The following is a 144,179-nucleotide window of genomic DNA, read 5'->3' as shown; positions in this document are numbered from 1 at the left end:
GAACTACGATGTGGCGGATCGTGAACTCCTAGCGGTTAAGATGGAATTGAAGGAATGGAGACACTGGCTCGAGGGGGCTTCTCAACCGTTTCAAGTGCTTACGGACCACAAAAATCTGGAGTATATCCAGCAGGCGAAGCGGTTGAACTCCAGACAAGCTCGATGGTCTCTTTTCTTCAATCGATTCCAGTTTATCCTCACCTATAGACCCGGGTCGAAGAATCTCAAACCGGACGCCTTGTCACGAGTCTACGCTCCTGCCATTCGAGAAGATACTGACATGCCTGTCCTTCCTGCCGCTAAGATCGTGGCTCCGATCTCGTGGCAAGTTGAGGATACCGTGAAACGAGCTCAAGCCATCGAACCGGGTCCTAAAGGAGGTCCTGCCAATCGGTTGTTTGTTCCCAAGGCGGCGAGGTCCCAGGTCCTTCTGTGAGGGCACTCCTCTCGCCTCACCTGTCACCCGGGCGTAGGTCGCACCTTGGAGTTCATCCAGCGTAAGTTCTGGTGGCCCACCATAAAAGAAGACGTTGCCACTTTCGTCAAGGCCTGTCCCATGTGCTGCCAGGGCAAATCTTCTCACCTCCGCCCTCAAGGACTCCTTCACCCTTTATCTATTCCCCACCGACCCTGGTCCCATATCTCGTTGGACTTTATTACTGGCCTTCCTCCGTCCCATGGTAATACTACTATCCTAGTCATCATCGACAGGTTTTCTAAGGCGGCCAGGTTCGTCCCCTTGACTAAATTACCTTCTGCCAAGGAAACGGCTGAGTTGGTGATTAACCATGTGTTCCGAGTCTTCGGCATTCCGCAAGATATGGTTTCCGACAGAGGTCCCCAGTTCGCCTCAAGATTTTGGAAGGCCTTCTGCCAACTCATAGGGGCCACTGCCAGTCTATCTTCAGGGTACTATCCGGAGTCCAACGGCCAAACCGAGAGGATGAATCAAGAGCTGGAAACCACCCTCAGATGTATGGTCTCCAACAACCCATCCACATGGTCGTCCTTCATTGTTTGGGCCGAGTACGCGCACAACACCTTGTGCTCCTCCTCCACTGGTATGTCCCCGCACGAGTGTCAGTTTGGCTATGCTCCTCTATTGTTCCCGGACCAGGAGGCAGAAGTCAGAGTGCCTTCAGCCTTGAGGTTCATCAGACGCTGTCGGCTTACGTGGAAGAAGGCCCGTCTTAATCTTCTGCGTTCCTCACAGTGGTACCAACGACAAGCCAACAGACGTCGCCGTCCCGGGCCTACCCTGCGCCTCGGCCAGAGAGTATGGCTCTCAACTAAGAACTTACCGCTACGGGTGGAGTCTTGCAAGCTGTCCCAGAAATTCACCGGTCCCTTTAAGGTAGCCAGGAGAGTGAATCCCGTTACTTTTCGCCTGCACTTACCCAGATCCCTTAAGATTAATCCCACGTTTCACATTTCTTTATTAAAACCTGTTGTTTTTTCTCCCCTTATCCCGGCAGGCAGACCTCCCCCTCCGCCCCGTGTCATCGGAGGCCTGTCGGCTTATACCGTCCATCGGATACTGGATTCCCGCCGGGTGCAGCGGTCCTGGCAGTATCTGGTGGACTGGGAAGGCTACGGTCCCGAGGAGCGCTCCTGGGTTCCTGCCAAAGACATACTGGACCCTGACCTCATTCGTCAGTTCAGGGCCCTCCACCCTGAGAAGGCTGGTAGGAACGTCAGGTGTCGTTCCTAGGAGGGGGATTCTGTCAGGATTTGGCCAGGATTTTTCAGGTTTTGGTCACTAGATGCCCCCATTGCGCCTTTTTGAACATTTTGTTTTTCCCTTGTTCTAGTTATAATTTGCACCTGTGCCTCATTTCCTTGTAGGTATGTAAACCCCTAGTGTTCCTCAGTTCTTTGCTCTGTGTTTTTTAATTTAATTTTTTTAATTTATTTTTGTTCGATTTGTATCCTTTTTTTATTATATTTATTTTTATATATTTATTTTATTTTTATTTTATAATTTTTTTTGTTCATTTTTTTTTTTTTTTTTTAGGGGTGGATCAGCTTAATATTGCGGAAAGAATGTTGCTTCCAATGTAATTGTCTGCATCATTTCCAATCCCCCATATTTTTTTGGGTAAATATATATATCCATACACGCATGCATACATATACACATACAGTGGGGAGAACAAGTATTTGATACACTGCCGATTTTGCAGGTTTTCCTACTTACAAAGCATGTAGAGGTCTGTAATTTTTATCATAGGTACACTTCACCTGTGAGAGACGGAATCTAAATCTAAATCTAAATCTAAAAATCCAGAAAATCACATTGTATGATTTTTAAGTAATTAAATAGCATTTTATTGCATGACATAAGTATTTGATACATCAGAAAAGCAGGACTTAATATTTGGTACAGAAACCTTTGTTTGCAATTACAGAGATAATACGTTTCCTGTAGTTCTTGACCAGGTTTGCACACACTGCAGCAGGTATTTTGGCCCACTCCTCCATACAGACCTTCTCCAGATCCTTCAGGTTTCGGGGCTGTCGCTGGGCAATACGGACTTTCAGCTCCCTCCAAATATTTTCTATTGGGTTCAGGCCTGGAGACTGGCTAGGCCACTCCAGGACCTTGAGATGCTTCTTATGGAGCCACTCCTTAGTTGTCCTGGCTGTGTGTTTCGGGTCGTTGTCATGCTGGAAGACCCAGCCACGACCCATCTTCAATGCTCTTACTGAGGGAAGGAGGTTGTTGGCCAAGATCTCGCGATACATGGCCCCATCCATCCTCCCCTCAATACGGTGCAGTCGTCCTGTCCCCTTTGCAGAAAAGCATCCCCAAAGAATGATGTTTCCACCTCCATGCTTCACGGTTGGGATAGTGTTCTTGGGGTTGTACTCATCCTTCTTCTTCCTCCAAACACGGCGAGTGGAGTTTAGACCAAAAAGCTCTATTTTTGTGTCATCAACCCACATGACCTTCTCCCATTCCTCCTCTGGATCATCCAGATGGTCATTGGCAAACTTCAGACGGGCCTGGACATGCGCTGGCTTGAGCAGGGGGACCTTGCGTGCGCTGCAGGATTTTAATCCATGACGGCGTAGTGTGTTACTAATGGTTTTCTTTGAGACTGTGGTCCCAGCTCTCTTCAGGTCATTGACCAGGTCCTGCCGTGTAGTTCTGGGCTGATCCCTCACTTTCCTCATGATCATTGATGCCCCACGAGGTGAGATCTTGCATGGAGCCCCAGACCGAGGGTGATTGACCGTCATCTTGAACTTCTTCCATTTTCTAATAATTGCGCCAACAGTTGTTGCCTTCTCACCAAGCTGTTTGCCTATTGTCCTGTAGCCCATCCCACCCTTGTGCAGGTCTACAATTTTATCCCTGATGTCCTTACACAGCTCTCTGGTCTTGGCCATTGTGGAGAGGTTGGAGTCTGTTTGATTGAGTGTGTGGACAGGTGTCTTTTATACAGGTAACGAGTTCAAACAGGTGCAGTTAATACAGGTAATGAGTGGAGAACAGGAGGGCTTCTTAAAGAAAAACTAACAGGTCTGTGAGAGCCGGAATTCTTACTGGTTGGTAGGTGATCAAATACTTATGTCATGCAATAAAATGCAAATGAATTACTTAAAAATCATACAATGTGATTTTCTGGATTTTTGTTTTAGATACCGTCTCTCACAGTTGAAGTGTACCTATGATAAAAGTAACAGACCTCTACATGCTTTGTAAGTAGGAAAACCTGCAAAATCGGCAGTGTATCAAATACTTGTTCTCCCCACTGTATATAGACATACATACTTTTTTAAAGAATATACCTTTATTATTATTCCCCGCAACCCTACCACTGCTCCCCCAATTGGAGTAAACTAATAAACACTTCTGCTTTTACCTTCAATTTATACATCTTATACCTATTTTACAGACACAGTCTACTTTACAATAGTTCTCTCTTGTTTTTTCTTAGTCCTTCCTCTATTTCTGTTGTCCATCCAATTTTATTTCCACTTGTAACTGTGCTATTTCACAAAAGCTCCGCACCTATACACATTTCACAGATCCCGCATGCCCTACATTGTTTATCCTGTTTGCTCTGTGTTTGTATGTTAGCACCCAGCCCCAGCCATGCTGTGAACATTTATTTCTCTAGTTGGAATTTCCTGAGGTACTCTGGTTTTGTTCTTGTTTATTTTTGATTATTCTTTTGAGGTTTGTTTTTCCCTGCTGTTCTTACCACTTTGTGGATCTTCATTGTATCTTGGAGGATATTCATTTTTTTCTCTTGGCATTACTTTTGACGTTGTGGATTTATATTTTTTGCCTGAAGATCTTTTTCCTTTATTAAACCACCATCTCTAGTATTGCTGTGTCTGCCTCATCTTCTGGGTTCTGCCGACTATTAGTGACTGTTTCTCACACCGGGTCCTGACAACGCTATCATGAAACTGGCTCTCATTTTAATTTATTTAATACAATTTTAAAAAATGTCAACTTTATTTAACCAGGTAGGTCAGTTGAGAACAAGTTCTCATTTACAACTGCGACCTGACATTTGACCTCGGACCCATTACAGACGCAGGCAATGAGGCAGTGATCGCTGAGATCCTGGTTGAAGACAGCGGAGGTGTATTTAGAGGGAAAGTTGATCAGAATGATATCTATGAAGGTGCCCGTGTTTACGGATTTAGGGTTGTACCTGGTAGGTTCCTTGATAATTTGTGTGAGATTGAGGGCATCTAGCTTAGATTGTAGGATGGCCGCAGTGTTTAGCATATCGCAGTTTAGGTCACCTAACAGTACGAACTCTGAAGATAAATTGGGGGCAATCAATTCACATATGGAGTCCAGAGTACAGCTGGGGGCTGAGGGTCTATAACAAGCGGCAACACTGAGAAACTTATTTCTGGAAAGGTGGCTTTTTAAAAGTAGAAGCTCAAACTGTTTGGGCACAGACCTGGATAGCATGACAAAACTCTGCAGACTATCTCTGCAGTAGATTGCGGCTCCGCCCCCTTTGGCAGTTCTATCTTGGCGGAAAATGTTGTAGTTGGAGATGGAAATTTCAGAATTTTTGGTGGCCTTCCTAAGCCAGGATTCAGACACAGCTAGGACATCAGGGTTGGCGGAGTGTGCTAAAGCAATGAATAAAACAAACATAGGGAGGAGGCTTCTGATGTTAACATGGATGAAACCAAGGCTTTTACGGTTACAGAAGTCAACAAATGATAGAGCCTGGGGAATAGGTGTGGTACAGGGGTATAAAGGGCCTGGGTTAATCTCTACATCACCAGAGGAACAGAGGAGGAGTAGGGTAAGGGTACGGCTATAAGAACTGGTCGTCTAGTGCGTTGGGAACAGAGAATAAAAGGAGCAGCTTTCTGGGCGAGGTAGAATAGATTCAGGGCATAATGTACAGACAAGGGTATGGTAGGATGTGAGTAGAGTGGAGGTAAACCTAGGCGTGAGGACCACCACAGGAAAGGAAGACCCAGAGTTACCTCTGCTTCAGAGGATAAGTGAATTAGAGTTACCATCCTCAGAATTTGCAGCCCAAATAAATGCTTCACAGAGATCAAGTAATATACACATCTCAAAATCAACTGTTCAGAGGAGACTTCATGAATCAACCACTACTAAAGGACACCAATAATAAAAAGAGACTTGCTTGGGCCAAGAAACATGAGCACTGTGTCACGCCTGCTCCTGCTCCCCTTCTCTAGCGCTTGAGGGCGCCAGGCTGCCCATCAAACACACTTGTCACCATCATTACGAGCATCAGCACTTCATTGGACTCTCTCTTTTTCTGTTTTTTCTTCAGTTTAATCCCCATGTCAGCATTAATGTCGTTGTTTCCCTTGTCCAGACGGTGTCCGTGTTTTGTTTCATGTCTGTTATTTATTCAATATTCACTCCCTGTACTTGCTTCTCGTCTCCCAGCATCTGTTCTCTCACAATGGACATTAGACCGGTGAAAATCTGGCTTTTGGTCTGATACGTCCAAATGTGAGATTTTTGGTTCCAACTGTTGTTTCTTTGTGAGACGCAGAGTAGGTGAACGGATGATCTCCGCATGTGTAGTTCCCACCGTGAAGCATGGAGGAGGTGTGATGGTGTGGGGTACTTTGCTGGTGACACTGTCTGATTTATTTAGAATTCAAGGCACACTTAACCAGCATGGCTACCACAGTATTCTGCAGTGATACGCCATCCCATCTGGTTTGCGCTTAGTGGGACTATCATTTTTTTCCCAACAGGACAATGACCCAACACATCTCCAGGCTGTATAAGGGTTATTTGACCAAGGAGAGTGATGGAGTGCTGCATCAGATGACCTGGCCTCCACAATCACCCGACCTTAACCCAATTGAGATGGTTTGGGATGAGTTTGACTGCAGAGTGGAGGAAAAGCAGCCAACAAGTGCTCAGCATATGTGGGAACTTCTTAAATACTGTTGGAAAAGCATGCCAGGTGAAGCCGGGTTGAGAGAATGCCAAGAGTGTGCAAAGCTGTCATCAATGCAAAGAGTGGCTACTTTGAAGAATCTTAAATATAAAATATATTTTGAAGTGTTTAACACTTTTTTGGTTACTACATGATTCCATGTGTTATTTCATAGTTGTGATGTCTTCACTACTACTCTACAATGTAGAAAATAGTAAAAAAAATAAAGAAAAACCCTTGAATGAGTAGGTGTTCTAAAACTTTTGACCTGTAGTGTACATTTACAGGGTAAAGAAGAAAATAACATTTCTGAATTTAAGCAGAAATATCATATTTTACTTTTGAAGAGAGCTAACTACAAGTTAAACTCAAATAAAGCATATTATTTAATGGCAAATAAACCTGGTAAACACCTCGCAGCCCTTACAAAAAAATACTCCCAAAACCAGTTATAATTTTAAAAGATAATGCTTTAATTAGGAACAGTAATGCTATTAATAACCATTTTAACAGCTTCTATGAGAATCTATGTCAATCTGAATTAAATAACAGTTGGACTGATTCTACAGCTTTCTTAGACTCAATAACCCTGAAGCAACTATCAGCAGATTGAAAAATCACCCCAAAATAAATATGAGACACTGTTAAAACATTCACGAGGAGAAAAGCACCAGAGATGGACGGCTTTCCTATAGAATTTTATTTTATATTCTGGGACAAAGTAGCATCCCTATTTACTCAATTGACAACACGTCACTCAATTCAGTACTTCCTAGTTCCATATATTAAAACATGATTTCAGTTATATTAAAACCAGGAAAATCTGCAGAGTCCCCTGTAGATTACAGACCCATAAATGTAATACATTGTAACAATAAAATAATAACAAAACTCATTAACAACCGAATGGCAAAAGTATGACCAGACTTAATACATATTAATCAAACAGGGTTTATAAAAAGTAGACACTTACAAAGAAATTCAATAACATGTTTTAGTATAATACAGTACACTAAAAAACAAGATGTAGATTTTGGCTGTTGATGTGGAAAAGGCTTTCGACCGTCTTGAGTGGCCTTTTATTTTAAAAGGTGGCAGCATTCAACTTTCCAGCTGAAATAATACATTTCATAAAAATATTATACAGTGCATTCGGAAAGTATCCAGACCCCTTCACTTTTTCCACGATTTGTTATGTTACAGCCCTATTCTAAAATTGATACAATTGTTTATTTCCCCCTTCATCAATCTACACACAATACCCCATAATGACAAAAACAGATGTTGAAGGTAGGAAACATATCCACTTCGCTGACCCTCAACACTGGGGCCCCACAAGGGTGTGTGGTCAGCCCTCTCCTGTACTCCCTGTTCACCCACGACCGTGTGGCCATGTATGCCTCCAACTCAATCATCAAGTTTGCAGACGACACAACTGTAGTGCGCTAGATCACCAACAACGACGAGACAGCCTACAGGGAAGAGGTGAGGGCACTCAGAGTGTGGTGTCAGGAAAACAACCTCTCACTCAACGTCAACAAAACAAAGGAGATGATCGTGGACTTCGGGCAACAGCAGAAGGAGCACCCCCCTATCCACATTGAAGGGACAGCAGTGGAGAAGGTGGAAAGTTTTAAGTTCCTAGCCATACACATCACAGACAAACTGAAATGGTCCACCCACACAGACAGTGTGGTGAAGAAGGCGCAACAATGCCTCTTCAACCTCAGGAGGCTTTAGAAATTTGACCTGTCACCCAAAACCCTGACAAACCTTTACAGATGCACAATCGAGAGCATCCTGTCGGGCTGTATCACAGCCTGGTACGGCAACTGCACTGCCCTCAACTGCAAGGCTCTCCAGAGGGTGGTGCGGTCTGCACATAGCATCACCGGGGGCAAACTACCTGCCCTCCATGACACCTACAGCACCCGATGTCACAGGAAGGCCAAAAAGATCATCAAGGACAACAACCACCTTAGCCACTGCCTGTTTACACCGCTATCATATGATGCTTAATATGTGACAACAAACAAAAAATACTGTTTATAAAGATAACTTTATCACATTACTCAACAATATAAACACAGATCTAAGTAAATGGAATAATCTCCCCATAAATCTTACAGGTAGAATACATCTCTTTAGAATGGCATGGCTACCCAAGTTTTTTATTTATACTTGGTAATACCAATTACTCCACCGAAGACATTCTTTAAAAAGTATACTCTGCCATAACATACTTTATATGGGCAAATAAAACTCAGAATAAAAAGGGAAGTTTTACATGTCCCTAAATCTGAGGGTGGTTTTAACCTTCCAGATTTGGAATTGTATCAACTCACCACCCAAGGCTTTTACTTGCGTCATGTTGTTAAATGCACTAAAGAGGAACAATGGGTACAATTGAAGATGTGCATGCTCATCCCCAGAATCGTTTCACATGTTTTCAAATATATGCAACTTAAAAGTTTTATATCACCAAATATTGAACTGAAAGATTTTGGACATCAGAGCAATGTTGAGGGAATCCTATTTGAGTCAGAAAAACATACCCATATGATAGGTAAGATATACAAAACCTTGAATAGAGCCTATCCAACTGACAATCTCTTCCACAGAAATATGAACTACTGGAACCAAGACTTAAAAATAACTGATATTGGCACGAGATGGAGGGAGAGTTGGAACATAAAACAAAATTACAGTTAACAAAAATGTACGCTTAATCCAGTATAAACTAATCTATAGAATGTATTAAACAAAATAGAAAATTTACAAATTCTACAGCACAATGGCAGAGTCATGTTTCGAATATGAAACTAACAATGACTCAATAAATGTTCATTGTTTTTGTCTATGTACAGCACCAGAAGTTTGGACACACCTACTCATTCAAGGGTTTTTCTTTGTTTTTACTATTTTCCACATTGTAGAATAATAGTGAAGATATCAAAACTATCAAAATAACACATTTGGAATCATGTAGTAACCAGAAGCAGTGGCTTCTTCCCTGCTGAGCGGCCTTTCAGGTTATGTTGATATAGGACTCATTTTACTGTGGATATAGATACTTTTGTACCTGTTTCCTCCAGCATCTTCACACGGTCCTTTGCTGTTGTTCTGGGATTGATTTGCACTATTCGCACCGAAGTACGTTCATCTCTAGGTGACTTTCCTGAGCAGTATGACGGCTGCGTGGTCCCATGGTGTTTATACTTGCGTACTATTGTTTGTACAGATGAACGTGGTACCTTCAGGCATTTGGAAATTTCTCCCAAGGATAAACCAGACTTGTGGAGGTCTACAATTGTATTCTGAGGTATTGGCTGATTTTTTTAGCTTTTCCCAGGATGTCAAGCTAAGAGGCACTGAGTTTGAAGGTAGGCCTTGAAATACATCCACAGGTACACCTCCAATTGACTCAAATTATGTCAATTAGCCTATCAGAAGCTTCTAAAGCCATGACATAATTTTCTGGAATTTTCCAAGTTGTTTAAAGGCACAGTCAACTTAGTGTATGTAAACTTCTGACCCACTGGAATTGTGATACAGTGTCTTGTAAGTGAAGTAATCTGTCTGTAAACAATTGTTGGAAAAATGACTTGTGTAATGCACAAAGTAGATGTCCTAACCGACTTGCCAAAACTATAGTTTGTTAACAAGACATTTGTGGATTGGTTGAAAAACAAGTTTTAATGACCTAAGTGTATGTAAACTTCCGACTACAACTGTACTTAAAATACATCTGATTTTGAATTTGAATAAAGACTAGCTAAAAATTCTAAATTCAGCATTTTGACATGTCCCTCTGTGCACTCTCTGTGACTTCTCTGAAGATTTTAACCCAATTAACCACCAAATGTCTCTAAGTCATTTCTGAAGATTATTAGTGATTCATTTTAAGATAAAAAAAAAATATATATATAATAATAATTTTAAGGTTAACCCTGTTACGTGAACTAAACTCTTAGTATACTATGGTGAAACTCTTCCTGTTGAAATAATATTTTCAAAAGAAACATTGAACATCTAATAGTAAAATCATAGTTTAAAAGCAGGTGAGCTGCTTCTACTCCTTTTGTCACACCCTGATCTGTTTCACCTGTCCCTGTGCTTGTCTCCACCCCCTCCAGGTGCCGCCCATATTCCCCATTATCCCCTGGGTATTTATACCTGTGTTTTCTGTCTGTCTTTGCCAGTTCATCTTGTTTGCCAAGTCAACCAGCGCTTTTCTCTCAGCTCCTGGGTTTCCCCCAGTCTCTCCTTTTCTTATCCTCCTGGCTATGAACTCTTGCCTGTCCCCGACCTTCCTTTTGTCTATCCCTTGGACTATAATAAATATCAGAGCTCAAACCATTTGCCTCCTGTGTCTGCATCTGGGTCTCGCCTTGTGTCGTTATAACTTTGGTAATTTTCTGATGTTTTGTGGTGGAAAACTGAGTGGGTCGAGCATAACGAGGCCACCCTGTTACCCATAGATAAACAGACAAAAGAAAATGCAACAATTAAAACATTTGTAATGCTTGCATTCTATTGCCACTCCCTGTTGCACACAACAAGCTTCCATTTCCTCTGTCACAAGGGGATTTATGGCTGATTTAAAAATGTAATCTCTTGAAGTGGGAAAACAGGTTTTGTATTAAGTTGAACATGTGCTCGTCATGACAGAGTGTTAAAATTAGTTACACTACCCAAAAGGGACTCATTTTGTGGAATGACTCGTACTCCTTACTGACCATGATGAGAGAGAGAGAGGAGGATGGAGAGGGAATATCAGTGTTGCTTTCCTCTACTCCAACTGAGTCCTCTTCAGTCCCTCCTCCACAATCTCTCTTCTCCCTATGTTCTCTCTCTCCCTCTCTCTTCTCCCTATGTTCTCTCTCTCCCTCTCTCTTCTCCCTATGTGCTCTCGCTTTCTCTCTCTCTCTCTCTCTCTCTCTCTTTCTACTCCCTATGTTCTCACTGTCAGTATGTTTGTTTTTGTGTTGTAAATTGCACATACAGTTGAAGTAGGACCTTTACATACACTTATGTTGGAGTCATTAAAACTCGTTTTTCAACAACTCCACAAATGTATTGTTAACAAACTATAGTTTTGGCAAGTCGGTTAGGACATCTACTTTGTGCATGACACAAGTAATTTTTCCAACACTTGTTTACAGACAGATTATTTCACTTATAATTCACTGTTTCACAATTCCTGTGGGTCAGAAGTTTACATACACTAAGTTGACTGTGCCTTTAAACAACTTGGAAAATTCCAGAAAATTGTCTTCAGAAGCTTCTGATAGGCTAATTGACATCATAAATAATTCTCTCTACTATTACTCTGACATTTCACATTCTTAAAATAAAGTGGTGATCCTAACTGACCTAAGACAGGGAATTTTTACTTGGATTAAATGTCAGGAATTGTGAAAAACTGAGTTTAAATGTATTTGGCTAAGGTGTATGTAAACTTCCGACTTCAACTGTATCTTCAGCCACAATACCTGGCCCTTAGGCCCCTAGGCCCTGCATACCACCCCCTTTCTCTCCTCTCTCCCCCCCAGCAGAATCAAAGCACTGGGCGTGTAGCTTCTCATTAGCATGTAGCCTATGCATCAGCATGTAATGGTCTTCCATGCTAAAAGCCTGGCCCCTGCTGTTAGCCTGGGGAATAACCACAGGTACATCCAACCCACACTGCCACAGTCTGCCAGGGGAAGGACTGGAGGTGGAAATCAACTATGACTGAAGAGATGAAGAACAAAGAGTATAAAGCACAGCTTTAGGAAATGTTAGAAAATGGTACAACATGTTATTGACAATTTTCAATAATGACAATACACAAACACACATGTGCACACTCACACACACACAGACCCCTGTACAGATTCCAACGTAATGAGATCAGGCTGAGCTGAACCCGAAGCCAATCACCCTCACGCAACACACACTCAGAATGACATGGTTACTCATCGGCCTCTGAACCTACCTATAAGACGGGCCTTTTAAACTGGGGGTTATTTTTTCCTTTGTGACACATAAATACATTAATGTTGACAATGACTGGAAATGCAGTCTTTATTGATTATTTTCTTTTCATTCAAGTACACTCCTCATGGACAACTCCAGGTTTTCAATCCAAGAATCTCAGCAGCAGAGCGAGCAGTGGGTACTATGAACAGACTATATACAGTACTTGACCTTACAGTGGCCCTTTATAGATCCTTCACAGTAATGTCTGTTATCAAAAAAAATGATGTAGAGGAGAGGACAGGAAATGAGAGGAGAGGACAGGAAGAGAGGAGAGGATAGGAAAGGAGGAGAGGACCGGAGAGGAGGAGAAGAGGAGAGGAGAGTGTGGCTGCAGCTCTCCGTGTCACACGCATAAATTGATGTAGCCATGATTAAATCTATGAGTTACTGTACAAATTAATGTGAAATGCCTTGAACGTTCTATTTCCTGCTCATTTTGATCAAACACAACTCACACAATTGTAGACATTGATCCAATAACAATATTTGTCCTTAGTTAATATATGAATAACTTAAGGGTTGGTCTTCTTGTTCCTGATCTGTAGTTGGGGAACTTTTCAGATGCAGGGCTTGACAGCAGCAGAACTGTGATCTCAACACTACAGGAATTAATTAGCTTCTAGATAAACATCTAATCATGCTGAATATCAAGTGTGATTATACCAGCTGTAAAATCTTATCACTGTGATGTTCTACAGGCCACGCTCAATGAAAACCTGCAACCAGCTGCAGAGTTTGATTAAATCTGGCCATGAGTCCTGCTCGAGGAGGGTTAGCTCCTAACTGGTTTAACTGGCGTACTGCTGCCTGCTGTGGTGGCCTGGTCCCTGAGAAATACACCAATAAGATAAACAACATTTTCTCCTCTGTTGTTAATCAGAGTTGATTCCTCCAGAACAGAACAACTGTGCTGTGTGGTCTGGTTGGGATAATAGAATGTCTGTTAAACATACCCTGTATTCACACAGTCAACAACAACCCCTAAATACTGTGACATGTATTAATGTAATTTTAACAGCCTGTTAAATGTAAAGATGGCCGTGGTAGATGGACAGCCAGAAATGGAGGCATACTGAATCAAGTTCTCTGTCTCTCACCTTGGTGGATCAGTATGGTAGCTCATGACTGATCAGATGTGTGACTTCTCCTTCTAGCCAACCAGAGAGACAGAGAGAGAGAGAGAGAGAGAGAGAGAAGGGGGGAAAGAGCGAGAGAGTAGGGGGAGAGAGAGAGTAGGGGGGATAGAGAGAGTATGAGAAGAGAGAGAGTGAAAGAGAGAGAGCGATAGAGAAGGAGAGAGAGTGCTGATCTGTCAGAACACGGCCCTCGTCCATCCTTCATCCCTCCATCCTTTGCTCCACATTCCTGAGTAATTGAGCAGATGATTAGCCTAACAATCAGCAACACAATGCCAGCTGTCTGAACCTCAACCTGCATAAATACAGACAGCGGGCTCAGGTTCATAAGGCACTGCCTGCGTTGGGGGGGGGGGGGGGGGGGGTGTTCTTGGGGTGTCATAGTGCAACCAGGCTTTAGGATAGTCCCTATGGCAGTCATAAGCTAAGCTCTATCCCTCACACCATCCCACCCTCTCATCCAAACAGCTCTTCTCTCCTCTAGCAGAGTAGTTGGATCTAATTGTCTGGCAGCGGAGATGAAACAGTGTTTATAGTATTAAGTGTGTGTTTGGTTATGGAGGATATTAGGGACTGTGTTAGGGGTGTGGTTGGTACTTGGTAAGGGCAGTACTCTATCTGTCAACACCCGTCTCCAATGAAGCATGCTGGGACTGGTAGAGATCACATGTCCCCTGATTAGCCAAATTGGTGGGTTTTCGGGTTTGAAGTGCCACCTAATCCTTCATTAATGAGCATTAGGAACTAACAAGAACATGCAGGCGAGTTAGGAATACACAAGCAGCTGTTATTAACAGGAATCAACAAGCTCAGGTAAAAGAGAATATTTCACTAATGTTGACTTTCTCTCTACTTACTCTGAGGGTTTCAACAGCGAAAACATATTGTTTACATTATTTAAATCTCACCCAGCCTGCTCGTCAAATGTATTCATTTAATCAGACTAAACACATAGTTGAGTTACATCTGACATATGGCTTTACAAATCTCAACCATTGACACGGTTCACTATTCAACCGTTTAAGCGTTTAACTCTGTTCTGCATTTCCTCACCGCAGTGGAATCTACTCTTAGAGAGATGGAGCACTTCAATATGTTTAATTATGTCCAATAAGAAAAAGTGCTGGTATCTCAGCACAGGCCTGGTGTTTACACTAGCTGTGGCACAGACTGAGGAATATTTGCAGGGAGCTGTGAAATGACTGTAGCATGCATGTGGTCTGTTGGAACTAGCAGCTGGCAGACACTGATGTTAAATCAAAGTTAAATACACAGTGAGACTGCAGGCTCAGATCTACAGTGATGAGTGTTTATGGTCTGTAGTAAGACTATACCCTCCTAACACTTGCTTGGCTAGACTAGACCTACTCTACTTCACCTGACCACCCACTGTGGAAAGAGAATACTCTCTCTACCCCCCAACCCCCCTCTCCCGCTCTGACGGTTTAGTGAACACACTGTAATAAATCCTTAATGATTATGTAAATTTTCGCCCCAGGACTGAAGTATGTAGAGATCATAGAGGCTGGGAGACCAGAGACCAGAGGTGGCTCAGGTTGGGATGTAGGATTTGAGCATAGAAGGTAGGGAGGGGCAGTTCTCCTTGCTGCTCAGTAGGCAAGCACCATGGTCTTGTAGCGGATGCAAGCTTCAAGGTTTGTGCGGAGGAGCGGGGTGACGGCGGGAGAACTTGGGAAGGTTGAACACCAGGTGGGCTGCAGCATTCTGGATAAGTTGCAGGGGTTTGATGGCAGGGAGCCAAGCCAACAGAGAGTTGCAGTAGTCTAGAGAGAAGATGACAAGAGCCTGGATTAGGACCTGCGCAGCTTCCTGTGTGAGGCAGGGTCGTAGAGTATGAACCTGCAGGAGCGATTCACTGCTTTGATGTTTGCAGAGAATGACAGGGTGTTGTCCACGGTTACACCAAGGTTCTTTGCACTCTGGGAGGAGGACACCGTGGAGTTTTCAACCATGATGGAGAGGTCTTGGGCAAGCCTCCCAGGAGGAAGAGCATCTCCGTCTTGTCAAGGTTGAGCTTAAGCTGATGGGCCGACATCCAAGCTGAGATATCTGCCAGGGCACACAGAGATAGTGTCGCAACCTGGGTGTCAGAAGGGGGGAGGAGAAAAGTAGTTGAGTGTCATCCGCATAGCAATGATAGGAGAGACAGAGCCGAGTGACTTGGTGTAAAGAGAAAAGAGTAGAGGGCCTAGAACCGAGTCCTGGGGGACACCAGTAGTGAGAGCATACGGTGCACGTCACCTGGTAGGAGCGACCTGCCAGGGTGATTGGAAAAATGAGAAACATCCAATTATACATATTCAATCATACTTACTAACCCTGGCGTGCCTCACAATGTTGTCTCCCAATCTGCATGTGTTATATTATGGAGAGATTGACAGGAAATGTACTTGCTTCCTGGAACACACGTGCACACATGCACACACACCTCCTGCTTAGAACAGTCTGTTAGGGAACAGTGGGTTTGTGACCATCTCAGACATTCATTCATCATTCTAATCAACATTAAGCTCATCATTCTCTGACCAATGGGGATGCACAAGGTGATTGCATTGAGTGAAGTGTGACTTGACAGGTTCACTGAGGGGTGAACGAGACTAAACCATTAGGAGGACTATCATCACTACCAGGCCTGGCCAGCTGAGACCCTGTTACCCAGCTCTGTAGGCAGGACAGAACAATATATTTAGGCCCAAATCCAATAGTTAGCATACTGAAATGATGAATGAATCACTAGACCTGTGGAGAGACAATTGTTATCAACGGACTAAAATATTGAAACATTCAGAATACGTAATACACAAAAGTAAAGTAAAGACCTACCTACCTCCTCAAATATACACAAATACAACCAATTCTATTCACAAACAATAAGTCCCCACCCACCCCTTGACCACATCCCTGTCCCCAGGACGCCTAAAACACCATTGTTATTCCCCTGCAGGGGTCACTTCCTTATTCCCTGGGGAAGGTGTCGATGTCATAGCTCCCAGGAGCACACAGGTGCTATTCAATCTAAACTAATAACCAGTCCGGTGTTACTCAAGCTTTTCCCATTTGGAGCACATGGGAGAGCGTCTTTGAGTTTATCCCTGTGAATAATGTTTTGTCGTATACAACTGTGCATCATTGCCATTCCAGAAGAAAGAGATGGCTTTTTGACTTATGTTGAGTCTTTAATTCATTCACAAAACCCTCATTAAACAGTTGTGTCTGTAAACTCTTTCCTGGTGGGTAGGGAGCCAAAGCCTCCAGCCCGGAAACAGTAACAGTAACATAGCTAAATAACCACCCAGCAGTAACATAGCTAGATAACCACCCAGCAGTAACATAGCTAGATAACCACCCAGCAGTAACATAGCTAGATAACCACCCAGCAGTAACATAGCTAGATAACCACCCAGCAGTAACATAGCTAGATAACCACCCAGCAGTAACATAGCTAGATAACCACCCAGCAGTAACATAGCTAGATAACCACCCAGCAGTAACATAGCTAGATAACCACCCAGCAGTAACATAGCTAGATAACCACCCAGCAGTAACATAGCTAGATAACCACCCAGCAGTAACACATCTAGATAACCACCCAGCAGTAACATAGCTAGATAACCACCCAGCAGTAACATAGCTAGATAACCACCCAGCAATAACACATCTAGATAACCACCCAGCAGTAACACATCTAGATAACCACCCAGCAGTAACATAGCTAGATAACCACCCAGCAGTAACATAGCTAGATAACCACCCAGCAGTAACATAGCTAGATAACCACCCAGCAGTAACATAGCTAGATAACCACCCAGCAGTAACATAGCTAGATAACCACCCAGCAGTAACACATCTAGATAACCACCCAGCAGTAACATAGCTAGATAACCACCCAGCAGTAACACATCTAGATAACCACCCAGCAGTAACACATCTAGATAACCACCCAGCAGTAACATAGCTAGATAACCACCCAGCAGTAACACAGCTAGATAACCACCCAGCAGTAACATAGCTAGATAACCACCCAGCAGTAACATAGCTAGATAACCACCCAGCAGTAACATAGCTAGATAACCACCCAGCAGTAACATAGCTAGATAACCACCCAGCAGTAACATAGCTAGATAACCACCCAGCAGTAACATAGCTAGATAACCACCCAGCAGTAACATAGCTAGATAACCACCCAGCAGTAACATAGCTAGATAACCACCCAGCAGTAACATAGCTAGATAACCACCCAGCAGTAACATAGCTAGATAACCACCCAGCAGTAACATAGCTAGATAACCACCCAGCAGTAACATAGCTAGATAACCACCCAGCAGTAACATAGCTAGATAACCACCCAGCAGTAACATAGCTAGATAACCACCCAGCAGTAACACATCTAGATAACCACCCAGCAGTAACATAGCTAGATAACCACCCAGCAGTAACATAGCTAGATAACCACCCAGCAATAACACATCTAGATAACCACCCAGCAGTAACACATCTAGATAACCACCCAGCAGTAACATAGCTAGATAACCACCCAGCAGTAACATAGCTAGATAACCACCCAGCAGTAACATAGCTAGATAACCACCCAGCAGTAACATAGCTAGATAACCACCCAGCAGTAACATAGCTAGATAACCACCCAGCAGTAACACATCTAGATAACCACCCAGCAGTAACATAGCTAGATAACCACCCAGCAGTAACACATCTAGATAACCACCCAGCAGTAACACATCTAGATAACCACCCAGCAGTAACATAGCTAGATAACCACCCAGCAGTAACACAGCTAGATAACCACCCAGCAGTAACATAGCTAGATAACCACCCAGCAGTAACATAGCTAGATAACCACCCAGCAGTAACATAGCTAGATAACCACCCAGCAGTAACATAGCTAGATAACCACCCAGCAGTAACATAGCTAGATAACCACCCAGCAGTAACATAGCTAGATAACCACCCAGCAGTAACATAGCTAGATAACCACCCAGCAGTAACATAGCTAGATAACCACCCAGCAGTAACACATCTAGATAACCACCCAGCAGTAACATAGCTAGATAACCACCCAGCAGTAACATAGCTAGATAACCACCCAGCAGTAACATAGCGAGATAACCACCCAGCAGTAACATAGCTAGATAACCACCCAGCAGTAACATAGCTAGATAACCACCCAGCAGTAACATAGCTAGATAACCACCCAGCAGTAACATAGCTAGATAACCACCCAGCAGTAACATAGCTAGATAACCACCCAGCAGTAACATAGCTAGATAACCACCCAGCAGTAACATAGCTAGATAACCACCCAGCAGTAACATAGCTAGATAACCACCCAGCAGTAACATAGCTAGATAACCACCCAGCAGTAACATAGCTAGATAACCACCCAGCAGTAACATAGCTAGATAACCACCCAGCAGTAACATAGCTAGATAACCACCCAGCAATAACACATCTAGATAACCACCCAGCAGTAACATAGCTAGATAACCACCCAGCAGTAACATAGCTAGATAACCACCCAGCAGTAACATAGCTAGATAACCACCCAGCAGTAACATAGCTAGATAACCACCCAGCAGTAACATAGCTAGCATACCTCTGCTCTGTAATAGCAGACAACACCTGTTTCTCTGACTCAGTCTCTGGCAGTGGACTGCTCTGTCACACTACTATACTGCTCCACAATCCAGCCTCAGCGCCAGCCTGGACAGGCTGTCAGAGGCTATTCTGTATGTTTAACCATTTGTGTGTGAAAGAGTGTGTGTGTGTGTGTTTGTGTGTTTGTGTGTGTGTGAGTTCCTCTTCCCATCCCACTGCTCTAGTGGTCTCTGACAGTTTTCTATAGTGGCAAATCCCCCTAAACTCGCACACCCCTTCCGACACACACACAGCCATTGTTAGTCCATTGAGTTAAAACAGTGCTGGGGGGTTCACATACTTTAGGAAGTGATCTGTCTCAATCCTGTCACGTTTCCAATCAGACCGTACTACTAACTACAGCCTGGCTATTAACGCATTAGTAATATATTTCATAATGTATTATTCCTCATTAATGATTAAAGTGCTAGCATTTAGCAGGTCCTACATGAACCATCCCAGTACTGAGAACCAGAGAATACTGCACAGGGCAGATGGTAGGATATGTTTGCTGGAGTACATAACTGTTGCTTACGAAGGTGTGACTGTTTCTGTAGAGAGTGTGTGTATCTTCTGCAGCTGTTTGAATTCCCGTAGACAGAGAGACCGTCAGCTCTGATCCTCTCCTACACAGAGGTTTCAGGGCCTAGGAGGAACAAACACCTGTCCATCAACCACATCCCACTGAGTGACAGAGACACTGGTTCTCTAGTCCTAACACACTGACTTTACAGTGAGGAATCACCCGCCGCCACCTGCAATTCATTCCTGCTCTGCTCTCCGACCCTACACATTCAATTAGATTAAAAGGCAATCCTACCTGCTGCTACTGTTCCATACTGACCATAACATACATACCACAAGCCTATAAGACATACCACAGGCAGTGATGTGTGTGTGTGTCTGTCAGCCAGCCGTGGGGTCATACACTCCCCACACTGTGATCCGGCCAGCAGAGAGTGTAATCGGAGAGAGGGATGAGAATATACAGGGGTAATATCCTTTATCACTCTGATCCTTCTCTCTCCTCAGAGTTCCTCTGAGGCCTGACAGGGTGTCTAACTGTAGCCTTAAAAAGTAACTCACACTAATCGGCAGCTAATTCCTTACTCCCCTGGGCTAGTCTTTGTCCTCCTTACCCATGAAAGTCCCTCTGAGGGCAGCTGTCACTGAAGCCTGGACCTGGAGTTTGGAGCCCCCCTCCCCTCACAGCAGACACTCTGCTGGGCACGTCTCTGCCAGAGCGGCCCCGAATCAGCCAGCCTGGCCCCCCTGTCACATAACCTTCCACTCTATTCACTCACACACACTCTACAAACATATAAATTCGCACACTAATATATTCTCGACAAACACACACACTCTCTAAAAAAACTACCCTACACACATACTACACATACGCAAGCTCTCTATAAAGAGAGAGGCTGCCTCCTCTGGATGTCTCGATCCTGCCTCTCAGCGTCCACGCAGGCAGAAAGACAGGGAAAGAGAGGAATCTGGAGGCACAGAAGAGGGCGAGAAGAGTGGTTGAATGGGAGGAAGTGGTGTGTATTCTGTGTGAGGGGGCAGTGTGTGTGTGGAATGTGTGTGTGATAAAGGGCCTTGGCAGCTCTCATCTGCTCGCCAGATGCTACAATGGTGTCATTGACAGGCAGGAGAACGGGCTATTGTGGGGTGCGGGTAGTGACACCACAAAGTGTTGTGAATGTTTGGCATAGCTGGCATTCTCCCTCTCGTGCCCTCCACAGGGCTCCAGGCTTATCACACATTCTCCCTCTCGTGCCCTCCACAGGGCTCCAGGCTTATCACACATTCTCCCTCTCGTGCCCTCCACAGGGCTCCAGGCTTATCACACATTCTCCCTCTCGTGCCCTCCACAGGGCTCCAGGCTTATCACACATTCTCCCTCTCGTGCCCTCCACAGGGCTCCAGGCTTATCACACATTCTCCCTCTCGTGCCCTCCACAGGGCTCCAGGCTTATCACACATTCTCCCTCTCGTGCCCTCCACAGGGCTCCAGGCTTATCACACATTCTCCCTCTCGTGCCCTCCACAGGGCTCCAGGCTTATCACACATTCTCCCTCTCGTGCCCTCCACAGGGCTCCAGGCTTATCACACATTCTCCCTCTCGTGCCCTCCACAGGGCTCCAGGCTTATCACACATTCTCCCTCTCGTGCCCTCCACAGGGCTCCAGGCTTATCACACATTCTCCCTCTCGTGCCCTCCACAGGGCTCCAGGCTTATCACACATTCTCCCTCTCGTGCCCTCCACAGGGCTCCAGGCTTATCACACATTCTCCCTCTCGTGCCCTCCACAGGGCTCCAGGCTTATCACACATTCTCCCTCTCGTGCCCTCCACAGGGCTCCAGGCTTATCACACATTCTCCCTCTCGTGCCCTCCACAGGGCTCCAGGCTTATCACACATTCTCCCTCTCGTGCCCTCCACAGGGCTCCAGGCTTATCACACATTCTCCCTCTCGTGCCCTCCACAGGGCTCCAGGCTTATCACACATTCTCCCTCTCGTGCCCTCCACAGGGCTCCAGGCTTATCACACATTCTCCCTCTCGTGCCCTCCACAGGGCTCCAGGCTTATCACACATTCTTCTCCCCTTTCTCTGCCCCTGAGCCTTTGTGGTTGTGTGTGTGTTCACTGTGCTGGCAGCCAAGGCTAATGCAAATGAGTAAAACGCTCTAATGTTGATCAATCTTATTCATTTCTTTATTGAGGAAGCACAGCATTTACGGTGTAGACATGGTTGGACATGACAACATAATACAACATAGCATAACCAGTGAAAGACAAAACATAACAGGTATGCAGTGGGAATTCAAACAAGCATAACACAAGCATAACATCTCTCTGAGCTCTGAGGGTTGTTCTGCTATCAGAGTTGATTCTGAGATGGTACGTTAAAAGACCTGTATGATAGATGATAGGTTAAAATACCTGTATGATAGATGATAGGTTAAAAGACCTGTATGATAGATAATAGGTTAAAATACCTGTATGATAGATGATAGGTTAAAAGACCTGTATGATAGATGATAGGTTAAAATACCTGTATGATAGATGATAGGTTAAAAGACCTGTATGATAGATGATAGGTTAAAAGACCTGTATGATAGATGATAGGTTAAAAGACCTGTATGATAGATAATAGGTTAAAATACTAAATTAATCATCATCATGCTGTGTCCTCCTGAAGGAGGCTTGACCCTGCTTGTACAGAGACAGAGAAAGGTTGAGATGGATAAGGGGATGGGGCGGAGGTGCAGAGAGAGAGAGAGAGGGAGAAGTTCCGTTACCGAAGCGTTCTGTAGAGTATGATATGCCCTGTTGTGTAGAGAAAGAGCAATATGGTGCAGAGCTGTTATTGTGGGCAGCTGATCCAGTCCTGGGGACAGGGGGAGAATCGGCCTGGACCTGTTTCCTGCTACTCTTACTTTCCCTCACCCTTTACCCCTGCTCACCCCTCTTCACCATCCTCACCCTTTACCCCTGCTCACCCCTCCTCACCATCCTCACCCTTTACCCCTGCTTACCCCTCCTCACCATCCCACAGAAAACTACAGATTTTAGGAAGAGAACACATCCATGCCTTCCCTGCCCCCCAACCCATAGCTCCCCCTTCTCTCCCCCTACCCTCCTTCTCTTCTCTCAGGCAAACACCCAACCCAGCCGGGTATGGTGCCCACATGTAGGCCATCACACACATACATACACACATGCTTGAGAGCGCACCCACGTATGCACACAGTTGTTGCTTCACCAGTCCAGTGCCAGGGTTTTGTAAGTTAGTGTTTGATTTCCTGGCGTTGCAGCTGTAACATGACTCTGCTGTTGTTTAGAGAGAGTGTGTGTGTGTGTGTGTGTGCGCGTGTGTGTGTGTGCGCGTGTGTACGTGCATGGGGCAGCTGTAAAGTAAGTCTGCTCTTGTTTATCATGTTTACATCTCCTAACGCTCTCTTTCTTTCACATGGCAACAAGGGCACACGCACCTCACTACTACAGTATCAACATGGATGATGATTTTAGTTAACAGTAATTTTGATCCGAATGTGCAAATTGTCCAAACAGATCCGCAAGGTAGATGGATGATTTCAAATTTGTTATTGGACCATACACAGATATGGCTCATTAGCCTTTATGGACCAAATTATGATGATCCACGTTTCTTTAAAAATATATACAGTATAAACTGGATGGAATATGGAATAAAATGCACCAAATTATTTTTCTTATATTCAACCTAGAAATGCTACCAAAAATAATTTACTGAAACTTTACTGAAACAAATGACGGAGTCACCCATGATTCACCAAATTATATTTTGAAAGAGGAAGCAAAGTACTTTAAGCATATGTTTTTGTTTCAGTCTCCTCCATCTCCTCTAACTGAAGCTAATTGCATGGATTTTTTTTTATATGAATAGTGTAAAATTAACAGCTGTACAGTAAGACTCATGAGAGGGCAAAATTACAGAGGAGGAACTTCTTGATGCAGTTAAAGCCTTTAAGTCCGGGAAAACTCCAGGGCTGGATGGAATACCAGTTGAGGTATACCAAACTTTATTTTATGTACTCAGAAGACCGTTATTAGCATGTTTTAACCATATAAATGGTAGATTATCAGACACTCAACCAGAAGGTCTGATTTCATTATTACTGAAACAGATACAAGGGGTAAATATAAAGATCCAGTCCATTTAAACAATTGGAGGCCCCTTACACTTCAGTGTTGTTGTCACGCCCTGACCTTAGAGATCCTTTATTCTCTATTTTGAGTTAGGTCGGGGTGTGACTAGGGTGGGCATTCTAGTTTCTTTATTTCTAGGTTGGCCTGGTATGGTTCCCAATCAGAGGCAGCTGTCTATCGTTGTCTCTGATTGGGGATCATACTTAGACAGCCTTTTCCCACCTGTTGGTTGTGGGATCTTCTTTGTGTATAGTTGCCTTGAGCACTGCATAGCTTCACGTTCGTTTTGTTCTTTGTCATGTAATAAAGATAAATCATGTAATAAAGATGATGAACCTAAACCACGCTGCATTTTGGTCCGATTCTTACAACAACATTCGTGACAGTTGTGATGCAAAAATTCTAGCAAAATGTATAGCGCATAGAATTAAAAAAGGTATTGTCAGATATTATTAATTCTAATCAGACAGGTTTTTTTTACATGGACGAAACATTGGAGATAATATAAGACAAGTCCTGGAAACAATAGAACACTATGAAAAATCTGTGGAAACCAGGCCTGCTATTCATAGCTGACTTAGAAAAGGCTTTTGATAAAGTACAACTGGAGTTTACATATACAGTGGGGAGAACAAGTATTTGATACACTGCCGATTTTGCAGGTTTTCCTACTTACAAAGCATGTAGAGGTCTGTAATTTTTATCATAGGTACACTTCAACTGTGAGAGACGGAATCTAAAACAAAAATCCAGAAAATCACATTGTATGATTTTTAAATAATTAATTTGCATTTTATTGCATGACATAAGTATTTGATACATCAGAAAAGCAGAACTTAATATTTGGTACAGAAACCTTTGTTTGCAATTACAGAGATCATACGTTTCCTGTAGTTCTTGACTAGGTTTGCACACACTGCAGCAGGGATTTTGGCCCACTCCTCCCTACAGATCTTCTCCAGATCCTTCAGGTTTCGGGGCTGTCGCTGGGCAATACGGACTTTCAGCTCCCTCCAAAGATTTTCTATTGGGTTCAGGTCTGGAGACTGGCTAGGCCACTCCAGGACCTTGAGATGCTTCTTACGGAGCCACTCCTTAGTTGCCATGGCTGTGTGCTTCGTGTCGTTGTCATGCTGGAAGACCCAGCCACGACCCATCTTCAATGCTCTTACTGAGGGAAGGAGGTTGTTGGCCAAGATCTCGTGATACATGGCCCCATCCATCCTCCCCTCAATACGGTGCAGTCATCCTGTCCCCTTTGCAGAAAAGCATCCCCAAAAAATGATGTTTCCACCTCCATGCTTCACGGTTGGGATGGTGTTCTTGGGGTTGTACTCATCCTTCTTCTTCCTCCAAACATGGCGAGTGGAGTTTAGACCAAAAAGCTCTATTTTTGTCTCATCAGACCACATGACCTTCTCCCATTCCTCCTCTGGATCATCCAGATGGTCATTGGCAAACTTCAGACGGGCCTGGACATGCGCTGGCTTGAGCAGGGGGACCTTGCGTGCGCTGCAGGATTTTAATCCATGACGGCGTAGTGTGTTACTAATGGTTTTCTTTGAGACTGTGGTCCCAGCTCTCTTCAGGTCATTGACCAGGTACTGCCGTGTAGTTTTGAGCTGATCCCTCACCTTCCTCATGATCATTGATGCCCCACGAGGTGAGATCTTGCATGGAGCCCCAGACCGAGGGTGATTGACCGTCATCTTGAACTTCTTCCATTTTCTAATAATTGTGCCAACAGTTGTTGCCTTCTCACCAAGCTGCTTGCCTATTGTCCTGTAGCCCATCCCAGCCTTGTGCAGGTCTACAATTTTATCCCTGATGTCCTTACACAGCTCTCTGGTCTTGGCCATTGTGGAGAGGTTGGAGTCTGTTTGATTGAGTGTGTGGACAGGTGTCTTTTATACAGGTAACGAGTTCAAACAGGTGCAGTTAATACAGGTAATGAGTGGAGAACAGGAGGGCTTCTTAAAGAAAACCTAACAGGTCTGTGAGAGCCGGAATTTTTACTGGTTGGTAGGTGATCAAATACTTATGTCATGCAATAAAATGCAAATTAATTATTTAAAAATCATACAATGTGATTTTCTGGATTTTTGTTTTAGATTCCGTCTCTCACAGTTGAAGTGTACCTATGATAAAAATTACAGACCTCTACATGCTTTGTAAGTAGGAAAACCTGCAAAATCGGCAGTGTATCAAATACTTGTTCTCCCCACTGTAAATGCCTGGAACATTTCAATTTTTGAGAATCTCTTATAAAATGGGTAAAAATCATGCATAGTAAGCCTATGTGTACAATAGTAAATAATGGCTACTTCTTCGAAAGTTTTAAACTGTCAAGAGGAGTAAAACAAGGTTGTCCACTATCGGCATATCTATTTATTATGGCCATCGAAATGTTATCTATTAAAATCAGATCCAACAATAATATTAAGGGATTAGAAATCTAGGGCTTAAAAACAAAGGTGTCATTGTACGCTGATGATTCATATTTTCTTTTAAATCCACAATTTGATCCCTCCACAACCTCATAGAGGATCTAGATACTTTTTCTAACCTCTCTGGATTACAACCAAATTATGATAAGTGCATGGTCCAATTTAAATGATTAGACCAATAGAATGTTATATATATGGGCGATACAACCTTCCCAGTTCTGCAAATTTTTCTGTGAAGAGACAGAATCATTAGATCATTTGTTTTGGTACTGTCCATATGTAGCTTGTTTTTGGTCACAGTTCCAGGAATTGCTGATAAATTGCAACATTTACCTCGAGCTAACTCTGCAGATAACAGTACTGGGTGATCTGAAAAGTCATAGTCAATCGATCAATAATAGAATAATACTTTGAGCAAAAATAATTATTTTTAGTTTACAATCTGTAGAAATTATGAGAATAGAAAGGTTCGGAACTTTTGTGAAGCATCACAGTACAGTTGAAAAATACATGGCAAATAGAAATCCAATATGGATGGTGTTATGAGATAGATGGGAGGGGTTGAATGAAGCTGAAGGGTGGGACTAATAACAACAAGATAACAAATGAAAAATATAATGTGTCAGAAAAACATATATAGGTTCAGAACTTTTGTGAAAGAAAAAGATGGGAGAGGTTGAGGTTAGAGGAGTAAAAACAAACAAAACATAACTATTGTAAAATAGACTGTGCCCGTAAAATGTATATAGTATGTATGAGCTGGAAGTAGAAGCCTAAGTGTTGTTGTTTTCTAGTTTACTCCAATTAGGGGCTGGGTGGTGGGGTTAGAAAGTAATAAAGGAAAATATATTTAAAAAAATATGTGTATACATATGTATGTACATGTATCTATATGTACTGTATGTACAGTTGAAGTCGGAAGCTTACATACACCTTAGCCAAATACATTTTATCTCAGTTTTTCACAATTCCTGACATTTAATCCTTGTAAAAATCCCTGTTTTAGTTCAATTAGTGTCACGATCGTGTGGAGGAGAGACGGACCAAAACACAGCATGTAGAAAATAAGCCATCTTCTTTTATTAGAACGACGAAGATGAACATGAAACGAAACACTTATACAAACTATACAAAAACAACAAACGACCGTGAAGCTACAAACGCAAGTGCACACACAAACTACTTACGTTCTACATAGACAATTCCCCACAAACAGCTAAAGCTTATGGTTGCCTTAAATATGGCTCCCAATCAGAGACAACAATAACCAGCTGTCTCTAATTGAGACCCAATTCAGGCAACCATAGACTTTCCTAAATACCTACACTCAACCATAGACACAGCTAGACTACTATACTAAACATAAACCCAACTACTCTAATAAACCCCCTAAACCTTACTACCACCCTAGACACTACAAAAACCACATACATTCCCCATGTCACACCCTGACCTAACCAAAATAATTAAGAAAACAAAGAATACTAAGGCCAGGGCGTGACAATTAGGATCACCACTTTATTTTAAGAATGTGAAATGTCAGAATAATAGTAGTGAGAATTATTTATTTCAGCTTTTATTTCTTTCATCACATTCCCAGTGGGTCAGAAGTTTACTTACACTCAATTAGTATTTGGTAGCATTGCCTTTAAATTGTTTAACTTGGGTCAAATGTTTCGGGTAGCCTTCCACAAGCTTCCCACAATAAGTTGGGTGAATTTTGGCCCATTGCTCCTGACAGAGCTGTTGTAACTGAATCAGGTTTCTAGGCCTCCTTGCTTGCACACGCTTTTTCAGTTCTGCCCACAAATTTTCACTGGGATTGGGTTCAGAGTTTTGTGATGGTCACTCCAATACCTTGACTTTGCTGTCCTTAAGCCATTTTTCCACAACTTTGGAAGTATACTTGGGGTCATTGTCCATTTGGAAGACCCATTTGCAACCGAGCTTTAACTTCCTGATTGATGTCTTGAGATGTTGCTTCAATATATCCACATAATTTTCCTGCCTCATGATGTCATCTGTTTTGTGAAGTGCACCAGTCCCTCCTGCAGCAAAGCACCCCACAACATGATGCTGCCACCCCCGTGCTTCACGGTTGGGATGGTGTTCTTCGGCTTGCAAGCATCCCCCTTTTTCCTCCAAACATAACAATGGTCATTATGGCCAAACACTTCTATTTTTATTTCATCAGACCAGAGGACATTTCTCCAAAAAGTATGATCTTTGACCCCATGTGGAGTTGCAAACCAGAGTCTGGCTTTTTTATGGCGGTTTTGGAGCTGTGTCTTCTTCCCTGCTGGGCGCCCTTTCAGGTTATGTCAATATAGGACTTGTTTTACTGTGGATATAGGTACTTTTGTACCTGTTTCCTCCAGCAACTTCACAAGGTCCTTTGCTGTTGTTCTGGGACTGATTTGCACTTTTCGCACCAAAGTATGTTCGTTTCTAGGAGACAGAACGCGTCTCCTTCCTGAGCGGTATGACGGCTGCGTTGTCCCATGGTGTTTATACTTGCGTACTATTGTTTGTACAGATGAACATGGTACCTTCAGGCATTTGGAAATTGCTCCCAAGGATGAACCAGACTTGTGGAGGTCTACAATTGTGTCTGCTGTTTAAAGGCACAGTCAACTTAGTGTATGTAAACTTCTGACCCACTGGAATTGTGAAAAAGTGAATTATAAGTGAAATAATCTGTCTGTAAACAATTGTTGGAAAAATGACGTGTGTCTGATAAGTCCAAATTTGAGATTTTTGGTTCCAACTGCCATGTCTTTGTGAGACGCAGAGTAGGTGAGCAGATGATCTCCACATGTGTAGTTCCCACCGTGAAGCATGGGGAAGGAGGAGGTGTGGGGATGCTTTGCTGGTGACACTGTCAGTGATTTATTTAGAATTCAAGGCACACTTATGGCTACCACAGCATTCTGTAGCGATATGCCATACAATCAGGTTTGCGCTTAGTGGAACTATAATTTGTTTTTCAACAGAACAATTACCCAACACACCTCCTGGTTGTGTAAGGGCTATTTGACCAAGAAGGAGCGTGATGGAGTGCTGCATCAGATGACCTGGCCTCCACTATCACCCGACCTCACCCCAATTGAGATGGTTTGGGATGAGTTTGACTGCAGAGTGAAGGAAAAGCAACAAAAAAGTGCTCAGCATATGTGGGAACTCCTTCAAGACTGTTGGAAAAGCATGCCAGGTGAAGCTGGTTGAGAGAATGCCAAGAGTGTACAAAGCTGTCGTCAATGCAAATGGTGGCTTCTTTGAAGAATCTTAAATATAAAATATATTTGGATTTGTTTAACACTTTTTTGGTTACTACATGATTCCATATTTGTTATTTTATAGTTATGATGTATTCACTATTATTCTACAATGTAGAAAATCGTAAAAACAAGAGTAGGTGTGTCCAAACTTTTGACTGGTTCTGTATGTACATATGTGTATGTATGTATGTATGTATGTATGTATGTATGTATGTATGTATGTATGTATGTATGTATGTATGTATGTATGTATGTATGTATGTATGTATGTATGTATATATATATATATACACTGCTCAAAAAAATAAAGGGAACACTAAAATAACACATCCTAAATCTGAATGAATTAAATATTCTTATTAAATACTTTTTTTTTTACATAGTTGAATGTGCTGGCAACAAAAATTATCAATGAAAATCAAATTTATCAACCCATGGAGGTCTGGATTGCTAATTGCCTATAATTTCCACCTGTTGTCTATTCCATTTGCACAACAGCATGTGAAATTTATTGTCAATCAGTGTTGCTTCCTAAGTGGACAGTTTGATTTCACAGAAGTGTGATTGACTTGGAGTTACATTGTGTTGTTTAAGTGTTCCCTTTATTTTTTTGAGCAGTGTATATATATGGAGGATTTGAGGTTATGCAGACATTTTAATTGAAGGAAGCTACAATTTATCTGCAATATTAAAGCTGATCTACCCCCTAAAAAATAATAAAATAAAAAATAATAAAGACTACAGTATCGCAGACTATGCTGTACACTGTGAGACTTGGTGATTAGTTTCAGACTGCTGCATCAAAGCTCTGTTCTACAGCAAATCATCAGTAGCCCTGCATCTATTACATTTGGAGTCACACTCAAAATTAAAGTGGAAAACCACACTACAGGCTGATCCAACTTTGATGTAATGTCCTTAAAACAAGTCAAAATGAGTCTCAGTAGTGTGTGTGGCCTCCACGTGCCTGTATGACCTCCCTAAAACGCCTGGGCATGCTCCTGATGAGGTGGCGGATGGTCTCCTGAGGGATCTCCTCCCAGACCTGGACTAAAGCATCCGCCAACTCCTGGACAGTCTGTGGTGCAACGTGGCGTTGGTGGAGGTCTAGCCACATGAGGTCTAGCATTGTCTTGCATTAGGAGGAACCCAGGGCCAACTGCACCAGCATATGGTCTCACAAGGGGTCTGAGGATCTCATCTCGGTACCTAATGGCAGTCAGGCTACCTCTGGCGAGCACATGGAGGGCTGTGCGGCCCCCCAAAGAAATGCCAAACGTCCTGCACGGTGTTGGGCTGTAAGCACAACCCCCACCTGTGGACGTCGGGCCCTCATACCACCCTCATGGAGTCTGTTTCTGACCGTTTGAGCAGACACATGCACATTTGTGGCCTGCTGGAGGTCATTTTGCAGGGCTCTGGCAGTGCTCCTCCTGCTCCTCCTTGCACAAAGGCGGAGGTAGCGGTCCTGCTGCTGGGTTGTTGCCCTCCTACGGCCTCCTCCACGTCTCCTGATGTACTGGCCTGTCTCCTGGTAGCGCCTCCATGCTCTGGACACTACGCTGACAGACACAGCAAACCTTCTTGCCACAGCTCGCATTGATGTGCCATCCTGGATGAGCTGCACTACCTGAGCCACTTGTGTGGGTTGTAGACTCCGTCTCATGCTACCACTAGAGTGAAAGCACCGCCAGCATTCAAAAGTGACCAAAACATCAGCCAGGAAGCATAGGAACTGAGAAGTGGTCTGTGGTCACCACCTGCAGAACCACTCCTTTATTGGGGGTGTCTTGCTAATTGCCTATAATTTCCACCTGTTGTCTATTCCATTTGCACAACAGCATGTGAAATTTATTGTCAATCAGTGTTGCTTCCTAAGTGGACAGTTTGATTTCACAGAAGTGTGATTGACTTGGAGTTACATTGTGTTGTTTAAGTGTTCCCTTTATTTTTTTGAGCAGTGTATATATATGGAGGATTTGAGGTTATGCAGACATTTTAATTGAAGGAAGCTACAATTTATCTGCAATATTAAAGCTGATCTACCCCCTAAAAAATAATAAAATAAAAAATAATAAAGACTACAGTATCGCAGACTATGCTGTACACTGTGAGACTTGGTGATTAGTTTCAGACTGCTGCATCAAAGCTCTGTTCTACAGCAAATCATCAGTAGCCCTGCATCTATTACATTTGGAGTCACACTCAAAATTAAAGTGGAAAACCACACTACAGGCTGATCCAACTTTGATGTAATGTCCTTAAAACAAGTCAAAATGAGTCTCAGTAGTGTGTGTGGCCTCCACGTGCCTGTATGACCTCCCTAAAACGCCTGGGCATGCTCCTGATGAGGTGGCGGATGGTCTCCTGAGGGATCTCCTCCCAGACCTGGACTAAAGCATCCGCCAACTCCTGGACAGTCTGTGGTGCAACGTGGCGTTGGTGGAGGTCTAGCCACATGAGGTCTAGCATTGTCTTGCATTAGGAGGAACCCAGGGCCAACTGCACCAGCATATGGTCTCACAAGGGGTCTGAGGATCTCATCTCGGTACCTAATGGCAGTCAGGCTACCTCTGGCGAGCACATGGAGGGCTGTGCGGCCCCCCAAAGAAATGCCAAACGTCCTGCACGGTGTTGGGCTGTAAGCACAACCCCCACCTGTGGACGTCGGGCCCTCATACCACCCTCATGGAGTCTGTTTCTGACCGTTTGAGCAGACACATGCACATTTGTGGCCTGCTGGAGGTCATTTTGCAGGGCTCTGGCAGTGCTCCTCCTGCTCCTCCTTGCACAAAGGCGGAGGTAGCGGTCCTGCTGCTGGGTTGTTGCCCTCCTACGGCCTCCTCCACGTCTCCTGATGTACTGGCCTGTCTCCTGGTAGCGCCTCCATGCTCTGGACACTACGCTGACAGACACAGCAAACCTTCTTGCCACAGCTCGCATTGATGTGCCATCCTGGATGAGCTGCACTACCTGAGCCACTTGTGTGGGTTGTAGACTCCGTCTCATGCTACCACTAGAGTGAAAGCACCGCCAGCATTCAAAAGTGACCAAAACATCAGCCAGGAAGCATAGGAACTGAGAAGTGGTCTGTGGTCACCACCTGCAGAACCACTCCTTTATTGGGGGTGTCTTGCTAATTGCCTATAATTTCCACCTGTTGTCTATTCCATTTGCACAACAGCATGTGAAATTTATTGTCAATCAGTGTTGCTTCCTAAGTGGACAGTTTGATTTCACAGAAGTGTGATTGACTTGGAGTTACATTGTGTTGTTTAAGTGTTCCCTTTATTTTTTTGAGCAGTGTATATATATGGAGGATTTGAGGTTATGCAGACATTTTAATTGAAGGAAGCTACAATTTATCTGCAATATTAAAGCTGATCTACCCCCTAAAAAATAATAAAATAAAAAATAATAAAGACTACAGTATCGCAGACTATGCTGTACACTGTGAGACTTGGTGATTAGTTTCAGACTGCTGCATCAAAGCTCTGTTCTACAGCAAATCATCAGTAGCCCTGCATCTATTACATAGCCTTCATAAAACAGTGGTATTCCCAGCAGTTGTCGTAAACACACCAGATACTTCTAAACTGCCATATTGTGTCCTGAGTTCATAGTCTTTATGTCTTTCTGTAGTATGTTGTGTCTGCTTTGGCTATAGGCTGGTGCAATCAAACATCCCTTTGGAGATGAATAAAGTTATTATATAGTATCTTATATTATGTTATCACACCACCCAATTTTCCTCCATTACCCTGCTACTCTATTCAGGATCAATAACAGCATCCATGACCCATTACACACACACACACACACACACACACACACACACACACACACACACACACACACACACACACACACACACACACACACACACACACACACACACACACACACACACACACACACACACACACACACACACACACACATACACACACACACACACACACACACACACACAGCCCATTAACTCCTAGGGTCTACTTGGGTGTAGATTCCTCACACACCTGGGAATACTGGATAATGGCCGTTGTGTGTGTGTGTCTGTCCGTGGCGTGTGCGTGCTTGTGTGTGTGCCCGTGGCACTTGTGTGTGTGTGTTGTCTGTTTCTCCACTGCTGAGTTTTCACTTGCAGTAATGTGAGACTGTATATTAGCTGTTGTGAGTGATAAAGCAGAGAGATGGAGGAGATAAGAGGAAATAGTCCTGCTACAGTCTTGTCTAACTCCTGATAAGTGCACATGAGATAATTAGTGTAAACTTTGTACAAGTGCACTGCAGTTGACTAGCACTAATTAAAATACACTCTATTCATGTTTGGTTTTGGTACACACATTTAGGGCAGTGCCAAGCTACTAGCTATATCAGTAGCTGACCACGCAATCTATGAATGTAGTCTGTGGCCTTAGCAAGATAGTGAGAGAAGAGTTTGGAAGGTTGCCCTCAGATCTAGGGTCAGCTTACCTTACACATTTCCCAACTTTAACTATTACAACTGCCCTTAGATCAGTGTCTAGGGCAGGCAACTAGATTAGGGCAGGCCGGTTTTTGTCAGAGCGAATGGGGCCGGAACCTAATTATAATAATTTGTACACTGCAAATTGACCATAACTAAGCCCAACTGAGCCCAAAAACAATCCTTTCATACCTTGATGACATTGAGACAAGATCAAATATTAATTTTTATGGGGGAGGGGGGATACTTGGGTACAGATTTCCTAAATTAAACTAATCTTTAGCTGATTTCCTGGTGATTTTACAGTCTTTTTGGGGGGCACAAAAAAAATTACTTGCGGGACGCTTTTGGCCCATGGGCAGCCTATTGCCGACCCCTGATTAGGGGTATTCTGGGGTTTGGCCTTGCAGTACCTGCAGTCCGCTGTGTTTCCCTGAGAACTCAGAGATGTAGCATGGTTATTCCCAACCAGCCCTGGGCCCTCAGCCGACTCACATTCCATAACTTCCAGGCTTCCAGACAACTCTGACTTGATTTCTAGGGGAAAAGGCATCGAAGCACTCACATGACATTCCCAAAAAAGGCTGTTTGGCACGAAACTACCCAGCATGCTCTACATGACTTAACCAGACAGGAATTACAACTCTGAGACCGTCAGAGAGAGACCCAGAGTGACCAGAAACACGCAGGCGCATGCACATACGCGCACACATAGGCACTTTCACACAGGCGGTTCTGTGTGTGTATGCCCTGTAGTAGTATTAGAGATCTGGAGAGGGACAGAGCTTTGAACACACAGAGAGTGTGTAGTGTAGTATTGTATGTAGCCTAGTGTGTTAATGTATTCTCCTCCTATAGAGGATAAGCAGTCTCTTTAACAGTAAAGACAGACAGAGGCCAGTTCAACTGGAGGGCCAGTTGGCTATAAAGGGACTTTGACGCAAACTGAAATTACTTTTTCAAAGATGTTTGGATCCCTGTAATTTCCAGCCTTGACCATGGTCTCATATGGGAGATTAGGAATGAATGTACATACATCATCAGGGGTCAGAGTTGATATGAGCGCTACACTACACAGCACACTACAGTATTGCTCTCTGTGCTACATGTGTCTGTCATCCAGCCTCTGGCTCTCTACTGCTGAGATGGTGGGAGGACACTGGACAGTCCCTCACCATACCACACTACACATATCCTAACCTCAACCATCAGGAGGGAAATGGTGAGAGAAAGGGGAGAGAGTGAGAAAGAGAGAGAGAGAGAGAGAGAGAGAGAGAGAGAGAGAGAGAGAGAGAGAGAGAGAGAGAGAGAGAGAGAGAGAGAGAGAGAGAGAGAGAGAGAGAGAGAGAGAGAGAGACCGCAAACAATGGATCATTCTGAAGGCCATCACTCTCTCTTTCTGCCAGCTGAACAGAAAATGACTCCTCATTAATTCTCACTGACAACTTTGAGAAAACAATGAAATTCAATCATGCCCATTACTGAAAAAAAATAGGTAGCCAGACAGAACAGACCTGTTGGCCAAACTAATCCAGGAGAGTGTGTGCGTGTGATTCCTATAGCAGAGGGACGGCAGGAAAATCTCCAGCAGAAGAAATAGAGTTCAGTTTTATAAGAATGAAATAAGTTCCAGACCTGTTAGTTTGATTTATGTTGATTACATAATGGATCCTAAATATCCAAAGGGAATACCATGTGGTGATTAGGCTAACATATCAAATGATACATGGAGTGTACAAAACATTGGGATCACCTTCTTAGTATTGAGTTGCACCCCATTTTGCCCTCAGAACAGCCTCAATTCGTCGGGACATGGACTACAAGGTGTCGAAAGCATTCCACAGGGATGCTGGCCCATGTTGACTCCAGTGATTCCCACAGTTTGTCAAGCTGGCTGGATGTCCTTTGGGTGGTAGACCATTCTTGATACACATGGGAAACTGTTGAGCGTGAAAAACCCAGCAGCGTTGCAGTTCTTGACACAAACCGGTGCTCCTGGCACCTACTACCTACTACACACCTCGTTCAAAGGCACTTAAGTCTTTTGTCTTTCCCTTTCACCCTCTGAATGGCACAAATACACAATCCATGTCTCAATTGTCTCAAGGCTTAAAAATCCTTCTTTAACCTGTCTCCTCCCCTTCATCTACACTGATTGAAGTGGATTTAAGTGACATCAAAAAGGGATCATAGCTTTCACCTGGATTCACCTGGTCAGTCTGTCTTGGAAAAAAGCATGTGTTCCTAATATTTTGTACACTTAGTGTGAGCGCACCCTGTACAAACCCCCTATCAATGTCACGAGGATAAGTATAATGTGATATTAAACGGCTAATCTAAAAGTCTGAATAGAAATTGTGGTCATTCAATAATTCAGATATTTTCAGAAATGTTTGCATGAACAGAGTTTAAAGGGTTTCAAACATTGATTAGGTTGACTCTACCCTACTGATCCCTTATCTTTCCCTGAAGGCTGCTACACTACAGTACAGCGGGTTAGAGGTAAACATTTAAATATTCATGCATCAATTAAACTTGATTAAATTAACTCATAAATATCTCCTGACAAAACTATTCTAACTGCTTTAACACCATTAATAAGCTATTACAATAATTTTAACTCCAACTTTATGAGGATAAATTCTTTCCTGTGCTGCATGTGGTCTATACTGTCTGTGATACTCAACATCACAATTTTCCACAGCCAGTTGGATGTAAAACAAGGCCCTTCTAGTAGCATCCTCTAAGCTATAGGTTAGCTAAGGGGAGTTACAAACCCTGTCAGTCTCTCAGGAGGGACAGGCTGGAGGTGAGGGGCTGGATGTGTGTGTTGGGGGTGGGGTACTGGGGGCATCCCTCCTCTTGGCCTTGGTCTGAACAGTGTAATTGCTTAGAGTCTCTCTGAGCCTCTGCTCCCCCTTACATCTGTATTAGCATATTTAGCACCTCTCCCAGGACTCACTACCCTAAAAGCAATCATTTTCACAGCAGAACACTGGTATCACAGATTTAATTGTGTGTTTGTGTGTGTGTGTGTGTGTGTGTGTGTGTGTGTGTGTGTGTGTGTGTGTGTGTGTGTGTGTGTGTGTGTGTGTGTGTGTGTGTGTGTGTGTGTGTGTGTGTGTGTGTGCGTGTGTGTGTGTGTGTTTGTGTGCGTGCGTGAGTGTTGCTTTCTGGAGATAATTGCCTGAGCGGTAGTACATGTTAAGATGTTGGTAATTCAGTGATTTGATTGCTTTTGTATGGTTATCTCCTCAGGCTGGCTGTGTGTCAGAAAACATACGGTAGACACACACACACACACACACGCACACACACACGCACAGCTCCAGAATCAATTGAGCAGTAGATCAGCTGAGATGGCTAAGCAGAGCCACTCAGGGGATTCTGCATGGCCAAGCTATATTAAAAAGGGAATATGACATTACAGTCTGCTAACAGTCCTGGTGTTAAGTGATAATCACATCCCACCCCTCCAATGAATTTATGTGGCTTTCTCACAACCATACCCATATGAGCCTTTGATCTCACAGGAGTTTTTTCTCAAAACCATGGAGACAATAAGGAAATGGTTAGATGGCAATTAAAGGGATGGTTCACCCAAATTTGCTTCCTTACACTGTAAGCAGTCTATGGACACTTCGTGTCCAAATAACCTTAAAGTATCTACAATTGATTGTGTATTTCTAATTTAACTAGGCAAGTCAGTTAAGAACAAATTCTTATTTCCAATGACAGCCTACCAGGGAACAGTGGAATAACTGCCTTGTTCAGGGGCAGAACAACAGATGTTTACCTTGTCAGCTCTGGGATTCAATCCAGCAACCTTTCGGTTAACAGCCCAACGCTCTAACCACTAGGCTACCTGCCTCCCCATGTAGCTCAATTACTTTACTTTTAGATTATGACATTTTGTAATTTGAGGGAACTATCCCTTTAATGGCTAAGGTTCTGTCTGTCCTATCTTATTCATATCTCGTTTCTTCATGAGAACGATAGTAATACATGTACCTTTCACCAGTATATGGCTTCACACTCACTCTGACTGTCCCATAATACTAATTCAAATGTGGAGGAGTAGATGGCAGAGTGGGTGAGAGAGGGGGAAGAGAGGAGGTGAGGGGAAACCAAAAACTTTAATCAACTCTGAATTTAATCCTGAAAATGGATTTACAGTTATGAGGGTAGATACACTATATATAGAAAATTACGTAGACGCCCCTTCTAATTAGTGGATGTGGCTATTTCATACACCTTATATAATACACCATATTTTATACACCCATTGCTGACAGGCATATAAAATGGAGCACACAGCCATGCAATCTTCATAGAGTGTGGCAGTAGAATGGCCTTACTCAAATATCTGCCCTGCTAGAGTTTCAACTGTAAGTGCTGTTATTGTGAAGTGGAAACATCTAGGAGCAACAACAGCTCAGTAGGCCACACAAGCTCACAGAATGGGACAGCCAAGTGCTGAAGCACGTAGCGCGTAAAAATCGCCTGTCCTCGGTTGCAAAACTCACTACCAAGTTCCAAATTGCCTCTGGAAGCAACGTCAGCACAAGAACTGTACGTTGGGAGAAGGACGCAATGCCAAGTGTCGGCAAGAGTGGTGTAAAGCTCGCAGCCATTGGACTCTGGAGCAGTGGAAACGTGTTCTCTGGAGTGATGAATCACGCTTCACCATCTGGCAGTCCAACGGACAAAGAACTTGTTGAAGAACTTCACTGGCATGCACAGAACCGTGACCTCAACCCCATTGAACACCTTTGGGATGAATTGGAACGCCGACTGCGAGTCAGGCCTAATCGCCCAACATCAGTGCCTGACCTCACTAATTCTCTTGTGGCTGAATGGAAGCAAGTCCCTGCAGCAATGTTCCAACATCTAGTTGATAGCCTTCCCAGAAGAGTGAAGGCTGTTATAGCAGCAAATGGGGGACCAACTCGATATTAATGCCCATGATTTTGGAATGAGATGTTCGACGAGCAGATGTCCACACACTTTTGGTCATGCAGTGTATAAGATGGCATGACTGGTCTTGGGGTGGTCAACTACCGCCCCCTTCTGGAGAAAATCTAACTTTACAGTCAAAGATGTTAGGAAGAATAGAATGGCATACATTTAGTCTCCTTTGTCTGATGAAAGAAAACACACTAATTTCACAGTTTCAATTCATTGACAATGTAAATATATGTCATCTAGATTAGTCTTAATATTGCAATTTGAGTGATAAGCTAGATGTGTAACCCCAGGGAGAATGGGGTTGGCTGAAAATGCATCTAATGATGACTGCCTACTAATTACCCTAAGAGAGGCATCCATCTTTCAAAATGGGAAAAAAAACTACCAGCTATAGCCACAAACTCACCCCCCATAGCAACAAAAGCATAGAAATGGGGGTGGGTCTTAGGCTGCGTTTAGACAGGCAGGCGCAATTCAGATAATTTTTTTGACCAATTAAATCAGCTCTGAAAAGGATCTGATGTGAAAAGATCTGATGTGATTGGTCAAAATACCAATTAGTGGGAAAAAATATAATAATTGGGCTGCCTATCTAAATGAGTCTCTACAAAGAAAGTTGAACTAAAAACAGATCAAACTGAGTGAAGCAGCTGGCGTGTGTAGACTATGGCATAAGACGTGATAAGAGGGGCGGCATTGTTTGATGGAACACAGTCCAACACAGTCAGGACAGATAAACATCACTAAATTGGTGCACCTAACCTAATCAAACTATCATTGTTTGCAGTCTCCACTATAGGGTTATGGTGCCCAGTATAGTTGCTTTGCATCCATTACTGCCCCTTGGACACCCAGGTCAGGTTATGGGTCACACTCTGTCTGCTATATTTAGATAGCTAAATGGCTAATGTATTTGTTTGAAAAATGCCAGCTTTTTTGTTTCACCTGGCTGCCAAATCCTGATCTTCTGAGAACATAATTTGAGGAGTCGCCTGAAGCGTGAGAAGAATGGGAGCTGGAGGAATACAGCACTGCTGAGGCAGAGGGCTCATTGTGAGGACAACTGGCTACTATTCTGAATTTTGTGTGGTGAGCTTTCTGGCGCCCAGAGATGCTGAGACATCACCCAGGTGGTGTTACACAGAGTGGAAGAGGAGAAGTCCAGTGGCTATAAGACTTAGGCTGGTTCCCAGACTTGCCCTCTACACTCCTAGAAAATGTAGAACCATATAGGGTTTTTCAGTTTGTCCCCATAGGGGAACCCTTTTTGGTGCTGGAAATCTATACTGAACAAAAATATAAACACGACATGTAAATAAAATATCCCAGAAATGTTCCATACGCACCAAACAACTTACTTCGCTCAAATTTTGTGCACAAATTTGTTTACATCCCTGTTAGTTTGCATTTCTTCTTTGCAAAGATAATCCATCCATCTGACAGGTGTGGCATATCAAGAAGCTGAATAAAAAGCATGATCATTACACAGGTTGAAAACAGAAAGAAAAACGCCACACACTGCTGCTCATGCTCCTAGGCGATTTTATCATAATAATTATTATTATTACAACATTTTGACCCTTAAGTTTTCATCAGGCATCCATATCCCAGGTGGGGGTGGAAGGTATTAAATATAGGGGCAGTAGTCATTGACAGGAGATAAAAATATACAAGAATTTGGACACAGCTACTCATTCAAGGGTTTTTCTTTATTTTTACTATTTTCTACATTGTCGAATACTAGTGAAGCCATCAAAACTATGAAATAACACATATGGAATCATGTAGTAACCAAAGCAGTGTTAAACAAATCATTATATATTTTATATTTGAGATTCTTCAAAGTAGCCACCCTTTGCCTTGATGACAGCTTTGCACACACTTGGCAGTCTCTCAACCAGCTTCATGGGGTAGTCATCTGGAATGCATTTCAATTAACAGGTGTGCCTTGTTAAAAGTTAATTTGTGGAATTTCTTTCCTTTTTAATGCGTTTGAGCCAATAAGTTGTGTTGTGACAAGGTAGGGCTGGTATACAGAAGATAGCCCTATTTGGTAAAAGACCAAGTGGGTAATTATGGCAGAACAACTCAAATAAGCATAGAGAAATTACAGTCCATCAGTCAATCTGTAAAACTTCAATAACTTTGAAGGTTTTTTCAAGTGCAGTCGCAAAAACCATCAAGCACTAAGATGAAACTGGCTCTCATGAGGACCGCCACAGGAAAGGAAGACCTAGAGTTACCTCTGCTGCAGAGGATAAGTTCTTTAGAGTTACCATGCTTCACAGAGTTCAAGTAACAGACACATCTCAACATCAACTGTTCAGAGGAGACTGCGTGAATCAGTCCTTCATGTTTGAATTGCTGCAAAGAAACCACTACTAAAGGACATAAATAAGAAGAAGAGACTTGCTTGGGCCAAGAAACACGAGCAAAGGACATTAGACCGGTGGAAATCTGTCCTTTGGCCTCATGAGCTTAAATTTAGATTTTTGGTTCTAACCGCCGTGTCTTTGTGAGATGCAGAGTAGGTGAACGGATGATCTTCGCATTTGTGGTTCCCACCGTGAAGCATGGAGGAGGTGTGATGGTGTGGGGGTGCTTTGATGGTGACACTGTTAGTGATTTATTTACAATTCAAGGCACACTTAACCAGCATGGCTACAGTACCACAGCATTCTGCAGTGATACGCCATACCATCTGGTTTGCGCTTAGTGGGATTATTATTTGTTTTTCAACAGGACAATGACCCAAAACAACTCCAGGCTATGTTAGGGCTATTTGACCAAGGAGAGTGATGGAGAGCTGCATCAGATGACCTGGTCTCCACAATCACCTGACCTCAACCCAATTTGAGATGGTTTGGGATGAGTTGGACCGCAAAGTGAAGGAAAAGCAGCCAACAAGTGCTCAGCGTATGTGGGAACTCCTTCAAAAGTGTTGGGAAAGAATTCCAGGTGAAGCTGATTGAGAGAATGCCAAGAGTGTGCAAAGCTGTCATCAAGGCGAAGGGTGGCTACTTTGAAGAATCTAAAATCTAAAATATATTTTTATTTGTTTAACACTTTTTTGGTTACTACATGATTCCATATATGTTATTTCCTAGTTTTCATGTCTTCACTATTATTCGACAATGTAGAAAATAGTAAAAATAAAGAAAATCCCTTGAATGAGTAGGTGTGTCCAAACTTTTGACTGGTACTGTAGGTTCACAATATTACCATTCAATGTATTGCTGTTGGAACTAAACGCTAGATCCACTTACCTGCTGGTACAGAATCTGACTCAAGCGGATATTTCCATTCCTCGGCACACTCAGCTTGGAACATTGATTGATTACTCCTTCCATGATTTTGAACCTGTTGTTCCCGTGATTGGGCCTCTTCCGTCCTCCCTAGACCTATGTGGCAAGGGAGGTACGCTGTTTACTTGTCCGTCAAAAGCAATCACAATAACTCCTGAATTGCCACTTGACGACACATCGATGTTCAGGCTGGATGTCGATTCCGACAACAACCTGTTAATATACTCCATCGTCATGGAGGACGATACCACATCTCCTCCTGCATGTGAGGTACACTCTTGTGAGGTAACAGCCGATGAATCTCCCACCATTGAATTGCCTTCACCACCCGATAAAGATCTGTAAAATGTCATCGAACCATATCCTGATTTCCATGCACAGGTAGTACAGCTACTGTCGGAGGCTGACGCACTTGTCAATGACACTGAATGACATTAGTTGAGGGAATTGTTTAACAAACACAGTGAGATCTGGCCGGGAAACTGGCTGGTTTGCGGTGTTACGTGCATTCATGTGGTGCGTATTCCTACGCCACCCGGAGCAGCTCCTACGTTTGTGAGACAATACAAAATTTCGCTTGCAGCATACGCAGCGGTACAAGAGGATATCAACTCCCTATTAGATAAACAGATAATCAGGGAATGTAACAGTACCGGACAGCGCTCCCGTGTGGCCTGTTCTGAAACTAACGGGTAAATGGTGTCTTACCATTGACTATAGACAACTCAATAAACTGGTTCTGTTGTATCGTTGGCCAATGACACAGCTCGCCCAAGAGTTGCCAAAGGTGGCAAACGCCAAGTACTTCTCCACCGTCGACGTGGCGAATCGTTTCTGTTCCATGGCAGTTGACCCTCGTGACCAACACAAGTTGGCTTTCTCTTTCACGAACGAGCTCTTCACGTTCAATCGTTGCCCGTACGGGTATGCAAACTCCCCCTCAGAGTTCAACATCTTCCTGCACAAGGCAATGCCAGACGCAGCCTCCAGGGGGACGATAATCTACATATACAACGTTCTCATGAGAAGTGAGACGGTCACATCACCTCAACGAGATGGACCACGTTCCTACCCAACTCGGGGAGGCAGGGGCTAAGTTGGCCATCATGAAAGGACAATGGTGCAGGACCAAGGTAAACTACATTAAACTACGTCTAACAGAATCCAAGCAGTCCGTAACTTCAAAACACCTACAACCCTTCATGAGGTGCGCAGTTTCTTGGGAGTATGTAATTACTCCCGTCAATTCATCAAAAACTACACCGACTTGTCAAAGCCTTTGACCCGTCTTCTTCAGAAAGACACCCCATTCATTTTGGATGGCACTCACGACGAAGCTGTGGCTTCCTTGAAAACCCTGCTTTGTGAGGCACCCTGTTTGGTGTACCCCAACAAAGACAGTATGTCATTTTTGGAAGTCAGTTCTCAGAGCACTGCCTTAGTGCTGGGTTGTACCATAAATACGACCAAGACAAACGTGTGGTTATTTACGCAAACAAAACACTCAACCCTGCTGAACACAAGTGCTCAGACTGCGACAAAAACGCTGCTGTCGACAGTCTGGGCGGTCAAACACTTTACCAGTTATGTCGGCGGACAAAAGGGGATCATAGAAACATGTCACCAGCCTGTGACTCTTCTGAAAAGCCAACGAATCCATGAGAGTTTGGCGCTGACAGAGATGGACGTCTCGCTTCGCGTTCTTAGGAAACTATGCAGTATTTCATTTTTTACGTATTATTTCTTACACTGTTACCCCAGGAAATCTTAAGTCTTATTACACACAGCTGGGAGGAACTATTGGATATAAGAGCATCGTCAACTTATCAACATTACGACCAGGAATACGACTTTCCGGTAGCGGATCCTCTGTTTGGACCACCACCCAGGACAATGGATCGGATCCCAGTAGGCGACCCAAAACAACGGCGCCGCAGAAGGGGCAGACGGAGCAGTCTTCTGGTCAGGCTCCGTAGACGGGCACATCGCCCACCACTCCCGAGTACACTACTCGCCAATATCCAGTCTCTTGACAACAAGGTAGACGAAATCCGAGCAAAGTTTGCCTTCCAGAGAGACATCAGCGATTGTAACATTCTCGGTTTCATGGAAACATGGCTCATTCGGGATACGTTATCAGAGTCGGTACAGCCACCCGGTTTCTTCACGCATCGCGCCGACAGAAACATAGATCTCTCTGGTAAGAAGAAGGGTGGGGTGTATGCCTTATGATTAACGAGTTGTGGTGTGATCATAACAACATAGAGGAACTCAAGTCCTTTTGTTCACCCAACCTAGGATTCCTTACGATCAAATGCCGACCACATTATCTACCAAGAGACTTCTCATTGATTATAATCACAGCCGTGTATATCCCACCCCAAGCAGACACCTCGACGGCACTCAAAGAACTTCATTGGACTCTATGTAAATTGGAAACCACATATCCTGAAGATGCATTTATTGTAGCTGGGGATTTTAACAAGGCTAATCTGAAAACAAGGCTCCCTACATTTTATCAGCATATCGAATGCGCGACCCAGGCTGGCAACACCCTGGATCATCGGGAGTCGCAAATCAACGGCTCAGACACGAGACGTATGTGGCATGGTCTACAGTCAGTCACGGACTGAAAGCTGACTAGCATAGCCTAGCCTAACGGGACAGGGATATCATATAATATAATTTTCATGAAATCACAAGTCCAATACAGCAAATGAAAGATAAACATCTTGTGAATCCAGCCATCATTTCCGATTTTTAAAATGTTTTACAGCGAAAACACAATATGTATTTCTATTAGCTAACTACAATAGCCAAAGACTCAACCGCATATTTATTTATTTTTTTCTTTTTTTTATTTTTTTTTAATTTTATCCCCTTTTCTCCCCAATTTTCGTGGTATCCAATCGCTAGTAATTACTATCTTGTCTCATCGCTACAACTCCCGTACGGGCTCGGGAGAGACGAAGGTCGAAAGTCATGCGTCCTCCGAAGCACAACCCAACCAAGCCGCACTGCTTCTTAACACAGCGCGCCTCCAACCCGGAAGCCAGCCGCACCAATGTGTCGGAGGAAACACCGTGCACCCGCCCCCCTCAGTTAGCGCGCACTGCGCCCGGCCCGCCACAGGAGTCGCTGGAGCGCGATGAGACAAGGATATCCCTACCGGCCAAACCCTCCCTAACCCGGACGACGCTAAGCCAATTGTGCGTCGCCCCACGGACCTCCCGGTCGCGGCCGGCTGCGACAGAGCCTGGGCGCGAACCCAGACTCTGGTGGCGCAGCATAGCACTGCGATGCAGTGCTCTAGACCACTGCGCCACCCGGGAGGCCGGTTCAACCGCATATTTTCACCATGTTTCTACCGCATAGGTAGCTATCACAAAACCGACCAAATAGAGATATAATTAGTCACTAACCAAGAAACAACTTAATCAGATGACAGTCTTATAACATGTTATACAATACATTTATGTTTTATTCGAAAAATGTGCATATTTGAGGTATAAATCATAGTTTTACATTGCAGCTACCATCACAAATAGCACCGAAGCAGCCAGAATAATTACAGAGAGCAACGTGAAATACCTAAATACTCATCATAAAACATTTATGAAAAATACATGGTGTACAGCAAATGAAAGATAAACATCTTGTGAATCCAGCCAATATTTCCGATTTTTTAAGTGTTTTACAGCGAAAACACAATATAGAATTATATTAGCTTACCACAATAGCCAAACACACAAACGCATTTATTAACCGCAAAAGGTAGCTTTCGCAAAAAACAGCAAAAGATATAAAATTAATCACTAACCTTGAACAAATTCATCAGATGACAGTCTTATAACATCATGTTATACAATACAATTATGTTTTGTTCGAAAATGTGCATATTTAGAGCTACAAATCCTGATTATACATTGTGAATACGTAGCATCGATTCACCAGAATCTCCAGAGATATTTTGGACACTCACCTAATCTGACCAAAGAACTCATCATAAACTTTACATAAAAAATACTTGTTGTATGGCAAATGAAAGATACACTGGTTCTTAATGCAACCGCTGTGTTAGATTTTTAAAAATAACTTTACCATAACATAACATGGCGTTATTGCGAGACAGCGCTCACCAAAACGGCGGAGAATAGGACTCAACATTTTCCACAGAAATACGAAATAACATCATAAATGTTTTCTTACTTTTGTTGAGCTTCCATCAGAATGTTGTACAAGGAGTCCTTGGTCCAGAATAAATCGTTGTTTGGTTTTAGAATGTCCATTTCTTCTGTCGAATTCGCGCCACAATGCTAGCCAATGTTACTAACATTCCCACCCTCTCTTGGCGCAAAGAACGGAAAACTCCAAAAGTCCCAATAACCGTTGAATAAACTGATGAAACGGTTGAAAAAACCTACTTTATTATGTTTTTGTAATATGTATCTAATAAAATCAGGGCCGGAGATATTCGCCGTGTAAACCGGACGCTTTTCAGAAGGCAATGTCGAGGTCCTTCTCGCGCCTTGGAAAACTGACAAAATGGCTGACCTGCCACTCCAAAAGCTCTTGTTCGACCTCAGATCAAGCTAGACACCCCATTCCACCTTCCACTGCCTGTTGACATCTAGTGGAAGACGTATGAAGTGCATGTATATCGATAAATATAAGCCAGTTGAATAGGCAGGCCCTGAAACAGAGCCTCGTTTTCAGAATTTTCACTTCCTGTCTGGAAGTTTGCTGCCAAATGAGTTCTGTTTTACTCACAGATATAATTCAAACAGTTTTAGAAACTTTAGAGTGTTTTCTATCCAATAGTAATAATAATATGCATATTGTATGATCTAGAATAGAGTACGAGGCCGTTTAAATTGGGCACGATTTTTTCCAAAGTGAAAACAGCGCCCCCCTATTGACAAGAAGTTTTAAACAGCCACCACTAGCACAGAGAGGCGGCTTCCTACCTACAGACTTGATATCATTGGCGACTTCAATAAATGGAACACTAGTCACTTTAACAATGCCACTTTAAGAATGTTTAGATATTTTGCATTACTCATCTCATATGTATATAATGTATACTGTATACTTCACTATCTATTATTTACTATCTATTGCATCTTATCCTTTCTGTCACTGCTCATCCATATATTTTATACTTATGTATTCTCATACCATTCCTTTACTAGATTGTGTGCATTAGGTTTTGTTGTGGAATTTGTTAGATATCATATTACCTGTTAGATACTGTTGCACTGTCGGATCTAGAAGCATAAGCATTTCACTACACTTGCAATAACATCTTCTAACCATGTGTATGTGACCATTAACAGTTGATTTGATTTGACACAGCCGTTCTTTGATTTGACACAGCCGTTCTCAACCAGGTTTTCAGTCATTTCGGCCTTGCAGGAGAAACCATGGACAGCGACAGAGGAATCCACTTTTCGGCAGCTATAATGACTGAACTGTGACGGGTCCTGGGAGTCAAAGCTAAACTCCACATCGCGTATGACTCTAGGTGCTCCGGCAGGGTAGAAAGGAGCAACCAAACAATCGTCAGAATCCTGAGGAAATAAGTGGCAGCCAACCACAAAGATTGGTGTACTGTGAGATTGGTTTACTGCGAGATTGGTATACTGTTTACAAAGATTGGTTTACTGTGTTAAATGAGGCCTCACTTCCTGGTTACACTAGTGACCATATCCCCCGTGCATCCCGCAAAGGCGGAGGTGTTGCTAACATTTACGATAGCAAATTAAAATTTACCAACAAAAAAAACGTTTTCATCTTTTGAGCTTCTAGTCATGAAATCTATGCAGCCTACTCAATCACTTTTTATAGCTACTGTTCCCTGAATTATGAGTTCCCTGAATTCCTATCAGACCTTGTAGTCATAGCAGATAATATTCTAATTTTTGGTGACTTTAATATTCACATGGAAAAGTCCACAGACCCACTCCAAAAGGCTTTCGGAGCCATCATCGACTCAGTGGTTTTGTCCAACATGTCTCTGGACCTACTCCCTGCCAGAGTCATACTCTGGACCTAGTTTTGTCCCATGGAATAAATGTTGTGGATCTTAATGTTTTTCCTCATAACCCTGGACTATCGACCACAATTTTATTACGTTTGCAATCGCAACAAATAATCTGCTCAGACCCCAACCAAGGAGCATCAAAAGTTGTGCTGTCAATTCTCAGACAACCCAAAGATTCATTGATGCCCTTCCAGACTCGCTCTGCCTACCCAAGGACGTCAGAGGACAAAAATCCGTTAACCACCTAACTGAGGAACTCAATTTAACCTTGCACAATACCCTAGATGCAGTTGCACCCCTAAAAACTAAAAACATTTGTCATAAGAAACTAGCTCCCTGGTATACAGAAAATACCCCAGCTCTGAAGCAAGCTTCCAGAAAATTGGAACTGAAATGGCGCCACCGCAAACTGGAAGTCTTCTGACTAGCTTGGAAAGACAGTACCGTGCAGTATTGAAGAGCCCTCACTGCTGCTCAATCATCCTATTTTTCCAACTTAATTGAGGAAAATAAGAACAATCCCCCCCCAAAAAATTTGGGATACTGTCGCAAAGCGAACTAAAAAGCAGCATTCCCCAAGAGAGGATAGCTTTCACTTCAGCAGTAATAAATTCATGAACTTCTTTGAGGAAAAGATCATGATCATTAGAAAGCAAATTATGGACTCCTCTTTAAATCAGCGTATTCCTCCAAAAGCTCAGTTGTCCAGAGTCTGCACAACTCTGCCATGACCTAGGATCAAGGGAGATACTCAAGTGTTTTAGTACTATATCTCTTGACACAATGATGAAAATAATCATGGCCTCTAAACCTTCAAGCTGCATACTGGACCCTATTCCAAATAAACTACTGAAAGAGCTGCTTCCTGTGCTTGGCCCTCCTATGTTGAACATAATAAACGGCTCTCTATCCACCGGATGTGTACCAAACTCACTAAAAGTGGCAGTAATAAAGCCTCTCTTGAAAAAGCCAAACCTTGAACCAGAAAATATAAAAAACTATCAGCCTATATCGAATCTCCCATTCCTCTCAAACATTTTAGAAAAAGCTGCTGTGCAGCAACTTACTGCATTCCTGAAGACAAACAATGTATACGAAATGCTTCAGTCTGGTTTTAGACCCCATCATAGCACTGAGACTGCACTTGTGAAGGTGGTAAATGACCGAGGCTCTGCATCTGTCCTCGTGCTCCTAGACCTTAGTGCTGCTTTTGATACCATCGATCACCACATTCTTTTGGAGAGATTGGGAACCCAAATTGGTCTACACGGACAAGCTCTGGCCTGGTTTAGATCTTATCTGTCGGAAAGATATCAATTTGTCTCTGTGAATGGTTTGTCCTCCGTCAAGGTTCCGTTTTAGGACGACTATTGTTTTCACTATATATTTTACCTCTTGGGGATGTCATTCGAAAACATAGTGTTAACTTTCACTGCTATGCGGATGACACACAGCTGTACATTTCAATGAAACATGGTGAAGCCCCAAAATTGCCATCGCTAGAAGCCTGTGTTTCACACATAAGGAAGTGGATGGCTGCAAACGTTCTACTTTTAAACTCGGACAAAACAGAGATGCTTGTTCTAGGTCCCAAGAAACAAAGAGATCTTCTGTTGAATCTGACAATTAATCTTGATAGTTGTACAGTCGTCTCAAATAAAACTGTGAAGGACCTCGGCGTTACTCTGGACCCTGATCTCTCTTTTGACAAACATATCAAGAATGTTTCAAGGACAGCTTTTTCCCATCTACGTCACATTGCAAAAATCAGAAACGTTCTGTCCAAAAATGATGCAGAAAAATGTATCTATGCTTTTGTTACTTCTAGGTTGGACTACTGCAATGCTCAACTTTCCGGCTACACGGATAAAGCACTAAATAAACTTCAGTTAGTGCTAAATACGGCTGCTAGAATCCTGACTAGAATCCTGATCATAGTACTCCAGTGCTAGCCTCCCTACACTGGCTTCCTGTTAAGGCAAGGGCTGATTTCAAGGTTTTACTGCTAACCTACAAAGCATTACATGGGCTTGCTCCTACCTATCTTTCCGATTTGGTCCTGCCGTACATACCTACACATACGCTACGGTCACAAGACGCAGGCCTCCTAATTGTCCCTAGAATTTCTAAGCAAACAGCTGGAGGCAGGGCTTTCTCCTATAGAGCTCCATTTTTATGGAATGGTCTACTTACCCATGTGAGAGACGCAGACTCGGTCTCAACCTTTAAGTCTTTACTGAAGACTCATCTCTTCATTAGGTCATATGATTGAGTGTAGTCTGGCCCAGGGGTGTGAAGGGGAACGGAAAGGCTCTGGAGCAACGAACCGCCCTTGCTGTCTCTGCCTGGCCGGTTCCCCTCTCTCCACTGGGATTCTCTGCCTCTAACTCTATTACAGGGGCTGAGTCACTGGCTTACTGGTGCTCTTCCATGCCGTCCCTAGGAGGGGTGCGTCTCATGAGTGGGTTGAGTCGCTGACGTGGTCTTCCTGTCTGGGTTGGCGCCCCCCCGTGGCGGAGATCTTTGTGGGCTATACTCGGCCTTGTCTCAGGATGGTAAGTTGGTGGTTGAAGATATCCCTCTAGTGGTGTGGGGGCTGTGCTTTGACAAAGTTGGTGGGGTTATATCCTTCCTGTTTGGCCCTGTCCGGGGGTATCATCGGATGGGGCCACAGTGTCTCCTGACCCCTCCTGTCTCAGCCTCCAGTATTTATGCTGCAGTAGTTTATGTGTCGGGGGGCTAGGGTCAGTTTGTTATATCTGGAGTACTTCTCCTGTCTTATCCGGTGTCCTGTGTGAATTTAGGTATGCTCTCTCTAATTCTCTCTTTCGCTCTTTCTTTCTCTCTCTCGGAGGACCTGAGCCCTAGGACCATGCCTCAGGACTACCTGGCATGATGACTCCTTGCTGTCCCCAGTCCACCTGGCCGTGCTGCTGCTCCAGTTTCAACTGTTCTGCCTGCGGCTATGGAACCCTGACCTGTTCACCGGACGTGCTACCTGTCCCAGACCTGCTGTTTTCAACTCGCTAGAGACAGCAGGAGCGGTAGAGATACTCTTAATGATTGGCTATGAAAAGCCAACTGACATTTACTCCTTACTTGCTGCACCCTCGACAACTACTGTGATTATTATTATTTGACCATGCTGGTCATTTATGAACATTTGAACATCTTGGCCATGTTCTGTTATAATCTCCACCCGGCACAGCCAGAAGAGGACTGGCCACCCGTCATAGCCTGGTTCCTCTCTAGGTTTCTTCCTAGGTTTTGGCCTTTCTAGGGAGTTTTTCCTAGCCACCGTGCTTCTACACCTGCATTTCTTGCTGTTTGGGGTTTTAGGCTGGGTTTCTGTACAGCACTTTGATATATCAGCTGATGTAAGAAGGGCTATATATAAATAAATAAATACATTTGATGATTGGGACCTCAAACGCCCACTGGTACTGATGGCGATCAGAGCCACACGCAACAGGTCTATGGGAATAACACCCTTCGAAATGATGACGGGCTGGCAAATTACAATTCCACTGCATCTCCTGTACCAACCGGGAGATGTCGCCGCAGCCATGTGACACACTTGCGAACCCACCTCCAGACTACCTTTGCGTACGCTGAAGGAAAGTTGGAAAGAAGTGCAGAAGGTGACAAGACCTATTATGTCAAAAAGGCTATACACCAAACCCGCGGGCGTCGCAATCTCGTGTGGACGGGACCACACGAGATTGTGGTGAAACTGTCACCTGTAGCTTATCAAATCATAATCAACAAAGGTCGACAAAATGCCACGTTAAAGTGGGTTCACAGGAACCAAATCAAGTTGTACACCCCCCCCATTGGAATAGAAGGGGTGCAAGCCAGCACCAAATAGATAGAAACCTAGCAAGTCAGAGGTATTAATAAAATTCTTAAGTATCCTCAGCTGATCCCTTCCTGGACATCAGTACATTGCACCTAACATATTTTCTTCTCTTCCCAGCTACAAGATATACATTTGTTGTCACTATTGATATTGTCCTGCGCTGTGCTGTACAAAATAGGAACATCTGAAAAATAGTTGTCAAAATATTTTTGTTTACAAAGCAATTAACTGAAATTATCAAACAATATCTCTGATCATGCATTTCTCTCAGATGGAGTTCCTTTGGTTGATCCTGAAACTCTGTGCCCTGGTCAAAACCAACCAAGCAGATGTAATCATGAGCAGACCCCCTACGGCAATCGTTCTCAGCAATGATCCATGACTCCTTATAACTAACTGCAGGGTACACACACCTAGATGCAGAGAACGTGTACCGCCAACACATTCCACCTGCAGCGCATTTGAGTTGGGCCGGGACTGACTGGACCACCCAGGCAGTTAACTTCTCTGCACTACGGGTCCCTTTTACGGGATCATTTTCCTAAACAACCCCTGAATTGCAGGGCGCAAAATATTACAAAAAATATTTATAATCATACAATCACAAGTGAAATCTACCAAAACACAGCTTAGCTTGTTGTTAATCCACCTATCGTGTCAGATTTTTTAAATATGCTTTGCAACGAAAGCAATCTAAGCTTTTGTGAGTGTATCAATCAATGCTAGAACAGTTAGCCTTATATTAGCTTGGTTAGCTTGGTCACGAAAGTCAGAAAAGCAATAAAATTAATTGCTTACCTTTGATAATCTTCGGATGTTTGCACTCACGAGACTCCCAGTTACACAACAAATGTTATTTTTGTTCGATAAATATTACTTTTATAACAAAAAAACGCCATTTGGGTTGCGCGTTATGTTCAGAAAACCAAAGCCTAGTTCCGTTCGACGAAAATTCCAAAAAGTATCCGTAATGGTCGTAGAAACATGTCAAATGTTTTTTATAATCAATCCGCAGGTTGTTTTTAACAAACATAATCGATAATATTTCAACCGGACCGTAACCTATTCAATAAGAGAGAAAAAGAAGATGGAGAGCTACCCTCTCGCGCGCAGGAACTAATCAGAGGACACCTGACTAGTTTTGAAAAATCTCGCTCATTTTTCAAAATAACAGCCTGAAACTATGTCTAAAGCCTGGTCACAGCCTGAGGAAGCCATTGGAAAAGGAATCTGGTTGATACCCCTTTAAATGGAAGAAAGACGGGCCAGGAAACACAGATAAAAAATATAAAAAATCACTTCCGGGTTAGATTTTCTCAGGTTTTCGCCTGCAGAATCAGTTTTGTTATACTCACAGACAATATTTTCGACGGTTTTGGAAACTTTGGAGTGTTTTCTATCCTAATCTGTAAATTATATGCATATTCTACGATCTGGACCTGAGAAATAGTCTGTTTACCTTGGGAACGTTATTTTAAAAAATTAAAAAATCTGACCCCTAGCGTCAAGAGGTTTTTAAGCATGCCCTGCTAGACTCTGCCCATATGTTGGCCCAACTCCAAAAGTTCACAGTCGCACAGTCAGAACTAGCAGAGCCCAGGTGAGAAAAACGATTAGTCGGGGCGCTACTCTCGAACTAGAAGCACAAGTGGTCGGACCTAGAAGCACAAGCATTTCGCTACACTCGCATTAACATCTGCTAACCATGTGTATGTGACCAATAACATTTGATTTGATTTGATTTAGGTGCAGCCGTAGGGTCGCTATTTGCCCTAGGTACCACTGCCGTCAACGCAGTCAGTCCAGCCACAGTCAAGAGAAATGTTAGGGAGATTTCTGAAGAGATGCCACTTATCCAGCAACAGATGAAAGCACAGGCACTGGAGAAAGTCTCTCCAGAACACTATTCTGGTGGTAAACACACACTCTACTCTTCTGAACAAAATCCTCCTGTCTATAGGAAAGCTAGTAGAGGACATGAACCATGACTACTCTTCTGAACAAAATCATCCTGTCTATAGGAAAGCTAGTAGAGGTCATGAACCATGACTATGCTCATGTTCAATTGGTTCAATTGTTATTGGAGGATTTTCTCCATGAAGTTAGCTCTTCTATGGATCACTTGGCCATGAATAGAATCCCCTCATATCTAGTGCCCCTCTCAAAAGTACGCGACATATTGACCTCAGCTACTACACCCACGAAAAGGCCGTTACAGTCACATTTCGTCTCTAGTCTGGGGTCGGCAATCCCAATACACATTGATGTTGAACGTGATGAAGTGGGATTTTTACTGACGCTGCCGGTTGTTGAACTGGAGAATATCTATACATTGAAAATGGTTCTAAATGTAGGATTTTGGTGCAACAAGACCCACGTGAAAATTGCCACACCCCTAGTCGTAGCTTATCAGGAAAACAATCCAGATTTCTAACCTGTTAATGTGTACTCTAACCAAAGACTTGCACTACCTCTGTCCTAGCAAACCGTTCGTCAGGGATAACACTGAGCGTCTTTGTGGTCTTAAGCCTATCACCAGCGAAGAACGCTGTAGAGCAAAACTAACAGCAAGGGATGGGGTCACCACCACACAAATGGAGGTTGTAGGGAATTGATGGTTGGTTAACACCCCATTCGCGTCCACCACTATGAATTACGAACGCCTTGACTCAACCACCCAATTGAACCTCCCCAACCAGACTGTTTTTGTTAAGGTACCAGAGGGGGCGATTATCCACATAGATGACCTCGCTCTATACCAACTTCCTGACGACAGGATAGACACAGAGATTGACCAATGACTGTTGATCTTAGCGTACTGGATGAGGCACTTTTAGTTGACCCAACTGACTACAAGCCAAACGATTGGTCTGTCACCCGCTCTTGGACGGTGCCGGACAGTATCCTGACTGTTACCATGATCCTTGGTCTTATTTCCCTTGGCGTGTGCACCTACTATGTACACAGGCGCACACGTGCAATGGAAGACCTAATGCGGTCTTATACTTGGATCACCCGTGGGACGGAAGCGATCCCGATTTTCGTAAAGTTGGCAATAGATCCTGAAACCCCATCAGAGGATCCATCCCCAGCCTCCTCTCCCGAATTCGCTAGGTCAGCCCTGTAATGTCACCAATGTAAGCTTTGTCATTTAGGGTGCCATTTTTCCATGTGCCTTAACTACCCACCTACAGGTAGGATTGCCCTAGATATGACTTTAGAGACAATGCCATGATAGAGTCATTTAGCCAAGACCTTAGACGTATATAGAACATAGTCCAAGTTAGATGATTAAGGTGTGGTAGCTATATTTTGTATATATTTTATTTATGTTTTTATTCCTTTTGTTTCATTTCCTTTGACACTTAGGAAGCGATAGAGCCATAAACAAGTTCCCTATACAACCACCAGTTAGTGCCACAATGCCGCTCATTTGGGGAAGAAATGTAGTGATGTATTGCCTGAGTGTTGTGGGTTATTTTTTATTTATTTTATTTTATTTCACCTTTATTTAACCAGGTAGGCTAGTTGAGAACAAGTTCTCATTTGCAACTGCGACCTGGCCAAGATAAAGCATAGCAGTGTGAACAGACAACACAGAGTTACACATGGAGTAAACAATAAACAAGTCAATAACATGGTAGAAAAAAAGAGAATCTATATACAATGTGTGCAAAAGGCATGAGGTAGGCAATAAATCGAATAATTACAATTTAGCAGATTAACACTGGAGTGATAAATCATCAGATGATCATGTGCAAGAAGAGATATTGGTACTGGTGTGCAAAAGAGCAGAAAAGTAAATAAATAAAAGCAGTATGGGGGTGAGGTAGGTAAATTGGGTGGGTAGTTTACAGATGGACTATGTACAGCTGCAGCGATCGGTTAGCTGCTCAGATAGCAGATTTTTAAAGTTGTTGAGGGAGATAAAAGTCTCCAACTTCAGAGATTTTTGCAATTCGTTCCAGTCGCAGGCAGCAGAGAACTGGAAGGAAAGGCGTCCAAATGAGGTTTTAGCTTTAGGGATGATCAGTGAGATACACCTGCTGGAGCGCGTGCTGCGGGTGGGTGTAGCCATCGTGACCAGTGAACTGAGATAAGGCGGCACTTTACCTAGCATAGCCTTGTAGATGACCTGGAGCCAGTGGGTCTGACGACGAACATGTAGCGAGGGCCAGCCGACTAGGGCATACAGGTCGCAGTGGTGGGTCGTATAAGGTGCTTTAGTAACAAAACGAATGGCACTGTGATAAACTGCATCCAGTTTGCTGAGTAGAGTGTTGGAAGCTATTTTGTAGATGACATCGCCGAAGTCGAGGATCGGCAGGATAGTCAGTTTTACTAGGGTAAGTTTGGCGGCGTGAGTGAAGGAGGCTTTGTTGCGGAATAGAAAGCCGATTCTTGATTTGATTTTGGATTGGAGATGTTTGATATGAGTCTGGAAGGAGAGTTTGCAGTCTAGCCAGACACCTAGGTACTTATAGATGTCCACATATTCTGGAACCGTCCAGGGTGGTGATGCTAGTCGGGCGTGCGGGTGCAGGCAGCGAACGGTTGAAAAGCATGCATTTGGTTTTACTAGCGTTTAAGAGCAGTTGGAGGCCACGGAAGGAGTGTTGTATGGCATTGAAGCTCGTTTGGAGGTTAGATAGCACAGTGTCCAAGGAAGGGCCGGAAGTATATAGAATGGTGTCGTCTGCGTAGAGGTGGATCAGGGAATCGCCCGCAGCAAGAGCAACATCATTGATGTATACAGAGAAAAGAGTCGGCCCGAGAATTGAACCCTGTGGTACCCCCATAGAGACTGCCAGAGGACCGGACAACATGCCCTCCGATTTGACACACTGAACTCTGTCTGCAAAGTAGTTGGTGAACCAGGCAAGGCAGTCATTAGAAAAACCGAGGCTACTGAGTCTGCCGATAAGAATATGGTGATTGACAGAGTCGAAAGCCTTGGCCAGGTTGATGAAGACGGCTGCACAGTAATGTCTTTTATCGATGGCGGTTATGATGTCGTTTAGTACCTTGAGCGTGGCTGAGGTGCATCCGTGACCGGCTCGGAAACCAGATTGCACAGCGGAGAAGGTACGGTGGGATTCGAGATGGTCAGTGATCTGTTTGTTGACTTGGCTTTCGAAGACCTTAGATAGGCAGGGCAGGATGGATATAGGTCTGTAACAGTTTGGGTCCAGGGTGTCTCCCCCTTTGAAGAGGGGGATGACCGCGGCAGCTTTCCAATCCTTGGGGATCTCAGATGATACGAAGGAGAGGTTGAACAGGCTGGTAATAGGGGGTGCGACAATGGCGGCGGACAGTTTCAGAAATAGGGGGTCCAGATTGTCAAGCCCAGCTGATTTGTATGGGTCCAGGTTTTCCAGCTCTTTCAGAACATCTGCTATCTGGATTTGGGTAAAGGAGAAGCTGGGGAGGCTTGGGCGAGTAGCAGCGGGGGGGGCGGGGCTGTTGGCCAAGGTTGGAGTCGCCAGGAAGAAGGCATGGCCAGCCATTGAGAAATGCTTGTTGAAGTCTTCGATTATCACGGATTTATCGGTGGTGACCGTGTTACCTAGCCTCAGTGCAGTGGGCAGCTGGGAGGAGGTGCTCTTGTTCTCCATGGACTTTACAGTATCCCAGAACTTTTTGGAGTTAGAGCTACAGGATGCGAATTTCTGCTTGAAAAAGCTGGCCTTTGCTTTCCTGACTGACTGCGTGTATTGGTTCCTGACTTCCCTGAACAGTTGCATATCGCGGGGGCTCTTCGATGCTATTGCAGTTCGCCACAGGATGTTTTTGTGCTGGTCGAGGGCAGTCAGGTCTGGAGTGAACCAAGGGCTATATCTGTTCTTGGTTCTGCATTTTTTGAACGGAGCATGCTTGTCTAATATGGTGAGGAAGTAACATTTAAAGAATGACCAGGCATCCTCAACTGACGGGATGAGGTCAATATCCTTCCAGGGTACCCGGGCCAGGTCGATTAGAAAGGCCTGCTCGCAGAAGTGTTTTAGGGAGCGTTTGACAGTGATGAGGGGTGGTCGTTTGACCGCAGACCCGTGGCGGATACAGGCAATGAGGCAGTGATCGCTGAGATCTTGATTGAAGACAGCAGAGGTGTATTTGGAGGGCAGGTTGGTCAGGATAATGTCTATTAGGGTGCCCATGTTTACGGATTTAGGGTTGTACCTGGTAGGTTCCTTGATGATTTGTGTGAGATTGAGGGCATCAAGCTTGGATTGTAGGACTGCCGGGGTGTTAAGCATATCCCAGTTTAGGTCACCTAACAGAACAAACTCTGAAGCTAGATGGGGAGCGATCAATTCACAGATGGTGTCCAGGGCACAGCTGGGAGCTGAGGGGGGTCGGTAGCAGGCGGCAACAGTGAGAGACTTATTTCTGGAGAGATTAATTTTTAAAATTAGAAGTTCGAACTGTTTGGGCATAGACCTGGAAAGTATGACAGAACTTTGCAGGCTATCTCTGCAGTAGATTGCAACTCCTCCCCCTTTGGCAGTTCTATCTTGACGGAAAGTGTTATAGTTGGGTATGGAAATCTCAGAATTTTTGGTGGCCTTCCTAAGCCAGGATTCGGACACGGCAAGGACATCAGGATTGGCAGAGTGTGCTAAAGCGGTGAGTAAGGCAAACTTAGGGAGGAGGCTTCTGATGTTGACATGCATGAGGCCAAGGCTTTTTCGATCGCAGAAGTCAACAAATGAGGGTGACTGGGGACATGCAGGGCCTGGGTTTACCTCCACATCACCCGAGGAACAGAGGAGTAGCAGGACGAGGGTGCGGCTAAAGGCCATCAAAACTGGTCGCCTAGAGCGTTGGGGACAAAGAATAAAAGGAGCAGATTTATGGGCGTGGTAGAATAGATTCTGGGCATAATGTGCAGACAGGGGTATGGAGGGGCGCGGGTACAGCGGAGGCAAGCCCAGGCACTGGGTGATGATAAGAGAGGTTGTATCTCTGGACATGCTGGTCTCAATGGGTGAGGTCACCGCATGTGTGGGGGGTGGGACAAAGGGGGTATCAGAGGTACGGAGAGTGGAACTACAGGGTCCATTGCAAACCAAAACAATGACAATGAAAACTAGCCTGAACAACAGTATGCAAGGCATATTGATATTTGAGAGAGACATACAATAAGGCATAAAGTGATTGCAGGTCTTGATTGGGAGAGCTAGCTAAAACAACAGGTAAGATAACAGCAGCAATAACAGGGTGCTAGTCTGACACAGCAACAACAGGTAAAAAATGGCGATGACTAGGCAGAGAGGGTCGGATTAACTACACACAGATCCTGAGTTAAAGCACAGAGCCGACAGATAAGACACAAATAAACAGAATGGAGTACCGTGAATTAATGGACAGTCAAGCATGCATCAGCTATGTAGCCAAGTGATCATAGTGTCCAGGGGGCAGCCGTAGATGGAGCAGAGGAGGCCTCCACTAAGCTAGCACGCGGCGTGTAAAGTTAGTAGCCCGGGGGGTGGTCTGCTCAGACGGAGGGGGTCTGCTCAGACGTGGTTGTGTCGACAGAGAATCCAAGCCAGATGGCGATGGCGAAAGAGAGGTTGTGAATTGTAGAATAGTGTTTGCTAACTGGTGCTAGCTTCGTGGCAGTGGCAGTGGCACTAGCTCTTCAGCTAGCCGGCAGATGGGCCTAGCTCGAGGCTAGCTCAAGGCTAACTGGTGCTTGCTTCGGGACAGAGGTGTTAGCCAGTAGTAGCCACTCGGTTGCAGCTAGCTAGCTGTGATGATACGGTGTAATTGTCCAGAGCTTGCGTCAGGAATCCGGTGATGTGGTAGAGAAAAAGCAGTCCTATATGCTCTGGGTTGATATCGCGCTGCAGCTAGCCGGCAGATGGGCCTAGCTCGAGGCTAGCTCAAGGCTAACTGGTGCTTGCTTCGGGACAGAGGTGTTAGCCAGTAGTAGCCACTCGGTTGCAGCTAGCTAGCTGTGATAATACGGTGTAATTGTCCAGAGCTTGCGTCAGGAATCCGGTGATGTGGTAGAGAAAAAGCAGTCCTATATGCTCTGGGTTGATATCGCGCTTGCAGACTGGCAGGTATCGGCCCGGTATTGAAGCTGGCTGTGTCCGAGTTAAGGGCGAAGACCGCAGCAGTGGCTAACTGACTACTAGCTAGTAGCTAGTTATCTGGCTAGCTTCTGATTGGGGTTACGGTTCAAAAGTATATAAAAAATAGCAGGTCCGTACCACATTGGGTGAGGCGGAATGTAGGAATGTATATTCAGTTCCTAGATGGAAAGTGAAATTAAAATAAATACGAAATGTATACGAAAAATACGAATACTATTTACACGGGACAAGACAGGACAAAGACACATCCGACTGCTACGCCATTCTTGGATTCGAAAATCCGTCTAAATTAACGTCTGCCTAAGTTACTGTACTGCCTAGATCCACTAGCCGAGACAACCGGACGATGGGCCGGAATGCAGAGTCACATCCGGACCTCCCATGCCCATTCTGGTGGTGATCTGCAGCTTGCAGAAAGCCTACCAGGGTAAACCACCGGGGGGGGACTGCTACGATGATCCACAAACCAGGACACCCGATGGTCATTCTTATGGTGGGTTGCAACATACAGAATCCTTCCAAGTTGAACCCACCAGAGGGGGACTGTTATGACTGGCCTGTTCGGGACAGGTTACAGTGGACCACAATCCTACAGAGACAAGTCTTGCACCCACCAGTGGGGAGAGATAGAGAGGTAGGGAGGTAGGGGGTTTATGACACCTTACACCATTGTAAATCTTAAGGCAGCAGACAAAATCCTTTGTCCACTCAGTGTGGAGGAATGGAATGTATGATGGGCCTATGGAGAACCTACCTCAGAACAGTAACATGCAATAAATGGACTTTGGAACAATATATTTTGTCAGCCAAAATGATGGTAATGACGATAGATGGAATATGAAAATGAATGCCGTTTTTGTTATGTTATTAAAAAGTTAAACGACAACGTTATAACAAAAACATTGTAACTTGAAGAGTTTTCATAATATGTACCTGAAGTTTGCATACTGTATGTTGTGTGGAAAATGTCCAGATCAAAGATAATGTTTTTGTAAAGATGAAATGTGAAGTTAGTTGCCTAAATTGGATCTGAGTAAAATCCAGACCTTACCTCGTAACTAGTTACGCCCAGAGAACTTGCCAGGGGGTATAAAGCATGTGAGTTAAGATTTTACATAGCAGACTAGGTGACCACGCGCTGCAGCCAAGGTCCGAGTAGTCGCAACCCCAAAACACAACACAAGGTTGAAGAAGACAAAGGAACCTCTTAATCTATGCTACAGATGAGTAGCTGTGTCTAAGAGGGTGAATTCAAGCAGGACCACCCGGTTGCCTGGTGGAGCACCCTGACCAAGGATGGTCAGGGTGCACCACCAGGCCTCTGTTCTCCACAACATGCCCTCTCCTCTCCTGGAGTGTGATGACATTGACCTATTTTTCTTTGTCATGTTTTGTTGCTGCATTGCCAGTGAAGGTTGGGTACAAATGCTCATTTACAATTTTTTGGGGATCTGTGGTGTTTCGTTTGGGGACTCGTTTCGCTGATAGATGCAGCTTCCTAGCATCATGCCATGGCTATGACGCACTTTGGATCTTGGTTTCTTCCATCAATGTAGCTGCTTGTACAGGGGATAATTTGATGTAGGCCTTATAAAACATTGTGCATTTTCTACAAGTTAGTGCTGTGTTCAGTGTGACACAATGTGTTCGTGTGGGCTGAATCATGTTGGCTTGGGCCTGCCTTGCTGCTGCTGTCTACATCTGCTCTGTAACTTAGCTGAATAATGCCATTTGTCTGGAGCCAAAATATTGGTGCCATTACGGAGGAGTTGATGTGGCTTGTGAACTCTGCATGGTTCCTAAAAAGTCGGAGGGAGGTTGTGGAATCGTCCTGTGACGACGTTGATGGGCCTGGATATGTGTGGTGGGGTCTGTGGTATTTAAAATGAATGTGTTTTGCCTTCCTCAGCCCTACATTCTTCCTCACACCTGAGTTCCACTTCCTTTGCACATCAGTCCATGCCATTCCTGTTTCGCCTTGCCTGACTGCACTCTCAACCAACATCGAAGAAAATATTTGTTGTTATTATCTAACCCAGTGTTTCCCAAACCTCTCCTGGAGTACCCGTTGTCCTGCACTTTCATGTCATTTTTGGTCGTTACTTTACTGACCTTCCACAGAATTGCTGCAGCGTGACTACAAGAGCGTCCTGGCCCTGCAATACATGAGCAACCCGCTGTCTGTATGACACCTGTCGTTGATGCTAGTACCCACGCCTTGTGATGAGATGCGTGCAGGCTCTGACTCGGCTCTACGTCTGCTTTAAGGTAGACAAGGTCGTCTCCAACATCCTTCAATAACACCCGACCGACTTTGTGACTGTGTAGGTATTGGTACGCCTCCGAAACTTTTTAAGTTGCTCATCGCCTTACCATCGCAAGCTACGGATTCAACAAAGTAAGTAAATATGCTACCGTACGTGATACGAGGCACTTCTTCACGTTATCTTCCCAACCATCAATTACAGAGGGTAAAGGTAGGCTAATATTACCCTTTTGATCCCTGTCAGGTTGTGTTCCCACATCATTATTAGTTTGGCAAGCTCTTCATGAATGAATGAAGAAACCGTTTGTTTACTTTGAACCAGAAATAACGCCCATAATTCGCGCAAGGCATCATGGGACATGGGAAACTTGTGGATAGTCATATCTAACAACTGTGACATCATAAGCCACTGTATGGCAGTACCACAACAACCTAATTCCAACAGTCCAATCAAACATTCCAAACACTAGAACTCACCTATTTCTTTGGAGGCTGCTTTTTCAATTCGCTCTGATTTGACTCTTCATTATTGAGAAATTACTTTGAAGTGTGCTACTATTGTTATCTGGGTCGGTGTTTTGGCATTACACATTGGAATCCCAGATGGTGAGGGTCTTTGTGAGACCCTGATGCACCCCATGATCCCAAAACAGTGGGCCAGTGCCCCACCTTTCAACATCGACACAGAGTTCTAAGCAATATCTACCATCACTGGACAAAAAATCAGGCCACTATTGGACACACTTCTCACCAGACCACCAGAGATACTATGCCCAGCTTTGTAGCCATGTTTGGAGGACCTCTTACCCAGGAAACTGAGCTTAAGAGTGAGGAGAGAGAAGGAACAGGAGAGCCTGTCTCGAGGAGGAAGGTTGGAGAGGTCCATGGGAGAGCTGACAGAAGGATAGAATCTGCAGGATGTGTGCTTTGGGGCCTCTCTGCTCACATCTCCTGTTTGTTGAACGATATTGGCCTGATCAGTTTCCAGTGGCTTCTACAAGTACAGTGATGTGAAGGGGCACTGGGGATAGAAGGGGACCATCTGAGAAAGCCTATAGAAAAACACCACAATGTTAAACATTGGAAACAAGGCAAAAAGATTCATGAAAAACAACACTTTATATATTTGTTTGTTCTTTATATCCTTGTATTCCTTAGATATTGGACTTGTCAGAGGTGGAAGGTGGCCAGGAGAAGAGGGGTGTTAAGTGGGAAACTGAGAACTGGAAAGCAACCGAAGCTCATCCAGTGTCAACCTCCCAAAGCTTCCCCAAGAAGCTAGCTGAAGAGGCCCATCAGCCACTCCTGGGCTACAATACCCGGACCCCTTCTACTGCCGGTACGGGGCTCGGAACCCCGCCGATCCTTCACGACTGGACTACCGACGTAATCTGCTCGAGGGGGTACTCAACTGGCTCCTACGTCACGACGTCCCCTGAATGCCCATCTGCTAGCCTGCTAGCCGTGGCCCACTAGCTGTCTAGAGCATATCGGACTGCTAGCTAATAGGCTAATCGGCCAATTTCTCGGGCCACTATACCTATTTTGCCAATTGGCCTGGGCCCCTTTTACTCAACGAAGCCCTGCTTATCCATCACGACTGGACTACCAACGTAATCTGCCCAAGTTTTTTTTTCCAACAGGCCCCTCCGTCGCGACGTCCCCTGAATGCCCATCTGCTAGCCTGCTAGCCGTGGCCCGCTAGCTGTCTAGAGCATATTGGACTGTTAGCTGAATAGATCCATCAGCCAATTTCTTGGGCCACTATACCTATTTTGCCAATTGGACTTGGAACCCTCTGCTACTCGGAACCCTACTAATCCATTACGACTGGTCTATCGACGTCACCGCACGAAGAGGCTAAAACAGACTTTCCTCCATCGCGACATCCCTCTAAGGCCCTTCTGCTAGCTTGCTAGCCCCGGCCTGCTAGCTGTCTGAATCGCCGTGTCTCCAGCCAGCCCAACCACTCACTGGACCCCTATGATCACTCGGCTAAGCATGCCTCTCCCTATATCAATATGCCTTGTCCATTACTGTCCTGGTTAGTGATTATTGTCTTATTTCACTGTAGAGCCTCTAGCCCTGCTCAATATGCCTTAACCAACCATTTAGTTCCACCTCCCACATATGCGGTGACATCACCTGGTTTAAATGTCTCTAGACACAATATCTCTCTCATCATTACTCAATGCCTAGGTTTACCTCCAATGTACTCACATCCTACCATACCTTTGTCTGTACATTATGCCTTGAATCTATTCTATTGCACCCAGAAACCTGCTCCTTTTACTCGCTGTTCCGAACGTACTAGACGACCAGTTCTTATAGCCTTTAGCCGTACCCTTATCCTACTCCTCCTCTGTTCCTCTGGTGATGTAGAGGTTAATCCAGGCCCTGCAGTGCCTAGCTCCACTCCTATTCCCCAGGCACTCTCATTTGTTGACTTCTGTAACCGTAAAAGCCTTGATTTCATGCATGTTAACATTAGAAGCCTCCTCCCTAAGTTTATTTTATTCACTGCTTTAGCAAACTCTGCCAACCCGGATGTCCTAGCCGTGTCTGAATCCTGGCTTAGGAAGACCACCAAAAACCCTGAAATTTCCATCCCTAACTATAACATCTTCCGACAAGATAGAACTGCCAAAGGGGGCGGTGTTGCAATCTACTGCAGAGATAGCCTGCAGAGTTCTGTCTTACTACCCAGGTCTGTACCCAAACAATTCGAGCTTCTACTTTTAAAAATCCACCTTTCCAGAAACAAGTCTCTCACCGTTGCCGCTTGTATTTAGACCATCATATTTATGCACACCCTCTGCCCCCAGCTGTGCCCTGGACACCATCAGTGAATTGATTGCCACCCATCTATCTGCAGAGCTCATGCTGCTAGGTGACCTAAACTGGGACATGCTTAACACCCCGGCCATCCTACAATCTAAATTATCAATGAACCCACCAGGTACAACCCCAAATCCGTAAACACGGGCACCCTCATAAATATCATCCTAACCAACTTGCCCTCCAAATACACCTCTGCTCTTTTCAACCAAGATCTCAGCGATCACTGCCTCATTGCCCATCTGTAATTAGCCCATCCAACTACCTCATCCCATACTGTATTTATTTATTTATCTTGCTCCTTTGCACCCCTGTATCTCTACTTGCACATTAATCTTCTGCACATCTACAGTGTTTAATTGCTATATTGTAATTACTTCGCCACCATGGCCTATTTGTTGCCTTACCTCCCTTATCCTACCTCATTTGCATATTGTATATAGACTTTTTCTACTGTATGTTTGTCTATTCCATGTGTAACTCTGTGTTGTTGTATGTGTCGAACTACTTTGCTTTATTTTGGCCAAGTCGCAGTTGTAAATGAGAACTTGTTCTCAACTAGCCTATCTGGTTAAATAAAGGTGGAACTTAAAAAAATTTAGTTAAAAAGAAGAGAGGCTGTCGCTCTAAGAAGAGGAGGCACTAAATAACCTGATGATGAACCATTAAAGCTAAGAGTGTTCTGCAGATTTTACAGTTATTTTAGACATCTTGATTTAAATAATTTATTTTTCTTAGGAACTTGGATTCCTGGTGCCACTACTGTGTCAGGACCCGGTGTGAGAAACAGTCACTTAGTAAACTGAGCCACTAATAGTCGGCAGAACCCAGAAGATGAGGCAGACACAGCAGTACTAGAGACGGTGGTTTAATAAAGTAAAAAGGAAAAGATCTTCAGGCAAAAAATATAAATCCACAACGTCAAAAGTAATTCCAAGAGAAAAAATGTATATCCTCCAAGACACAAGGAAAATCCACAAAGTGGTAAGAACAGCAGGGAAAAAACAAACCTCAAAAGAATAATCAAAAATAAACAAGAACAAAACCAGAGTACCTCAAGAAAATCCAACTAGAGAAACAAATGTTCACAGCATGGCTGGGGCTGGGTGCTAACATACAAACACAGAGCAAAGAACTGAGGAACACTAAGGGTTTAAATACTTTCAAGGGAAATGAGGCACAGGTGCAAATAATAACTGGAACAAGGGAAAAAACAAAAGGGTCAAAAAAGCACAATGGGGGCATCTAGTGACCAAAATCTGAACAATCCTGGCCAAATCCTGACACTCTGCCCTACCAAGCAAAAAGGCAGTAACTGCTAATTTGGTCTAAAATTTGTTAATGTCATTTTTGTTACATTAAATACATGCTTAATCATGTGGACAAGTATCCTGCCTCTATTGTATTGTGTTTTGGAGAACATGGGGGTCATGTTAGCAGTAACTGCATAAAGTTACTGTGAAACCAAGGTAAGTAAAAACAGTTTCTCAATTCCACGCTATGAACAGTTACTGCCTTTTTCCTTGGTAAGGCAGTATTGTCCTTCCAATCTAGCTCGAAAACCAAAACTCTAGTGGCATTCTGCCTTCAACGTACAGGTTTCAGCAGTTAGCTTCACCCACGACTGGTTCTACAATCCTGATGCTGTGTTTTAATGTTTAGAAAGGTCAATAATTATCACTTGCAATACCGCTTTCTAAAAACATGGCCCTTATCTTTCATCAGCAGGAAAGAATTCTTCAAATAAAAAATATACACTTACTGTAGCAGGTTTTTACAGATCCAGCTATGGGTGCCTCCATCCCACGGAACTACACTAAGTTCCGCTAGACTTCCCGAGTTACCAGAGGTGGGACCAAATCACTATTAGGCTATTAAGCAAGTCTCAAGTCACAAGGTTTGAGTCTCAAGTAGAGTCCCAAGTAGAATGAATGGGTCAAGTCTTTAGTCAAGTACAAGTCATGCATTCTAAGAGCAAGTCAAGTCCAGTCACATTTTTTCAAGTCAAGTCTCAAATCCAAATGACAAATTACAAATCTGTGCATATTTATTGAGGCTATCAGACAGCCCTTTTCACTATTTTATTTATAACACATTTTGATGACGTAATTGTAAAATAGGGACCTTATAGCAGTCTTAATTAAGGGAAATCAGCAGAAGGCAAGGCAGGTTATCCTGCTCAGTGTAGATACATTTACAGGTCTTGGTAATCCATGGTGAAAGAGCCTATATCATACATCCCGGGAAATATGAACAAAGGAAACCATACAAATAAATGGAACTTCTACCTCATGCATCTTCCTGAATGTTCACGTGGACAATAAACATATCGCCCTGTCAGTGAGAAATGGTAGGCCTAAATGAAAATGTATAATTTCAAACATGAAACAGACATGTCCAAGTGTTGCAATACACCATACTGAGATGGAATGATTAAATGCTAGCAATTATTGTAGGATAAGATGGAATATAGATTCACCACATATGCATTTAATCAGTGGTGGAAAAAGTACCCAACTGTCATACTTGAGTAAAAGTAAGATACCTTGATAGGAAATGACTCAGGTAAAAGTGAAAGTCACCCAGTAAAATACTACTTGAGTAAAAGTCTAAAAGTATTTGGTTTGAAATACACTTAAGTATCAAAAGTAAATGTAATTTCAAACATGTACTTAAGTATCAAAAGTAAAAGTATAAATCATTTCAAATTCCTTATATTAAGCAAACCAGTTGGCACAATTGTTCGGGTTTTTGAAATGTATGGATGGCCAGGGGCACACTCCAACACTCAGACATCTTTCATAAACGCCAGATCAGAGGCAGTAGAGTTGCCAGATCAGAGGCAGTAGAGTTGCCAGATCAGAGACAGTAGAGTTGCCAGATCAGAGACAGTAGAGATGACAAGGGACGTTCTCTTGATAAGTGTGTGAAGTGGACCATTTCTGTCCTGCTAAGTGTAACGAGTACTTTTGGTTGTCAGGGAAAATATATGGAGTAAAAAGTACATAATTTTCTTTAGGAATGTAGTGAAGTAATTAATTAGTATTTTAAAGTATGTTTACGTAAGTTCTTTTCATCACTGCATTGAATTAAAATTGAGAAAGCAACAGCAAACATTTCGACAAGAGAAGCGCTCTCCACCAGCGGGACTTTGGAGAGTGCAAGTGGAGAGATGCGTCTATAGTGCGTCTTTGCCACAGTAATAATACATTTTAATTAACAACACATTTAAAATGCAAGCTTCATACTTAAATTATAAATTTCAAGCAATTTTGACATAGGCCTACCAAAAGACCAGTAGGCCTTTGCTAGTAGACTAATTATTGCTTGATGCCCCGTTGCTGGTTCGCTTCCAAATTGAGCTGCATATGAGCTACAAAGCCTGGCCAAATAATTGAAAGTAAAGTCATTTTATTGTCTATTAAGTTGAGTCTCAAATCAACAAATTTGTGACGTCCAAGTCGTGTGACTGTGAGTTACGCTTACACACAGGTCAGGTGTTTGGAACACATTTTCTGTCTCTTTTCCATAAACGAACGCTGTAACATGGAGATATGGCCATTTGGGAACACTAACCCTAGCAAGCGATGCGTGTTAATGTTCACAGCAAGCGTCGGGGCTCTTAACACCCCCTTGTCAGAAGATAGGCCTATTGTCAAAAGGCGCTAAAGCATTTATCCTCTATGAATGGGGCAGCCTACTTCCAATTTAGTGCTGAAGACACCCAGGCCTCACAAACAATCTGTACTTGATATAGGCCATTTTATTTGACTGGAATATGCTTGGCATGGCATCTTTTCTTAGATATGACATCACGCAATCGACTACTCTGTCTGTGTTTCTCCCTCGCCGAGGGAAAGCAGAGCTCAGAGAGTGATTACTACTGCCTGAATCAGTCTTGTTTTCATGGAATGAACTGTCAGTCAGTGGAATATCATTTCGCTTCTAGTCCAACACTTGCTAAATGGTGAGAATAACAGGAGTGGGAGTTTGAAAGACCATATTTGTGGTGAATTGACGATAAATGATTGTATAGTCATTATTTAATAACATGAGAGGACAATTGTTTTGTATATGTTCACACCAGCTAGCTAGCATAATGACAGTGCAGTAGAACAATGTCCGTTGCTAACTAGCTACAATGTTTGACAGTTAGCCTAGCTAGCTAACTACTCAATACCCTTACGCTAGCTTGTTGACACTTGGCTAGTTAGCTAAGATAGGTGATTGATTTGCACAGAGTCGATATTATACTAAACCAACATGTTACGCTACTGCTATAGTGGGATGTCACAAGGAATGGGACTATCAAATAATAATTTCCATTTCCTCTGTGAAAATGCGACACTGGCCGTAAATTATGGCCTGCCATAACATAAACGTGTTGTTTGCAGTTACCTAGCAAGCTATATGGCTACAGTTTTTCCTGAAAGAGAAGTTAGAAAGTTGGTTACTAGTAAAACTTATTTGGAGCGAATTCTAACGTTAGTTCGTTGCTTGATCAGCTAGCTTGCATGTTTGTTGTGGTCAGCCACACAGGCAGTTATGGACGGTTTCATAGCACATAAGGTAGCTAACGTTAGTGTATAATACAGATGTGACACAGGCCTGTCACCACCTACAATGGCAATCTATTACCCCCCCAAATAGCGAGCTAATGAAAGATTGATAGCAAAAGTAACTAGCTACCACTCCCCCTATTTTCAGTAGGCTATAGAATGCAGTTCCTAGTATCAGCCCAGCAGATGATGATGTAGCTACACCAACAACAGCTGCGGGCCTTGTCAGATCTTTTATTGTTGTTTGTTTTTGTCCTGTGTATTACCTAGATGTAAATATGTATGGTTTACTGAAAAAAGGTTATCTGAATTTTCAGCTGTAGTTTCACTCCTGTGTGCTACTGCATTTCTTTCCCCTGTTTACCCATCTGCCCACATAGTCACACATTCATGCTGCAACGCCTCAAAGACTGACCTATTTTGAGCCCTTACACAATTCATGCCAAGCTGCTTACAGAGACCATAAGAACCTGTAGTATAAGTAATTTCTATTTTGCCATATCCCCATAGTCTGACATTGTCTCTGCACTAGCTTCTTGTGCAAAGTCTATGATTTGAGTATGATTATAAGCCTAAATGTTAAAAAATGTGTCACTAAAATGCCATGGTATAAGACACATGAACTGAGCATCATCAAAACCATCAGGAGAAAATACAACTTGCAACATTGTAGTAGAGACAGAGATGCCTGTCAGTTTGCTGCTGTGTGGCAGTCACGCAAAACTATACTTCCTAGTTCGAGCTGCATTTCTATGGTCATAGCATTGGGGTCAGTACATAGCTGAGGTTAGCCGGTAACAGCTTGCGTTGTTGTTTCTGAAAACCCCACCAAAGCAGCCAAGAGACCAGGAGGTCCTGGGACAGCAGAGGAAGAGAAAGAGAGTATTCATTATTTCCCCTGGTTGGTTCCCATAGAGGACAGGCATCCTATCAAAGACTGGCCGTCTAGACTCAGATTCAACCAGCTGCTTTGGACAGCGCCTCAAAGAACAGCTCACATTTCTTGGGAAACTTTCTTCCTCGCTCACTGTAAATATTTTTGCTGTCTTTAGCAGCTCTTTCATGCTTACCAAGTGTGTTTCTCCTGCCCTGGGTTAGTGTTCAGACTCTGGGTCCACACCCCTGTTCTCTCTACGGCCGTTTGATCGTCCGTGCTGGCTTGGAGCCTGAAGGAAGACATCAGACAGAGTGACTAGGCCAACATCTAAGGCTGCTGGAAACCTGATCGAAGAATATCTGCTTTTATGATTTCTGAATTTATTGAACTTAATCTGAGTGTTTGCTTGAGTGCATCAGTTCAGTTCATCTCCACCAGTGTTTGTCTTTCTGAGGTGACTGGGGTTGTGTTGTTGTGCAGTGGTACATCTAACCTCTTGACCTCTACAGCTGACTTCCTGTTATGATTAGGGTTTGTGTTGAGAGTGGATGAAGACTGAGTCTTATCAAAGAGGGTTTAGTATGAAGACATTAAGAACAAAACATTAAGAACACCTGCTCTTTCCATGACATAGACTGACCAGGTGAATCCAGGTGAAAGCTATGATCCCTTATTGATGTAATTTGTTAAACCCACTTCAATCAGTATAGATGAAGGGGATGAGACAGGTTAAAGAAGGATTTTTAAGCCTTGAGACAATCGAGACATGGATTGTGTGTGTGCTGTTCAGAGGGTGAATGGGCCAGACAAAAGATTTAAGTGCCTTTGAATCGGGTATGGTAGTAGGTGCCAGGCGCACCGGTTTGTGTCAAGAACTGCAACGCAGCTGGATTTTTCACGCTCAACAGTTACCCGTGTGTATCAAGAATGGTCCATCACCCAAAGGACATCCAGCCAACTTGACACAACTGTGGAACGCATTGGAGTCAACATGGGCCAGTATCACTGTGGAATGCTTTCGATACCTTGTAGAGTTCATGCCGCGACGAATTGAGGCTGTGTTCCTAGGAAGGTGTTCCTAATGTTTGGTATACTCAGTGTAGATTTTACATGTGCTAAGGCCACAGGGGGCTAGAGATTATTACAGATACCTCTGATATTCTTGTGATAGATTACATAAAATCCTTGAAAGATACCAAAATTCTGTTAGTTTACTGGTGAACTTGTAAAGTTTACCCTCCCTTTGCAGCTGTACTTGCAATAGACTAGGATCGTTGTTTTTCATTCTAATCTTTGAGACTTGTCAGTAAATCAGAATAGAATGATATCAAATTTTCAAATATAAAATCTCTCCCTCTTTCCCACCTCTCTCTCCTTCCCTTCTTTCTCCTTCTACAGGTGAGTGGCTAGTGCGCCACACCCAGCCTGCGTTGCCATGGATGCCTGTGCCCGTATCCGAGGAGTTCCTCTCAGGACCAGAGCCTCCATCAGGAAAGAGGTTAGAGTCAGACTGCCATATTGACTGATCGATTGATTGATTTCATTTAAATGTTGATAACCTGGTGCTGTGGGTAAGGTTGTGCATGTGTGAAACCTAAGCTACCCTCTAATTGTGTGTATGGTGTAGACGGTGCGTGACAGCGGGCCTCAGTGTGTGAAGAGCCTTCTGAGGAGCAGGAAGGAGCTGTGCAGCATGGGACTGGAGCTACAGACCAGAGACACACCACGCCTGACTGAGGTGTGTATCACAACACACACACGCTTTGATTATGACTTCATGATTTTGAGGATTTCCCTAACTTGTCCTTTTCTTCCATCAGATCCATTTTGTGTGTTTGCCTGGCCTCTCTGAAGGGGAGGATCTAACTCTACAGGTGAGACGTACTGCACCAGCTCTGACTCTTGTGTAGTTCAATGAATGCGTAGAAACAATAACAAAGCGTTTCTGTGAAAATTTGAGAGATGGGGCTGGAGAAATGTAACCACTCTCAAATTCATAGACAGAGCTGTGGATGCAAGGACTGACTATCCATGATATGAAAATTATAGTTTAAACCATGTTTTGAAGCTATAATGTTTGTTTACATTTACTTTGTTTACAAACGTTGGAGTAAACAAGCTTATATTTTGGGTTCTGATGGGATATGAACTAAGCTCATGAAGCATTTATTTATAAGTTATATTATTCAAGAATCAATGGGTACATATAATTAATGAATTAAGTCCAAAAATGGATGTAGCAACTGCTGATTGCCCCTTTAAGTGATGCGTTATGAATGTATTATTTGTGTGCTGTTCTGTCCTCATTCCCAGGCCCTGTCGTCTCTCCCAGGGGACCTGGCGGAGCTCCTGAGGTCTCCCCACGTTACCAGCCTGAGGAACGAAGAGGTGCTGCTGCTGAAGGACAGCAGGAAACCAGCCGACAGGAGGGACTCTACAACACAGGTAGACATGAGAGGAGGAAGTGCCTAATAGGTAAAAGGGGAAAGACTGTGTTTCTCAGGTCTATAGACTGCTTCAGAGTAAATACAGTATTTCACAGGTAAATAAGTTCAATATAGTTTTGAGGCTGATTCATAGGACCTTACTCAGGCTTCTTGTAAAGGCCTGAGAGATTCTGTGTTTTCACCCTGTTGAACCTAGCCAGGTATACAGATGTCTGGGATAGTGTGGTTGCTTGTTTTCTCACAAGTGATTGCCACATTGTCCTGCCTGGTCCCATGTGTCTGTGCTAGTGTTCAGCAGTCTGGCTCTGCAGCATTGTGGTTACAGTGTGTGTGACATACAGATATACAGACAGGCAGTGCAACTAAAACTGAGCCTCTACCCACGGTGGCCAAGACAGAAGTGACGCTGAGTGTTCTATTCTGCATATACAACAACACATCAGACCACAATCAGACATGCAGACATAACAAGGCTGTCCCAGTAGAGCCCCTCTCTCTGTAAGACACAGCCCGAAGGAAAGAGAACTCTTGTGTGAATTCCTGTGAGTTTCCAAAGCCAAAGACTCTCCGATGATTAGCGTGTCTTGGCAGGCGCTGACAGTCTGCAGACCTAGTTTTTTATTCCTCAAAGAGCTAATTGTCCCTTGGCAGTAAGAATAAACTACTGTACCAGGCAACCAGCAAACTCTGACTGTTTCTTCTCTATCCTCTGCAGCAGTGCTCGCTAAAGGCGGTGTGTGTTGTAAGGCACAGCTCCAGCCCCAGTCAGCCCATTGTTGGTGTGTTGGTGGGCCTGCTGGGTCGTTATGCTGCGGGGGTCCGTTATGCCCTGGAGCTCCAGGCCCTCCACAGGGGCACGGCAGAACCCTGCCAGCCCGAGGACGATGACACCAACCAGTCTGTGTCTTCCATCGAAGATGACTTTGTCACCGCTCTGGAACACCTAGAGGAGGCCGCCACCGGAGAGAATAACAACGGTAGGTTCATCACAGCTCTATGTACAGGAACCCTCAATAGAGCATGATGTGTTCACTTATTATTGCATAACCTTAAGTGTTAACTAAATTTAGACCGAAACATTTACCCCCCCACTCTCTATCTCCCTCTTTCCCTAGCCGATGACTCTTATCTCCATGGAAACCAGCGTGATGTGGCCTCCCAGACAGTCCCTGCCCACAAGAGAGACAAGGACCTATCAGGCTCCAGGATCATAATCAGCTCTGCCCACAGGATGTCTTCAACCAATCGTAGGTCTCCTCCAGAGGTGTCCGTTACCGTACAGTGCTCCAGAAGGGCAGAGTCCCAGTGGACCCTCTGCAGCCCTAGAGCCCGGCTCCCCTCCCCCACACGTCCCGTCAGCGAATCAGAGTCGTCGGACGGCTCCAGCCCTAGTCCAATCATCTTCCTAGATGAGGTTGGCTACCAGAAAAGTCTCAAAGCGACACTGGACATCCCTCAGATCCCCGGGGGGCCGACAGACAGGGTGGAGGACTCTGACTCTGAGGTCAGCGAGTTCTTCGACAGCTTTGACCAGTTTGACGACCTAGACGAGCTGAGCTCAGAGAGCTGTACACTCACCCTGCCTTTAGACCCGACTTCCTCTGTTATCATTACCGGCCCAGACCAGAAGAAGAAGTACTCTGGTACTGGCAAGTCAGGGTCCAAGAAAGTGTCCCGAAGCTGTTCCACCATGAACCCCCACCGGTTCGACCAGCGCACCCTCCCTGCGAATGTGAAGAAGCCCACCCCGCTCAGAAGTCCCCTTCCCCTTGGCTCTCCGTATGGATCCCCTGACTCCCCCCGGCCGGCCCGGACCTCCTGTGAGGAAGGTGGAGGTCCTCTGTTCAGCCCCGTTAGCTCCTCAGCCTTCAGCCCACTCGGAGATGGAGCTCTGGATTACTTCTGGAAGACCGAGGGAGATGGAGGAGATGAGTCGGAGCTAAAGAAACCCCAGGACCTGTGTTCCCTCTACAAGACTTACTCAGACTTTGCCAGCAGTCTGTCCAAGGAGATCCTGGGCTCCGTGTGTGGATACCAGTCTCCTGTGGACCTCAACGACAACAAGAATCTGAGCTGTGTCTGTCACAAGGAGTTCCAGAACCAGTCTGGACACGTCATGAAGCTGTCTGAGATCCAGGAGACGGTGACTGTCTCCAAGCTGCAACAGAAGCCCCAGTCTCTTAAGGACGGCATCCAGAGGTTTGCCACAGACTTGGTAGAGATGAGTCTGGGCAGCGCTCTGAGAGACCTGCAGAAGGGAGTGTCCTCTTGCACCACCACCCTCTGCCACCTGGCCGCCAGACTCACCTCGTCTGTCTTCCAGATGGCCTTCCAAGAGATTGGCATGCGCCGCGCCTACGTCCTGAAGGAACGGGCCATCAACGGGCTGGCTGGGTTCCTGGTGGGAGAGGCAGTGTCGGGCGCTCTGAAGGACTTCCTGACGGTGAAGAAGCAGATGTTCAACAGCACCGTGACTCAGTTTGCCGCCGACCTTGCGGAGGAGCTGGTGTTTGAGGGGATGATGGAAGTGTGTCAGTTCTCCCACCCCTCCACCCCCCTCACCCCCAGTGACTGGTCCTTCAGCGTGGGGGAGGAGGACGATGAGGAGGTGGTGTCCTCCTATGCCTCAGACCTCTCTGAGTCTGTCCTCCAGGAGGCCTTCATCGAACTGTCCCAGGCTGACGTGGCCTTCACCACCCAAGCAGCCATCAGTGTCTCTCTGGACAACATATTCTACGTCAGCACTGACGAAACACACACTACCTGCAGTACCGCTGCTGACCACCAGGCTAACCCTGCCGAGGAAGGCCCAGGTCCATCAGGGGAGGATGGCTGTACTGTGAAGAAGGCTCTGTTCTGTGTGTCTGGGATGGCCAGCTGTGTACCTGTCCCCCAGGCAGGCCAGGCCATCTCCCTCTTACACGACTCAGAAGACATCTGCCAGTGTAAGACCAGCCTGGCCCACACCTCCCAGACTAGCCCTAAGAGGAGCTGCAGCTCAGAGAGCAGAATGGTGACCACAGCCGCCTCTGATGCTACTGCTACCACACAGACTGACCTGCTGCCAAAGACCCCCTTTCACAACTTCTCTGGCAACATGGTGGATATGATAGTGAGTGAAGCGTGTGAGCTGATGACTGCCACAAAGATGAAGAAGAAGGTGGAGGACTGTGCTGACTTCCTTTCTAAAGCCATTGTTGGTCGGGGACCTCCATCCGGACAGGAGGGTACTGTCACTGACCAGACCTCCCACTCCTCTCTCCACCCTCATTCTCAGAAACCAGGGAGAGTGACCTGTGAGTCAGGCTCCAGGACCAGCAGAGCTGTCTCAGAGACCCGGCCTGTGATGATGAAGGACACTCTAGAGATTCCAGGGTTGGAGATGGACGGCCGGGAAGGCAGGAAGATGGCCTCCGGTGAGGAGATGGTTCCCAGCACTGGTTGCAAGTCCAGCGGGACCCCTGGTACGCCCCCCTCCACCCCCCAGCATCCCAACAAGGTGTCCCAGGAGAAGCAGATCAAGCAGTTCTCTAAGAAGCTGAAAGGCAAACTGGCCAAGGAGTTCTCTCCCGCCACCCCTCCTCCCACCCCACACTACCAGCCAGGGCCTGAGCCCAAAGAGTCTCCCTCTGAGATGGACAAGGCTGACTTCATGCTCAAACTGATGAGGTCTCTGTCTGAGGAGGCAGACGGGAACGAGGAAGAGGAGGGTGGAGTAGAAGGGCTTAACTCTGGAACCGAGACAGGAAACCGTCCGCAGCCAGAACTCAACCTGTTGGTTGGAGGACACAAGATGGCCGACAAGGGAGCCCTCCATTACGCAGAGCGCCTGGCGTGCCACATTGTCTCCATGGCGACAGAGATGGACACTCTGGGAGGAGTGGAGGATGGAGGTAGGAGGACGGTGGAGGAGAGAAGAGACAGCGTGGCCCAGTTCTCGGAGCAGACCCTGAACACGCTGTGGATCTACGCTGGCGAGGTGGCGGGAGAGGTGATCAGTGACGTGAAGAGGATAATGGGGTCAGGACAGTGTCGTCAAAGAGCAGTCAAACGAGCCAGCCAGGACTGGTCAGGGGAATGCCCTCACCACCACAACCAACTCCAGCCCAGTGAACACAGCAGGGGCTGCAGAGTGGGTCATCTGGCTGAACAGTGGTCTGGTGACCTCTCCTCTGTCTTCCACCCGTCAACTTCCACCTCTACTGCCAGCTCTGGCCTGTCCTCTGACTATCCCAGCTGTGAAAGTGTGACAGATGAGTACGCTGGCTACCTAATCAGGGTGCTGAAGAAAGAGGGAGGCAGCAGGGAGCTGGTCCTGGATCAGTATGCCAGCCGTCTGGCCTACCGCTCCATTAAACTGGGCCTGGCCCATGCTGCCCGCAACATGAAGAAGAGACCCTCCTCCTCCAGGCACCACTCCTCCAGGAGGCTCCACCAGGATGGCTGCAGGGGGCCCAATGCTGAGCCGTCTGTACCCAGGGACGAAGCAGGGAGAGTGGGATCTCCTTCCAGCGACTCTGATGATGGGAGCCAGAGGGAGTACATGGAGCTGGTGAACTTCGCAGAGTCGTTGGCGTACAGCATCACCTGTGACGTCACACGCAAACTCTGTGTGTCGTCAGACCGACTACCCAAGTCCCTGACTGACTCGTGTCTGTATCAGAAATTCAAGCTGGATGACATGGCAGAGAACCTGATCAGGAACTCCTTTTCATGCCCCCTGCTGGCCAACGAGGGAAAGAACAGGCAGTACCACAGCACAGGCTGCCTGGACGACGGAGGATACAGCAGTGGAGTCATGCAGGTCAGTTTGGTTTAGTTCATCATTTTATTGGAGTAGGAAAAGATACTGTTAAAACATGTACACATTGAATTAACAGCAGTCTGATTCATGTTATCATCATTGCATTGTAGCATTAGACTTCAGCTTTCTCCAATTCCCAGCATTTGTCTCTGCAGGTCATGGAGCACTATGCCAGGAAGATAGTGGACGACACACTGGAGATGGGCCTGGCCTCGGCCGGACACCCAGCCCAACAGGGTCCAGACAGACACTCCCACTCTGAGAGGCCGTCTGAGGGGGGAGCAGTGGGCTCTGTGCTGGGGGAGACAGCCTGCCGATACTGCCAGGTCAAGAAGTGTCAGCCATTTTATTTCTGATGGATTACTTATGGTCTATCACCCAACCATTTTTTATATACAGTTCTTGAGTATTCATGATGTTTGTTATTACAGGTCATCGAGTGTCCGTTCTGCTCGTGGCCTAGCAGGCAGTACATCCTTGGGGCAGGAGCAGGCCAGAGGAGGAGGCCGGACGGGGAGGTGGGGGTGTGTGGCCTGGAGATCCCTGAGATTTACATCGATCTGGACCACAGGGTAGTGTTCGCAGAGGAGATCGTCACTACGGCGATGGAGGGGGCGAAACGAGAGCTGAGCAACACCAGCCTGAACGCTGACAGCGGGATCGGACACGACGGGCCAAGCTTTGCCGAGAGTCTGACCGCAGAGATCATGACGTCCGCGCTGTCCAACGCATGCCAGACTGCCAACCTCAGGTACAAATACATTGTGGCAAAGTCTGTGTAAGACACAACACCACCAATCTGTGACTAGCCCTAATGTTGTAGAGAGCAACCACATGGTGAGTCAAGGCCCATAAGATTCCATGACTGTTCACATGGATTTCCTTATGGTTAACCATGATGCTTAGTAATATGTAAGGGTTTTACTAATTCTTGTGACGCACCATCTTGGGCAATTAATTGATGAGTCCATAATTTTCGCAATTTTGTACTTGACCAGATTACACAACAATAGTAAAGGAGCCAAGAAGAGGTCCACCATCTTGATTACTAACTATATTTCTCTCAGTCCCTAATGTTGGTAGTATTATGAACTGTATGTCTCTGTATAAAGATTCTGTATCTTTATTCTTGCGTCTGGTTCCCTTTCTCCATCTCCCTGTGGTAGCTCTCCAGGCAGGGAGGCCACAGAGTCCACGGTGTCCCAGCAGCTCAGTCTGAGTGTGGGAGATGACAGTCTGGGCAGCTGGTCCAACCTCAGCTTTGAGGACGAGCACCCCGACGAGACCAGCAGCTTCCTGCACCTCAGCGACAGGTAGGAAACACACAGAACATCATGTAGTCTCAAACTAATCTGCTCTGTTCTTTTAGTTTCTCTGAAGGCTACATTAGAGACATCTAATCTAGATTAGTTGATTCACGATTCACCTCTTGAAACACTTCTTTAATGTCTTTGAGTACTGTTTTCTGTCTCACTCTTTCACACCAGCGAAGGACTCTTACCCACGTTCAATGTCCACAGATGGATTGATATATAAGTGAGTAGAGCTTTAGACCAGGGTTGTGGCATTCAGCCTAGACTTCAATTAATGCTGAAACTAATAAAGGCAAGTCAGTCATCACCGCTTTGGCTGCACTGCCAATGAGAAATAGATGTATTTCTCAATCAAGAGGTCAAATGGCATTTCCCATGTCATTTTAAGATGACTGTGGTGATTGGGGATTAGCTGGTTTGATGCTGTGAGACTGAGTTGAGATCAGTACAAGACGGGTTTCTCCATGTTGTCTGTCGGATGGCTGCTGGATGACGTGAGGTCACCTTAGGTCACGACCAGCAGAATGTATAGTTTGGGAACCTGTAGGACCTTCTGCTGCCGAGAAACAAATAACTCTGATTTGAGCAAATAATACATATATTCTCTCAAATGTTGTTATATAATTTAAATAGCTGATTAATGCCAAGTTCTGCTGAGATTGTTTGAGTTAATGCATCATAAGGATAATATATCACTTTTAAGAGATAAATGGCTTTTCCTTTATGATAGAAACACACACACATACTGGTCTGTTAGTGAATCTGGTGTAATGCTCTGAGAGTGACGTGGTCTCACCCAGTCTCACGGTTGGAGGAGAGTTATTGACGTTCTCTGGCTCAGCCTGATATCTCTATGGAAGCAGACCCAGTCAACATGTACACTTCTCTCCCCAGATACTGAATGGGAGAATGTGTGAGGAGAACAGCTAGTTATTTTGAAGGTATCATAATATTTTCTTAAGGTGTGTCTGTAGCAGCCTTTCTCTCTCTCTCTCTGCCTCAGGCCCTTTCCACAAGAACAAAGTCCTTCCACCGTTTGTTATTCATTAGCTTCTCTCTCCCTTCAAAATACTTTTCCAACTGTCTCCCAACTGTCAACAAATGAACTAGATAACTAAGGAAAGGCTCCATTGTAAAGGTTTTGAAACCCTGGAAGAACTGATTGACTTCTTAACGACCTCTCAGCATACCACTTTCATAAACCACAGCTACGGAGACAGTATTTTAGCTCAGGTCATCAATTAACTAGATGATGTTGGTGGAGCTATTTTTAGGTCTCCACATCATTCTTTACATACCAGAGTGCACAGTGTACAGGTTCCAGCCAGCCTGATAATCAGGGCTAATTTAACTAAACAAAAAAATACATATTGTTGGCTAGGTACCTCGACTAACCATTGCCCCTGCACATTGACCCGGTACACCCTGTATATAGTCTCGCTATTGTTATTTTACTGCTGCTCTTTATTTAACCAAGCAAGTCAATTAAGAGCAAATTCTTATTTTCAATGACGGCCTTCAATGACGGCCTAGGAACAACTGCCTTGTTCAGGGGCAGAACGACAGATTTTTACCTTGTCAGCTCAGGGATTTGAACTTGCAACCTTTCGGTTACTAGTCCAACGTTCTAACCACTAGGCTACGCTGGTCTACACCTGTTGTATTCAGCGCATGTGACTAATACAATTTGATTTGATAAGTGCAGTGAAAAGTGTTATTTTACAGGGTCAGCCATAGTAGCACGGTGCCCCTGGAGCAAATTAGGGTAAAGTGCCTTGCTCAAGGGCCTTCTCGGATCTACAGTGTGTTGTGATGCTCCAGCTGCCAGCTGGATGTCCCAGTGGAATTCACAAGTGAAGACTAGTATGCAGTGATCTCATCTAACATAATTGGGCAGTCATCAGTTGTTGCTTTGATTGAGTGTTTTTTCAGGACCAAAACTATTGTATGAGCCTCACATTGAGATGGATCATGTAATGCTTTAAAGCAGTTGTTTCTGCCAGGTAAGAAAGATCAACCAGGTCTGTTATGGACCTGCTTGACCAAAGTCATTCCCATGCCTAAGACTGTGTGTGTGCCCATTGTTGAACGGTTGTCTCCCCAGCAGCAATGGGAACAGCAGTAGTTGAAGCAGGTTAGGGTTAGTTGGAGCAGGTTAGGGTTAGTTGGAGCAGGTTAGGGTTAGTTGGAGCAGGTTAGGGTTAGTTGGAGCAGGTTAGGGTTAGTTGGAGCAGGTTAGGGTTAGTTGGAGCAGGTTAGGGTTAGTTGGAGCAGGTTAGGGTTAGTTGGAGCAGGTTAGGGTTAGTTGGAGCAGGTTAGGGTTAGTTGGAGCAGGTTAGGGTTAGTTGGAGCAGGTTAGGGTTTGTCGGTTCAGGGTTAGGGTTTGTCGGTTCAGGGTTAGGGTTAGTTGGAGCAGGTTAGGGTTTGTCGGTTCAGGGTTAGGGTTAGTTGGAGCAGGTTAGGGTTAGTTGGTTCAGGGTTAGTGTCATTGCTAGGATTAGGGTAATGGACAGGGTTATGATCAGTGTGTGTATGTTACCAGTGTTGAGCATTGGTCTTGTCTCTTGCAGCAATGGGAACAGCAGTAGTTGGAGCAGCCTGGGGTTAGAGGGAGAGATGTATGAGGAGCACCTGTCCTTCTCTCCTTCCGACAGGTCGGTCCATACATACATACATACATACATACATACATACATACATACATACATACATACATACATACATACATACATACATACATACATACATACATACATACATACATACATACATACATACATACATACATACATACATACAGCTAACACTGCTATAATGCTGACCGCTATCTCCCACATAGGTGCAGGTTGAAGTTGCCCACAACCACAGATTTAAGATCAGATCCTATCCCCCAATCCTAACCTTTACCATTAGAAAACCATTACATAATGTGATCCTGTGTCAGTGGTTAGGGTCAACTTCTACCTACGCCCCCTAATCATTGCATGATGTCAGAGCTGTGATCAGCAACGCTGTAGAATGTGACTGTGTATGAGACAACAGCTTCTACCCTCTACAGATCCCTCTTGATAACCATTGAGGACAGAGAATGTCTTTGTCAGTGTGTTCGTCGCCACTATGTCGGCAGACAAGCGGAATTAGCCTAGTCAATGGAATCAGTGTGTGTGTGAACCTGCTGCATGTCCTGTAGTGGGTGTGGGAAGGATTGAAGCAGGTTTCTCTGTCTGGCTGGCTGCTTGTCTGTCTGCTTGTCTGCCTGCTTGTCTGCCTGCATGCTGCATGGCTGAGTGTGATGACAACAGACCAGTGTTTATCGTTAACAAAAATAGGGAATAAAATATTCGTCAAACACCTATTTTTCATGAGACTATAACTGTCTAAATAGACCCAGAAAACTACCACTAAACGTAAATGATTTTTTATTTGAGTTGATTAAAATGAGACGAGACAACATTCCTCTGAGTAAAATCTAGAGCACGTAGTTGTCTACAGTGGGAAGGACACGGCACACATCCTAGCCTATATCAGCTGGTGAGCTGCAGGGGAGCAAGCAATGTGGGCAGACAGGCTCCGCCTCCAATTATACACATCGCGCAGGTGACTGTCTTGCTTCCCCGTAGCAACCAGTCACCACCAACGTTCTAGTTAGACACCCTTTGCCTGGTTTAAGAAACACAAGCTGCTTTAAGAAGTTAAAAACAATAGCAGCCTTTAGTTTAAATGAACATGCCAGCTATATTTTTCTCTCCCTTCAGTATAGAAAAGTCTCACTCAACCCCCGCACATTCCCCACTGCATTTCATAGCCAGGTTCTGTAGCCAACGTACTTGCCAAGTCTCCCTCTTTTCCTCAGAGAAAACAGCTTGATTCTAGCCATTACTGTTCAAAAGATATTACCTATAATACAGCCGCTATGTTTTTTTCTTTCTATTATGCATTGGCGGTCTTATATTCATAAAGTATATCGCGGGCTGTTTTAAAACTTAGCTACTTGCGGACCGGACCGTTAACCATTGGTTTAGGCTACACCTTGTTCAGTCAAGTTACCTCATTAACTAGATATAGCTAACAACCTGTGGCGCGTTCAGCAGGATGCAATGTTTTGGAACGTTCAGATAGAAATATGCTATGTAGAACAAACATGCCTCTGACATGTTGAATAAGGAATAACGTTGGCTCTAGTCATTGAATTTCTATCTGCAACGTTCAAGAACGTTTTGCAACTGAACATGGCCCTGGTAACATTACCAGTAGCCTATATGCAAATATTTGGTGGTACAGAAAGAAAGAAAAATGGATAGCAAACATTTTATTGACTAAATCACTCTTGCCACTACACTTTATCTTACTGCTTAACTTTATTTTGAGTTCATGTGGACCCAGTGACTCAGACATGGGGACTCGGACTGGAACACAGGGGACTTGGGACTCGATTTAGACTTGAGATTTAGTGACTCGACTACATCACTGGGCGAAACAGTCATTAGCTCCCGTTCAAAGTCAGTAGCCCCAATTCTCCTTTTAGGCATCAATGAACGTTGATAACGATGTCAGTGACAAGACGAGTGATGGAGGTGTAACCCATACTACTTCTCTAATACTTTACTGCATCATCTGGTGATTGTGCCTCTCTCTCTGTCTCCTCTCTCTCTCTCTCTGTCTCCTCTCTCTCTCTCTCTGTCTCCTCTCTCTCTCCTCTCTCTCTCTCTCTCTCTCTCTCTCTCTCTCTCTCTCTCTCTCTGTCTCCTCTGTCTCTGTCTCCTCTCTCTCGCTCTCTGTCTTCTCGCTCTCTGTCTTCTCGGTCTCGGTCTCCTCGCTCTCTGTCTTCTCTGTCTCCTCGCTCTCTGTCTCCTCGCTCTCTGTCTTCTCGCTCTCTGTCTCCTCGCTCTCTGTCTTCTCGCTCTCTGTCTCCTCTCTCGCTCTCTGTCTTCTCGCTCTCTGTCTTCTCGGTCGCCTCTCTCTCGCTCTCTGTCTCCTCGCTCTCTGTCTCCTCACTCTGTCTTCTCGCTCTCTGTCTCCTCGCTCTCGCTCTGTCTCCTCGCTCTCGCTCTGTCTCCTCGCTCTCGCTCTGTCTCCTCGCTCTCGCTCTGTCTCCTCGCTCTCGCTCTGTCTCCTCGCTCTCGCTCTGTCTCCTCGCGCTCTGTCTTCTCGCTCTCGGTCTCCTCTCTCTCACTCTCTGTCTCCTCTCTCTCGCTCTGTCTCCTCTCTCTCCTCTCTCCTCTCTCCTCTCTCTATCTCCTCCTCTCTGTATCCTCTTTCTCGCGCTCTCCTTTCTCTCTCTCTCTGTCTCTCTCGCTCTCTCTCTGTCTCTCTGTCTTTCTCTCTGTCTCTCTGTCTTTTTCTCTATCTCTCTCTCTCTCCTTTCACTCTGTCTGTCTCTCTCTTGCTCTCACTTGAGTGTGTTTGTTTTGTATGTAATGTGTAATATCTATGTTGGCTGAATTAGGAATTTACATGGACAGATAATTGTTATATATTCTTATGTTTGTAATATTTCTGCTGTTGGGAAGAGAATAGGATGTTATGCAGAAAAGTATGTTGGTAGGACAAGGCTATGTATTGTGTGTGTCAGTGATGTATGTTTACTATAGGTTAATGAGGCAATACAAATGCGATGTGACTAAAATGAAAGGATATTTAGTTGACTAAAATGGCCCACTGATTTTGTCATTTTGACAATAACTAAACTAAATCATTATTCAAATGACAAAAAATGTGACTAAGACTTAATATTTTAGTCAAAATGACTGATACTATACTAAATCAAAAAAATTAGTTTCAAAATGAGCAACAGTCATTTAGACCTCCCACCCTCGTCCTGGGGTAAGGGGTATCTATCTCTGTAGCCTTTACAGTACAATGCCAAACCCCACCCTCGTCCTGGGGTAAGGGATATCTATCTCTGTAGCCTGTACAGTACAATGCCAAACCCCACCCTCGTCCTGGGGTAAGGGGTATCTATCTCTGTAGCCTGTACAGTACAATGCCAAACCCCACCCTCGTCCTGGGGTAAGGGATATCTTTCTCTGTAGCCTGTACAGTACAATGCCAAACCCCACCCTCGTCCTGGGGTAAGGGATATCTATCTCTGTAGCCTGTACAGTACAATGCCAAACCCCACCCTCGTCCTGGGGTAAGGGATATCTTTCTCTGTAGCCTGTACAGTACAATGCCAAACCCCACCCTCGTCCTGGGGTAAGGGATATCTATCTCTGTAGCCTGTACAGTACAATGCCAAACCCCACCCTCGTCCTGGGGTAAGGGATATCTATCTCTGTAGCCTGTACAGTAAAATGCCAAACCCCACCCTCGTCCTGGGGTAAGGGATATCTATCTCTGTAGCCTGTACAGTACAATGCCAAACCCCACCCTCGTCCTGGGGTAAGGGATATCTTTCTCTGTAGCCTGTACAGTACAATGCCAAACCCCACCCTCGTCCCGGGGTAAGGGATATCTATCTCTGTAGCCTGTACAGTACAATGCCAAACCCCACCCTCGTCCTGGGGTAAGGGATATCTATCTCTGTAGCCTGTACAGTACAATGCCAAACCCCACCCTCGTCCTGGGGTAAGGGATATCTTTCTCTGTAGCCTGTACAGTACAATGCCAAACCCCACCCTCGTCCTGGGGTAAGGGATATCTATCTCTGTAGCCTGTACAGTACAATGCCAAACCCCACCCTCGTCCTGGGGTAAGGGATATCTATCTCTGTAGCCTGTACAGTACAATGCCAAACCCCACCCTCGTCCTGGGGTAAGGGATATCTATCTCTGTAGCCTGTACAGTACAATGCCAAACCCCACCCTCGTCCTGGGGTAAGGGATATCTATCTCTGTAGCCTGTACAGTACAATGCCAAACCCCACCCTCGTCCTGGGGTAAGGGATATCTATCTCTGTAGCCTGTACAGTACAATGCCAAACCCCACCCTCGTCCTGGGGTAAGGGATATCTATCTCTGTAGCCTGTACAGTACAATGCCAAACCCCACCCTCGTCCTGGGGTAAGGGATATCTATCTCTGTAGCCTGTACAGTACAATGCCAAACCCCACCCTCGTCCTGGGGTAAGGGATATCTATCTCTGTAGCCTGTACAGTACAATGCCAAACCCCACCCTCGTCCTGGGGTAAGGGATATCTATCTCTGTAGCCTGTACAGTACAATGCCAAACCCCACCCTCGTCCTGGGGTAAGGGATATCTATCTCTGTAGCCTGTACAGTACAATGCCAAACCCCACCCTACTCCAGGAGTGATATTTACACTGCATTCTGAAAGGATTCAGACCCCTTGACCTTTTCCACATTTTGTTATGTTACTATTCCAAAATGGATTACATTGTCATTTTTTCCTCATCAATCTACTCACAATACCTCATTATGACAAACCTTAAAATGGTTTTTAGAACATTTTGCAAATGTATAATAAAAAAGAAAAAAAGAAAGAAGTATTCAGACCCTTTACTCAGTACTTTGTTGAAGCACCTTTGGCAGTGATTACAGCCTCGAGTCTTCTTGGGTATGACGCTACAAGCTTCGCACACCTGTATTTGGGGAGTTTCTCCCATTCTTCTCTGCAGATCCTCTCAAGCTCTGTCAGGTTGGATGTTTAGCGTCGCTGCACAGCTATTTTCAGGTCTCTCCAGAGATGTTTGATCGGGTTCAAGTCCGGGCTCTGGCTGGGCCACTCAACGACATTCAGAGACTTGTCCCGAAGACTTGTCTGCTCTCTCCCCCTTTGCTCTCTCTCTTTTTCCCTCTGTTCTCTCTCTCCCCTCTGTTCTCTCTCTCCCCTCTGTTCTCTCTCTCCCCTCTGTTCTCTCTCTCTCCCCTCTGTTCTCTCTCTCTCCCCTCTGTTCTCTCTCTCTCCCCTCTGTTCTCTCTCTCTCCCCTCTGTTCTCTCTCCCCTCTGTTCTCTCTCCCCTCTGTTCTCTCTCTCTCTCCCCTCTGTTCTCTCTCTCTCTCCCCTCTGTTCTCTCTCTCTCTCCCCTCTGTGCTCTCTCTCTCTCTCCCTCTGTTCTCTCTCTCTCTCCCCTCTGTTCTCTCTCTCTCTCCCCTCTGTTCTCTCTCTCTCTCCCCTCTGTTCTCTCTCTCTCCCCTCTGCTCTCTCTCTCTCTCTCTCTCTCTCCCTCTCTCCCCCTCTGTTCTCTCTCTCTCCCCTCTGCTCTCTCTCTCTCTCTCTCTCTCTCTCCCTCTCTCCCCCTCTGTTCTCTCTCTCTCCCCTCTGTTCTCTCTCTCTCTCCCCTCTGTTCTCTCTCTCTCTCCCCTCTGTTCTCTCTCTCTCCCCTCTGCTCTCTCTCTCTCTCTCTCTCTCTCTCCCTCTCTCCCCCTCTGTTCTCTCTCTCTCTCCCCTCTGTTCTCTCTCTCTCTCCCCTCTGTTCTCTCTCTCTCTCCCCTCTGTTCTCTCTCTCTCTCCCCTCTGTTCTCTCTCTCTCTCCCCTCTGTTCTCTCTCTCTCTCCCCTCTGTTCTCTCTCTCTCTCCCCTCTGTTCTCTCTCTCTCCCCTCTCTCTCTCTCCCCTCTGTTCTCTCTCTCTCTCCCCTCTGTTCTCTCTCTCTCTCCCCTCTGTTCTCTCTCTCTCTCCCCTCTGTTCTCTCTCTCTCTCTCCCCTCTGTTCTCTCTCTCTCTCCCCTCTGTTCTCTCTCTCTCTCCCCTCTGTTCTCTCTCTCTCTCCCCTCTGTTCTCTCTCTCTCTCCCCTCTGTTCTCTCTCTCTCTCCCCTCTGTTCTCTCTCTCCCCTCTGTTCTCTCTCTCTCCCCTCTGTTCTCTCTCTCTCCCCTCTGTTCTCTCTCTCTCCCCTCTGTTCTCTCTCCCCTCTGTTCTCTCTCCCCTCTGTTCTCTCTCTCTCTCCCCTCTGTTCTCTCTCTCTCTCTCCCCTCTGTTCTCTCTCTCTCTCCCTCTGTTCTCTCTCTCTCTCTCTCTCTCTCTCTCTCTCTCCCTCTCTCCCCCTCTGTTCTCTCTCTCTCCCCCTCTGTTCTCTCTCTCTCCCCTCTGCTCTCTCTCTCTCTCTCTCCCTGTCTCCCCCTCTGTTCTCTCTCTCTCCCCTCTGTTCTCTCTCTCTCTCCCCTCTGTTCTCTCTCTCTCTCCCCTCTGTTCTCTCTCTCTCCCCTCTTCTCTCTCTCTCCCTCTCTCCCCCTCTGTTCTCTCTCTCTCTCCCCTCTGTTCTCTCTCTCTCTCCCCTCTGTTCTCTCTCTCTCTCCCCTCTGTTCTCTCTCTCTCTCCCCTCTGTTCTCTCTCTCTCTCCCCTCTGTTCTCTCTCTCTCTCCCCTCTGTTCTCTCTCTCTCTCCCCTCTGTTCTCTCTCTCTCTCCCCTCTGTTCTCTCTCCCCTCTGTTCTCTCTCCCCTCTGTTCTCTCTCTCTCTCCCCTCTGTTCTCTCTCTCTCTCCCCTCTGTTCTCTCTCTCTCTCCCCTCTGTTCTCTCTCTCTCTCTCCCCTCTGTTCTCTCTCTCTCTATCTCTCCTTTCTCTTTCTCTCTCTCCCTCCCCTCTGCTCTCTTTTTTCCCTCTGCTCTCTTTTTTCCCTCTGCTCTCTTTTTTCCCTCTCTCTCTCTCGCTCTCTCTCGCTCTCTCTCTCTCTCCGTCTGCTCTCTCCCTTTAATCTCTCTGCTCTCTCTCCCTCTTTCCCTCTGCTCTCTCTCTGCTCTCTCAATTGAAGGTTGAATTGAAGGTTGAATCTTTATTGGCATTGGATGCAATGTTTTGGAACGTTCAGATAGAAATATGCTATGTAGAACAAACATGCCTCTGACATGTTGAATAAGGAATAACGTTGGCTCTAGTCATTGAATTTCTATCTGCAACGTTCAAGAACGTTTTGCAACTGAACATGGCCCTGGTAACATTACCAGTAGCCTATATGCAAATATTTGGTGGTACAGAAAGAAAGAAAAATGGATAGCAAACATTTTATTGACTAAATCACTCTTGCCACTACACTTTATCTTACTGCTTAACTTTATTTTGAGTTCATGTGGACCCAGTGACTCAGACATGGGGACTCGGACTGGAACACAGGGGACTTGGGACTCGATTTAGACTTGAGATTTAGTGACTCGACTACATCACTGGGCGAAACAGTCATTAGCTCCCGTTCAAAGTCAGTAGCCCCAATTCTCCTTTTAGGCATCAATGAACGTTGATAACGATGTCAGTGACAAGACGAGTGATGGAGGTGTAACCCATACTACTTCTCTAATACTTTACTGCATCATCTGGTGATTGTGCCTCTCTCTCTGTCTCCTCTCTCTCTCTCTCTGTCTCCTCTCTCTCTCTCTCTGTCTCCTCTCTCTCTCCTCTCTCTCTCTCTCTCTCTCTCTCTCTCTCTCTCTCTGTCTCCTCTGTCTCCTCTGTCTCCTCTCTCTCGCTCTCTGTCTTCTCGCTCTCTGTCTTCTCGGTCTCGGTCTCCTCGCTCTCTGTCTTCTCTGTCTCCTCGCTCTCTGTCTCCTCGCTCTCTGTCTTCTCGCTCTCTGTCTCCTCGCTCTCTGTCTTCTCGCTCTCTGTCTCCTCTCTCGCTCTCTGTCTTCTCGCTCTCTGTCTTCTCGGTCGCCTCTCTCTCGCTCTCTGTCTCCTCGCTCTCTGTCTCCTCACTCTGTCTTCTCGCTCTCTGTCTCCTCGCTCTCGCTCTGTCTCCTCGCTCTCGCTCTGTCTCCTCGCTCTCGCTCTGTCTCCTCGCTCTCGCTCTGTCTCCTCGCGCTCTGTCTTCTCGCTCTCGGTCTCCTCTCTCTCACTCTCTGTCTCCTCTCTCTCGCTCTGTCTCCTCTCTCTCCTCTCTCCTCTCTCCTCTCTCTATCTCCTCCTCTCTGTATCCTCTTTCTCGCGCTCTCCTTTCTCTCTCTCTCTGTCTCTCTCGCTCTCTCTCTGTCTCTCTGTCTTTCTCTCTGTCTCTCTGTCTTTTTCTCTATCTCTCTCTCTCTCCTTTCACTCTGTCTGTCTCTCTCTTGCTCTCACTTGAGTGTGTTTGTTTTGTATGTAATGTGTAATATCTATGTTGGCTGAATTAGGAATTTACATGGACAGATAATTGTTATATATTCTTATGTTTGTAATATTTCTGCTGTTGGGAAGAGAATAGGATGTTATGCAGAAAAGTATGTTGGTAGGACAAGGCTATGTATTGTGTGTGTCAGTGATGTATGTTTACTATAGGTTAATGAGGCAATACAAATGCGATGTGACTAAAATGAAAGGATATTTAGTTGACTAAAATGGCCCACTGATTTTGTCATTTTGACAATAACTAAACTAAATCATTATTCAAATGACAAAAAATGTGACTAAGACTTAATATTTTAGTCAAAATGACTGATACTATACTAAATCAAAAAAATTTGTTTCAAAATGAGCAACAGTCATTTAGACCTCCCACCCTCGTCCTGGGGTAAGGGGTATCTATCTCTGTAGCCTTTACAGTACAATGCCAAACCCCACCCTCGTCCTGGGGTAAGGGATATCTATCTCTGTAGCCTGTACAGTACAATGCCAAACCCCACCCTCGTCCTGGGGTAAGGGGTATCTATCTCTGTAGCCTGTACAGTACAATGCCAAACCCCACCCTCGTCCTGGGGTAAGGGATATCTATCTCTGTAGCCTGTACAGTACAATGCCAAACCCCACCCTCGTCCTGGGGTAAGGGATATCTTTCTCTGTAGCCTGTACAGTACAATGCCAAACCCCACCCTCGTCCTGGGGTAAGGGATATCTATCTCTGTAGCCTGTACAGTACAATGCCAAACCCCACCCTCGTCCTGGGGTAAGGGATATCTATCTCTGTAGCCTGTACAGTAAAATGCCAAACCCCACCCTCGTCCTGGGGTAAGGGATATCTATCTCTGTAGCCTGTACAGTACAATGCCAAACCCCACCCTCGTCCTGGGGTAAGGGATATCTTTCTCTGTAGCCTGTACAGTACAATGCCAAACCCCACCCTCGTCCCGGGGTAAGGGATATCTATCTCTGTAGCCTGTACAGTACAATGCCAAACCCCACCCTCGTCCTGGGGTAAGGGATATCTATCTCTGTAGCCTGTACAGTACAATGCCAAACCCCACCCTCGTCCTGGGGTAAGGGATATCTTTCTCTGTAGCCTGTACAGTACAATGCCAAACCCCACCCTCGTCCTGGGGTAAGGGATATCTATCTCTGTAGCCTGTACAGTACAATGCCAAACCCCACCCTCGTCCTGGGGTAAGGGATATCTATCTCTGTAGCCTGTACAGTACAATGCCAAACCCCACCCTCGTCCTGGGGTAAGGGATATCTATCTCTGTAGCCTGTACAGTACAATGCCAAACCCCACCCTCGTCCTGGGGTAAGGGATATCTATCTCTGTAGCCTGTACAGTACAATGCCAAACCCCACCCTCGTCCTGGGGTAAGGGATATCTATCTCTGTAGCCTGTACAGTACAATGCCAAACCCCACCCTCGTCCTGGGGTAAGGGATATCTATCTCTGTAGCCTGTACAGTACAATGCCAAACCCCACCCTCGTCCTGGGGTAAGGGATATCTATCTCTGTAGCCTGTACAGTACAATGCCAAACCCCACCCTCGTCCTGGGGTAAGGGATATCTATCTCTGTAGCCTGTACAGTACAATGCCAAACCCCACCCTCGTCCTGGGGTAAGGGATATCTATCTCTGTAGCCTGTACAGTACAATGCCAAACCCCACCCTACTCCAGGAGTGATATTTACACTGCATTCTGAAAGGATTCAGACCCCTTGACCTTTTCCACATTTTGTTATGTTACTATTCCAAAATGGATTACATTGTCATTTTTTCCTCATCAATCTACACACAATACCTCATTATGACAAACCTTAAAATGGTTTTTAGAACATTTTGCAAATGTATAATAAAAAAGAAAAAAAGAAAGAAGTATTCAGACCCTTTACTCAGTACTTTGTTGAAGCACCTTTGGCAGTGATTACAGCCTCGAGTCTTCTTGGGTATGACGCTACAAGCTTCGCACACCTGTATTTGGGGAGTTTCTCCCATTCTTCTCTGCAGATCCTCTCAAGCTCTGTCAGGTTGGATGTTTAGCGTCGCTGCACAGCTATTTTCAGGTCTCTCCAGAGATGTTTGATCGGGTTCAAGTCCGGGCTCTGGCTGGGCCACTCAACGACATTCAGAGACTTGTCCCGAAGACTTGTCTGCTCTCTCCCCCTTTGCTCTCTCTCTTTTTCCCTCTGTTCTCTCTCTCCCCTCTGTTCTCTCTCTCCCCTCTGTTCTCTCTCTCCCCTCTGTTCTCTCTCTCTCCCCTCTGTTCTCTCTCTCTCCCCTCTGTTCTCTCTCTCTCCCCTCTGTTCTCTCTCTCTCCCCTCTGTTCTCTCTCTCTCCCCTCTGTTCTCTCTCTCTCCCCTCTGTTCTCTCTCCCCTCTGTTCTCTCTCTCTCTCCCCTCTGTTCTCTCTCTCTCTCCCCTCTGTGCTCTCTCTCTATCTCCCCTCTGTTCTCTCTCTCTCTCCCCTCTGTTTCTCTCTCTCTCTCCCCTCTGTTCTCTCTCTCTCTCCCCTCTGTTCTCTCTCTCTCCCCTCTGCTCTCTCTCTCTCTCTCTCTCTCTCCCTCTCTCCCCCTCTGTTCTCTCTCTCTCCCCTCTGCTCTCTCTCTCTCTCTCTCTCTCTCTCCCTCTCTTCCCCTCTGTTCTCTCTCTCTCCCCTCTGTTCTCTCTCTCTCTCCCCTCTGTTCTCTCTCTCTCTCCCCTCTGTTCTCTCTCTCTCCCCTCTGCTCTCTCTCTCTCTCTCTCTCCCTCTCTCCCCCTCTGTTCTCTCTCTCTCTCCCCTCTGTTCTCTCTCTCTCTCCCCTCTGTTCTCTCTCTCTCTCCCCTCTGTTCTCTCTCTCTCTCCCCTCTGTTCTCTCTCTCTCTCCCCTCTGTTCTCTCTCTCTCTCCCCTCTGTTCTCTCTCTCTCTCCCCTCTGTTCTCTCTCTCTCTCCCCTCTGTTCTCTCTCTCTCTCCCCTCTGTTCTCTCTCTCTCTCCCCTCTGTTCTCTCTCTCTCCCCTCTCTCTCTCTCTCCCCTCTCTCTCTCTCCCCTCTGTTCTCTCTCTCTCTCCCCTCTGTTCTCTCTCTCTCTCCCCTCTGTTCTCTCTCTCTCTCCCCTCTGTTCTCTCTCTCTCTCCCCTCTGTTCTCTCTCTCCCCTCTGTTCTCTCTCTCTCCCCTCTGTTCTCTCTCTCTCCCCTCTGTTCTCTCTCTCTCCCCTCTGTTCTCTCTCCCCTCTGTTCTCTCTCCCCTCTGTTCTCTCTCCCCTCTGTTCTCTCTCTCTCTCCCCTCTGTTCTCTCTCTCTCTCTCCCCTCTGTTCTCTCTCTCTCTCCCCTCTGTTCTCTCTCTCTCCCCTCTGTTCTCTCTCTCTCTCCCCTCTGTTCTCTCTCTCTCTCTCTCTCTCTCTCTCCCTCTCTCCCCCTCTGTCCTCTCTCTCTCCCCCTCTGTTCTCTCTCTCTCCCCTCTGCTCTCTCTCTCTCTCTCTCCTCTCTCCCCCTCTGTTCTCTCTCTCTCCCCTCTGTTCTCTCTCTCTCTCCCCTCTGTTCTCTCTCTCTCTCCCCTCTGTTCTCTCTCTCTCCCCTCTGCTCTCTCTCTCTCTCTCTCTCTCTCCCTCTCTCCCCCTCTGTTCTCTCTCTCTCTCCCCTCTGTTCTCTCTCTCTCTCCCCTCTGTTCTCTCTCTCTCTCCCCTCTGTTCTCTCTCTCTCTCCCCTCTGTTCTCTCTCTCTCTCCCCTCTGTTCTCTCTCCCCTCTGTTCTCTCTCTCTCTCCCCTCTGTTCTCTCTCTCTCTCCCCTCTGTTCTCTCTCTCTCTCCCCTCTGTTCTCTCTCTCTCTCCCCTCTGTTCTCTCTCTCTCTCCCCTCTGTTCTCTCTCTCTCTCCCCTCTGTTCTCTCTCTCTCTCCCCTCTGTTCTCTCTCTCTCTATCTCTCCTTTCTCTTTCTCTCTCTCCCTCCCCTCTGCTCTCTTTTTTCCCTCTGCTCTCTTTTTTCCCTCTGCTCTCTTTTTTCCCTCTCTCTCTCTCTCGCTCTCTCTCGCTCTCTCTCTCTCTCCGTCTGCTCTCTCCCTTTAATCTCTCTGCTCTCTCTCCCTCTTTCCCTCTGCTCTCTCTCTGCTCTCTCAATTGAACGTTGAATTGAAGGTAGAATCTTTATTGGCATGGGAAACATATGTTAACATTGCCAAAGCAAGTGAAGTAGATAATAAATAACAAAAATGAACTGTAAACATTACACTCACAAAACGTTCCAAAAGAATAAAGACATTTCAAATGTCATATTGTGCTCTCTCTCCCCTCTGCTCTCACTCCCTCCCCTCTGCTCTCACTCCCTCCCCTCTGCTCTCTTCTTTCCCTCTGCTCTCCCCTTTCTCTCCCTTTAATCTCTCTCTCTCTCTCTCCCTCTGCTCTCTCTCTTTCCCTCTGCTCTCTCCCTCTCTGTTCTCTCTCTCCCCTCTGTTCTCTCTCTCACTCTGCTCTCAATTCAATTCAATGTAAGGTCTTTATTGGCATGGGAAACATATGTTAACATTGTCAAAGCAAGTGAAGTAGATAATAAACAATAACAATTAACTGTAAACATTACACTCACAAAAAGTTCCAAAATAATATATTGTGCTCTCTCTCTCCTCTCTGTTCTCTCGCCCTCCCCTCCCCTCTGCTCTCTCTTTCCCTCTGCTCTCTCCCTCTCCCCTGCTCTCTCTTTCCCTCTGCTCTCTCTCTCTCCCTCCCCTCTGCTCTCCCATCTGCTCTCTCTCTCTTTCCCCTCTGCTCTCTCTCTCTTTCCCCTCTGCTCTCTCTCTCTTTCCCCTCTGCTCTCTCTCTCTTTCCCCTCTGCTCTCTCTCTCTCCCTCTGCTCTCTCTCTCTCTCTCCCTCTGATCTCTCTCTCTCTCTCTCCCTCTGCTCTCTCTCTCCGTCTGCTCTCTCCCTTTAATCTCTCTGCTCTCTCTCCCTCTTTCCCTCTGCTCTCTCTCTGCTCTGCTCTCTCTCCCTCTGCTCTCTCTCTCCCTCTGCTCTCTCTCTCCCTCTGCTCTCTCTCTCTCTCTCTCTCCCTCTGATCTCTCTCTCTCTCCCTCTCTCTCCCTCTCTCCCTCTGATCTCTCTCTCTCTCTCCCTCTGCTCTCTCTCTCTCTCCGTCTGCTCTCTCCCTTTAATCTCTCTGCTCTCTCTCCCTCTTTCCCTCTGCTCTCTCTCTGCTCTCTCCCTCTTTCCCTCTGCTCTCTCTCTGCTCTCTCCCTCTTTCCCTCTGCTCTCTCCTCTGCTTTCTCTCCTTCTCGCTCTCTCTCTCCCTCTGCTCTCTCCGTCCCTCTGCTCTCTCTCTCCCTCGCTCTGCTCTCTCACATACACTAACTCTCTCTCACACACTCTTTCTTAGTCTGTTCATCCTCTCTTCTCTCCTCTCTGCTCTATTTGCTCTCTGTCACTCTCTTCCTCTTTACACGAGCTGCTCTCTCTGTGCTCCCTCTCTTCTCTCTCTGTCTGTTCTCTGTGTCTCTACTATGGCCTTGTGCAGGTCAGTTCTCTAACCAGTGTAATGTTTCTTACCCCACAGCGACTGCACTGAGGACAAGGAGCTTGAGACCAAGGATGAATCCTGCGGTATGATATAGTTACTTATATCAATAACTGCACCGGATATCGAAGGCAAATGGGCTGCTTTATATTCTCTTACTTTTTACATTAAGCATTTGATAGTTTTGATGGTTAAACTTGGTCTCTATCAGCAGCAACAGTATATACCGTACCATGTTGCCATAGTACACAGCCACACTACAAACAGAACCACCTCAACATGCATCTGAGCATCATGAAAATGCCTATTCTTCTAAGTCCTGAGTTCCCTGCTATAGATTAAGAGTGGTTAGACTAGGAGACTTGGCGCTGTGTGTGTCTGTGCTGCTAGGAGGGGAATTCACCCACCGCCCACACATTCAGCAACACTGCCGCTCATTCATTAATCTATTCCCCCTGAGTCTCCCTGCTTATCTGTCTGTCAGCCCAGTGCCCCCTATGGGCTGTTCCCTAAAGGGCTGAGGCTCCAGGCTGTGTCAGGCCCAGACGCAGGCCCAGACGCAGGCCCAGCCAGCACAGTGTGGGTGGGAGCGTGGGAAACAGGCCTGGCCCACCACCAGTTTAGAGCAGAGGAAACGAGGGAAGCCGGGTTGAGATGGGATATTACTGTACTGAAGAGAGGACTGTCAGACAGAGAGACAACAGGGGGATAAATTGGGGGAGTCAAAGAAAGACACACAGTAGGTGTTTGAAAGATATAAAGAGGAGGATGATGATGATATCTCTTCTCTCCCCCTTCCAGGTTCTGTGCGTGTGGACCGGGGCCAGGCTCATAGGCTCCTCCTGGTGGTCAACTCGGAGCTCAGGGAGATGACCCCTGACCCACAGCACATGACCTTTGACCCCCAGCTCAGGTGCATGCTGCAGTGGGCGGCGGCCTCCATTGCAGACCTGCCAATGGTTCAGCTGGGTCATAGTGGCAGCTGGGACCTGCAGCAGGTGAGTGGCTTTAACCTTAACCCACAACCAAAGGATTACACACAGACACACAGACACACAGACAGACAGACAGACACAGACAGGTAGGTAGGTGCCTCATTACTGGTTCCTGCCTGCTGAGCTGTGTTCTGTTTGCCCTTCTAGCTGCCTGCGGTGGTCCAGAGGGTGAAGGAGAGGGAGTGGAGGGTGGGAGAGCTGCTCCAAGCCCTGCTGCGCTACTGTGAGGAAACCTTCACCCCACCCCAGTCTGAACCCAGAGAGGAGACACCCCAGGCGGGGAAAGCACTCCACCATACTCCCCTCTTCCAGTGGCTCCTGGAGCACGCCTAGGCTGACTGCACTTACCCTCACCTCTCGCTCCTCTCCCCTTCCTCCTCACCTCCCCTTCCTCCTCTCCTTTCTCCTCTCCCCTTCCTCCTCACCTCTCCCTCCTCACCTCTCCCTCCTCACCTCTCTCCTCTCTCCTCTCCCCTCCCTCCTCTCCCTCCTCACCTCTCCCCTCCCTCCTCTCCCTCCTCACCTCTACCCTCTCTCCTCTCCCTCCTCACCTCTACCCTCTCTCCTCTCCCCTCCCTCCCTCCTCACCTCTCCCTCCTCTCCTCTTCTCTCTCCTCACCCCGATGTGACTTACTGTACAGTATCTGTGAAGCCTGCCACATAGTGAGCACTACCTGGCCATGTTAAACTAAACCCTATGAAGATTCTCATCACTCTTCAGTGATGTGCAGCGTACCTGCCAAACCCCAAATCTAGCCGCCTCCTCGTACTGTGGATCCTGTCTCTTATAGGGCTGTACACCCATTCACCCAGAGGGCGCTATAAAAACAGCTTTCTTAATATTATCTATTGTGTTTGGGTGGGTGAGCGGGCCTGGGCATATTGTGTTTGGGTGGGTGAGCGGGCCTGGGCATATTGTGTTTGGGTGGGTGAGCGGGCCTGGGCATATTGTGTTTGGGTGGGTGAGCGGGCCTGGGCATATTGTGTTTGGGTGGATGAGCGGGCCTGGGCATATTGTGTTTGGGTGGGTGAGCGGGCCTGGGCATATTGTGTTTGGGTGGGTGAGCGGGCCTGGGCATATTGTGTTTGGGTGGGTGAGCGGGCCTGGGCATATTGTGTTTGGGTGGGTGAGCGGGCCTGGGCATATTGCGTGCCGTGACTGAAAGTAATTGTGTATTTTCTTCTCTTTGGTTTTGTTGTGGTTCTTTTTGTGTTTAATATTAGGCTGCATGTCACATGCGTTGACTAGTGTGCTATCGTTGACGACTGCCTTTCTGCTAAAGCCCTCTGACACCGTCATCGCACACAGCCACTCTTTCTCACATCATCTGGTGTGGGCCGAGGGAATCTGACCCCCGCAACTTCCCTCTCCTACCCCAACACAGAAACACTCCTGCTGTCAATTCACTTTAAGGGTGGTGAGGCTGGGCATTTCCACCAGCTGCCCCAGGCCTCTGCCTCCTTCTAGATGATACTACAACATGATGAAATGTTTGAGTGAGTGGCCCCATATCCTGTTACGGTTAACAGTAGAGTTAGTCAGTCAGTCAACCACAGCAGCGAACATTCACACAGGCCCAAAATAAATCTCTGGTGTTATTGTGACACTGTGATTGCTTGTATTATGAAGGGAATTTCAGACAATGTGAAATGATGTGGATATTGACCATACTGTGGCTTCTCTACACTGTAATATACATGGCCTGCCTGCGCATGTTGAACTGGTGAGTTTGCATGGCTGTTCTGCTTCTGACATCCCTGGACAAACGGACTGAGAACTTAACACTCACTATTGTGTTATGGAACTTCCCAGGAATGCATTAGCTTTGTGCTGTGATCCATTACAATCACTTACAATGTAATAAACAACATGTACGTACTCCTCAAATGGTTACATGCACTGTACTATAGCTAGTTCTGCACTGTACTATAGATATAGCTAGTTCTGCACTGTACTATAGCTAGTTCTGCACTGTACTATAGCTATAGCTAGTTCTGCACTGTACTATAGCTAGTTCTGCACTGTACTATAGCTATAGCTAGTTCTGCACTGTACTATAGCTAGTTCTGCACTGTACTATAGCTATAGCTAGTTCTGCACTGTACTATAGCTATAGCTAGTTCTGCACTGTACTATAGATATAGCTAGTTCTGCACTGTACTATAGCTATAGCTAGTTCTGCACTGTACTATAGCTAGTTCTGCACTGTACTATAGCTGTACCATCAGCAGAGCCTATTTCAGTGTTTACCATGGCCTGATCCTCATGCTCTTCATCACTTGAATATTATTATATTGAGATGCCTGTCAGTGAATGAGCCCTAATGACACTTCAGCTGTGCAATAGCCCCAATTAGAACTCCCTTACAGCACAGCTGTAGACTCCACGCTGTCAAACTCCCTTACAGCACAGCTGTAGACTCCACGCTGTCAAACTCCCTTACAGCACAGCTGTAGACTCCACATTGTCAAACTGCCTGACAGCACAGCTGTAGACTCCACATTGTCAAACTGCCTGACAGCACAGCTGTAGACTCCACGTTGTCAAACTGCCTGACAGCACAGCTGTAGACTCCACGCTGTCAAACTCCCTTACAGCACAGCTGTAGACTCCACGCTGTCAAACTCCCTTACAGCACAGCTGTAGACTCCACGCTGTCAAACTGCCTGACAGCACAGCTGTAGACTCCACGTTGTCAAACTGCCTGACAGCACAGCTGTAGACTCCACGCTGTCAAACTCCCTTACAGCACAGCTGTAGACTCCACATTGTCAAACTGCCTGACAGCACAGCTGTAGACTCCACGCTTTCAAACTGCCTGACAGCACAGCTGTAGACTCCACGTTGTCAAACTGCCTGACAGCACAGCTGTAGACTCCACGCTGTCAAACTCCCTTACAGCACAGCTGTAGACTCCACGCTGTCAAACTGCCTTACAGCACAGCTGTAGACTCCACGTTGTCAAACTGCCTGACAGCACAGCTGTAGACTCCACGCTGTCAAACTCCCTTACAGCACAGCTGTAGACTCCACATTGTCAAACTGCCTGACAGCACAGCTGTAGACTCCACGCTGTCAAACTCCCTTACAGCACAGCTGTCCACTCCACGTTGTCAAACTGCCTGACAGCACAGCTGTAGACTCCACGCTGTCAAACTGCCTGACAGCACAGCTGTAGACTCCACGTTGTCAAACTGCCTGACAGCACAGCTGTAGACTCCACGTTGTCAAACTGCCTGACAGCATACAGTACAGTAGGCCACTGCTGATGCCTTGTGTATTAACGCTGATTCTCTGTGCTGCCAAATGTTTCTGATCCATGTGAAATCTGAAAAATGTTTCACATACATTGTGTTTATAACCTTAACGTATTCGAACACTGTTAAGAATCAAAAGTACTTTAAAACTTGTATTAGAAAAAACACATTCCCGAAATGTCTAGGGCAAAATGTATTAAATGGGAGAAAATGTATGTAATTAAAGAGGGATATATGGGAGATGGGGAGAGAGAGAGTGCATATAGAGCCTATAAGAGTTTGCCAACTATGCCACAGTATAATAACACACAGTATCCAGATTTGTTTTCAGAGGGAGATTGTAAAATTAGTATTTGTTGAGTTGTGATTGTAAACATATAGACAGCTGATCGCTGTCGGTCCCTCCTGTATCTATCAATGTATTTAGTGTACCTGTACATTCCAATGCGCTCCTTCACAGGCCACCTGCCGCTATAATGTGTTATTTAAAGCTGAATGTGCGTCCGCAGAGAAATAACTCCATAGTATGAGATGTACTATCAGATAAGTCTATTTTGTTACTGTCATTGTTGCAGTTTTACTACCATCTTGTGCTGCACCGCAGAAGGCAAACTGTTTACTGGATCCTGTATTTTTCCTACTTTGTATAATTTTGCCAAATCAGATATTTAATGATAATTGAAGTTGTAACAGTGAGTACACTACTATTTGTTCCCTTCTAGTGACATCGCTAAATATTTCACACATTCTAAGCTTGACTGCAAAGCACTATATTTGTCATTGTTTAAGCTGTGTAACAATAAAGCTTTTTCATGTGCTCTGGTATTCCGATTCTGCCTAATTACCTACCTAGTACTACCTTTTCTTATGTGTTTGATGTAGCGAATGTTGTATCACAAATCATCAAGTTCACTTTCTTTAAGACTTGCCTTTGGTCTTGCGTACACCTGGCTGAGGTGTTTTGGGGTTCTTTTGGAGAGGGCTTTTTATCTGAACCGCCATTCAAACGAGCAGTCACTTGTTTCATCGTGTCTACAGTCAACAGTAGTACCGCATTAAACGGATCATCTCTAATTCTGAAAGGAAACAGTGTGATCACTTAACCAAGCCCTTCTGTTCCTAATAACTGTGCTACAGCGTGTGGTTATTCCTCCGTGCTGCCACACAGACAGCCATTGTTGGTACTGTATGTAATTACAGATGGTTTTCCTCCCATCGATACATCTGTAATTAGGCGTTAGTGTTCCAGCATAATGCTGAGGGCCTGTCAGCTTACTTTACTGCCCCAGAGGCCTGGGATGAATGGTAGCTAGTGTCTGTCTGTTTCTAATTGCAGGCTTATCGCTGTGATACAGGAGCTGTGGAATGTGACAGAGGCACATCTCTGCCAGTCCGAGGAGCATGGACTGTCACAGAGGCACATCTCTGCCAGTCCGAGGAGCATGGACTGTCACAGAGGCACATCTCTGCCAGTCCGAGGAGCATGGACTGTCACAGAGGCACATCTCTGCCAGTCCGAGGAGCATGGACTGTGACAGAGGCACATCTCTGTCAGTCCGAGGAGCATGGACTGTGACATCACACTGCAGTGAAGAGGATAGGGTGTGATTTGCTGACTTCCCTATCTTTATCATCATTTTCTGTCAGCACCTCATGTTTTAGGGTGTGAACTCTTGTTTGATCATGGGCATCTGACCCAGGGCCTTAGCGGTGCATGTGGGGCAGCAGGTAGTCTAGTGGTTAGAGTGTTGGGCCAGTAACCCAAAGGTTGCTAGATCAAATCCCCGAGCTGACATGGTAAATATCTGTCGTTCTACCCCTAAACAAGGCAGTAAACACACTGTTCCTAGGCTGTCATTGTAAATAAGAATTTGTTCTTAACTGACTTGCCTAGTTAAATATAGGTAAAAAATAAATAAATGTGGAACCAACTGAGCCAATGGAACCACAAAGTTTAGACCCCCCCCCCCCGACCATCCGCTCAAGAAAAAGGTAATGATCCCTGTTCTAAGGTGTGTGCTTAGTATTCCATTATTTATATAATTGACATCCGACTTGTTATCAGGGTGTGACTGGTGTGGTCTGACATCAGCTTGGCCCCGGCCTGGAATCCCCCCCTGGGTCGGACATGATTCAACAGCCCATTGACATCACTTCCCTCCCTACACCAACAAACGGCTGGGTTGTTGGGAGAGACCACTGGAGAGGAGAAGGAGGGGTGTTTGAGTCAGGCCTGTGGAATCCATGACATAGGCTCAGGGCTTTGTGTCTGAGGGGAACTCCAGCTACATCATCTATTCTACACCAGGCCTCTGTTTACCCTCGCCCTGTTCAACAAAATACTGTTTTTCTACTGTCCTTTTCTTGTGTGGGTAGATTTTTTTGTCTTGATAATTCTGTGTGGGTGTTTTGTTAATTGGGGGACTCAGAGGCACATCTGGGGAGTTTGTGGATGACCTGAAGGAATAACGTGGCAGACCACATTGGATGCATTTTCTGCCAGTCAAATAGATGTATATCCTTGCTGTGTTTAATAAATCTACCCTATGAAAGACTTCTAAAGGTTTTATGGTAAACAGAGCACTTCTCTTATGTAACAGCTTCATAGCCGTGATCAGCTGGGGCCACGTTTCAGGAACTTCTCTATTGTTTTTACACTGTCATCATCTAGTTTCTATAAAAACTTTTATTGATGGCGTGATACATTACATCATACATAGTGACATGAGTATCCTGGTGCTGAAAGTCTTTAATCCTGATGGAGCAGAGATGAAACCTCCCACTGAGAGATCTCTGAGTAACCACTCATCTGTCAACACATGAAGAGAATACTGCTCACCATTTCTCACTGTTAGTATCTGTCTATCAGTGAGAGCATACGTTTATCCAGGAGGACTGTTTAGTAGCCTACAGAGTGGCTAGTCGTCGTGGGAAGTCTTCAGAGTTCAGAGAGTGCATCCACGCTCATGACGGCAGTGAGTGCGTGTGCGTTATATGTGTGTGTTGTGTTTGTGGACAGGGCAGTTGTGCAGCGGAAATCTCGACGGACATGACCTGACCCTGGTTACAATGGAAACCAAACAGCCAACACCGAGGGGGAAAGAGGGAGAGAGACGAGAGAAAGGAAACAGAGAGGGAGATAAGAGGTCTGGTCAGAGGAGCAGCTGACTCATTTTATGTGAGGAGGAGGGAATGACGAGAAAAAGTGTTTATCCCAATATGAAGGGATGAGAAGAGAAAGAGAAGACATTTGGCGGAGGGGAAATGTCTAAGTCAAGTGGGCCTGCTCGTGTTTTCCCCTGACCATGAAGCCCATGTTTTGACTAGGGTGATTGAAAACAGCAGATTGGTCATGGTAACTAGTGGTATATGGATCCGTCTTAGAAGAGGGATAATAATTCAGATTGACTCAGAGCCGCTGCACAACATCTCCCAGCTGTCGTCCACTCAGGTTGTTTTCCACAGTATGAAACTAAACCCAGAGACAGTTGAGATTTGGGTCAACACTGAACACTCACTACTGATGAATAGAGAGTGTTGCTTAATAACCTAATAACAAACTGTATGTTCCTTTCCTCTGATCTACCTACACAGTATGCCCCAATGACACAATGTCTGACTCTGTGTGTGTGTGTGTGTGTGCTAAATTTGTGTTTTTGTTTCAAAAAGGGAAACACCTCAACACCTCACCTTTTTCCATGACTTCAAGGCACCCTCACATTCCCTGCACATCCCACACACAAACCTGGTGCATTACACACACGTCACGGTCGTCTCATATCTCCGGGGCTGTGGTGTTTGAATCGACCACAGAGAGGAAAGAGAGGTTAGGTTTGGGAGGGAGATCCTCAGATGACTGGAGACGTCCAACATTGATGTCATTGTTGATCCTGCCTTTAGTGTTGTTCCTCCCAGCTCTGTCAGGCAGCTTACTCCAGTGGAGCTGGAACTTGACCTGGCCTGGCACCAGACATCCTATTGTAGGAATTCATGTTTCACCACAGAGATGTGGTTTGGAGATGAACAGCAAAAAGGAGGTCATCCAAAAATCTACAAACATGCAGAACATGCCTCCTCACATCCCTCCAGTCAGTTACAACCTCTCACATGTCTTTCCCGGTCTCTCTCTCTCTCTGTTTTCTCTCTCTCTCTCTGTTTCTCTCTCACAGTTCACACAGAGCAACAGGAGTTCTGTCATAAGCTTTTGTAATATGTCAGGTAATGACAACTGACGGAACACATGATGACAGGCAGTAGTTTAGATTGATGTTTGCTGTAGTTGCTGTAGCTAATGGGTTCACTATTGTTAGCGTTACAGTTGAAGTACAGTGTGACCATCAATCCACCCAGGCAGGAAACCAGAGGGTAGAGAGGGATGAAACAGGGAGATAGAGAGGGGTGAAACAGGGAGATAGAGAGGGGTGAAACAGGGAGATAGAGAGGGGTGAAACAGGGAGATAGAGAGGGGTGAAACAGGGAGATAGAGAGGGGTGAAACAGGGAGATGGAGAGAAGGGCGAAACAAGGAGATAGAGAGGGGTGAAACAGGGAGATAGAGAGGGGTGAAACAGGGAGATAGAGAGGGGTGAAACAGGGAGATAGAGAGGGGTGAAACAGGGAGATAGAGAGGGGTGAAACAGGGAGATAGAGAGGGGTGAAACAGGGAGATAGAGAGGGGTGAAACAGGGAGATAGAGAGGGGTGAAACAGGGAGATAGAGAGGGATGAAACAGGGAGATAGAGAGGGGTGAAACAGGGAGATAGAGAGGGGTGAAACAGGGAGATAGAGAGGGGTGAAACAGGGAGATGGAGAGAAGGGCGAAACAAGGAGATAGAGAGGGGTGAAACAGGGAGATAGAGAGGGGTGAAACAGGGAGATAGAGAGGGGTGAAACAGGGAGATAGAGAGGGGTGAAACAGGGAGATAGAGAGAGGGGTGAAACATGGAGATAGAGAGGGGCGAAACAGGGAGATGGAGACAGGGCTGGAGCAGGGAGATGGAGAGAGGGGTGATGCAGGGAGATAGAAAGGGGTGAAACAGGGAGATGGAGAGAGTGGTGAAACAGGGAGATAGAGGGGTGAAACAGGGAGATGGAGAGAGGGGTGAACAGGGAGATAGAGAGGGATGAAACAGGGAGATAGAGAGGGGTGAAACTGAGATAGAGAGGGGTGAAACAGGGATATGGGGTGAGGGAATAGTAAATTGGAGAGATGAAGAGGCAGATGAAAGAAGTGATGTAATGCAGGGGTCCTGGTGAAGCAGAGGCAGACTGTGTGTTTAGGTCCTGCTGGGATCACAGAGGAGATTATGTTTACCACACACACACATGGACAGCACTACGTCAGTGGGATAATTAGAGGCTGGGCAGCCCTCAGACCCACAGCATGCTTCAGCTGAGATGCATTTCTCTTGGTGTGTTTGTGCAGGCGCGTACACGTGTGTGGTACTAAAAACTCAGTTTTCCCAACCAGGGGTCGTTCAGAGGGCACACACAGTCGCTCCACACACCCACACCCTAATGGGAGTCATAATCATGGCATGGCATGGCGTGGCACTGCCCTGTGCGTGTTGACACGATGTGTCCCACGGTAGGAAACTTTAGCAGCAGCATTAATACTGGGAACCATCATTAGTAAATAAACAGTGAATGTGATTCTGCTGCCATGTTTGTATCTCCCACCAGTTGACTGTGTTTACCCCCACAACCCATTACTGTCTGCTTTAATAATGTGCTGTGCTCACCCCGACTCACCCACTCATAAACCCGCCCAAAAACGGAATCTATATTGGCCTAAAAAACAGGAATATCCCTACTTAGACTTATATTTCTCCAATCTCCTTTTCAAATGTTTAGTTTTGATTAAACCACTGACCAATGTGAACTGAGATGTGGACGGAGTGTGTGTGTTGAAGGAGTGGGGGTTCACTGTATATTTCTAGTTGCTAAGGAGGTTGCTATGTAATAAGCCAGGAGACAGGAGAATGAGACCTTTGGTGGGGTCCGTCTACGTGTGTGTGCCTTCTGCACAGTGTGTGTGTGTGTGTGGTCCATCTACGTGTGTGTGCCCTCTGCAAAGTGTGTGTGTGTGTGTGTGTGTGTGTGTGTGTGTGTGTGTGTGTGTGTGTGTGTGTGTGTGTGTGTGTGTGTGTGTGTGTGTGTGTGTGTGTGTGTGTGTGTGTGTGTGTGTGTGTGTGTAATGGCAGACTAGGGATGAACTTGTTACCACAGAGGATGTGGGAGACAGGGGAGAGACAGACAATACACAACTCTGCATGTCGTGACACTTCATTCTACAAGGCAATTGTAATTCCGTCTATAATTTAGACTCAGAATAAATAAACTGAGGACACACATCTATTATACCTTGGGTACACATAACTGTTTGCAAGCAAAGAACCTGGTTAGCATGAAACCCTTAAATGACACATCAATTTTATACTGCTCAATCAAATCACAGACATACTACTGCATTAGCAATTGAGGGAAATGTTGCACACGGGGGAAGAGGTTACAAATATCACAGACCAAAACTCCCAAACTGTATATACACAGCCACTTCCTTATTACGCAGGATTTTACCATTCTAATTTCAAATCTTTGCGTTTTAAAATAACCTGAATCCAGTGAAATCATGCTGGTTGTTTTGAAACTGAAATAGCTATGAGAAGTCCAGACTTGCTGGAACCTTCTCTTCTCACTGTGACTTCACAGTCTGACACACACTAGGCACCAGTTCTGACCTCTAACCTCTAACCTCTAACTTCAGACTGTGCCCTGGGGACAGCTAATAATCAGATAGCCACTATATGGCCATGGTAGAAAGGACAGTGGTGATATTGTCAGAACTGATGAGCTAAGGTTAGAACAAGGGTCAATGGCTGCTGGTGAGTTGTTAAAATTGTATTAGTGGTTATAGAGGTAGGTGTTCATATGTCCACTCAAAACCATCTCCCTAATAGACCATACAAGAACACTAGTGGGTCTATTTAACACAGATTTTTTTCTCTCGTTCTCTCTCCCTCTCCCTCTTTCTCTTTCCAGCTTCAGGCGCTTGTCTCCCTGTGAAAGAGCGTTGGGTTCGGTCCGCCCCACTCCCCTCTGGTAGAGACCAGAACAGCTCATGGCAAAACACAGAGGAGTACCACACATACACACACACACCATACCTGAATAGCACCCAAACCTTTGCTTTGCCGCCGGCCACTGGTCCAGGTTGCTGGGCTGGAGGAAATAGCTGAGGGCACAGCAGGAAAGCCACAGCTAAACACAGGTTCTCACAGTGTATTATTAAGCACCCCTGACCGGGAGAGGAGCTAACAGGACCATGGTGAACAGGACCACAGCTAGAGGCAGAGCCAGGGGTAGAACCACAGAGAAAGGCAGAGCCAGGGGTAGAACCACAGAGAGAGGCAGAGCCAGGGGTAGAGTCACAGAGCAAGGCAGAGCCAGGGGTAGAGTCACAGAGCAAGGCAGAGCCAGGGGTAGAGTCACAGAGCAAGGCAGAGCCAGGGGTAGAGCCACAGAGAGAGACAGAGCCAGGGGTAGAACCACAGAGAGAGGCAGAGCCAGGGGTAGAGCCACAGAGAGAGGCAGAGCCAGGGGTAGAGCCACAGAGAGAGGCAGAGCCAGGGGTAGAGCCACAGAGAGAGGCAAAGCCAGGGGTAGAGCCACAGAGAGAGGCAGAGCCAGGGGTAGAGTCACAGAGAGAGGCAGAGCCAGGGGTAGAGTCACTGAGCAAGGCAGAGCCAGGGGTAGAGTCACAGAGCAAGGCAGAGCCAGGGGTAGAGCCACAGAGAGAGGCAGAGCCAGGGGTAGAGCCACAGAGAGAGGCAGAGCCAGGGGTAGAGCCACAGAGAGAGACAAGAGCCAGGGGTAGAGCCACAGAGAGCGGCAGAGCCAGGGGTAGAGCCACAGAGAGAGGCAGAGCCAGGGGTAGAGCCACAGAGAGAGGCAGAGCCAGGGGTAGAGCCACAGAGAGAGGCAGAGCCAGGGGTAGAGGCACAGAGAGAGGCAGAGCCAGGGGTAGAGCCACAGAGAGAGGCAGAGCCAGGGGTAGAGTCACAGAGAGAGGCAGAGCCAGGGGTAGAGTCACAGAGCAAGGCAGAGCCAGGGGTAGAGCCACAGAGAGAGGCAGAGCCAGGGGTAGAGCCACAGAGAGAGGCAGAGCCAGGGGTAGAGTCACAGAGAGAGGCAGAGCCAGGGGTAGAGTCACAGAGCAAGGCAGAGCCAGGGGTAGAGTCACAGAGCAAGGCAGAGCCAGGGGTAGAGCCACAGAGAGAGGCAGAGCCAGGGGTAGAGCCACAGAGAGAGGCAGAGCCAGGGGTAGAGCCACAGAGAGAGGCAGAGCCAGGGGTAGAGTCACAGAGAGAGGCAGAGCCGGGGGTAGAACCACAGAGAGAGGCAGAGCCAGGGATAGAGTCACAAAGAGAGGCAGAGCCAGGGGTAGAGCTATAGTGAGATGCAGAGCCAGGGATAGAGTCACAGAGAGGCAGAGCCAGGGGTAAAGTCCCAGAGAGAGGCAGTGCCAGAGGTAGAGTAACAGAGAGAGAGAGAGCCAGGGATAGAGTCACAGAGAGAGGCAGAGCCAGGAGTAGAGTCACAGAGAGAGGCAGAGCCAGGGGTAGTCACAGAGAGAGGCTGAGCCAGGGATAGAGTCACAGAGAGAGGCAGGGCCAGGGGTAGAGCCACAGAGAGAGGTAGAGTTATGAGAGAGGCAGAGACAGAGGTAGTCACAGAGAGAGGTAGAGTTATGAGAGTAGCAGAGCCAGAGGTAGAGTCACAGAGAGAGGTAGAGTTATGAGAGAGGCAGAGCCAGAGGTAGAGTCACAGAGAGAGGCAGAGCCATAGACACAGGGCCGCCAAGTTCAAGAGGTCATGAGGAAGGGAAGAGAGGAGGTTGTTGACTGAACTCTGATCCTGACCCTGTGTTTTCCTCTCCTATCAAGTGAGTGTAAGTAAATGTTTTCCAATGAGAGGCAAATTTGCAAACCATGTTAAAAGAGGTCAGGGAGATCATTGAAGTAGGACGTGTTTCGCTCACCTCCAATGGTAGTGACCTTGGTGTCTGTCAGGAGATGGAGGTAGGTTTGTTATTAAGCATGTATTCTATAAGGCCAGCGAGACATCCATTGCATACAAATGAAATATAGTGCTAATACACATAACTGAAATCATGTGTGTGGTTTTGTGCAGTCAAAAAGAGTATTCAATGTTTCTAGCGCCAGGAGGTTTGCTGGTTTAGGGCTGAAGACCTAAGCCACGTTTCTCCCATGAACTCCACTGGCACCCAGAGATTCGCTTGGATTTCGCAAACTCACCGACCTACCCCCTCTCCGTTCCCCCTTTCTATTGTCACAGTGTCTGCCTAAAATAACATTTGTTTCAAAGAATGTTTTTTTTCTGCTGGGTTTTCAAATACTACGCTGTTGTTTCTTTTGCTGTCATCAGAAAACAGAGTAAAGTAGGAAGGTAATTCCAGTGTAATTATCCTGGCCTGAGTTGGATCACTGGGATGTTGATATTATATACAGTTTAGAGATCCTGTATTACTCACACTGAAAAAGCTGAGGCAGCAGAGAGGTACCAATTGCCCTAAGGGGACAGATTAAGATTTTATTGAATTGGACTGGATTGTAAAGTTTATTGGGTTTGGTAGTGACTTCAACAGCCCAATAGCATGCATGCTGCAAGTTCATACTTGCATGCTATTGATTATGCTCAGGGTTAGATTAGTTTAGGAGAATTTGGCAAATCTGACCATAACTCTATCCTCCTGATTCCTGCTTACGAGCAAAAACTCAAACAGGAAGTGGTCAGATGAAGCGGATGCTAAACTACAGGACTGTTTCGCTAGCACAGACAGGAATATGTTACTGGATTCATCCGATAACATTGAGGAGTTTACCACATCAGTCACCGGCTTCACTAATAAGTGCATTCGTCAACGAGAAACCATGGATTACAAAAAACATCCACACTGAGCTAAAGGCTAGAGCTGCCGCTTTAACGGAGCGGGGCACTAATCCGACCTCCGACGAGCCACCAAACAGTCAAAATGTCAATACGGGACTAAGATCAAATTATACTACGCCGGCTCTGACGGGTACAAAGGGAAACCCAGCCGTGAGCTGCCCAGTGACGCAAGTCTACTAGAAGAGCTAAATGCCTTCTATGCTCGCTTCGAGGCAAGCAACACTGAACCATGCATTAGAACACCAGCTGTTCCGGACGACTGTGTGATCTCGCTCTCCGTAGCCAATGTTTATTTAATTTATTTAACTAGGCCTAGGAACAGTGGGTTAACTGCCTTGTTCAAGAGCAGAACGACTGATTTCTTTTCTTGTCAGCTCGGGGATTCAATCTACCAACCTTTCGGTTACTGGCCCAACATTTTAATCACTAGACTACCTGCCGCCCCAGATGTGATTAAGATCTTTAAACAGGTTAACATTCACCATGACGGGTACTCAGAGCATGCGCTGACCAGCTGGCAAATGTCTTCACTGACATTGTCAACCTCTCCCTGACCCAGTCTGTAATACCTACATGTTTCAAGCAGACCAACATAGAGCCTGTGCCCAAGAATGCTAAGGTAACCTCTCTAAATGACTACTGCACTGTATCACTCACATCTGTAGCCATTAAATGCTTTGAAAGGCTGGTTATGGCTCACATCAACACTATCATCCCAGACACCCTGGACCCACTCCAATTCGCATACTGCCCCAACAGATCCACAGATGACGCAATCTCTATTACACGAAACCCAAACCGGCTGTGTGCGTGCGCCATCGTGCGCAATCGTGCATAAATGTATTTTGTCCCCCCCACACCAAACGCGATCACGACACACAGGTTAAAATATCAAAACAAACTCTGAACCAATTACATTAATTTGGGGACAGGTCGAAAAGCATTAAACATTTATGGCAATTTAGCTAGCTTGCACTTGCTAGCTAAATTGTCCTATTTAGCTAGCTTGCTGTTGCTAGCTAATTTGTCCTGGGATATAAATATTTAGTTGTTATTTTACCTGAAATGCACAAGGTCCTCTACTCCGACAATTAATCCACACATAAAATGGTCAACCGAATCGTTTCTAGTCATCTCTCCTCCTTCCAGGCTTTTTCTTCGCTGGACTTTATATTGCGATTGGCAACTTTCATAAATTAGGTGCATTACCGCCACCGACCTCATTCGTCTTTCAGTCACCCACGTGGGTATAACCAATGAGGAGATGGCACGTGGGTACCTGCCTCTATAAACCAATAAGGAGATGGGAGAGGCAGGACTTGCAGCGCGATCTGCGTCACAAATAGAACTGACTTCTATTTTAGCCCTTGGCAACGCTTGGCACACGCAAACAGTGTGGGTGCGATAATTGAATAATATAGATTTCAAAATTTATTTTGCACCGCTCTGGCACGCGACCCAAGCGGTGTAGTCAAGGTATTACACTTAGTCCCCTCCTGTACCCCCTGTTCACCCACTACTGCATGGCCGCGCACGACTCCAACACCATCATTAAGTTTGCTGACGACATGACAGTGGTTGGCCTGATCAAGCCACAAGACTGCTAAATAGTTAAATAGTTACCAGGACTATCTGCTTTGAGCCTTTTTTCACTAACTCTTTTGACTCATCAAATACTACTGCTACTGTTTATTATCTATCCTGTTGCCTAGTCACTTTATCCATACCTATACAGTATGTACATATCTACCTCAATTACCTCGTACCCTTGCACATCGACTCGGTACTGGTACCTCGTATATATAGCCAAGTTATCATTACTCATTGTGTATTTATTTGTTATGTTATTATTTATTTCAAAATGTTTCTCTCTGCATTGTTGGGAAGGGCCCGTAAGTAAGCATATCACTGTTAATCTACACCTGTTATTTACAAGGCATGTGACTAATACAAATTGATTTGATTTGGTTTGGCTTAAAGGCATTGAGGATGGTCAGAATAAATACATTGATCACTTTCCTCTACACAGATGAGAAGTTGCTACTTTATAAAATCCCCTCAATTCAACAAGAGAGACCTTTATGAATGATAATCCACAGGCCCTTATTGGTGTTACCAAATGTACAGTAACATTACCTTCAGGAATGCCATGTAGGGTGTTTGTCTTTAGGAGACACCACTCATATGACTGATATATCATGTCACCCACCTCTAGGCATGGCCATGTGCCTGGGAACCCTATCTGTCTGTCAGATCAGAGGGGTGGGAAGCTCAGTCTGTCTGTCCGTCGTTGTATACATGCTATGATACAGTGACAGATCCAATGTGTGTCAGTGTTTACATCCGATGAGGGGAAGACAATATGTGGGTGTTGAGGTTGAGGAGTTGCACGCACAGGTACACACACAAACAAACAGAGGAAGACACTCATATCCTGAGTTACAGAGAGAGGGTGAATCACAAAGATATTAGGGTTGGGAATGACTTCTCTAATGACCTTGTAATGTCATGACAGGTTTTTTTCTGGGTCAAAATGGGGCTTAGGTGGTGGGCGTGGGTGTGGTCGCTGGTGCAGTCGTCAAACACACAGTATTCATACCCCTTGACTTACTTCACATTTTATGTTACAGCCTGAATTGAAATGTATGAAACATTTTTTTTCTCACCCATCTACTCACAATACTCCATAATGACAAAGTGAAAAGATGCTTTTAGAAACATTTTGCAAATGTATTGAAAATGAAATACAGAAATATCTAATTTACATAAGTATTACCACCCCTGAGTCAATACATGTTAAAATCACCTTTGGCAGTGATCACAGCTGTTAGTCTTTCTGGGTAAGTCTATAAGAGCTTTGCTCATCTGGATTGTACAATATTTGCACATTCTTATTTAAAATTTTCTTCAAGAGCTGTCAAGTTAGTTGTTGATCATTGCTAGACAGACATTGTCAAGTCTTGCCATAGATTTTCAAGCCAATTTAAGTCAAAACTGTCACTAGACCACTCAGGAACATTCAATTTTGTCTTGGTAAGCAACTCACGTATATATTTGACCTTGCGTTTCAGGTTATTGTCCTGCTGCAAGGTGAATTTGTCTCCCTCCCAGTGTTTGTTGGAAATCAGACTGAACCAGGTTTTCCTCTAGGATTTTGCGGAACCAGGTTTTCCTCTAGGATTTTGCGGGTGCTTAGCTCTACTCTATTCCTTTTTAACCCCCCAAAAACAAACAAGTCCTTGCCAATGACAAGCATATCCATAACCTGATGCAGATACCACCATGCTTCAAAATATGAAGAGTGGTACTCAGTGATGTGTTGTGTTGAATTTGCCCCAAACATTCCACTTTGACATGATGGGGTATTGTAAGGAAGCCAGTGACACAAAATCAGGCACTGTACATGTTAGAGGCCCTCCCCCTCCTGTTGGCCCCAGAGACAAAAAAAAGCACATTTCCTGCAATTCTACACACTTTGCCATGTGGCTGAGAGAAATGCTTACAGTATTAAAGTTATTTTCCTGCTATTCTACACATTTTGCTATGGGCTGAGAGAAAAATGTGCAGTTTTAAAGCTAATTTCCTTAAATTCTACACGTTTCCAAATCTTTAGCATAAAAATGACTCCTATCATTATAAAACCTTCATAAAGTGGTTATAACTGCCATATCTCTTTTTTAATCTAGCAAATGTAACCTTGCCAATCATTCCATCACCGTCGAGGGGGAAGATGATCAGGTGTCTGCTCGTTTGGCTGGAGGGGGTTTGACGCGCCGCAACTGCTGTGTGTTATAAAGAGCCCGGTCTAGATGAACCTGTCCTGTACCACAGTTATGGTTCTGTGTATGTTTGTGTGTATGCACGACGTTGTCTTTAACGGTAGCACACACACACATACACACACACTAGACTAAAGATATCTTTCGTCTGATTGGCTGTCTCTCTACAGAGGGAGCCGCTAGTCTTCTGCCCACCCACTGTTTATAGCTCTCCTCTGTCAGAAGTTCAGAACTTCCTTCCTTCCAGTGAGAGTAGTCTATACATCCAGAGCACCACGACTCACCATGGCAGCTAATGATTACCGAGGCTACCTGAGGAACCACGCCGACATGGAGGGCGCTCAGTCCCGCTACCACCCGTCCCATGGCTCTGAACCCAAATATAGACCGTTTATATTCGTTACTCTGGCTGTTATGGGATTGCTGCAGATTGCATCGAGTGTGGCGATCTTGTTACACTTGACAGGTTATCTCCAAGAGGTAAGAAACACTTTCAAGACGCACAACGGGTGATAACATAACTATGCGACACACTTGCGAGTTGCGACATGTGCACAGGTGCGCGTCAGCATTATATCTTGAACTTGCGGATGGCTACATTAAATTCGACTTTAAAGAAGCAGCCTGACAATAGGGTAAAACAATCTGCAAAAATTGTTGCGCAGTTTTGAAATTGTAATTGACTCACATTAAGTTTAAAATTGAGAGTGAAAAGTGGGCTACATTAAACAGTTGTCTTGTTTGCATTGCATTGGAATAGCCAAACCTATAGCCTTTTGCTGTTTCAAGCGCACATGGTTGAATATCATTCAAGCCTGCAGGTTTGCGGATACAGTTTGGGCTCGCAACTTCTTGAGGAACTTGCGGCTGAAGTGCGCGAGCACTTTCCTTTTGAACAATCTCTGCTCTCGAGACCCAGTGGCGGTAATTCTGTGAATTTGTCCCCAATAGTAAAACCAGCTGTCAGCACTCTGAAATAGCATATCTCTCTACTGATGAGATTGTCTGCACAGATTATAAGGAGTTAAGTTATATCAGCAAGACAGTATTTTCCATGTCACAGACCTTATCAAAGCAATCTCCCGTTTTTACAAAGAAACATCTCAATAGTGAGTGTTGCCAAATGGGGATAGTGTAGCCTATATAAAGATGTCATTCAAGTAATCTTGTTTGTAAAATACATCTGTTTTTACTTAAGCAGGAATGTTTACTCTGTTATTTACAGTTTTCTGTCGGGAATGAGAATAAACAAATGTTTCTTATAGTGTATGACGTAGTTGGGGTAGTTGGTTTTAGAAACCATCCAATAATCTCTACTGAAGATGTTTTCAAATTAAAAACCAAATTCAAACATGCTTTATTGGCATGACATAATTACACATTGGTATTGCCAAAGAAAAAAAACACAATATGAATATTTACCAGTTCTATTTGAGCTCCAAGTCTTCTCCAGTCAAGCCATTGAGCCCTCAGCACAGAGAGAGACAGAATAACATGTCAGTGATATTTATGTGCTTCAGTGCCAGTCAGGTAGCTAACCTGTCATGTACCACTATCACCCTGCACAATCAGTCTTGTATAAGACGGCATTAACATTATTTCTGGGTTGTTATTATTGCTTTATGGTGGTTTCTAGAGTTGAATGATAGTCATGTTTCAACAAGCCAAACAACAAGAAAACATTTCAGTTCCATCATGATGCTCCATCAGTCTTCACACGTAGGCCTAATGAAGCCCAGAATGGTGTGTGTGTGTGGAGAGAGCCTGCTGCAGAATGATGTCAATGTTGGTTGACCAATCTTTTGGCATAAACACAGTGGTGTGTGTCGGGAGCTTGTTAACTCCTGGAGAAGAGCCCAAGTAGGAAAGAGAGAGAGGGGTGTTGGGTGAGAGAAAGAGAGGGAAAGGGAGGAGAGTGATGAGAATATATAGCTAGATAGAGAGAGAGAAGGAGAGGAAAGAGAACAGGAGACGGGCAGAAAAAGAGAGGGAGAGAGATGGTAGTAAAAACGTTATACATTTACATATCGGGATATTATTTTTGACGATGTATCGTTTTGACAATATCGCATTTTTATTTTTGTGCTAGTTGGCTATACCTGCACAAAAACTCCAGTATTTTTTGTTCATAGCTTGTTCTCCATCTTCTTTTTAAATAGGGAGCCAATTTGTTTTCACCAACTGTTATTTCCATGACTGAACAAAACTTGTTTTCTCATGGCTCTCTTGTCTTTCTGCAGCAGACAATATGTGAGTGATATGTTTGGAACATCGAATCGCAATGAAATCACAGTATTGAATCACAATACATTCACGCTTCGAACACACTGACAGCGTCATTGCATTTTGGTACACCAGAATTACAGTCATTTCCAATGGAACGCTGTGTTTGCCTTGCAACAATGACTTGCAGAGGCAGTTGCAGTGCGTTCGGTGTGGTACATACGTTGGATTTATCAAAATGTTTCAAACTGTATGATTAGACAGCTTGACAGAAATGGTAGCAGAAGGTGAATGTTGAACTTTTGTTGCACACATATACAGATGATGCTGCTTACTATTTTGCGCAAAGACACTATCGGTTGTTTGAAGCGTTAGAATTGTAATACATATCCTATCGGCACCTAAGTATCGTGATAATATCATTATCGTGATGTCCCTGGTTCAGGTGGTAGAGCATGGTGCTTGCAACGCCAGGGTTGTGGGTTTGATTCCCACGGGGGACCAGTACGAAAAAGTATGAACATTTATGCAAGTCATTCTGGTCCCCCGAGCTTTTGCTAAATGACTTAAATGTAAAAATGAGAGATGGCTATTAGAGTTGTATTTGGCACAAGGACCAGATGCACTGCTCCCCCTGTCTGAACATCTGTAGGAGTTACTGTATCTGATGGGGGAGTAGGAGGCAGCACAGCACCGTGCCTCAGGATCTGAGAGACCAGAATGTACAGGACATCTGTAGGAGTTACTGTATCTGATGGGGGAGTAGGAGGCAGCACAGCACCGTGCCTCAGGATCTGAGAGACCAGAATGTACAGGACATCTGTAGGAGTTACTGTATCTGATGGGGGAGTAGGAGGCAGCACAGCACCGTGCCTCAGGATCTGAGAGACCAGAATGTACAGGACATCTGTAGGAGTTACTGTATCTGTTGGGGGAGTAGGAGGCAGCACAGCACCGTGCCTCAGGATCTGAGAGACCAGAATGTACAGGACATCTGTAGGAGTTACTGTATCTGATGGGGGAGTAGGAGGCAGCACAGCACCGTGCCTCAGGATCTGAGAGACCAGAATGTACAGGACATCTGTAGGAGTTACTGTATCTGATGGAGTAGGAGGCAGCACAGCACCGTGCCTCAGGATCTGAGAGACCAGAATGTACAGGACATCTGTAGGAGTTACTGTATCTGATGGGGGAGTAGGAGGCAGCACAGCACCGTGCCTCAGGATCTGAGAGACCAGAATGTACAGGACATCTGTAGGAGTTACTGTATCTGATGGGGGAGTAGGAGGCAGCACAGCACCGTGCCTCAGGATCTGAGAGACCAGAATGTACAGGACATCTGTAGGAGTTACTGTATCTGATGGGGGAGTAGGAGGCAGCACAGCACCGTGCCTCAGGATCTGAGAGACCAGAATGTACAGGACATCTGGTTCTAGATGGGGGTATGGGGATGGGAATGGGTATGGGTATGGGGAATGGTTGAAGAGGCCTGGTGCAGACCTGAACAGAGAACTGGCACCTCTAACCTAGGGATACACTGCCTGCCAAGCAGTCACTAAAAGTCAGAGTAGGTCTTCCAGGTTTCAGTCAGTGAATTGTGACAAGCTTGAGGCTACCTGTCAACAAACTGTGTCTGTTTTCTTATAAATTAGGGGGATTGTTAGGTAATATGTGTCTTCCTAACGCCCGTGTTTCTGCTTCCAGGTCGATCTCTCCTCTGCAACGCAGCAGCCAATGGAGGTGAGTCGACCCGTCTGATCATAATAACCAACCCTCTCATTGGTCCACATTAGAGGGTTTTTACTGTAATGTTGTCCGGTACTTCCTGGTAAGGTACAATTAATAGGGCTATGTTTGTCATTAAAGCTCAGAGATTGTTGGGTTACAATTTATTTTACAATTTTATATCAGATGTTATTTAGTTACACTATTTGGTATGTAATCAAAAGATAATTGCCCTTTCGAAAGTAAATCAGATTACAGTATTTTATCAGATTACAGTATCTACAGGATGTAAATTCCGAAGCTGTTTTCTTTTTGGCTTCATTCACTGATTCTTTGACACGAAACAGCCTTGTCCTGTGTGTGAGTTAGCCTATGGCAATCCTATTTGGCCAAACCAGAATATCAATAGCTGGGGAAACTATTGGGAAACCACCATGGTGTGTATGTTCAGCAATTGTATTTCACCAAGTGAACAAGGTGTTACTATAACAGATTACACCTGGTAAGCATTTCCTCCTCCTATAACTTGCATCCATGAGTGAACAGTATTATCAGCATGGAGTGTACAGTAGGTAAATGGTGAGACATTTATATTATAACCAAAACAAGGTTACCCATTCTCAAATTTGCGCTTAGTCTTGCTGTTCCCATGGTTCTGTTTTTGTGCCTACCACAGCAAATGTACACCCTAAGCCAAAACCAGCTTCAAACCCTAACCCCAGTGTGGTCAGAAGCCTGTAGAGGTCAAGCCATCCTCACAGTCCCTACCCACTGATCAGGGGTCAGACATGTTTAATCTCCCAATAAAGCGAGGATTGGGGGGTAGGCCTAGTCAGATTTGCCTGTAGTTTACTGTATTGTACATGCGGCACCAATCAAGTGATGTCATGGTTTGGCGGCAGTGATTGCTAAGTGTCCTGCATAACCTTCACTCATTAATGACAATGGCATAACGTACATATGTGTTCAGAGTAATCTTCGCTCATCAGTAACAGTGGCGTAGAACGGTGGTTGCGGCGGAATGCACCATTGTTGAGGTCTGACATGGGTTTTCTGTAAATCCTTTTTGGAACATTCCACCATCTTGCTGGCACAGGTTTCCCCCGGCAACAGCAGAATCTTTTCAGGAATTAAAACAACACAGAAAGAAAGGAATCCGCTCTGCTTTGCTTAGCTGTGTTTAGTTTCCCATAATGTATTTTGAATTTGCCCTTGTTGCCCCAGAGGAGGCTTAGACAAACCACCCACTCTGCTCTGCTGTCTCTGCTCTGCCTTGGACTGAGGAGGCCTCTGTGTCATCAGGCTGACATCTCAGACTGGGATGGTTCCCATGTTGTAGTCTCAGCCCTGCTCCAGCCTCCAGGCTGCAGAGTGAACCCTGCTCTAGGCTTTATGAGGTGTGAGGCTGAAAGGTTTATTTGGCTCCCTGTGTGTTATCATTGTGTGTGTATGTGTGTGGGTGCGTGCGTTGTGATAGTCTTCCCAGGGACCAGTGTTACTTCGCTGACAAATGAGTGGGTTTGTTAAAGAGCAGGTATTATTAAGAGCTGTCACGTCTCATGTTTGCCTTTGTTAAGTGCTCTTTGATCCAGACATATTAGACCTACAGTGGGCTGGCTGCATTGGACCTGTGGTCAGCGTGATGGCAGGAGGGTCAGAGAGCACAGAACACTCAGAGCTCAATGGGTTGGAACTGATGACTCATGGCTGTAGTCTATTGCTCAGTGGACAGTGGACTGAACTGGGTGAAAGGTGATACAATAGAATAATACAGTGCATCACTGGAGTGGATAACTACAGTCCTGTAGTAAACAGTTACTACCCCAGCCTGAGCCTCTGCTCTGTAGATCTCCAGCGAAAGTAATCTTCTCTTCCTGGTAAGGAGGTATGAGGTGGTCGAGTGTCTCACCACAAATCAAAGCTAAATGCCAAATTGTTGGGCCAGGGGGAGTTAGTTCGTGATTTCTCCATAGCCTTGGCCAGACTTGTTTACCCTGTCTAATTCTAAACCACTTTTCTATAAACATGTTTACACAGCAAATTGTTTTTGGAAGAGAGACTATACTGATCTTGGACTGAACATGGTACAAGTCCGTCAGCTCCTGTTTTGGGAGTAAATATACAAGACTTAATATTAGTGTTATGCAGGTGCACCAATGTTGCTGCAAACCACCGTGATGATCATTCCAGGGCAGTAGTCTGTTTTATTTTAAATGTTCTGTGCCATTCCTATTCACAGGTGTTGTGTGTCCATTTGTGGTTTTCAGGTAATTTAAGAACAATCTTCAACAGTGTTCAAGTCAACACTTCGCTTTTGTTTCTGATATTTAATTGTATTTATTGGCTCGAGGTAGAGCGGAGATGAGATTTCAGGCATACCAGGGCTGATCAAAATGTGGGAAATTATACTGAAATTATAAAACAAGTTGAAACATCTACAGGATGTCTCTGTTCTGGAAGTAAGTGTCTCTAGCAGACAGACAGTAGGTCTTCACACGGAACCTGTTCAGTGAGGCAGGCAGGCAGGCTGTTTACTTGCATAGAGACTGTGTTTTTCTCTATGTGCTGTGTCTTGTCTCCAGTCTGTGTACTATAGCTCAGACTGGGGATACACATGTCATCGCACCACTCCAGGGGTGAATCTAATCAGATTTAGAAGTGGTGCCAGAACTGTGAAAGGAACATCCATCTGAAAGGTGACATTACCCAGCAGCCCTAGGGTCCCAGAACCACACCACAATTTCTGGTGCTGCTCACAACTCAGAGCTCCGGGCTTAGAGGTTCACTAGGCAGAACTAATGGGAGAAGTGTGTGGGAAACACACACATGCACGCCTGTACACACACAGCATAAGCTATAATTAAAATAGACAATGAAATAAGCATTGGTTGAAATATGTGGCGCTAGCGACTGCTTAGAAAGTATTATGATTGGGCTAATGATAAATCACTTCGAGATAGAGGTTTGCGGTCACTAGAGCCCTCATTCTCAGCTCGAACCTGACAGCCGGCCAGGCCTCAAATTCTGTGAATTGATTCGGACTGGGCTGGGCGGGTTTTGGGCTTGCCGTGCTGTATTAAGAAAATAAAAAACTGTCTGAGCACCTTTTAGCCTACTACAGCTCTCTCTCAGCTGCAGACACTAGCGGTGCAAGGATTCCAATATTGGCTGGGCCAGAGAAATTTGTGGCCATGATTAAACTTATTTTTCTGATGATTTAAATATTTCAATTTAGCGATACGAATAGGCTGGAGTGCACTCGGGAGAATGATGATCCATGAGACCACGACAGGCAGCGCATCTCAGTATCAGGAGAATCCAATGCATCTGTTAACGCCGATTCAGTGCCTTCAGAAAGTATTGATACACTTATTCCACATTTTGTGTTACAGCCTGAATTTAAAATGTATTAAACTGAGATTTTGTGTCACTGGCCTAACCACAATACCCCATAATTTAAAAGTGGAATTATGTTTTCAGAATTTTTAAAAAATGTATTCAAAATGAAACACTGAAATATCTTTAGTCAATAAGTATTCAACCCGTTTGTTATTGCAATCCTAAATACGTTCAGGAGTAGAAATGCGCTTAAAAAGTCACATAATAAGTTGCATGGACTCACTCTGTGTGCAATAATAGTGTTTAACATGATTTTTTAATGACTACCTCATCTCTGTACCCCACAAATACAATTAAGAACAGGAGGGTTTTCCAATGCCTCGCAAAGAAGGGCACCTATTGGTAGATGGGTAAAAAAGAGAAAAAAAAGCAGACATTGAATATCTCTTTGAACATTGTGAAGTTATTAATTACACTTTGGATGGTGTATCAATACACCCAGTCACTACAAAGATACAGGCGCCCTTCCTAACTCAGTTGTCGGCGAGGAAGGAAACCGCTCAGGGATTTCACCATGAGGCCAATGGTGACTTTAAAATAGTTACATTGTTCTTCAAGATGTGTTTAAAACTATCTGGCCTTAATGGCCATGTACTCTTATAATCTCCACCCGGCACAGCCAGAAGAAGACTGACCACCCCTCTGAGCCTGGTTCCTCTCTACATTTCTTCCTACTGTAGGTTCCTGCCTTTCTAGGGAGTTTTTCCTAGCCACTGTGCTTCTACATCTGCATTGCTTGCTGTTTTGGGTTTTAGGCTGGGTTTCTGTATAGCACTTTGTGGCATCTGCTGATGTAAAAAAGCCTTCATAAATACATTTGATTGAGTCTCATTGATTAATGGCTGTGATGGGAGAAAACTGAGGATGGATCAACAACATTGTAGTTACTCTACATTACTAACCTAAATGACAGAGTCAAAAGAAGGAAGCCTGTACAGAATACAAATATTCCAAAACATGCATCCTGTTTGCAATAAAGCACTGAAATAAAACTGTAAAAAATGTGGCAAAGAAAAGTACTTTATGTCCTGAATACAAAGCATTATGTTTGGGGCAAATCCAACACAACACATCACTGAGTACTACTCTTCATTTTTTCAAGCATGGTGGTGGCTGCATCATGTTATGGGTATGCTTGTCGTCTGCAAGGACAAGGGAGTTAATAGAGCTAAGCACAGGCACACTCCCAGAGGAAAACCTGGTTCAGTCTGCTTTCCTACAGACAGTGAAAGACAAATTCAATAACCTAAAACATAAGGCCAAATATACACTGGAGTTGCTTACCAAGATGACATTGAATGTTCCTGAGTGGCCTAGTTACAGTTTTGACTTAAATCGTCTTGGAAATCTATGGCAAGACCTGAAAATGGCTGTCTAGCAATGATCAACACCAACTTGACAGAGCTTGGTGAATAAAATAATAAATAATGTGCTAATATTGTACAATCCAGATGAGCAAAACTCTTGAGACTTACCCAGAAAGACTCACTGCTGTAATCGCTGCCAAAGGTGATTCTAACATGTATAGACTCAGGGGGTGTCAATACTTATGTAAATTAGATATTTCTGTATTTCGTTTTCAATACATTTGCCAAAAAATATTTTCACTTTGTCATTATGGGGTATTGTGTGTAGATGGTTGGGCTAAAAATCTATTTAATGCATTTTGTATTCAGGTTGTAACACAACAACATGTGGAATAAGTCAGGGGGTACACCCTAGACTTCCCTGCTAATGTGCCTTGCTGGACCTAGTAAACTATCAAAAGTAGACCCATAACTGATCCAAAGGTTTTCTTCATAAAACATGCATTCAAAACACAGGGCATTTAAACATTTATTTTTGGCAGAACATCTTATTTATTTATTGTTTCATTATTCAAGGCTCCCTTTCTTATTTTATTTCAAAATAAAATGCTTTATTTTATTGAAAGGCATGAATGACTTGTATGCTGTGTAATGACAAACAAATTATTATAATAATTTGTTATATTGAAGTAGGCTGTTACATTAAGGCAGATAAAACAGGATGTACTCTCATAGCTTGATTGTGGATAAATTATATAAGGCTACTACGTGAGTCAAGTGGAAAACAATACACTTGATTTAGGCTACATTATGGCATGCTATATGTTTCTGATCAGTGCTAGATGGGAAAATGAGCTAGCACCTCCATTTGCCCAGCCAGAGATCAATTATCCAAAAATACTGTGGCGTTTACAGGTTTCCCAATCTTATAACTTTACTAGCTTAAATAACAAACGGACAGAGAGGGAAATACGGTTAATGCCAACAGGCATTTGAATGTTACAATGCACGGAGTAACGGGGAACTGCACAAAACAACAAACCTAGCATGAACTAGCAAGCCATAAATCACAGTCCAGCGGGAGGTATCTCCCCAGAGAAATAATCACGAGAGCGAGAAAATGGGTCTCTCCCCACTATTTATATCCCCACAAACCAATGTGCAGCTCCCCCTTCTTCTATTACCATAACAAACCCATCAACAATGAACATGACTGTTGCTGCCAGCCTGGGGCAGGGTCTGCCCACCTTACCTCCTGAGGGTCGCTAAAATACAGACAGAGATTCACTGAAAAAAATCACATTGATTGATTATCAGACAAGTCACAGGCTTTTGGTCGGGAGTCGGACAGGGTACTACACGAGTAAAGAGCAAATTACACTTGTTAAGCTACATAACATGCTATACTTTTTGGGGGGTCAGCTAATATATGAGCAAACTAAAAAACTTAGCTAACGTTAACATTTTCCCAGCCTAATTGTTACCAAATATCCAAATGGAGATTCAGTGAAAACAAAAATCTGACATTGATTGATTAATTAATCAAGACGAGTTCCCTACTCTTGTCTCAAAGCAGCGAGTTGGCGCTGTCCCAATTAAGTCGGTGCTGAAATGTGTATTTGTAATTATTAAGGATCCCTATTAGCTGCTGCCAAGGCACCAGCTACTCTTCCTGGGGTCCAACAACATTAAGGCAGTTAAATATAATTTAAAACATTACATGACATTACATTTCATAACACTTTACCCAATACATTTAGTGTGTTCCTTCAGGCCACTACTCCACTATCATATATTTACCATACAACATCCATGTGTACATGTGTGTAGAGTACATGTCTTATCACGTGTATGTGTGTCTGTGCCTGTGTGTCTCTTCACAGTCCCCGCTGTTCCATAAGTTGTATTTTTATCTGGTTTTTAAATTTGATTCTACTGTTACCTGATGTGGAATAGAGTTCCATGGTCATGGCTCTATGTAGTACTGTGCCCCCCCCCCCCCCCCCCCCGTAGTCTGTTCTTGATTCTGGGATTGTGAAGAGACCTTTGGTGGCATGACTTGTGGAGTGTGCACGGGTGTCTGAGCTGTGTGCTAGTAGTTTAAACAGACACCTTGGTGCATTCAGCATGTCAACACTTCTTACAAAAACAAGTAATGATGAAGTCAATCTCTTCCATTTTGAGCCATGAGATTTACATGCATATTATTAATGTTAGCTCTCTGTGTACATTTAAGGGCCAGCCGTGCTGCCCTGTTCTGAGACAATTGTAATTTTCCGAGGTCCCTCTTTGTGGCACCTGACCACATGACTGAACAGTAGTCCAGGTGCGACAAAACTAGGGCCTGTAGGACCTTCCTTGTTGATAGTGTTAAAAAGGAAGAGCAGCACTTTATTATGGACAGACTTCTCCCCATCTTAGCTACTGTTGTATCAACATGTTTTGACCATGACAATTTACAATCCAGGTTTACTCCAAGCAGTTTAGTCACCTCAACTTGCTCAAGTTCCACATTATTTATTACAAGATTTAGTTGAGGTTTAGGGTTTAGTGAATGATTTCTCCCAAATACAATGCTTTTAGGTTTTTAAATATTTAGTACTAACTTATTCCTTGCCACCCATTCTGAAACTAACTGCAGCTCTTTATTGTAGTGTTGCAGTGATTTCACTTGCTGTAGTAGCTGACGTGTATAGTGTTGAGCTATCCGCAAACATAGACACACTGGCTTTACTCAGGCCAGTGGCATGTCATTAGTAAATATTCAATAAAGTAAGGGGCCTAGACAGCTGCCCTGGGGAATTCCTGAATCTACCTGTATTATGTTAGAGAGGCTTCCATTACTCTCTGTGTTCTGTTAGACAGGTAACTCTATCCACAATATAGCAGGGGATGTAAAGCCATAACACAAGTTTTTCCATCAGCAGACTATGATCAATAATGTATATAGCCACACTGAAGTCTAACAAAACAGCTCCCACAATATTTTTATCATAAATTTCTCTCAGCCAATCATCAGTCATTTGTGTAAGTGCCATGCTTGTTGAATGTCCTTTCCTATAAGTTATTTGAAAGTCTGTTGTCAATTTGTTTACAGTAAAATAGCATTGTATCTGGTCAAACACAATTTTTTCCAAAGGTTTACTAAGGGTTGGTAACAGGCTGATTGGTTGGCTATTTGAGCCAGTAAAGGGAGCTTTACTATTCTTGGGTAGCGGAATTACCTTTGCTTCCTCCAGGCCTGAGGGGACACACTTTCTAGTAGGCTTAGATTGAAGATATGGCAAATAGGAGTGGTAATAATGATCATCTAGGTCAGGATTTCCCAAACTCTATTTCTTTTAAATTAGTATAGGCTAATTGTTGGATATGACTTTGGGAGTTTCAGTATGAGCAAGAATTTGATACATTCATTCAATTGCATTAGCCTACTTTATTCCAATATTCTCATCATTCAGTTCATTTAAGGTGAGTTTTCCTCTCAAAATGTTGGATTATTGTGTGCTTATTGACATTTACTACATTGATTGATAGGACTAGGAAAATAAGCATTTTACTGCACCCGCCATAACACCTGCTAAACTTTGTAATCAACCAATACAATTGTATTTTATTGATGGCTGTTTTCTCATCTCCTCACTCCGCTGCCGCCTTCTCACAGTTCCACTCTCCTCTGACATGCATTGTAGCGTCCCGTTGATGACCCTTTCCATTTCCGCAGGACGTGCAGACGGAACCCATCATGTTCGATGCCCTGAAGGACCCGAGGAAAGGCAGACAACGCTGCAAGAACCAGGGGAGGGAGGCGCTTCCATCAGCTCATCTACCAATCAGAGCAACTATAGACTATGTGAAGAGTAAGTCCATAGCCACAGCTTACAGCTAGAACTAGCCTACTGCAACCATTACTAGTATACAGTACAATGGTGAAAATATAATTCTGACAACCTCTATCTGTTTGACAGATTTGACTAATAACATAATCATTGAAGTTTTGACTGACTTATTGATTGACTGATTGTATTACTGATTAGTTGATCAACTGACTGATTGACTCATTAATTTATTGATTGGCTGTTGTATTTGTATTGTTCCAGAAGGGGAGCTGAGAGCAGCTATGATCCATTGGGACGAGGCGCAGGGCCACCTGAAGAAGATGCGTTACCATGACGGCCGTCTCCTGGTGGATGAGCCAGGCCTGTACTCCGTCTACGCCAAGACCTGTTTCCGCTACTACGACCTGGGACCTGAGACAGAGCCTGGCGATGCCACGCCCCAGGCCGTGGACGTGAACAACGCCCAGCTCATCCAGTACATCTCGCACGAGAAACACACGTCCCTGCCCAGCAAGTCTGTGGTGCTGATGAAGACAGGCAGCACCATGCGCTGGAATAACTCCCAGTATAACATGTACTGTGCCCAGCAGGGCAGGGGGGTGATGCTACAGCAAGGGGATGGACTGTTTGTTAATGTGTCCAATGCCTGGATGCTGGATCCTGAACCAGAGGGGACGTACTTTGGGGCGATCAAGATAGGGAACTGAAACCGCGTACAGAGGAGGAGGAGGATGTGCTACTGAACGTTCTATAGACGTAACTGCCAAAGAACCACTGAGAGAGAGACAGAGCACTTGTTGTATGTAACATTACTGAATTTGTATTTGATGTGTTTTAGTTTTTATTGAAAGGAATGGGCTATGTTGCTCTTCACCAGATAGAGAATTAGGATATGCAGTAATTTAAGTGAGGTGATATGGATACCTTCGTTCACTCACTAGGCCTCAACAAAACCCATATGCCATTCACACAGACTTAACCTGTTCCTTAAGGTCCAAAACTGCACAGGATGCTTTAAACATTTTATAAAGTTGATAGTTATCAACCATTTTAGATTGTTGATGTTTCTCATTCCAGGGAGCACTTTTGAAAAATGTTGTTACGATGTGTTTTTAAAGTATAGCAGTGTGGATCCTATCTTCTGTTTATCAGCCGACACAAAGTCATTCCTCATCGCTAGTCTGGCCCCTCATAGTTTACAAAACATTGTCATCGTCCTGAACAGAAGCACAGCTGGGGTATTTTGTTTATAACTGAGGAGAGTTTCCACCAGTGAACTCTTTGGTACACTCTTAGAAAAAAGGGTTCCAAAAGGGTTCTTCGTCTGTCCCCATAGGAGAACACTTTTTGGTTCCAGGTAAGGGTTCTATATGGAACTCAAAAAGGTTCTACCTGAAACCAACAGGGTTCTACCTTGAATCAAAAAGGGTTCTTCAAAGGGTTCTCCAATGGGGACAGCCAAAGAAAACTTTTAGGTTCTAGATAGCACCGTTATATTTTTGGATAGAAAACATTTCTCCCCAATTTCGTGACATCCAATTGGTAGTTACGATCTTTTCTCATCGCTGCAACTCCCCAACGGGCTCGGAAGAGGTAAAGATCGAGTCATACATCCTCTGAAACATGACCCGTCAAGCCGTGCTTTTTCTTAACACCTGCTTGCTTAACCCAGAAGCCAGCTGCACCAATGTGTTGGAGTAAACACTGTTCAACTGACGACAGAAGTCAGCTTGCAGGCGCCCGACCTGCCACAAAGAGTCACTAGAGCGAAATGAGCGAAGGAAAGCCCCCCGGCCAAACCCTCCCCTAACCCGGACGATGCTGGGCTAATTGTCCGTTGCCCTATGGGACTCCCGGTCATGGCCGGCTGTGACACAGCCTGGGATCGAACTCCAGGCTGTAGTGACGCCTCAGCACTGCGATGCAGTGCCTTAGACCACAGCAGCACCTTTTTTCTTCTAAGAGTGTACCATAAGTGTAGTGTAGCCATTAGCCAATGATGCTCCTCTGTCTTTCTTGGGTAAGGATGAACTGAAGTTTAGAGGTTGAGGAGGAGGTTATTCAGTAGTTAACACAGTATTACTGCCCATTCAGGCCCAGGCAACATTTAACATTACATAGACATTATTTAAGGGAATAACAACAGCTGTGTAAGAACAATGATAAATACTGTATCAATCACTATTGATTTTTGTTTTCCAAGGAAATACAGAAAATTGAGTATAGAAGTACTCCATAACTGCATGTACTTAGTTTAACCAGGAGAGACCTGCTGCAATCATCCCATTAACTGAGGGGAACATGGTTGTGGTTTGGGTCAAGTCTTTTTTCTTATTTTGATTCGTTTTCCCCCAAATTACACAGTATTGAACTCTTTTGTCCAGTTTTTGGTGGTTTATACAAGTAATGATTATCAAAACACACAAACAACTTATGTAAAGATGCATACTGAAGATAGCTGGCCTGTCTTACCATAGGGGAGGAGAGCAGAGATTCCTGTCTTTATGAAACTAGCGGATCCAAATTGACTTTGGTCCACCTTTTAACTTATAGTTCCTTTTTTAATTTGACTCTTTGAGGTAAATGAGAATATGCACTAAATGTATTTATTTATTAGCTATAACAATGCAGATAGGGACCATTGCTTAAATGACCTGTCTGCTGTAAAATGTTGTTTATTTGATGTCTGTATTACAGTAGGAAGTACTTCGTTTATTAGTAGATGCGCTTTTATTGTCCAAACACAGGGGCTCAATGTTAAATTCTGTATTAGTATTTTTTTATTATGACAATTCTGTGTGCACTTGCCTAGCCGAAGCAGAATATACTGTCCATCATAAGACCGTAGCAAACTTAAGTTTAAATCTTGTACATTCCTTTTTTTATTTGATGTTTATTTATGTCAATTTAACTAATAAAATCATTACTTTTATATATAGGTTTGACGTTTGTTAAACATTCTTTTATCATGAATGCATAACGCATACTATGAATTGTGGATAATGTGTCACATCATCCTTTACAGACTTGAACAGAACGTTTTTAAAATTTGTTAACCAAAGCTCCAGCACCAGCTCCAGCACCACGTCTTTACCCTACAGCTATTGTCATGTGGTTAGCGCTGAGCAATTAACCGAAATGCCGGTTATTTTTCAGTTTTAATCAGATAATTGACTGACTGTTCAAATATTGGAATTCCATTTTGTTCAGTTTTTTTCCCTGTGAGCTCTATTGACCAGGCACATTTAGCTGCAGTTTCTCTAGAGATAAATCAGATCATGCCCGAACTGTGCAGTGTAGTAGGGATTAGTAGTAGGTAGGGCTGGGCGATATGGCAAATAAATTATCACGATATCTAAATATTTTTTCATTCGATAACGATAATTATCACGATATTAATCAAATAATGTTTAAAAGGTGCATATCTGCTTCTGACTCAAGAATGCCTAATGCCTGAACAAACCACTAGGCAGGTAGTGGTTAGAGCGTTGTGCCAGTAACCAGCAGGTAGCCTAGTGGTTAGAGCGTTGTGCCAGTAACCAGCAGGTAGCCTAGTGGTTAGAGCGTTGGGCCAGTAACCAGCAGGTAGCCTAGTGGTTAGAGCGTTGTGCCAGTAACCAGCAGGTAGCCTAGTGGTTAGAGCGTTGGGCCAGTAACCAGCAGGTAGCCTAGTGGTTAGAGCGTTGTGCCAGTAACCAGCAGGTAGCCTAGTGGTTAGAGCGTTGGGCCAGTAACCAGCAGGTAGCCTAGTGGTTAGAGCGTTGTGCCAGTAACCAGCAGGTAGCCTAGTGGTTAGAGCGTTGTGCCAGTAACCAGCAGGTAGCCTAGTGGTTAGAGCGTTGTGCCAGTAACCAGCAGGTAGCCTAGTGGTTAGAGCGTTGTGCCAGTAACCAGCAGGTAGCCTAGTGGTTAGAGCGTTGTGCCAGTAACCAGCAGGTAGCCTGGTGGTTAGAGCGTTGTGCCAGTAACCAGCAGGTAGCCTAGTGGTTAGAGCGTTGTGCCAGTAACCAGCAGGTAGCCTAGTGGTTAGAGCGTTGGGCCAGTAACCAGCAGGTAGCCTAGTGGTTAGAGCGTTGGGCCAATAACCAAAAGGTTGCTAGATTGAATCCCGAGCTGACAAGGTAAACATCTGTTGTTCTACCCCTGAACAAGGCAGTTAACCCACTGTTCCCCGATAGTCCATCATTGTAAATAAGAAGTTGTTCTTAACTGGCTTGCCTAGATAAATAAAGGTTACATTTTTTTATTTATTATGTGAGCTACACATAAAATTATACTTTAAGGAACATTGTTTCATGTTTGCGGCCAGGGAGCACGTACCTGGGGTCAATTAAATTGATAAGCTTCTTGAAACCTTCCTTTTCGACTGTGCTAATTGGTAGCATGTCCTTAGCAATGCAATGCATAATAGCATTTGTAATGTCTTTGTTTTTTCGATGTTAGCTGTAGGGCATAAACGCTCTCAGTGTTGACTGCTTCGGTCAAACATCCCTAGATTGGCTGGTGCTTGGGTGGAGTTTATCAATACCGTGGCACAAACTCAAACTTCCTGCATGTTCCAAGAGCGATTTTGCTTCAGATGTTGAAAAAGGTTTGTCGTATTACCAGACTACGTAGCCACCTGTCTACGGCACTTACACCGATGTGCCACTCAGGAGCCCTGATGACTTGGAATGAAATAATAAAATAATAAAATAAAACAAATGTAATATACACACTAACTGAAATATTTTATTAAAGTAGGCCTAAAGTGATGTGAATAACTGATGGTTAATATGTAGTCATGGGCAGTCACTACCATCATGGGACTTTTATTAATTGTTTTATTTTGTGTTGTTACAGAATTCAATCCACATAATGCATAGTGCAGTACATGTAAAAATATATATATATATAAAAAAAAAAAAGTTTACATTTTGATTTAAAAAAATTATCAAACCGAAACCGAACCAACCTCAAAAAGCACTAATCACTCAGCACTACATATGGTCTAACCCCCGTCTTTACCCTACAGCTATTGTCATATGGTGTAACAATCGTCTTTACCCTACAGCTATTGTCATATGGTGTAACAATCGTCTTTACCCTACAGCTATTGTCATATGGTGTAACAATCGTCTTTACCCTACAGCTATTGTCATATGGTGTAACAATCGTCTTTACCCTACAGCTATTGTCATATGGTGTAACAATCGTCTTTACCCTACAGCTATTGTCATATGGTGTAACAATCGTCTTTACCCTACAGCTATTGTCATATGGTGTAACAATCGTCTTTACCCTACAGCTATTGTCATATGGTGTAACAATCGTCTTTACCCTACAGCTATTGTCATATGGTGTAACACTCGTCTTTACCCTACAGCTATTGTCATATGGTGTAACACTCGTCTTTACCCTACAGCTATTGTCATATGGTGTAACACTCGTCTTTACCCTACAGCTATTGTCATATGGTGTAACACTCGTCTTTACCCTACAGCTATTGTCATATGGTGTAACAATCGTCTTTACCCTACAGCTATTGTCATATGGTGTAACAATCGTCTTTACCCTACAGCTATTGTCATATGGTGTAACAATCGTCTTTACCCTACAGCTATTGTCATATGGTGTAACAATCGTCTTTACCCTACAGCTATTGTCATATGGTGTAACAATCGTCTTTACCCTACAGCTATTGTCATATGGTGTAACAATCGTCTTTACCCTACAGCTATTGTCATATGGTGTAACACTCGTCTTTACCCTACAGCTATTGTCATATGGTGTAACAATCGTCTTTACCCTACAGCTATTGTCATATGGTGTAACACTCGTCTTTACCCTACAGCTATTGTCATATGGTGTAACAATCGTCTTTACCCTACAGCTATTGTCATATGGTGTAACACTCGTCTTTACCCTACAGCTATTGTCATATGGTCTAACCCCCGTCTTTACCCTACAGCTATTGTCATATGGTCTAACCCCCGTCTTTACCCTACAGCTATTGTCATATGGTCTAACCCCCGTCTTTACCCTACAGCTATTGTCATATGGTCTAACCCCCGTCTTTACCCTACAGCTATTGTCATATGGTCTAACCCCCGTCTTTACCCTACAGCTATTGTCATATGGTGTAACAATCGTCTTTACCCTACAGCTATTGTCATATGGTGTAACACTCGTCTTTACCCCACAGCTATTGTCATATGGTGTAACACTCGTATTTACCCTACAGCTATTGTCATATGGTGTAACACTCGTCTTTACCCTACAGCTATTGTCATATGGTCTAACCCCCGTCTTTACCCTACAGCTATTGTCATATGGTGTAACACTCGTCTTTACCCTACAGCTATTGTCATATGGTGTAACACTCGTCTTTACCCTACAGCTATTGTCATATGGTCTAACCCCCGTCTTTACCCTACAGCTATTGTCATATGGTGTAACACTCGTCTTTACCTTACAGCTATTGTCATATGGTGTAACACTCGTCTTTACCCTACAGCTATTGTCATATGGTCTAACCCCCGTCTTTACCCTACAGCTATTGTCATATGGTGTAGCACTCGTCTTTACCCTACAGCTATTGTCATATGGTCTAACCCCCGTCTTTACCCTACAGCTATTGTCATATGGTCTAACCCCCGTCTTTACCCTACAGCTATTGTCATATGGTGTAACACTCGTCTTTACCCTACAGCTATTGTCATATGGTGTAACACTCGTCTTTACCCTACAGCTATTGTCATATGGTGTAACACTCGTCTTTACCCTACAGCTATTGTCATATGGTGTAACACTCGTCTTTACCCTACAGCTATTGTCATATGGTCTAACACCCGTCTTTACCCTACAACTATTGTCATATGGTGTAACACTCGTCTTTACCCTACAGCTATTGTCATATGGTTTAACACTCGTCTTTACCCTACAGCTATTGTCATATGGTGTAACACTCGTCTTTACCCTACAGCTATTGTCATATGGTCTAACCCCCTACTTCACCCTACAGCTATTGTCATATGGTGTAACACTCGTCTTTACCCTACAGCTATTGTCATATGGTGTAACACCCGTCTTTACCTTACAGCTATTGTCATATGGTGTAACACTCGTCTTTACCCTACAGCTATTGTCATATGGTCTAACCCCCGTCTTTACCCTACAGCTATTGTCATATGGTCTAACCCACGTCTTTACCCTACAGCTATTGTCATATGGTCTAACCCCCTACTTCACCCTACAGCTATTGTCATATGGTCTAACCCCCTACTTCACCCTACAGCATGTGTCGGCAACAGGTGGTCCGGGGTCCAAAACCGGTCTGCAAGTGATTTTTTTGGAAGCTTTTAGTCAAAAATAGACTGTAAAATGCCCAGGAATTCACCTTAAAATGTGTTTAATTTAGGAAATATGTTCCCAAGTATTCCCAGAAAAAAAAGAGATAATAAAGACATTGTATTTGAAAAGAAACACGATCACATATTACGTGATCATATTACGTGATCATATTATGTGATCATATTATGTGATCATATTACCTGATCATATTACCTGATTAAATTATGTGATCATATTACGTGATCGTGTTTATTTTCAAATACAATCTATTTTTTGTAAATTTGCAGTGTACAAATTATTATTATTATTTTCCGCCCCCCGACCATTTGCTCCGACACAAATTGGCCAACGGCTGAATCTAGTTGCCTATCCCTGCCCTACAGCTAATGTCATATGGTGTAACCCACTCTCCCCATAACTCAGTGCAGATATCTGAACCACAGGGGACCTGGGGAGTAAATAGAACCAGACTGGAGGCAATGAAAATTAATGACATTCATTATGTTTATTACATGGGTGTGTTTGGGAAAAGTGTGTGTATGGGATATATATGTGATGTGTGTATAGGAAATGTGGGTGGTTGTAGTGTGTTCCTGGAGTATGTGACCAGAACACAGTGAAGCTGGTTCTCCGCTCTGAGAGATGTTTAAAACCCCCTAAGGTTGATGTCCGCGCCCCAGAGGAAGTCTAATTAGCATAATACAAAAATCCCCATAAAAATCTGTCAGTTTAAGCTGGGGATATCTTTTTTTGTTGTTGCATGGGCTGCGTCTCAATTTACCGCATCCGCCTATGTCGCACTTCCGCATCTGTGGTGAAAGGTGACAGAGCTATAGCGGTGTTTGTCAGACCATGAGACATCCCGAAAAATCGGTCTTCTCACAAAATTGTCTGTAGTGTCCAAACGGTTTATTATGAAAATATGAGACTCTCACGAACACGATGGTGTTCTCCGTTTTGGTCTACGACCCACACAAGCGTCTTGGGACTTGTCTGAAGTCGATACAGCCAATCTGCCAACTTCTGTCTGTAGCGTCCAAACAGATTGGCCTACACATTAATATGAACCCTCTGTGGAAAGGTGAAACTCTCCAACATGTTTTGCTCTAGGATGTCCACAGGCCTCACAAGACTCATCTGAAGGTCCCCTGGTCCCAGTTGTAAAAATGAATGTAAGTTTATGGAAACAGTTTAGTGCCAAAAATAAGTGGTTAAATACATGTAAAAAAAAAAAAAATCCTGATCTTCCCTATATCTCTCAGATATTCGTAGGACAGACACTTCAGAACGAACTTCCTTTCGATTTTTTGGGGGGGACTATCTGTTGTTCCATGTAGTGAATCTGTTTTCCAGTGTGTTTGTATGGGCTAATAGCACTAAGACCAAATAAAATGTTTCATTAAATAATTGTTTTATATTTGTTTTTGATTCTTCAAGTGGTCTTAAACTTCTAAATAAAATATCAAAATGATCCTTGGTATGACCTTCTTAAAACAATTCCATATAGCTTAGTAGAACCCCCTCCCCCCGGCTTAGACAGGGCTTAGACTGTCTAGTGCCAAAAATAAGGGGTTAAAGACACTGGGGGAAAAAATACTATAATAATGTTTCCTAATCTTCCTTATATCTGTCAGATATAGGTCATACACTTCAGAACAAACTTCTTTTAGATTTTCTAGGGGATTATCTGTTCCATGTAGTGAATCTGTTATTCAATGCATACATTTTGTATTGGCTAATAGCAGTAAGGCCCAAAATATTTTTTTAATTTTTTTTTGTCTACTACAATTTAAATGTTATACTAAATTCTAAATCAAATATAAAAAGGAGCCTTGCTATGAACCCCCCCTCCTCAGAGGAGGAGAGCACAGCAGCCCCCTGGATAGACCTCCTACCCCTTGGCTTTAACAAGCATATGGTCTGGAGATAGCTCTCCTTCCTTCACAAGTCCATTTGGAGGGCCCTCAGATGGCTTGCAGCACGTTTCTCAACAATGCTCTCACTGGGTTGGAGATGGAGTGATTTGTCATGGAAAATGTGACTGAGGTGCATCTCTAGTTGATCAGGTTGAATTTCAACATTTCTCTCAGAGAGAGATCTGAGTTCTAGGATTACGTATTCTGCTCCAAAATGGTCCCATACTGTTCTTATTTTGATCTTTCTGTTAACAATTGCACATTTTTAAGAGAGGTTGGTTCCTAAACATGAGAGGTAGTGCAGTCAGAAAAGGTTCTTTGGCACAATTGGTCTGTTATTCAGAAATGTTCGAACCCTTTTAGAACAATGCTTACAATGTTTCACAATATTTGGCAGCTATCATACATTCAGCCCTCTGCACACTTTAAATATGAATTTCACAACGGTATTCCATTTGAAGTATACAGGATAGACTTCCGCAGTGACTTGTTCTCTTTTGAAGTCACTTAATTTCACAATGCCTGGCGCTGACAAAAAAAACATTCAAATGTGTTGTGTCAGTAAACATTTAGCCAGGCACGCACGCACGCACGCACGCACGCACGCACGCACGCACGCACGCACGCACGCACGCACGCACACACACACACACACACACACACACACACACACACACACACACACACACACACACACACACACACACACACACACACACAATCTAGCCAATAACACAACTTGAGCCTTTGTTTTAGCTGCTTTCTCACTGATTCAGGGATCTAAGGGAGTCTTATAAAGACAACTATAACAGCCACACATACAGATAGTCATAGTCCCCGCTGTACATAAAAAAGCCACATTTGGCAAAGCAGAGGAATTTATCAGCTCACTTTATTGTGCTACAGCAATGAAGTGTAATTGGCAAAACAAGGCATGACAATGTTAATATGGAATTGAACCTACACTGCAGGACATAAAACCTTTTACAGTTCCTCGAAAGACCCATTACTGCTGACTGGTATTTTCTCTATGTCTCCAGTGTGAGGAAGTTGACTGTTCCATGACTATCTACTAAATACAGACCAAAGACATATTGAACTTGACTCATGACTCTTTCAGGCCACAGACATGATTTCAGTGTCTTGTCTATTGATGAGAATAATGTCTCAGCTGAGGGGTGGAGTAGGATTAAAACACCCAGCGGTGTTTTGTTTCTACAGGGTTGTTTTCCTTAGTACATTTCAGAGGCATTGATACAGCTCCTTATGCCATGAGTGAACCATGGTGCTTGACTTTATGAGGTTCTGTGGTTTTGGGGGAAATAACTGCGAGGTCCGATTTATGAAGCAGCTGGGTGCTTTGTTATGCACGGTCAGGTTGCTTAGCAGTTCGCATGCTCACACACACCGACACACACACACACACTCCATTCAGCGCTGAGTCAGCGTGGCCATCTATTTTCACAAGCTTTATACTCTCGCCCTTCGCCTTTACTCCAGTAGAGCCCAGACATAGTCGGCTGTTTGAAGCTGACGGTTTTACCACTGGGACAATACTAACATTAGTACCATTTAAACAATAACATTGGGAAATTTACAGGACGTTGTGTAGACGTTTGGGCGTGCGAATATGAGAGGACTATTAAGGGCCCTTGTCAGAGCCCGGGTGAGTTGATAACGTCTCAGTGTGTGTATCTTTTAGGACCATGGATCTCCAGTTGGATGACTCCTTACTGGCCGACTCCCTAGATGCCTGTCTAATTGTCCCTTTGGGATTAATAAAGTCGTATTGAATTGAAGTTACTCATTACATGGTCAGACTAGAACAGACAAATGGGTCAATATCATCAGAGCTAATCCAGTTTTTGTATTTATTATGGGTCCCCATTAGCTGCTGCCTTGGCTCCCTGGGGTCCAACAAAATTAAAGGCAGTTATACATTTTTTAAAACATTACAATACATTCACGAAAGATTTCACAACATATTAAGTGTGTGCCCTCAGTCCCTTACTCTACTACCACATGTCCACAACACAAAATCCATGTGTACGTGTGTGTATAGTACGCTTGTTATCGTGTGTTTGTATGCATGTGTCTGTGCCTATGCTTGTGTTGCTTCACAGTCCCCGCTGGCCAATAAGGTGTATTTTTATCTGTTTTTTAAATCAAATTTTACTGATTGCATGAGTTAATTGATGTGGAATAGAGTTCCATGCAGTCGTGGCTCTATGTAGTACTGTGCGCCTCCATAGTCTGTTCTGGACTTGGGACAGTGAAGAGACCTCTGATGGCATGTCTTGTGGGGTAAATCAGTACAAGATATGGAAAAGGAGTATATGATGTGTGTGTCCTTAGCACCTGGGTTTAGCACGAGCCTGTGTGGCTATAAGTCAGCCTGGTAAGATGGTGACATGCATCTGTCCTCATCATCTCTGTTCCTGTAAAGATTACAGTCATGTCAGTAGCATTAGTTATGGTACCACACTGCTGAGAATCAGGACTATATGGCATGTCTCCATAACAATCTATTTCGCTTGGATTGAAGTAGTTACTCTTTGTTTTGTTTACATTTATCACCAAACATTGGTTTGGGTTTGATACACACCCTAGATATTTGCTTATTTGTTTCAATTGAACAAATTCCACAAACAAATCCCTTGTGTTACAGTTTTGGATAATTTGCCAGCCCACTGACACGAACATGCAACTGGAAATTATACCCAGAAGTCGAGGGAATGTTAATAATGTCAAAACCGGAAAGCTTGTGGTACACACACACACACAAAGCGAGAGAGAGGGAATCCCCCGTTGACTCACACACAAACATGTAGCGTTAATCTCACTGTAATCCTTGTATCAGGTGAGTTCCACTCAGATTAGGTTATTCCTATATTAAATAGCAACGGGTGACTAAGACAGTCAATTACTCAGTCAGACAGTCATCTGCCTCTCAACCTAGGTCTATGATCTCAGCGTTGTGTGGATGGCAGGCCGGAGGCCGTAAAAGGTTGAGTGTGTGTGATGGTGGGTCCGGATGGAATGGTGATGTACTTCCTTTTACTCTCAAACAGCTCAATGGTCATCTGACAAATGATGAGAGGAACTCCTCCAGTAGATCGTGTGTTGGTGTAAACTCCTGACGGGGTGATGCTGCTATGCTCTTCAGGATGCATTTACAGCAGTTACCCATAAAAGCCTACTCTGTCTCAAACTCTAACTCTTATCTCAGGGGAGGCTTGTAATTTCAAACAGCAACACACTTACATTTCAGAAAACACATTAGCGCTTTGTTCTGGGAGGTAACAAATATCCTTTATATTCAGATCCTTCATTCACTCACTGAGGTAAATCACACGGAGGGCACCACAAGTTTAGCAATAAACACCTGTTTCATTTACTACAATTACTCCAACTGGTATCTCCATGCACAGTGCAGTGATCTTTTTACATAATGATGATGGTGATGGGATGCTAATGATGATGATAATGATGCTTGTAGTGGTAATAATGATGATATGAATAATGTCGACATATGGCTTGTCCACTATGTATGCGAGTATGACTCAGCCCTCATTGTGTGGAGAGATAATAAGAAAGAAATTAAATAATTAAAATAATTACTTTTGAATGCTTCAAAATGAGACAAATCTGAGACACATTTTTGCCATTTAAGTACATACAGTTGAAGTCGGAAGTTTACATACACGTAGGTTGGAGTCATTAAAACTCGTTTTTCAATCACTCCACAAATTTCTTGTTAATAACAAACTATAGATTTGGCAAGTCGGTTAGGACATCTACTTTGTGCATGACACAAGTAATTTTTCCAACAACTGTTTACAGACAGATTATTTCACTTATAATTCACTGTATCATAATTCCAGAGGGTCAGAAGTTTACATACACTAAATTGACTGTGCCTTTAAACAGCTTGAAAAATTCCAGAAAATAATGTCATGGCTTTGGAAGCTTCTGATAGGCTAATTGACATAATTTGAGTCAAATGGAGGTGTACCTGTGGATGTATTTCAAGGCCTACCTTGAAAGGCCTTCCCCATCATGGGAAAATCAAAAGAAATCAGCCAAGAAGTCAGAAATAAAATTGTAGACCTCCACAAGTCTGGTTCATCCTTGGGAGCAATATCCAAACGCCTGAAGGTACAATGTTCATCTGTACAAACAATAGTACGCAAGTATAAACACCATGTGACCATGCAGCCGTCATACCGCTCAGCAAGGAGACGCGTTCTGTCTCCTAGAGATGAACATACTTTGGTGCAAAAAGTGCAAATCAATCCCAGAACAAAAGCAAAGGACCCTGTGAAGATGCTGGAGAAAACAGGCACAAAATTATCTATATCCACAGTAAAACCTTTTTATTATTTTTTATTTTATGTCACCTTTATTTAACCAGGTAGGCCAGTTGAGAACAAGTTCTTATTTACAACTGCGACCTGGCCAAGATAAAGCAAAGCAGTGCGACACTAACAACAACACAGAGTTACACATGGAATAAACAAACATACAGTCAATAACACAATAGAAAAGTTTATATACAATGTGTGGAAATGAGGTAAGATAAGGGAGGTAAGGCAATAAAATAGGCCATAGTGGCAAAATAATTACAATTTAGCAATTAAACACTGGAGTGATAGATGTGCAGAAGATGAATGTGCAAGTAGAGAAACTGGGGTGCAAAGGAGCAAATGGGGATGGGGTAGTTGGATGGGCTAATTACAGATGGGCTGTGTACAGCTGCAGTGATCTGCGAACTGCTCTGACAGCTGGTGCTTAAAGTTAGAGAGGGAGATATCAGTCTCCAGCTTCAGTGATTTTTGCAATTCGTTCCAGTCATTGGCAGCAGAGAACTGGAAGGAAAGGCGGCCAAAGGAGGAATTGGCTTTGGGGGTGACCAGTGAAATATACCTGCTGGACCGCGTGCTACGGGTGGGTGCTGCTATGGTGACCAGTGAGCTGAGATAAGGTGGGGCTTTACCTAGCAAAGACTTACAGATGACCTGGAGCCAACGAGTCCTATATCGACATATCGAGTCCTATATCGACATAACCTGAAAGGCCGCTCAGCAAGGGAGAAGCCACTGCTCCAAAACCGCCTTAAAAAAGCCAGACTACGGTTTGCAACTGCACATGGGGACAAAGATCAAACTTTTTGGAGAAATGTCCTCTGGTCTGAGAACGGTTTGGCCATAATGACCATCGTTATGTTTGGAGGAAAAAGGGGGAGGCTTGCAAGCCGAAGAACACCATCCCATCCGTGAAGCATGGGGGTGGCAGCATCATGTTGTGGGGGATACTTTGCTGCAGGACGGACTGGTGCACTTCACAAAATAGATGGGATCATGAGGAAGGAAAATTATGTGGCTATATTGAAGCAACATCTCAAGACATCCGTCAGGAAGTTAAAGCTTGGTCGCAAATGGGTCTAAAAAAAAGATAAAATGAATCACTAACCTTTGATGATCTTCATCAGATGACACTCATAGGACTTCATGTTACACAATACATGTATGTTTTGTTTGATAAAGTTCATATTTATATAAAAAAATCTGAGTTACATTGGCGCGTTACGTTCACTAGTTCCAAAAACATCCAGTGATTTTGCATAGCCACATCAATTTTACAGAAATACTCATCATAAATGTTGATGGAAATACAACTGTTACACATGGAATTATAGATATACCTCTCCTTAACTTCTCTGCGCTACGGATCCCTTTTACGGGATCATTTTCCTAAACAACCGCTGAATTGCAGGATGCAAAATATTACTAAAAATATTTATAATCATGCAATCACAAGTGAAATATACCAAAACACAGCTTAGCTTGTTGTTAATCCACCTATCGTGTCAGATTTTTTAAATATGCTTTACAGCGAAAGAAATCCAACCTTTTGTGAGTGTATCAATCAATGCTAGAACAGCTAGCCCCAAATTAGCATGGTCACGAAAGTCAGAAAAGCAATCAAATTAATCGCTTACCTTTGATAATCTTCGGATGTTTGCACTCACAAGACTCCCAGTTACACATTAAATGTTATTTTTGTTCGATAAATATTACTTTTATAACAAAAAAACGCCATTTGGGTTGCGCGTTATGTTCAGAAAACTACAGCCTCGTTCCGGTCCTGAAAGGCAGAAGAAAATTCCCAAACGTATCAGATTAAAAAATATGACAAAAAATATTTATAATCATGCAATCACAAGTGAAATATATCAAAACACAGCTTAGTTTGTTGTTAATCCACCTATCGTGTCAGATTTTTAAAATATGCTTTGCAGCGAAAGCAATCCAAGCTTTTGTGAGTGTATCAATCAATGCTAGAACAGTTAGCCTTATATTAGCTTGGTTAGCTTGGTCACGAAAGTCAGAAAAGCAATCAAATTAATTGCTTACCTTTGATAATCTTCGGATGTTTGCGCTCACGAGACTCCCAGTTACACAACAAATGTTATTTTTGTTCGATAAATATTACTTTTATGACAAAAAAACGCCATTTGGGTTGCGCGTTATGTTCAGAAAACCAAAGCCTCGTTCCGTTCGACAAAAATTCCAAAAAGTATCCGTAATGGTCGTAGAAACATGTCAAATGTTTTTTATAATCAATCCTAAGGTTGTTTTTAACAAACATAATCGATAATAGTTCAACCGGACCATAACCTATTCAATAAGAGAGAAAAAGAAAATGGAGAGCTACCCCTCTCGCGCGCAGGAACTAATCAGAGGACACCTGACTAGTTTTGAAAAATCTAGCACATTTTTTAAAATAAAAGCCTGAAACTATGTCTAAAGCCTGGTCACAGCCTGAGGAAGCCATTGGAAAAGGAATCTGGTTGATACCCCTTTAAATGGAAGAAAGACGGGCCAGGAAACACAGATAAAAAAAAATAAAAAATCACTTCCGGGTTAGATTTTCTCAGGTTTTCGCCTGCAGAATCAGTTTTGTTATACTCACAGACAATATTTTGACAGTTTTGGAAACTTTGGAGTGTTTTCTATCCTAATCTGTAAATTATATGCATATTTCTTATGGCTGAAGTTCCTTTAACGGGACCGATATGACAACAGCCAGTCGAAGTGCAGGGTGCCAAATTCAAAAAACAGAAATCTCATAATTAAAATTCCTCAGACATTCATGTGTCTTATATCATTTTAAAGGTAATCTTGTTGTTAATCCCACCAAAGTGTCCGATTTCAAATAGGCTTTTCAGCGAAAGCACTACAAACGATTATGTTAGGTCACCACAAAACCACAATAAGCATAGCCATTTTTTCCAGCTAAATATAGCTTCACAAAAACCAGAATAGAGATAAAATTAATCACTAACCTTCGATTATTTTCATCAGATGACACTCATAGGACTTCATGTTACACAATACATGCATGTTTTGTTTGATTAAATTCATATTTATATAAAAAAATCTGAGTTTACATTGAGAGACTAGGTTCACTAGTTGCAAAAACATCAAGTGACTTTGCATAGCCCATCGTTTCAACAGAAATACTCATCATAAATATAGAAGATAATACAAGTTATACACATTGAATTATAGATATACCTCTCCTTAATGCAACTGCTGTGTCAGATTTCAAAAAAACTTTATGGAAAAAGAAATGCACGCTATAATCTGAGACGGCGCTCAAAAGTAGCATACCACAAATGCAAAGATGGCGTCACCATAAACACAAAAATACATGATAAATATTCCATTACCTTTGATGATCTACATCAGAAAGCACACCAGGAATCCCAGGTCCACAATAAATGTTTGTTTTGTTCGAAAAAATCCGTTATTTATGTCCAATTGTTAGCGCGTTTGGTAAACATGTCCAAATGCTAATTCTGGTCAGCTTTATATCGGACAAAAACTTCAAAATGTGATATTACCGGTCGAAGAAACATTTCAAACTAAGTACTGAATCAGTCATTAGGATGTTTTTAACATATAGCTTCAATAAAGTTCACACCGGAGTATTCGTTCTTGTCTGCGTGAGCAATGGAACGCAAGTGACTTCCACGAGGAAAAAGCATGATCAGAAAATGGCTGCTTGATGGACACCTGACTGATTCTGCTCTCATTCTCTCCCACAACATCATAGAAGTCTCATTGGAATTTCTATTGATGGTTGACATCTAGTGGAACCCCTAGGCAGTGCAACATCATTCATAACTCAAGTGAATTTCTTAAGGGACTCTGGTGAATACATACAGGCTCAGATTTCTGACTTCCTGTTTTGATTTCAGCTCAGGATTTTGCCTGCCAATATGAGTTCTGTTAATCTCACAGACATAATTCAAACAGTTTTAGAAACTTTAGAGTGTTTTCTATCCAATACTAATAATAATATGCAAATATTAGGAACTATGACTGAGGAGCAGGCCGTTTGATATGGGCACCTTTCATCCAAGCTACTCAA

The 144,179-nt window shown here is 44.5% G+C and overlaps 2 protein-coding genes across 4 annotated transcripts; both read left to right on the top strand.

The window, feature by feature from the left end:
* The first annotated feature begins 69,375 nt into the window (after positions 1-69,375).
* On the top strand, positions 69,376-101,070 carry akap11 (A kinase (PRKA) anchor protein 11). 3 transcript variants are annotated; one of them, XM_071341293.1, is made up of 14 exons: positions 69,376-69,494; positions 72,362-72,461; positions 72,591-72,701; positions 72,784-72,837; positions 73,277-73,408; positions 74,126-74,387; positions 74,526-78,214; positions 78,370-78,540; positions 78,646-78,965; positions 79,381-79,527; positions 82,098-82,181; positions 96,039-96,085; positions 96,801-96,997; positions 97,142-101,070. In XM_071341293.1, exons 2-14 carry the CDS (start codon positions 72,399-72,401, stop codon positions 97,325-97,327), a joined length of 5,463 nt encoding a protein of 1,820 aa, XP_071197394.1. In that variant the 5' UTR covers positions 69,376-69,494; positions 72,362-72,398; the 3' UTR covers positions 97,328-101,070. The 3 variants fall into 3 exon arrangements, with proteins under 3 accessions (XP_071197394.1, XP_071197396.1, XP_071197397.1); XM_071341295.1 differs by lacking the exon at positions 82,098-82,181; XM_071341296.1 differs by lacking the exons at positions 82,098-82,181; positions 96,039-96,085; positions 96,801-96,997; positions 97,142-101,070 and adding an exon at positions 81,635-81,892.
* A 13,142-nt stretch (positions 101,071-114,212) lies between these two features.
* tnfsf11 (TNF superfamily member 11) lies at positions 114,213-129,430 on the top strand. Its single transcript, XM_071341292.1, has 4 exons — positions 114,213-114,482; positions 117,930-117,965; positions 126,378-126,513; positions 126,754-129,430. The coding sequence occupies exons 1-4, from the start codon at positions 114,288-114,290 to the stop codon at positions 127,197-127,199; spliced, it is 813 nt and encodes a 270-aa protein (XP_071197393.1). The 5' UTR covers positions 114,213-114,287; the 3' UTR covers positions 127,200-129,430.
* The last annotated feature ends 14,749 nt before the right edge of the window (positions 129,431-144,179 follow it).

The sequence above is a fragment of the Salvelinus alpinus genome, chromosome 14, assembly GCF_045679555.1.
Source record: "Salvelinus alpinus chromosome 14, SLU_Salpinus.1, whole genome shotgun sequence".
Taxonomy (NCBI): domain Eukaryota; kingdom Metazoa; phylum Chordata; class Actinopteri; order Salmoniformes; family Salmonidae; genus Salvelinus; species Salvelinus alpinus.
The sequence above is the reverse complement of the archived record's forward strand: the minus strand, read 5'-3'. Positions and strand labels throughout refer to the sequence as shown.

What these genes read in the sequence shown, in the direction of transcription:
- akap11 (XM_071341293.1), top strand. Translation starts at nt 72,399, where the DNA reads ATGGATGCCTGTGCCCGTATCCGAGGAGTTCCTCTCAGGACCAGAGCC. An exon ending in TGCCAGACTGCCAACCTCAG is followed by an intron (nt 78,966 to 79,380) that starts GTACAAATACAT and finishes TCCCTGTGGTAG; the next exon opens with CTCTCCAGGCAGGGAGGCCA. An exon ending in GACCAAGGATGAATCCTGCG is followed by an intron (nt 96,086 to 96,800) that starts GTATGATATAGT and finishes TCCCCCTTCCAG; the next exon opens with GTTCTGTGCGTGTGGACCGG.
- tnfsf11 (XM_071341292.1), top strand. Translation starts at nt 114,288, where the DNA reads ATGGCAGCTAATGATTACCGAGGCTACCTGAGGAACCACGCCGACATG. An exon ending in CAACGCAGCAGCCAATGGAG is followed by an intron (nt 117,966 to 126,377) that starts GTGAGTCGACCC and finishes CCATTTCCGCAG; the next exon opens with GACGTGCAGACGGAACCCAT. An exon ending in AACTATAGACTATGTGAAGA is followed by an intron (nt 126,514 to 126,753) that starts GTAAGTCCATAG and finishes GTATTGTTCCAG; the next exon opens with AAGGGGAGCTGAGAGCAGCT.